This window comes from Xenopus laevis, chromosome 6L (genome assembly GCF_017654675.1).
Source record: "Xenopus laevis strain J_2021 chromosome 6L, Xenopus_laevis_v10.1, whole genome shotgun sequence".
Classification (NCBI taxonomy): domain Eukaryota; kingdom Metazoa; phylum Chordata; class Amphibia; order Anura; family Pipidae; genus Xenopus; species Xenopus laevis.
In genome coordinates, this window is record NC_054381.1 from 149,293,063 (window position 1) to 149,437,241 (window position 144,179).

The 144,179-nt window shown below is 40.0% G+C and overlaps 1 protein-coding gene and 1 pseudogene across 5 annotated transcripts; one reads left to right on the forward strand and one right to left on the reverse strand.

Moving 5' to 3' along the window:
• The first annotated feature begins 7,649 nt into the window (after positions 1 to 7,649).
• On the forward strand, positions 7,650 to 114,489 carry col14a1.L (collagen, type XIV, alpha 1 L homeolog). 5 transcript variants are annotated; one of them, XM_018268234.2, is made up of 48 exons: positions 7,650 to 7,952; positions 15,344 to 15,459; positions 23,290 to 23,406; positions 29,099 to 29,242; positions 31,139 to 31,225; positions 41,421 to 41,576; positions 41,679 to 41,798; positions 42,954 to 43,118; positions 43,408 to 43,569; positions 44,433 to 44,587; positions 46,037 to 46,166; positions 46,328 to 46,473; positions 48,161 to 48,290; positions 50,283 to 50,422; positions 52,791 to 52,917; positions 53,295 to 53,434; positions 53,659 to 53,791; positions 54,336 to 54,383; positions 55,551 to 55,687; positions 57,051 to 57,180; positions 57,900 to 58,022; positions 61,272 to 61,421; positions 62,114 to 62,230; positions 67,782 to 67,928; positions 68,042 to 68,116; positions 68,335 to 68,474; positions 69,510 to 69,633; positions 69,907 to 70,050; positions 72,108 to 72,272; positions 76,560 to 76,598; positions 78,560 to 78,698; positions 81,015 to 81,157; positions 82,208 to 82,317; positions 83,356 to 83,514; positions 86,694 to 86,771; positions 89,781 to 89,867; positions 90,236 to 90,289; positions 94,650 to 94,745; positions 95,652 to 95,705; positions 96,962 to 97,015; positions 99,120 to 99,173; positions 99,395 to 99,466; positions 101,867 to 101,902; positions 103,128 to 103,194; positions 106,282 to 106,470; positions 107,186 to 107,263; positions 108,745 to 108,900; positions 112,140 to 114,489. In XM_018268234.2, the coding sequence occupies exons 2-48, from the start codon at positions 15,372 to 15,374 to the stop codon at positions 112,418 to 112,420; spliced, it is 5,586 nt and encodes a 1,861-aa protein (XP_018123723.1). In that variant the 5' UTR covers positions 7,650 to 7,952; positions 15,344 to 15,371; the 3' UTR covers positions 112,421 to 114,489. The 5 variants fall into 5 exon arrangements, with proteins under 5 accessions (XP_018123723.1, XP_041422556.1, XP_041422558.1 ...); XM_041566622.1 differs by lacking the exon at positions 7,650 to 7,952 and adding an exon at positions 12,698 to 12,822; XM_041566624.1 differs by lacking the exons at positions 7,650 to 7,952; positions 112,140 to 114,489 and adding exons at positions 12,698 to 12,822; positions 110,688 to 112,083.
• Positions 114,490 to 118,599: 4,110 nt separating this feature from the next.
• LOC108718601 lies at positions 118,600 to 138,585 on the reverse strand (annotated as a pseudogene).
• Between the last annotated feature and the right edge of the window lie 5,594 nt (positions 138,586 to 144,179).

The window sequence follows — 144,179 nt, forward strand, 5'->3', positions numbered from 1 at the left end:
CATTCTGGGTAATATTGCTGAAGGGACCAACTTTATTTCCTATAAAATAACAATAAGTACTGGGTCTCATTTATAAACACTGCAAATTTGCATGATCTGGGCAGTAACCCATAGCGACCAATCCATGATTAGATTTTTTTCCAGCCATCTGCACGAGAACAATGAAAGAAAAAAAATCTGATTGGTTACCATGGGTAACTGCCCAGGTACAAATTTGGCCAGTGTTTATAAATGACCCCCTTGTGTATGTGCTTATATAATGACTTTGAAACAACATCGCCACCTGCTGGGCATTTCAGTGGCTCCGCTTTGAGCTGACCAGGGAAACGTCAGATGACTCTTCTCTGCTCATTAACTTAATTTTCTCCAAAAGGCAACATCCCAAGACTTTCCTTTTTTTTCCCCAATACATGTTCTACAGTGTCCAGTCAGCCGAAATGAGGGTTTACATTTCCTTTGAATAGAAAACAGCGACTTTGATCAAGAGCTTTTGGTTCAAAGCAATCTCTTTAGAAGGGAGTAGGTTCACAAACATTGTCATGGGCTAATAATGTATTTTGCTGATCTGTTACAGCGATTAAAGGGAATCTCTACCCAAAAACGTAAAAAAAAATGTCATCACGTCTTTGTTGGTTTTAAAGTTTTTTGTAAACGAATTGCTATTGAAAGTGTCTGCCTGGCTGCCTATATTCTCTGCACTGCTGCTTCTGACTCCTAAAACAGAACAGTAGAATACTTGGAGACTTGGAGTAAAACTGACCCCTGCTATTAAGTTTCAAGAGTCAGAACTAGAGTCAAACAGGTCAAAGGCTTTCAATTTTCCCACAATACAGGGATTATTTATCTCTGTGCTGTAAGTTTAATAAATACTATTTTAAAGGAGAAGTAAAGCATAACAAAGAAGTAGCTAGAAATATTGTACATTATGTTTTGTGCTTCTGTACCAGCCCAAGGCAACCACAGCCCTTTAGCAGTACAGATCTGTGTCTCCAAAGATGCCCCAGTAGCTCCCCATCTTCTTTTCTGCTGATTCACTGCACATGCTCTGTGCTGCTGTCACTTACTGAGCTTAGGGACCCACTCACAATATACAGTACACATAGAATAGAAATGTCACAATATAAGGCTGATTAGTAATTAATACAGATAATTACTACATGGCAGCACAGAAACCAGTGCAATTAGCATCAGAATTTAAAAATCAGCAAACCTGTAGCATCAGCTTATATTACAGACAAACCTAATTTTCTGCTGGATAATTAGTGACGAGCCCTAAGCTTAGCTTCTCAACAGCCAATCAGAGCCCACTGAGCATGTGAGTGTCACAGACACTTTCCAAGATGGTGACCCCCTGTGACAAGTTTGAAGTCCTGGATCATTGCTGCTATTGACAAGCTGAAGCTTTAGGCTGGTGCAATAAGTTCACTATATAAAATATGCCATTTTTAACCATATTAATTTTTAGGCTTTAGTTCTCCTTTAATTCCACCTCTACACATATCCCAGCTGCCTTGTCTGTGTTGGTCAGAAGGCTCAGGGTTGGTCCCTCAGGTGCTTTTCTGACAGTTGAGCAGGTCAGGATGAGGGTACGTCTACCTGGAGGGTCAGTCATGTCTCCATAGGAATGCCATAGCCGAGATTTAGCCCCACCACAAGTCAGAAGTCACTTTATTCCACACAGTTTTATGTTCTGGGCCTAAAGGAATTTTCCACTTTAGATTGACGTACAGAATTGGGTCAGTTTGGGCTGGACTTGCTTAATCTCACTTTAATATCTCTGGCAGCAGGTAATAACCCAGAGATGAGACCCAGCATCCCCTGCTATTAGTTTGATTGATGACAGTTTTTCAGTTCCCTCCTGCATCTTACAATAACATCCCACCCCTATTCTCTGTTCATTCCCATACTGAATTCCTACCATGCCAAAAATATTTACTGCTTCTCTTTTGTAAATGGGTTCTTGGCTCATGTTGCAGTTTCCCTTTTGCCTAATAGTTTGTTATCACTTCCCATAGACCTCCTATTGTGTTATAATAATAATCATCATCATAATAAAGAACAGCAAAAAGGGCACTTGCTTAGGTTTCTACCCCTTGGTACATGCCTACACCATCATTCATATACTGGCGGTGAGGGGGGCATGGGTTAAGCATGATGGGGTCCCACAAATATGTGCTGTAGAGGAGCCTGGAAATATCCAATTAAACTGGACCCATCAAGACTGCACTTTACACTCTGGACTAAAATATTCATGCACATTTCTGGTATCTTGATATATCTGGATATATAAGTCATTTGTTTGCCTAATGAAGGAAAACAATTCTGCTACATTGTTTCAAAAGACAGAACCAGCAGTGCAGGGAGGGACACCTGCTGCTCTCAATAGCAATTGTATTTACAATAAACTTTAATCCACTGAAAAACTTTATAATGAATGCATTTTGGAAAGTTGCTTTGAGTAACATTTTCTTACTAGGCAGCACATTATTTTTGGGTTACATCCCCCTTTAAAGGATAAGTAAACCTTAAAAATAATTGAATGTAAAATTAATGAAAGGGCTATGCACTTTTGTACATTCATTATTTATTTATTTTTAATTCCAAGATATTAAAGGTTACATGTACTGTTAACATCAATGAATTTTGTTACAACAGCGCCACCTGAGAAAGGTTTCTAATGGTTTTCCTAAGCAGAAGAACATCAGAGCAGCCTCTTTCTTTCTCCTGACAACTTCCTTGACTACTTGGTGGTCAGACTGGTCAGAAAATGACCAGCAGGTGATGCTGTTGTAACAAAATTCATTGATTTTAAAGGATATAAAAAAAGAAGTGAATGTAAAATTGATGAGGGTGTATTTCTAAGCACCTTTGCTATGTACATTCATATTTATTTATTTTTAATTCCAAGATATTAAAGGTGACATGTACTGTTAACATCAATCAATTTTGTTACAGCAGCGCCACCTGCTGGTCATTTTCTGACCAGTCTGACCAGCAAATAGTCAAGAAGTTGTCAGGAGAAAGAAAGAGGCTGCTCTGATGTTCTTCTGCTTAGGAAAGATTTGAGAAAGTTTTCTATTTTTTTCCCCGACTGCCCGTATCGGGATTAATAATTGAATCAGCCCAATATCGCCCACCTCAATGTGGGCATATTGGAGAGAGATCCGCTCGTTTGTCACCATCGCCAAACAAGTGGATCTCTACGTCTATGGCCACCTTAACAGATTCCAAGATATTAAAGGAATTAAAAGTAAATAAATAATAATTATTTTTAACTTATTTTTAATGTTTACTTATCCTCTAAAGGGGACGTAACCCAAAAACAATGTGCTGCCTAGAAAAAAAATGTTACTCAAAGGAGAGACTGTCAGTTCATTTTTCAGCTGAGTCCACACGAGGGCAGCATTGTAGTAAAATTCCAAGCTGGGAATAACTTGTCGCTGCTGGAAAGTACCATGTTAATCTGCGTGATTCCCTTTTATACTGTAGGTGAATCAGTTAAGATAAATGGCCATTAGATGTCGCCCTAAACCTACACATTCAAGTAGATGATACAAAACATGTTTAACGGGCATCACAGCTCATTCTTTTCTGAGCTCCCCAAAAATACCTGTACAATTTACATCACATTTGTCCCCTCAATGGATCCTGTGCCGGGGTTGCCACCTCACTTATTGCAAAGTAAATACTGGATCCACATCTTGTACGGCTTATTGCAAATGTCGTGGAGCATGATGCAGACTACAATTATTTTTGTGCAGCGATGCAGATTGCATATGAGTAAACAGCTAATTAGCCATGGACGATGTGTACTATATAATTAATTTTAAACTCTTCAGAGAACACTAATGCCCTGTTGCTGTAAAGAACACAGCGGACACAACTACAGCATGAGGAACATGCATACAACATTGTCATGTATATTGGTCATTTTATTGCCTTTCTAATGCTTCTGGAGAAAGTATTTTGTGCTATCCTGTAAGATAACAGTGAGACTGTACCCCTAGGAAGGGACTGTGACTGTGGGATAGCAGGTATAGTAGGGAGAGATGGTGCCTATAGTAACAGTGGGATAATAGTCTCTGGGAAGGGAGTGTGGCTGTGGGATAGCAGGTATAGTAGGGAGAGAAGGTGTCTATAGTAACAGTGGGATAATAGTCTCTGGGAAGGGAGTGTGACTGTGGGATAGCAGGTATAGTAGGGAGAGATGGTGCCTATAGTAACAATGGATAATAGTCTCTGGGAAGGGAGTGTGACTGTGGGATAGCAGGTATAGTAGGGAGAGATGGTGTCTATAGTAACAGTGGATAATAGTCTCTGGGAAGGGAGTGTGACTGTGGGATAGCAGGTATAGTAGGGAGAGATGGTGTCTATAGTAACAGTGGATAATAGTCTCTGGGAAGGGAGTGTGACTGTGGGATAGCAGGTATAGTAGGGAGAGATGGTGCCTATAGTAACAGTGGATAATAGTCTCTGGGAAGGGAGTGTGACTGTGGGATAGCAGGTATAGTAGGGAGAAATGGTGCCTATAGTAACAGTGGGATAATAGTCTCTGGGAAGGGAGTGTGACTGTGGGATAGCAGGTATAGTAGGGAGAGATGGTGCCTATAGTAACAATGGATAATAGTCTCTGGGAAGGGAGTGTGACTGTGGGATAGCAGGTATAGTAGGGAGAGATGGTGCCTATAGTAACAGTGGATAATAGTCTCTGGGAAGGGAGTGTGACTGTGGGATAGCAGGTATAGTAGGGAGAAATGGTGCCTATAGTAACAGTGGGATAATAGTCTCTGGGAAGGGAGTGTGACTGTGGGATAGCAGGTATAGTAGGGAGAGATGGTGCCTATAGTAACAATGGATAATAGTCTCTGGGAAGGGAGTGTGACTGTGGGATAGCAGGTATAGTAGGGAGAGATGGTGTCTATAGTAACAGTGGATAATAGTCTCTGGGAAGGGAGTGTGACTGTGGGATAGCAGGTATAGTAGGGAGAGATGGTGCCTATAGTAACAGTGGGATAAAGTCCCCCCCCCCCGTACACCACTTTTGTTTTTGTTAAAAGGGTTCCAAACCTGGCCAATGCTAAATGCAGTTAATAATTAGTTTTTATTCATGCTGTGGTTCAAATATCCTGGTTTTCAGAAAGTACCCTATGTTTACAGTATTTATCAACGTTGGGCAATTTTGTCCATGAGCAGTAAAGACCCTGTAGATTTTTCTTTGGTGAACGACGATTTCAGTGCAATCCAACCAATCCATCAAATTATCGTGAGGTTAGTGAGAATCGAACAGTCGTGCTTCTAACGTTTCTTTGTCCGACATCTGTCAGATAATGGATCGGCCGTGTTAAAACATTTTCATTGGTCACAGTGAAATCTGCTCTGGGCCAAGCAGGCAGCTCCCCTCAGTTTTCCTGGCTTCAACTAGACAACATCGCTTGAAATGGTCTTTTTAGTTGATGGACAAACCGAAACATTTAAACGATCGTTTCTAGATAACCTTGGTCTAACGATAATGAAAAGATCTTTTAAAAATCCTAACATCTATGGCCAGCTTGTCCCACAGCAACCAATCAATGATTGTTTTATTCAGCTAGCTGTAAGCAGAAAAAATAATGCATCAATTTGATTGGTTGTTATGGATTACTGACCACAAAAAATAATACTGTATAATACACAAAAGCCATGAATATCCTGTAAATTATATCCGTATAAACGGTGAGTAGTGATGTCATCAGTTATAAACGGTGAGTAGTGATGTCATTTCTGTCACATGACTCACTAAAATTTGTGTATTATAATAAATAAAGTACCCCCAGTTGTAAAATATGAGGATATTAGAAGTTACCTCGGAGTTCCATGACCTGTATAAAAACACTCGGCCTTCGGCCTCGTGTTTTTATATGGTCATGAAACTCCTCGGTAACTAATAATATCCTTATATTTTACAAGAGGGGGTACTTTATTCACTATATTATACCAGTCTGACTGGTACAAACATTGCATGATGCCAGTTTGGCACATAGCTGAATATATATTTATATATATATGAAGAAATTATAACATTTTGGTAATTGGTCAGACCAGCAGGTGTAACAGTCGCAGGTCACCAGTGAAAATGTACAATTTTGCAACATTAATGTTATTTGGGTGTGTAGCTTTGTGTATAAAACCTTTGGACCTTTTGTCATCTGTTTGCTCAACCCCCAGCCTGAGATTCCTATGGGTGACTGATAGTCTGTGGCTTTGTTTTGTGACTCCACTAGCCATCGGTTCCCTGGAATGTGTGGCCTCATGTTCAACTGCAGCTCCCAGGGGATATCCCACTCAATGTATTGATCTGGCTCCTGCATATTACTACCCAAACACCTAATTCCCCAATGATATCAATCACTGGTTGTTGTGGGTTATGGGTTGCCCATAGGGAGGAGTAGTTACACACCCATATACTTTGTCATTATTATTGGAAATGGCCCAAAAGCTTCCAGCTAAGAAATATGGCAGCTCCCACTGATGTAGAAATGTATAAAATGCAGTGGATAGTTCTGTGCCCACAATCTCTCTGAGCAAATGGCAGATCATCACTACTTTTAATATAAATATATGTTACTATTGGCTGACCAATCAATTCAGCCTCCTGATTGGATATCTGCCATCTTGATGTGCTTGGCACTTGCTTCATGACTGCCAGTTTTCTGTCAGTGCTTGTGGAGCAGATATACACTCAACTACATCTGCAGTAAGAACTTCCAGTCGTGGTGTCATGTACCTGCTATGAGGACTGGATGAGCCAAATTTTCTCCCTTCTAATAATGGGAGGCAAAGACAAATGCACTTTTTGCCCTACCCTAAAACCTGTCATGCCCACAATATACTACTTTTCAGAGATATTGTCAAATCTACAGACCTTCAGCTTCTGCCATTCTGAGTCTGGTGACAGTAGTTGAGTGAATAGAAATACACTGGCACTCAAGGCAACTTCAATGCAGGCAGTGGCGTAACTAGATATTACTGGGCCCCACAGCAAATTATTTTTCAGGCCCCCAAAATGTTTAGAGGTTGACTTGTTTCTCTAATATTTATTGAAATTGTATATGAATTAGGGCCTCATGGGGCCCCTATACCTCCTGGGCCCCCCTGCAGCCGCAGGGTCTGCTTCCTCTATAGTTACGCCCCTGAATGCAGGGTTACCCCTTGCTGGTTTATTTGGTGCCATAGATATATTGGAGGATGCCGTACTCATAACACTGTGCACCAGGCGTTCTCACAGCATAAAGTTTCAGGAGTGTGCTCTGCCTCACCTTCCTTCACTTGACTGTAGTTGAGTGTCAGCTGTGGGACAAATGTCCAGATTCACCTGCTTTATGACTTACAGAGATTTGGCACTGAGCTGAGACACTGTCAGAGTACTAAAAGCAGAACTCACTCCCTGGGGAATTTAGAGAATATTGACGTTCAGCCTGTGGGACACTCCTAGATCCCTGTCTCTAACACTGAAATCAAGATTATTATCCCCTAAAGGGTTTCCTGGTGCTGCCCACAGCCCCCAGACCTGCAGCCCCATCACCCACAGTGGAGGAAGGTAATTAGGGAAGGGAGGGGCCTCCAAGGAGGTTTGAATTTCAGTGTTTAACTTGGAGGGGTTTCTTTTCCCTTCTTTATCCACCTTCTTCTCTTTAATTGGCTGCACTTCTGCCCTCTCTTTCTCTTTCCCCTCTTGCTATCAGACCCAGTGCTGGGAGCACGGCAGGGAGTGTGAGAGCTGGGAATACTGGGAGCCCAGTAATGTGCATCTGGCTGCTTCTCATCTAGTCCTTATAGAATCCAGTAATCAGCTCTTGTGTTTCTGGGGCATCTGATCTGCACAGACTATACCCCTGGAGCCCTGGTGCATCTGGTGGCATCTAAACTGTTCTTCTCTAAAACACAGAGGGATTCCCATGCTGATCATCATATAGGTAAGTCTTATGTGTGTTCTTCAGCAGTATCCTCCTCTGTACAATGTCTAGCATCTCACATAGGTACCCACCACTCCCAGCTACTAACTGGCAGCAGATTTGGGGAGTTACCTGCTCTGGTTGTGGAAGGAATATTTTTGCCCATTGTTCTTAATTAATAAGTCAATATCTTGTTTGAGTAAGGCTTCTTTGTGATCAGTATTAAGCTACTAAACTTGGAGCTTTGTGACTTTTTTCTGATACAGATATGGGATCCATTATCCAGAAAGCTCTGAATTACTGAATGGCAGTCTCCCATAGACTCCATTTTTTTGGAAATAATCCAGATTCATCTCTTTAATAATGAAACAGTAGTTTGTACTTGATCCAAACTAAGATAATTGATCTTTATTGGAAGCAAAACCAGCCTATTGGGTTCATTTAATGTTTTAATGATTTTCTAGTAGACTTAAGGTATAAAGATCTAAATTATGGAAAGATCTGTTAACCAGAAAGCCCCAGCATTCTGGATGACAGGTCCTGGACTTGTACTATGTAAGTGTGCCACAGCGGGGGGGTGTGACTTTGCTGTTGGGGTTAAGGGGAGACTGATGTGAATGGAATAAACTGGCAACACTCAGAATTATGGGTTGATTCATACAAAACATATGTGATATGTGTGTGGTGTGTGTTATAGTAACACAGCAGCTTAGAATGAAGAAAGCACTAATTCATCACACTCAACCTTTTTGTTAACTCATATTAGTCCCAAGCTGATCCAGGGGAAAATGGGGAAAAACCTGTTGCAACGAGTCTTTGGTTTTATCTCTGACCCCCACATGGCAAATTGGATCTGGAATGGAAAATATATGATTTGTCACGTCAGGGTCAGTTTTAGGGTAGGGAAGGAGGGCAAATTAAAATCCAAATGATACCCAAAGCACATACTGCATTATTAAAATGTCCAGTTCTAGTTTGACAACAGCTGGGGGGTCACAGGTTGGACACCCCTGACTTATATAACGTTCCCTGTCAGACTGGGATATCCAGCTGTGCTGCAGATGTTATATCAGTGCAACCCCCAGACTCAGACAATCCAGCAACACCTGGAGAGCCACCCATTTGCACCTCTGGCCAAAACTTACATTTTTCCCAGGAATTCCCATTCAGCCAGATTGCTGGGTGTGAGATCTATGTTGTATGTCCACAGCACGGGGGCACCTTTCTATTGCATGTACTGTAGGGCTTATTCACATGCACACACACAATCTATTGAATATGGGCGATGGTTCTAACGTTCTAGCTGCTATGTTGAGTATGAGTACCGTTAATGAGATCCCTGTCTGTGCTGACTTGGGTGGGGTAGTGTCTCTTTTATTTCCCACAGCTGTCAAATGAGAAGCACTACAAAAACCACACTTGATCCAGATTATTTTGCATGAGTTCCTAGTGCTTTTAGCCAAATGTCACTGCCTTCCTCTGGAGCCGCTAGATATTGATGTAGGAATTATTTAGGCATTAGCTGATAAATGTGCCTGTTGTTTTTTCAGTTGCAACTACTATGTAACCAGGTGCCAGAGCAGCCTTTAGGGGGTGTCAAATAGAGCCCATTGATATAAGGAGTGCACATAGTGGGGTCCTGCTGCAGGGCATCTAGAGCAGCGATAGATAGAAAACAGGGTGACAGCAGAGCAAGGTGTTGCCAATAGAACAAGATGACATCAGGGCAAGATAGTGACATCAACACTTGATCTCATAGTGGTATAACCTGCAGCCCTTCTATTGTTGAAGTTCAAGTCCCACACCCACCCTGCCGTATATAATGCTGGTCCTACTGGGCACGGAACAAGGAACCCCCCATTCTGTAGTTACAAATCATAAAGTGCAGCCCAGATGACCCCGAAAAAGAGTTGTTGGGTGTCATTGTGCACAATTATATTTGTATTTATTTCCATATAAATTAGGAGAAAAGCAGTTCAGAACTGCCCAACCCTTTGCTGATCCAGAGGAAGATGGAACGCATGACTCCAGTTTTCTGCCAGATTTCCAAAGGCAAATAAGACCCAGCAATGGAAAATACTGTATATATTGTAGCCGGCCAACTTAGGGTCAGTTTTAGGGTGGGGCAGAGAGGGTATTTGCCTGGTCCTCCCAGAATCACAAGGGTTCCTGGTGTGGGTACTACCCAGAGGATATTATACTATTATATATTATACTATATAGATTGGTGGCCAAACCTCCATTTGTAAAACTGTAACTACCTGCGTCTCACCATGTGCCAAAGTCAGGCTAGATGCCCCAATATTGCATAATTTTCCCCTTACTTTTAGAACATTTCTAAATAGTTACTGAACTACACGTCCCAGCATCTGCTGACAGTTTAGTAGCACCAAGACACCCACCTTCCATTCTCCAAGTATTACAGTGGGTAGATGGTGCAGGGAGTTTTTTCACTGTAAAGGACATAGATTTGAGATATGCAGTCTCTTGCCCTCCAGCTGTGCTGCTACAGATTGCTAGGGAATTGTCTCTCACCACCATTCCTCACAGTTACTCACTTCATTCCTGGGATGCCTTACTATACAAACTACACAACAGTTACACACCTCTCCACTGATACCAGCTCACCTTACTATACACACTATTGCACCGTTATATCTGCACCCCTGACATTATATTCCCTTACCTTACACAACATTCCACAGCTATATCCTGCTCCTCTGATACAGGTAAGGCACTTGTTATCCAGAATGCTCGGAACCTGAGCTTTTCCGGATAATGGCTCTTTCTGTAATTTGGATCTTCATACCATAAGTAAACGTTAAATAAACCCAATAGGCTGGTTTTATTATTAATTATATCTTAGTTGGGATCAAGTACAAGGTACCGTTTCATTATTACAGAGAAAAAGGAAATCATTTTTAAAAATTTGGATTATTTGGATAAAATGGAGTCTTTGGGAGACAGCGTTTCCATAATTCATAGTTTTCTGGATAACGGGTTTCCAGATAAAATATTCCATAACTGTGCTATTATTACTATTACCTTACTATATGCACTATCCCATTGTTACATCTCCTTCCCCAGACAAAATAGTAGAACAGTATTATAAATAGTATCATTACTAATTTTGGGAGGCAATGGGTTTGTCCCATGCAGAAAATGCCCCACCATTGATTGATATTCCTTATATAATATAAATTCTGTGGGTGCTGTGTGGCACACTTGGGGTACACGACTTTCTTCTGTACAATTACCCATGCACAATTGCTCTAGGAAAGAAGAAATGTTTATTTAGGAAATGAGTGTAGGAAATGAATATTGAATCCCATAGAGGTGCCTTATTTAGACGAGGTTTAGCAGAGGTTAACTCAGCTTTTTGCTTAATATAATTGATACATGTTTTCGGAATTTTTTCCTGAAGGTGTTTGTGCCTCAAGCTATTTATTCAGCAGAATTCTGCTCTTGAACACTGACACTAAGTGCCCAACTCATGTTTCTACTGTGGGGGGGCGATTAAGATGTTGGTGTAAGAGATCAGGCGGCCCCCCACTTCCTACCCCATTGTTCTCCTCCACTCAAGTGGACAATGTACAAGTGAGAAGCAGGAGCAACCCCTTGACTTCTGATTGGCTCGTCTCCAGCCGCTGAATTACAGCTCCCTGCGCCGGTGATGGAAAGCCGCTGGGCAGTATTTCAAACGTATGCTCCTTCTGGCAAAGATCTGCAGCTACTTGTCTGACTGTAAAATATTGTGTAAGCTGGAATGCAATCTCAGGGATTTATGTAGGAGTTTGCTGGTACCGGCACATTGCAGCAGTCTGTGGAGACTGAGCTCTAAAAGCAGCTGTTGGGCCAAAGGTTGGACATCCCATATTATTGTAAAATATAAGGATATTATAAGTTACCAATTAGTTTCATGACCATATAAAAACACAAGGCCAAAGGCAAAGTGTTTTTATACAGGTCATGAAACTCCGAGGTAACTTCTAATATCCTCATATTTTGCAACTGGGGGTACTTTATTTATTATAATACACAAGTTTCAGTGAGTCATGTGACAGAAATGACATCAGAACTCACCGTTTATAACTGATGACATCAGAACTCACCGTTTATAGGAATATAATCTACAAGATATTCATGGCTTTTGTGTATTATATATATATATATATATATATATATATATATATATATATATATATATATATATAGTGGATAATGTACCCCCTACTGTAATTTATAAAGATATTATAAGTCACCGAGGAGTTATGTGACCATATAAAAGCACGAGGCCGCAGGCCGAGTGCTTTTATACAGGTCACATAACTCCAAGGTGACTTCTAATATCTTTATAAATTTAAGTTGGGGGTACATTATGCATTATAATCTACAATTTCTGTGTGCAGTGGTTTATTTCCTAAATAGCTGACTTTACTACATATCTAGCTTAACGTTCTATACAGTTGTAAATTTTAGTCTGTAATTGTTCCCTTTGCTGACTTCAGTTTTTGGTTTACCCTGTTTCCCTTATTTAGGACTAAGTACCTGCATCTGTACTCCTTAGTTAGTTCTTTTGATGTGGCCTGCTATGGGTGACGTCATCCGCTGAGGAGAGGGAAAGGAAGAGAGATTGAAACTGGTACCGTATAGTGGAGGGGAGCGACACTGGAGAGGGGCCTTGTGAGGGGAAGCCAGACAGAGCAGACTGTCACTTGACGTCTGCGAAGCAGAGGAACCGAAACTTGAGATGGTGGGTGGGAGGGAGGGGGAGCCAGACTGCAGACGGAGCGTGCGAGGGGAGAGCTGGGAACGTCATCATGTGAGGCACTAGACGGAGCCGACACGGAGGGGCAAGGAGAGAAGAAAGTAAAGACTGGATGACTTGCGAGTATGTTAGCAGGAGCGCGTTAGCTGGTCTAGGAAATTAGACGGAAGGGGGGGCAGAGTGGAGTAACAACTACAGGGAGAGCAGTGGCAAGTGCTCTCTGTTTTATAATCGGCGCGTTCTGACGCAAGAACGCGCCGTTTATAAGGATATAATTTACAGTCTGGTCCCATAGGGAAATGACCAGACTGTAGATTATATATATATAAACAATGAGGAGCACACCCTAAACTTGTTTAGCAACTTGCCTCGGTGCTGGTAAATAAGGTAAATAAAGTAACATAGTACCGCACTCAAACGGAGATTCTTGTGAAAAAAATCTGTTTTTCTGACACCAACTGTGCTCTTTCTTAAGGTTTGTTATCCTTGAGAAAGAGCACAATTGGTGTTTGAGACATCGGAATTTTTTCAATAAATCTTGATTTTTTTCACAGCTATTCCCATTGAGTGCGGTACTATATATATATATATATATATATATATATATATATATTCTCCCAGATGACGGCACTCCAAGGAAAATTCCACTAAGACATCAGTTCAAATCAAAAGCAGGTTTATTTATGGACCAACGTTTCGATTCCTTACTGGAATCTTCGGTCCCTAACTGTTGAGCAGGGAAACAATCATACTTATAAACAGCAGGGGGAGCCCCACCTTGCTTCACAGCCATGCAGAACTCAAGCAGCTTTGTTTATGACGATCCCTAAGCAGCCCAGACCACACTGAGCATGTGCACAGTCTTAGTCTTGCAAAGATGTTTAACAAAGTTACAAGATGGTGACCCCCACATGCCAACTTTGACAGCATAAATTATTTGTTTGATTAGGCTTGTGGTGCAGTAAGTTCATGTTTATATTTAGTATACAAAATACAGCATTTTTAGCCTTATTCTATTTTAGACTTTACATGCCCTTTAACATCAATGAATTTTATAACAGCAGCACCACCTGCTGGACATTTTCTGACCACCAAGTAGTCAAGGAAGTTGTCAGGAGAAAGAAAGAGGCTGCTCTGATGTTTTTCTGGTTAGGAAAGATTTGAGAAAGGTTTCTAATTGTTTTCTTAAGCAGAAGAACATCAGAGCAGCTTCTTACTTTCTCCTGACAACTTCCTTGACTACTTGGTGGTCAGACTGGTCAGAAAATGACCAGCCGGTAACAAAATTCATTGACTTATTAGTGGGGCATATTTTCCTTTTCTGTTGTGTTTTACCTTTAGTATATCTAGTAGAAGTCAATCTAGAACAAGTCCAGTTGCTCTAGATTTACTTCTACTTGATATACCATGACCTGGATGAATGAAAACCTTCATAGACATTTTACCTTCAGTACTTACATTTTATGTGTCCTCAGAGAACTAAAAACAGCATACACCAAACTATGACCCTGATTTTTTTGGGTCAACAACTGCAATCATCACTTAACCAGCCTTTTGTTACTGGGGGTTATACTTCAAAAACTGCTGGAGTAAGACTTTGATTTCAGTAGTTCTTTTATAATGGTCAATGGTCCATATCTTAGGTCTTCTGCCAGTCTGTCCCCTCACCTTGCCAAGGGAAAGAACATAGCAAATGTATTATATATAAAAGATGATGACCATGCAACAATATGCATGTATATTTTTATTTATCACAAATGTATGAATGCAATATATCTGAGAAAATACTTTGGTCATCCTGGTGGCCGTTAAGCCAATTCAAATGATATTTCCTTCCCCTAAGTCAGGAGCTCTCAAACTGTGAGGCTACTCTCCCAGGTTGGCACAGAGCAGAAACTGGATGCGCCCAGCCTAAAGCCCAATTAGGGTGAAATTTGTGGACATTGTCTTCTTAATACACCTGGAATCTGTCCTAAATATTATTGGAACTATTGGCTGAGTATCTGATATATTAGTGTTTTTGTATATCTGTACTTGGTTATAAGGTAAGGGGGTGCTAGATCTAAAAGTGAGGGGGTATAGTTTGAACTAACAAAATCCAAAATCCTCTGCCCTAAACTTTCTGAAGCCTACTGTACTGATCCCATCTGAGCCAAGAATGAACTGTAACACATTGATTGAAGTAAATATCTCCTGCCAACGTCTGGGAGCAGTTGCATTTATATTAGCGAATGTCACACAATGCAATTACAATTTTGGGGAATCTGTATTTTAGATTTAGTGTTTCTTTGAACATGATGGATTTATGTCTGTCTCCAGCATTCTTTTGTATGTGACTATGTAAGTTATGTGATTTGGGTGGGACGAGCGAGAGCACCATTAATGAATGGAATGCACATGGAAAGTGGAGACTGTAATTAGACAGGCAATCCATAACAAATTCATGGCATTGATCTATGGACAGCAGCTGACGGTCAATGCAGGTAACTAACTGGAGAAATTCAAGATGGTCATAGTAAAGACTTCCTATTAAACCAACTCTTCTCTTAAGCAGATTCACTTGACAGTTCTTTGTCTTATAGGAACGAAATCTGCAATTGTGCCTTCATTTCCATGAACTAATAAACGTCTTTAACATTTTCAGACTTGGTAACTGGACTCCATTAAGAACCATGAAGACGGAACGCAACTTGCAGACAATCATCTTGCTGTCATTTTTAGCAGTCACCGTATTTTTCGCCATCCCCGGGCAGAGTCAAGGTAATCATTTAGCACAGCCTCTGGTATATGACCTACAGTATCCGGTGTGCAGATGTGAACTGAGTCACTTCATTTAAAAGTCGTAGTAAATTTGACTCTTGTAGGCAATGAATAACATTGTTTATGTGCATAGACTTAAGTGACTTCTAGTAGGATCAATGTCTGGTAAATCTGGTCAATGTCATTGGGTTCACTGGGGTGTGGAAACCCCAATACCCAGACAGTTAGAGGGGCCCCTGAGTGCCGGGGCCCACCAGCATTCTCCCACTGTCCTGTTGGCCCAGTCCAAACCTACCCTGGCATCTCTTACAGGTTCCATAGTTTTATGGATCTCAAAGCACTTTTAGAATGCTGGCACCATTCTGCAGTGAGATATTTCAGACACCAGGGTTTCCAGATTCCTTATTTTATAGATTTAATTAGAATTGATTTTGCACAAAACGTCTCATTTATAGGATTACACTCTCAAAGGTTTGTCATAATATCTTTAGGGGATATACATTTTATTAGTTCATTGTTGGAGGGGATTTCCACCTCTCTGTAAGAACTGAGAACACAAAAGAGCTTATTCTATTTCAGGTCAATTAGGGTTGGGTTTGTGTATATTCCAAAACACATAAACCTTGGGGTTCTACAGGTTCCCTTAGCTTAGCCCGGATTTTAACACTAATTCTTTAAATAATATCAAAATTTAACAGTTTACTGTTAATGTATATAACATATTTTTGTTATAAAGTCACCGAATTTTGTCCAAGCGCCAGTGAACAAATATAACAGCACAGGCCAACATATTTTATAGTCCAATTAATGAATTGTTGAAGGATTTGGAGAAATCATATTATTCTACATTGCAATCTTAGAGAAAACCAGCCCAAGAATGTATGGGAAAGTCTTTTTTTAGACCAAAGGAGATGCAAACGAACTTAAACGATTGTTTCTCTTGGGCATGGCTTTCATCTAATTAGCCAAAAAATGCAAAACTAAAATGTATATGAGATAGAAAAACCACAGCACTCTGTGGGCTAAAGCAAAGATTTTTAATTTCAACACACAGCCTCGCTGTGTAGGCCTGGATCTTCAAGGTATATAGTCCTGCTATAGTTGCTCAATAGTCTTTAAGTGATAGACAAGAAGGGAAATATGTTAATCTCAAATGGTCTGCTCACACTGTTGCCTGAAGGCAAACATTTTATTTGTGGATAAAATTTTCATTAGTTCTCTTAGATGACATTGGTTATTGTGACAAGGGAAGAGTGTAGGAACTCCAGGGAAATTATTATGTGGAACTATGGAGTTGACAACTAGTAATTTACTGTACAACAAAATATTCTACACCTTATGCTGTATTTTATTGCGTCGATTAACAGCTAGAGTGCAAATAACAGACTTGGGTCCAACAATAGGCAAGGGCAGCTGTAGGTAGGAAGAGAGACAGGGAAAGAAGGTATAGCCGAGCCATGGTAGGCCAAAATGGGCATCTGTTTGCCATATCATTGTTGCTCCAGCTGTTGCTTAACTCTCTAGCACTAACCATCAGCCAAAGATTGTCATGGGGTTCTGAGGGTTGCAGTATACAACAGCTGATGGACCACTGGTAGGATAGACCTACTTTATATAAATGGGCACCACAACCTGTGATTTCTACTAGAGGTCGCAGAGATGTCAGGTAACCCAATGTTACAACACTGATAATGATCCAGTCTTGGAATTTTTAGAACCTCCAGATGTTCCTCTCAATGTTAACAGGAAATATGGTTTAAAAAAAATCCCAGAATGGTTCATATAACAATATTTAGTAAATATTTGGGAGCAAGCCATCTAAGATCTGAGCAAATTAAATGGAAGAATCCCACGTTAGTTGCTTGGTGAGATTTTCAATGTGTGACATGGTTGCAACGTAGAACAAACAAGGGAAAGTTGCACTCACAAATAATTTTTAAACCACTAAGTAGGGGTGCAAAGAGGCTTTGGTCAAAAATTCATATAGACAAATACAAGAGGTCATCTGCACTCAACCCATTATCAATATATTAAGAACTTTGAGATATTTTGCGCCTTAAGCTACTAAAATGCCTTAGCTTTAAGCAAAACAGGGTTCGTTTGTCCATAAATTGCAATATATTTAAGCTGGCCAACTATGTCAAAGTCATCCCATATCTGGCCAGTCCTACACTCAACTTCCATCTGATTCATTAAGAATTCTATTGCTTCATTATATATTTTGCACGGGTACTAATTCTTACCTGTGACTTACTTGCTGCTTTCAAGGTTAAAACTCAACTTGAGTTGGCCAGCTTAATTCCCAGGGTTCATGGGTTCCTGTGATTCATTCTAAATAATTGCCCTTGAGGGTTGATACACCATTCATCACATGGAGCAAAAGTTTCACAAGAATCCAAAATAGGGTACAGAGAAATAGTTGTAGCTTTATGTTCTTTCATCACATGGAATGTGCACCCACTGTATGATCATTGTTTACCGAAACACCATTCTAAGTAAGAGAGTTACCACTGACTATAATGGAAGGCGCAATTGATCTATTGAACAAAGAATCACTTTTTTTTTGTGTAAAGGACTTTACTTGGGCAAATATCATTATTACAATGAGCCATCCAAATGTCTTTTCTTTTTTGTGAGTTTGTTTGATGTTCTGTCATTCAACAGGCAACCGCATTACTGACATGTCAATTTCACGCTCTGTTGCTTTTTACTCCTCGCCAACTCTGTTATTCTTTCTCGTATGTACAGACTGAAATGAACTCGTCGGCTTTTATGAAGGAAATTTGTGTTCTTGGTCTCATTTAGGTCATTGTACAACAAACATTGCATATTTATGGTATTAGTAAGCCTCTGCTCCTTAATTATGTTAATGACAACATATACTAATATCCACATGCCTAGTTAACACCAGGTTCATGGTTTATTGTATTCTTTACAATGCTCTTTTACTAAATACCTCCTAAAAAGATAACAAGAAGACCATCTGGAGATCAAGCCAGGGCATGAGTATAAATGCCTCTCTGCTGACTCGAAAACGAATGAACCAAAAACGGTGGAATACCAAAGGGACCACACTGGGGCATTCTCAGTCCATTTACAAAGACGATTTTAACTTCTTTTCTTGGAAATATATCCAACAACCCCAGGATTCCATGTTGTCTCCACTACCAGGCTCTTGACAATGACTTTCCTTCATCATTTCAATCAACATATTCTTTATGCTTCCTTTATATGTAACTGTGTTTTATTGTTTTATTTTATTTTTTTTTACACAAGAAGTTAGTGTTTACTCAACAGAATATAAGTCCCCACAGACATAAAGATACATTACAGGTTGGTGATCCTCAAAATAATCCGGAATATTATTTTTTTTTTATTCTACTTTATTGGTGTTTTGAACTGGTGTTATTTTAATGTGCCAAGATACCAAATTTTCCATAACTAGTAAATTATAAAAAAAATGTGAATTTCTACCAATTTTAATTTATTACCCATAACATTATTAATTATGAATAACAATATTTCAATAAAATGAAATACAGTATATCCATTAGTCATCATAATAAAAATGAAATAATGAATACAAATAAAATTATAATAAAAAATAAATAAAAATAAATAAGAAATAATAAACCTTTTTTTGCATATAGATAATGAATACTAGTTATGGCAAATGGCTGGCGCATCTTTTTTTGTTTTAAAAAAAATCGTCGTAATGCGTAATGTTCTTTGTTCAAACAGGTGATTGGTTTTATATTTTCAGTGGGTTTTGTGTTGTGTGATGCGGTGACGGTTTTGTATGTTCTATCACGTGTACAATGTTTCTTCTAAGGGGCTGCCTTTCATACATGTTAAAGAAATACAAAATGTCATAACTTTTAATAATATAATTTAATCATATTTAATAATCTTAGAGTTTTTGAAATCTTTGGGCCAGACTCGACTACATAAGAAAAACTAATCTCCTGGTTTATCTCAGGAAAACTCAATAAACGTCTATGGGAAAAATGGAACTGACTTAAGAGTTGAGTTTTTTTCATCGAAAAACATTGTTTGTGTCTATGAATAATTTTCATGAAAATTAGGACTTTGTAGAATATAAACACATGGAGGCCTATTTATCAACAGTCTCATTTTAGTGGTTTTAAAGGTTTTTGAAACCACAACTACACTCATTTAGATTTATGAAAATATCTGTATAAAATGAATACGAATGAGAAATAAAGCAAAATGATCCCCCTCCCCAAAAAATACGAATACCTCTAAAGCCTCTAAAATTCAAGTTTTTTGGTCAATGCATAGGGAGAAAAATCCAAAAAAACTCTAAAAGTCTGAATTGAATTAAAACGATCCAATAAGATCAGAGCAGCTCCCATTGACTTCTATAGGACAACTTTTAGTTTTGTACTAACGTTTTGTATTAGAGGTTTTCAGGGTGTTTACACATTATAAATCTTGAATTTTTAGAGCTTTTTTAAAAAAAAATAGGAAAACCACAAATTTTTAGAGATTCGTGGAGAAAAAAACGAAATTCGGTTGTTAGTTAATAGGCCCCATAGGATATGACCAGTAAAATACTAGTACTTCCAAACATATTTCAGCAGCACTCCGATATAGTGAAAATTCAATGTATTTGTGCAACAGGTGAAGCAACATTTCGGGCTTAACCAGCCCTTTATCAAGCTTGATAAAGGGCTGGTTAAGCCCAAAACGTTGCTTCTGAAACATGTTTGGAAGTATGGATCGGACCTGAGCAGACAGAGTCGCAGTCGGCACCAGAGGGTACAAAAAGTGGTGAGGATTGTGTAGCACTTTGTGTATTTGTGAGTAAAATACTAGTAGGAACTTCTTTAAATCTCTACCAAGACTCCTTTCACACAGGACATTTAGGTTATCAAAATCATGAAAGATTGCAAAACAAATCACATGCAAATAAAATGATCCTACTATTTTAGAAAATTATTATTACAATAAAATTTTTTAATCATCACTGAATCAAATTACTCATGTAAAGCACAATAAATCAGAGCCGGGCCAAGCCGGGCAGGCGCCATAGGCAGCATGCCCGGCTGGATGAGCGCTTCTGCGCATGTGCAAAAATACGCTTCTGCGCATGCGCGAAAAGGCGTTCCTGCGCATGCGAGAAAAAACGCTTCTGCGCATGCGTGGAAACTGCTTCTGCGCATGCGCAAATTGACGCATGCATGACCGGACTAGGGGTAGGAGTAAGTACGTGCCTGGCGCCCCTCCACCTTTGTGCCCTATGCACGTGGCTACTCTGCCTACCCCTAGTTCCGGCCCTGCAATAAATACAAGTATGGGACCGAGCCAGAATGCTCAGGACCTGGGGGTTTCCAGATAATGTATCTTTCTGTAATTTGGATCTTCATACCTTAAGTCTACTAGAAAATAATTTAAACATTAAGGGGCCAATTCATTAACTTTGAGTGAAGGATTCGAAGTAAAAAAACTTAGAATTTCGAAGTGTTTTTTTGGCTACTTCGACCATGGAATGGGCTACTTCGACCTTTGACTACGACATCGACTTCGAATCGAATGATTCGAACTAAAAATCGTCCGACTATTCGACCATTCGATAGTCGAAGTACTGTCTCTTTAAGAAAAAACTTTGACCCCCTAGTTCGCCAACTAAAAGCTACCGAACCCAATGTTAGCCTATGGGGAAGGTCCCCATAGGCTTGGCTACGTTTTTGTGGTCGAAGGATATTCCTTCGATTGTTGGATTGAAATCCTTCGATTCTAAGGATTTAATCGTTCGATCGAACGATTATTCCTTTGATCGTACTATTTGCGAAAAATCCTTCGACTTCGATATTCGAAGTCGAAGGATTTTCATTCCCAGACGAATATCGAGGGTTAATTAACCCTCGATATTCGACCCTTGAAGAATTTGCCCCTAAATAAACCCAATAGGCTGGTTTTGTTTCCACTAAGGATTCATGGTATCTTGTCAAGTACAAGCTACTGTTTTATTATTATAGAGAAAAAGGAAATCATTTTTAAAAAATTGGATTATTTGGATAAAATGGAGTCTGTGGGAGTTGAACTTTCTGGATAACGGATTTCCGGATAACTGGATAATTAATCCCATACCTGTACAACTACGTTCAGTAGCTAATTGAACCATGAACCCATTAGCTGATGCCACTTTTCTTTAAAGCTCATTGATAAAGAGAGAGGACACTTTGCAGGTTTGATAACAAGCAGTAAAAATTCATTGCTAGGGGCTAATTAGCCGATGATTGACGATCTCCTTAGTCACTTTGCATAAACTGAAAGCTCAAACCACACTTACTTTATGAGGCTGGGCAATGCTTTCCTATCAAGGCTGTTGCCAAGATGATTAAATATGTCTCGTTTTTGTTGTAACTTGCCCTAAACTCAGCTTCCTACTTCTACAGAAAAAATGTTTCTTTCTAATGAAAAGTTAATCATTCATTTTACGACCTTATTTATCAAAATCCAAATTCTTCTGATTTTTGAAATTAAAAAAGTCAGAGCAAACCAGAACCCATGATTTGACCTAATTTATTAATAAAAAAATCACAAATCAGTTGAATCGGTGACAAACTTGATCCAACTTGATCCAAATCCAAATTTGGGTTTTTCGGGAAAAGGATTTTTGCCCAAAAAGTCCGAAATAGTCAGGCTAATTTCAGAGCAGACCACAGAAGCTTCCATATACTGTAGGATAGGGACCTCTACCATTGATTTATATACAACCTCGGCAGGTCTGAGACGCCGGATTTTCAGATTAAGACTTTCATCCCCATCCCCATTCTCCATTCTCGGGGTATAAAAATTCGAGGTTTTTTTTCCACTAAAAATCAGATTTTATTGTTTAAAAAACTCAGATTTTTCTAGTTTTTGGCATTCGGAAGTTAATAAAAATAACCCTTATAATGTCTAATAGTAGAGATTATTGAAGAGTTCTCTATACGCAGATTTATCAAGGGTTGAATTTCGATTGTGAAAAACTTTGAAATTTGAATTAAAAAAGACCAACAGAAATTAAATCAAAGGGTTTTTTTTGGCCGAACAGGTCCATTTTCGGTTGAATAGGTCCATTTTCAATCGAATTTGAATCATACAAATCAGAGTAATATCTCGTTCGATCTAATTTGATTCAAAGTTTTTCCAAAATGAAACTTCAATTTTTCAAAGTCCACCAATAAGAACCAAATAGGTCCCCCATAGGCTAAAACAGCAATCCGGCAGGTTTTAGATGGCGAATGGTCAAAGTCAAATTTTTAAAGAGACAGTACATGATAAGTTTTGAAATTTGAATTTTCTAATTTTTTTCCAAATTCAAAACGAATTTGGACTATTCCCTAGTCGAAGTACACAAAAATGAGCTTGAAATTTGAATTTTTTAAATTTGAATTTTTGCTTCGACCTTTGATAAACCTGCCCCTCAATGTTTGGCCCCTTAAAACATTATATTCATTTTGGTTTGTTCTTTTTTTAAACTTATTATTCCACTTTATTATTACTCATAGTTCTGTCAAAACAAAGTCAGGTTGACGTGCTGACAAATCTCATCAGTCTGCGTTATTAATGTTGCTTGCTCTAACTCCTAACATGACTTGTCTTGTCTCCTTGTGAGTGTCTATAAGTGGTATGTCATGCGGGAATTTTTTTTCAATAGAACATTAGGGGTGACATTACAAAAAAAATAAAAAAATAACACATTTATAGTTGTGGGTGTTCAAAATACTGACTCGTTTTCTAACGTTTGTCAAACAGTGTCACACGCATGATCGACTTTGTATTCCACTGTGTGAACTCTTTGTGTTTCTGCCTTTATAGTGACGCCGCCAACAAGGATGAGATACCACGTTGTGTCTCAGGACAGTGTACAGATTTCATGGAAAGCTTCCAAAGATAAACTTAAAGGATATAAACTTCTTATCACACCGAAATCAGGTAACGATGTTCATTTCTCCTTGTTTGATTCGAATTCAAATGCACAAAGATGAGTGGCGTTGGCTCCGCAACAGAAAAATAAAAGACAATTGTAAAACATAAATTGTTCTGATTGTACCTCTTTTTCATTGTTCCCAAACAAGGAGGTCTCTGTTAACCCCCCAATCCAAATGTTTAAGAGGCAGATTTATCAAGGGTTGAATTTCAAAGTAATGGGAGTTTTTTTTTGAACTCCCATAACTTCGAATAAAAAAAGACCAATCGAAATTTATTTAAAAAATGTAAGTTTTTATCATTGAGTGAATAGGCTGTATTCGAATCATTCAAATCCAAGTTTTAGCGCATTCGATCGAATTCGAAACAAAGGATTTGTCCCAAAAAACTTTGATTCACCAAATGATTCCAAATAGGTCCCCATAGGCTAAACCAGCAATTTGGCAGGTTTTAGATGGTGAATGGTCGAAGTCGAAGTTTTAAAGAGACAGTAAATTTCAATTATTCGAATAGTCACATTTTTTTCAAATTCAAATAGAATTTTAGCCTATTCGAAAAATTAAATTCTCCCTGATAAATCTGCCCCTAAAGTGTTAAGAATTATCTGCTGAAATTCAGACTAATTGCCTTTCCAAATACAAATTTCTCAGATATTTTAAGGACCAGTGACATTAAGAAATTTGTTAGTGTAGAACGAAACAAAAACCACAAAGACATATAAAACTTTTAAATCGCTAAGTCTTTATTAAGAAATAACTTACCGAAAACTCTGCTTGCGCTGCTCTTCAGAAAAGGCGATCCGGCGATCCATCGTGCGGCGCTCGATTTCTCCTCCCTGCCTTCCTTATAAGAGATAGCCAGGGAGGAGAAATCGAGCGCTGTACGATGGATCGTCTCTGTGTCGCCTTTTCTGAAGAGGAGCGCAATCGGAGTTTCGGTAAGTTATTTCTTAATCAAGACTTAGCAATTTAAAAGTTTAATATGTCTTTGTGTTTTTTTTGCGTTCTACACTAAAGAATTTTGTAATAAAAAAAATTGATGTTCTTGACTGATCCTTTAAGAATTACCTGACAACTCTGTTCTTTCACACAAGTGCTGAACAAAAAGTTTTCATTGCTAAATCCATTTATTCTTCACTTTACAACCCAGAAGAATCTATTGCATTCCTTTCTTTGGTTCAGTCACTGAAGGGCTGGAAGACTGTGAATCACATACTCTCTGGCCTTCTAGTTAGTGTGACATGACAGTCAGAGATCTAGATCTAGAAGACAGGCTTATGTGTGTAGATAACCTGGAGGCAGGGGGTTGGCCATTTAGATTTTCTTTGCCCTAGAGGGCAGTGTAAAGTGTACAATTGCTAGAGTGCTGAAGCTTCCATTATGCCTCTTATATCTTTGTTAGACTCAATAAACAGTAGCTGACTTTTTGCACCTCACTCATCTTACTGCAGTATGTATTGGAATTGGAATTACTTTAAAGTACTCAAAATATAATGTTCTGTTGTGCTGCGCTTGTAAAACTGGTGTGTTTGCTTCAGAAACACTACCATAGTTTATATAAACAAGCTGCTGTGTAGCCATGGGGGCAGCCATTCAAGCACAGGATACGCAGTAGATAACAGATAAGTACTACTATAGTTTATATAAACAAGCTGCTGTGTAGTCATGGGTGCAGCCATTCAAGCACAGGATACACAGTAGATAACAGATAAGTACTACTATAGTTTATATAAACAAGCTGCTGTGTAGCCATGGGGGCAGCCATTCAAGCACAGGATACGCAGTAGATAACAGATAAGTACTACTACTATAGTTTATATAAATAAGCTGCTGTGTAGCCATGGGGGCAGCCATTCAAGCACAGGATACGCAGTAGATAACAGATAAGTACTACTACTATAGTTTATATAAACAAGCTGCTGTGTAGCCATGGGGGCGGCCATTGAAGCACAGGATACGCAGTAGATAACAGATAAGTACTACTATAGTTTATATAAATAAGCTGCTGTGTAGCCACGGGGGCAGCCATTCAAAGCTGAAAAAGGAGAAAAGGCACAAAATACACAATACATAAAAGGTAAGCTCTGTAGTATACAATGGGATTCTTCAGAATGTATCTGTTATCTACTGTTTCTCCTGTGACTGAATGGCTGCCCCCATGGTTACAGCTTGTTTACATAAACTATTGTAGAGTTTTTTTTTAAGTTTTATCAGTGCAGCACAACAGTACATTATCTTTTCATTATTTTTAAGCACTTTCATTTTTTGGTCTTACTGTTCCTTTAAGATGCTGATGATGCTTATTGCTATGAAATGCCTCTTTGGAATTCAGGGCCTAAAGGGCATATTACTTATGCATGTTTTACAGCAGGGAAATGCCATTCTGCCTGCACGAGCAAGCAACATTAATCATAGGCATTTTCTGTTAGTAATATATGCACACACTCACATATACAAATCTATACAATTGACCTTTTAAGTGTGATGCAGACAGTGGTATTGTAAGACAATTTAAAGTTGACCCTTGGGTTTTTATTCCTTGTTTTTTTAAAGTATCTCACTTATTGGACTGTTTTCGACAACCCCCCAACACCCTGATTCCAACATAGTCCTCACTTTCTGGTCCTGGGGCCCTAGTGACTGTCCAGTTTAGAATTATCTGGTTTTCAGCAATTGGGCAGAGGTATAAAGATGAACACGCCAGGGTCTTAATTGAAAGCTAAGAAATAAAAAATGAATAATAACAATAAAAATGGAGCCTCACATTTATGGTTATCAGGCATTCATTTTAGAGTCTCAGAATATCAGTCTATAGTACATTATACTGAAAATTAATTTCAATATGAGCTTTCTTAAGTATAATAGAACATGGATTGTTTTTGGAATTTTGTTTTGTTTTGTTGGTAACACCACTGTGGGAATCACACTATATCTGGTGCACTAAATATGCACTGTCCCAAGAGCTTATTACCGTACAATCCATCATGTTCAAGTCGGTTGAAGTCATATGAAGCTCTCCTAATGCGGGTATTAATTCCAAGGCTCTCATGTACCCTGTACATTATTCAGAAGAAGGGAAGCAACTCAGGTTTTGGCTTGTCTATAGACACAAGTACCTTTGTGCATGATTATACACTGGACCTTACAATTCTTCACTTGTCATCTCAGTATCTTTACCAAGATAAAATGTCCATTTACCATCAGCCTAAGGGATAAAGGATCTTTATTCTTTGCAGTAGCTATATATGTATCGCATGGTGCCATTTAGTGGTATCTTCAAGATGCTTGCTACTAGTTGGATCTCCTCAGCTTTGGAGAGAGCTTTGTATTTTCTGGTTGGAGCTGCAGATACCATCAGAGTGTTGTCATCAATGTAACAACAGTTACACACTGAGCCTTCAGCATTCACAACAAGAGGGACTTCTCTACTTGCATAGCCAACCTCTGAACACATATACAGGAGTTAGCAAATGGGGTTCTTCTGTAAATGCAACTTGCAAATGTTAACAACAACTGTTTTTCCTGTGTTAAATAAGATTCCACAAGAAACATGTTTTAGAGGAGCACAGTGTAATGCAATTCTGTTTGGAAAATCAGAAATGTAATAGTGTAGAAACAGAGAATGCTTTGAATGGGGGATTATGAATGGAATAAAGAGTATAAGGCAACTATTGACTAATTAGGGGTTTTACGTTGGCGGGGCATGTGGGGGAAGAATGGTCTCATTCAGGGAGTATGAAAACTATGAGATATTAAGAGAAGTGGTGGATTCATACAGTCAATATGGCAAAATAACAATTACAATGAGGTCTGAAAAGCTGATAATTATTTGGGAAGGGAAAAGGGAGACTGAGTAGGATCTAGGAACCTCATATAGAATTTTGATCACTTACTGAATATACAAGAAAATGGATATAGTTTCCATGGCCAGGATATTTAAATCATGAGAAGTTGTTAGAAATTAAAAAATAAATTCTTAACTAGCAAATTTTATAACTGCAGTGACAGGCCCTGGAAACATTGCATTCATCGTATCTAGCTCCAAGCAGACGCCCTACTTAGATTAGAATATTTAAGATTTATGTTACCAGTGACGTGAGGTGAAATAGAAATTGAATTTACTGCCCTAAGGTACAGAATATAAGTGAAAAGGTCAGGTGGAATAGTAGCATGCCAAAACTGTTCCTCAAGAAATTTCCAAAATATAGCAAACACTTTACTTAAAAAAAGTTATTTAAGTAACAGTCTCAAGATATAGTCATCATTATAACTAGATTTATCATATTCATCAACTGGAGCCTCTTCTCTCTTGTCTGTCTCAGATATTCAATACCATAGAAAGTGGACATCATGTATATTTGGCAGTAGTTACAATGACGCAGATGATTAATCTTTCAGACGTTTCATGGGGAACAGAAGGCTGGAATAGAAAAGTAGTTTGGAGTAGTTTTTGGGTTCAAGTCTCCAATTGTGGTCTGATATTGGGTCGCAGTCTCACTCACCTTACAAACATTTATCCTATCACTCATCGTGTTCCAGTTTGAAGAACATCAAGAATAACCAAATGGACCTTTAGTTCTGGCTTCCAGAAGTTCCAGAACAAATATTCATTCACCTCAAATTATCAGGCTTGAATAGAAAAGTAGTTTGGAGTAGTTTTTGGGTTCAAGTCTCCTATTGTGGTCTAATATTGGGTTACAGCCTCCCTTACCTTACAATTAAAATGACAAAAATGGATCACTCACTGTTACAACTTGAAGAACAAATGACACACCATATAAGCATCCATGAAGCCAAAGTGACCTTTGGATCTGGCTTCCAGGAGTTTCTAGGAGAGTAAATATGCTTTCACCCCAAATTATTAGGCTGTAAGAGGAAATTAATTTGAAGTAATTTTTGGGTTCAAGTCCCCTATTGTGGTCTAACACTGGGTCAGAGCCTCCACTTTATAATAAACAAATATATATATATATATACAAATCTATATCCTATTAGTAATCCAAGAGTTTCTAGGAGAGCAAAAATGCATTCACCCAAAATGATCAGCCTAGTTGCCAAATGCAGATGAAAATGCATTGTACAAGCATGGAAGAATGGCTATAATCCCTTCCTTTGCAGAAGCAATGAAAAAAGTGCAATGGAAATGTTTCACTACTATAAAGGCATTTTTGGGGTCTTTTCCCTAAAGATATAAGATAGACCATGATTTACTCACTAAAGTTTGAGGTCATTTTAACCTTATATTTATCAATGCCGATGCATAGCATTATAGCTGTGGTTAAAATATGATATATTTATATCTTAATGCTCCATAGAGTTGGGTGAATGGTCAAGGATGAAAGAACGATAATCGATAACTTTGTATTTTAAATATTTGTTTAAATAAAAGGATTTTGGAGCTGAAAGCATGAAAACCTTTCATAGTCATGTCAAGGAGCAGCATTAAAGTAAATGAAACTCATGATTTCTATTATGATACTATCTTTGTAAATGCAAAATAAAAGTTGATGAAACATACCTGCAAATGAAAGGAAATACTATCTGGAACATGACGCTGTGTGATTTCGATTCTGACCTTGATGTTCACCTTGTGATTCCCTTTAGCGTAGAAAGCAGGGTCTTTATGAATATTCTGTTGATACACTTTAATTATCCTCTAACGATGAGTGATATCCGGCTATGTTTCTTCTTGATTTCAGGTGGGAAAACCAACCAACTGAATCTTCAAAACTCCGCTACCAAAGCCATCATTCAAAGACTTGATCCTGATCGGAGTTATATTGTACAGATCATTGCCTTTAATGAAGACGATGAAAGCACGCCAGTTCAAGGGGAGTTTAGAAGTAGGTAGCTGGGCCCACTTTGTATATGCCTGTGGTGGCAACATTAGGATAGTCTGTTCCAAAAACTTTTACTTTTACAAAAAATCGGTTTAAAACAATTATGTAGAAAAATCCAGATAATTTATACATATATATGGCTATGTTTGTTGTTGACTCATAGTCTTAATGGAAACAAGAGCCAGTCAAGAGCCAGTCCAAGTAGTATTGCCACCCATGGCATTGCTACCTGGTCCGGTGCCACGCCAGCCTGCCCCCTTCACACTGACAACCACTACCCCCATCACCACTAGTCACCCCATGAACTATCATTCACTCCTCCATCCACCAACCCTGGTTTTCATTGCTGCCACTAGTCACTCACTCCCTACTCCTCTGCAGGTCGGTGGTTTGCTGAGAACTGTGTCCCCCATAACTGTGTCCTAGGCAGGTGTCTACCCTTCCTACCCCTAGATCTAGCCCTGTTAATAGCAGAACAAGCTATATCGGTGTATATATATATTTATCTCCAGCAGTGGGAAGTGATCTTCTCTCTGCTGTTCTTTGTGGCTTGTTCTACACAACTGAGCACTTCTTTATAGAAGGTATGTAAACCCAATGTCAAACTAGAGTGGTGATGATAAGTATTCTCCAGGAGACCAAAGAGGTCCATCCAAAAACATATATCTTCTTCTCCCTCCTTTCAACTTACTGTAGTTCATCTGCAGCTTTACCTCTTTGCCTACTTCTCTTTCATCTTTCTTTTCATTCTCCTTTAGAATTGTGTCTGTTTTCTATTCTACATCCCTTCTATGCCTCTCCTTTCCAGTACAGTACAGTTCTTGTGTTTATCTTCAGTACAAGTCATCTACTCCCAGGGATGATCCAAGGTCTAAAGCTGCCTGAAGTAATGCTGCCCCCTCACCCACAACACTTACCTTTATATAACCGGAGGGAGTCCAAGGAGGCTGCATCACTAGTGCTGTCCTCTTTGTGCAAGCAATAAATGGAAATTTGGTTCTTAAAGTTATCAGGAGCAACTTTTTGCTGCCCCTGGTAACTTGTGGGAACTGCAGTCTGAGGAAAGCTTTTCACCTTGCCTCATGGCAGAAAGGCCTGTCTTCTCCTCTTAAGATCATCATCTACTCCCCTCCAGCTCAGTTATTCAATTCCTCTCCCCTTCCTATCTCTTCCCTCCTACCACTATTCTAATGACCTTTTATTTCTTTTTTATCCTCGTTTTTTATGACGTTATTTCTTTCTCTGATCTTGCTCCAGTTTTCTTGTCCTCCTTACTGGTACCTATATATATATATATATATATATATATATATATATATATATATATATATATATATATATATATATATATATATATATATATATATATATATATATATATATATATATTTGCAGTCCTCCCCTTTCACATTTCTTTCCATTTTATTCTCCAGGTTGGCACCAGGCATGTTCTCCTTACTCTATTCTCTTTGCATCAGCTAATTTTAGTTCTACCATCAGATTAAAGCAACAGGCTCAGAAATGATATTCCAACTGATTTCATGGAGGCTGCTCATAGATATATGAACTCTAACACAGTGCAAGCAGTCCCTAACAGCGTGGGCTAAATTGCCCACTAGTGACTCCTCTGTCTGTGACCTATCCTGCCATTTCAGATAACCGCCAAGTCTGTTTCTATAGAAAATGTGTGCCCAACATTTCCGACATCACTAATTCTCTATTAGTAAGAGGTGTAGCTAAGCAACAGACAGGTGTTTGGTTCCTAGAAAAACAGTTTTTCAGGGGAAAAAGATCTTTGCAGAATGAAATGTTCCGTATAGCTTTAGGGCCATTACTAAACTGATATCCTGTAAATGATAACAACAAAAAGACAAAAATAATTTTTTTAAATTTTTCTAGTGAAAGATTTAGAGAAAAAAAGAAAACTTCCCGACCCGAGCAAAACCCATAAGAAGGATAAAACTGGCAGCAATCTTTCTGAAAGAGGTACGGTCTTTTTTAATGCATACTGGACTTTTTCAGCCAATATTACAAGTGATCGATAACCAAGGTAATGTTACCCACCTATTCCCCTAAAATGTGAATTTATTTACAAAGAAAATGTTAAGCGATTGCCCTATTTTAACGGTGTCAGTGTTGTATAACAGATACAGAGGGTCAGTGTAGTGAAGGGGCGAATCTGTGTCGTTTAGCTGAAAAATCGGTGAATTTAACGCAAAATTCGCGAAACTGAGAAAAATCCGCAAAACACATAATACACAATAATACTTTTGATTTGTGTCAATTTTTTACGCGCAACTATTTTGGCCAAATGCATTAAAGTCAATGGGCGTCCAAATAATTTTGTCGTGCGACAATTTTTATGTGGACAATTTTTTTTGACGTGCCGGATTTTTAGCCGGCGAACCGCAGTTTTGGGAATTTATTTGCGGCAAAATGCACAAATTGGCCACAAATTAGTGCCTGTGGAATTTTCACCCATCACTAGATGGGTGTAATAACAAGGGACCTAGCACCCAATAAGGTTTATTGACTTACAATCAGCACCTGGGCAATAACCCATAGCAACTAAGACCTTTTCAGTTAAAGGGAAAATACTTGAAAAATAAATTTCTTCTGTTTCTGTTCCTTTTCATGGTTTGGCAGTTTCCCAGCCCATCCTCAGGGGCCATTCTTATAGTTGGTGTCTTAGTCAATAATACAGAAACATGTTTCTACAGGGGGTTATCTACTTAAGGACTGAGGGATTATGTAAATCTTCATGTGCCGCACACAAAGTGCACAAGGGGGAATCCTAAACTGGCCCCGACTTTTGTCTAGTGAAAAGAAAGTAATTCTAAGCAAAATTTCAATATACAGGTATGGGACCTGTTATCCAGAATGCTTGAGACCTGGGGTTTTCAGGATAACAGATCTTTCTGTAATTTAGATCTTTACAGATTGAGTCTACTAGAAAATCATGTAAACATTAAATAAACCCAATAGGCTGGTTTTGCTTCCAAAAAGGATTAATTATATCTGAGTTGGGATCAAGTACAAGGTACTGTTTTATTATTACAGAAAAAAAATATATTGTTTTTTATAATTTGGATTATTTGGATAAAATGGAGTCTATGGGAGAAGGCCTTTCCATAATTCGGAGCTTTGTAGATAACGGGTTTCCAGATTAATTATCCCATACGTGTACTATTATTATTATTACCTTGCTATATGCATACAATGGAGTCTATGGGAGACGGCCTTTACATAATTCAGAGCTTTTTGGATAACAGATCCCATACCTGCACAAGAATAAAAACACGTAAATGGTTTTATATGCAAATGTTTTCTGCTATTTAAAGTGGTATTTTCTGCACCGCTCGCTCTGACTCTTGAAACAATGTAATAGAAGGAGAACTGACCTGCTACATTTAATTGTTGTGCATTTTAAGCATTTTCAGGTAAGAATTTAAAGGTGATTTCAGGAATTTCAGAATTTTTTAGCAAGTGTTAAAAAGTGTTTTTTAGTGTTAACCCCTGAGGATAACACTAAAAATAGGTTTAGATCATGATAAAATAAAAGTAGAAAAGGAGCCGAGCTGGACATTTAATTTCACGTGTCCTCACCACCTTAAAAACATGCAGCTATTTTTTTTGTAAAAAATGAGGTTTTATTTTCCATTGTAGCCCAATTTGTGACATCAAAGGACTCGTTTCATTCCAGCTCAGCTAGATCCAACTTGAAGTGGTGTTTCATTTTGCTCTGAGCTAGGAAAGGGGCAGGTGATTGTGGGGACGCTCATCGGCTCCAGTGTAGCAGAAATACTTTGATGATATCCCTAAAAGGTGTTTCTTGTATAAAACAAAATTCCAAAACTCAGAAGCCTGTAGGCAAGGAGAGCGAATAGGGAACACGTCAGCACTAGAATATTCTGGGTGAAGCTGCTGAATAATAATTGGGAAGGGGAGGGCTATGCACAAGTGAGGGAATGTATAACTACATCTGATAACCCATGCCCCATATCCAAAAGAGTTTCAGGTACATTCTGTCCAATGATTGGTTGCTAAACCTGGCACAAAGTTGTTATTTTTATTGTATAATTCTTGTTGGCCCCAGAGTTCCCCCCAGCATCACAGGGGCCATTTGAAAGGAGGGGTGAGGAACCAGATAAAGGTAAATGAAATGTATTGTATTGTGTTTAGTATATGCATCAAAGATGTCCTCCTACAGCAGTGGACCTTCAGCGTCATGCTTCTAGATGGAAGGAATTGTAGCTTGTCTACAGAAATAGGACTGTATCTTGCACCCTGACTGGTAATTTCAGCCCCCTCAGAGGGGGCCCCTGCATTACTGTATTGCCAGGAGACATACACTTTACAGTAGTTTCCCATTCCTAGAAAAGCCGTGAGCTTGGCCAGAAATGAGGCTGATCAGAGAATAGATGGCTTTTCAAGCTCTCTGCGGAATGCAGAGCCCAAGCTGTCCACGTTGCACTGAAATGTGTGATTTTTTAAATATGGAAAATGTTGCTGCTGGATAGTGAATCAGACAGCTGGACCAAGTCACTGGCACCGAACAGAGACTTTAGTGCCATGTGGCCCCTACACCTGTCTGTTTCTACTGATGAACGGCACAGCTGTGGTCTGGGTGCAAAGAGCCGGGCAACGGGGATATTGACTGGGAGATCAACCTTTCAACATTATTTATTGGATCTAATATATTTATTCTGTATATATGCCCATCTACCCACTTTATTTATTGTAGCTATCACATCTATTTATTGTATTTATCCATCAAGTCAAAAACATAATGTTGCAGATCCCTGGTAAGACCTCACCTTGATCATGCAGTGCAATTTATATTATAACTTGGGAGGTTATTTAATAAAAGGGGCCTTATAGTAACCTAAAGTAAACAATCAGCAGGTGGCATTTACTGGTCACCTGTTTAAAAACTATGGGTTGATATGGGTTAATGCAACGGGCATTTTTTATACTTTCTTGGAGGTCAGTGGAATTTTTGAGCAGTCTGGTAGGGGGATAATAAAATGATATTTTATTATAGACCTGCTAAGTTCAGGGGTACAGTTTCCTAAACTGTTGGAGTGGCCCTAGTGGGGACCATGTCATTGTATGAGGAATCCTGAGTTGAAAATTAATTAGGGTGAGATTTGGGGTGAACACTTCAAAATCCTAGCTATCCCTGGAAATACTGCTAAATGGATGATACAGCAATATAATAAAATATATTCTAGCTTGATATGAGATAAGAGGTCGTCCTGGTCAAATGTTGGAAATGAAACAAGGGCATTAACCAAAAATTCTGAAAGTCACTGATCCAGTTGGATGTCTGTTGGTCTATCCATATAGATTACTATATATATCCAAACATGGACATACTTAAAGTTCAAAAAGAGGAATGTTGCCTTGGGTCTAAACAGACCTTTTGAAATTCCTTAGCCATGTTCTTCTCCAAGATGCAAAAACTAATCAATAACATATTTTCCATCACTGCTTTGCCCAATGTGCAGACCCGAGGCATATTACGTATTTAGATGAGGTTAAAAAAGGACACGTGTCCATCAAGTTCAACCTTTTCTTCCAAGTAAATCCTACCTAACTTCTAGCTGATCTGGGGGAAGGCAGAAAAAAAAAGTAATCTAAAGCTTGCTACAGAGGGACAAAAACTATTTTTCAAAAACAGCAATTGGACCAGTCCTGGATTAACCAGTCCTGGATTAACCTTATATTTAGAAGGTTGTCCAAGTTCAGAATCATGTAGAGGTTTGGTGGACAGTTCCAGTGGGAGTAGTGTTCACTGGCAAATCTATGTGCTGGTATAGTAAGCTTTACAAATAAATTACAGCAGTTTTAGACTAATTCACTGTTATACTTTAGTGTTTGTAGAGACAGCTTGTCACACAGCATTTCCTAGGGTAATTAGCTGCTCATGTTACTGATGCACTGATAGTAGCCAGGGAGGTTCTGCAGTTCTTTGAGTGACTTTGTAGTTCTGCATGGCTTGTCTATTCAGTATATGCAATATGGTATAAAGCTGATGGACAAAGACTTAAAAACAAGCAATAGTGGGAGAACCTTGTTGTGTTTTATATTCTGCACATAAATGGAAACAGATGGTCCGATAGTTAATTGGTAGTTAATTATCAGGTCTTTGAAGCATCTGCTTTCATCTTTATTACGATACAAGTCAACACATATCCCCTGTTGCTTTAAATGTTCATATCTAAATTACAGTTGGAACTCAAGGTTCTTGACCCAAACATTCCTCAAGGTAACGCCAATCCTTGATAATCATTCATGGTTGTAATGTGCAAAATGACAGTAGAGAAAAACCCAGCTGTATCAGGCTTGGAGAGCTGAGAAATAGCAAAGTGTCATTCTGCTCTCGAAGTGCAAGAACTTGAGTAAGGTCCCAAAAGCTTGATAGGCTAATTATGACACTTGCTCAATAATTAGTTGACAGTTTTATTAAGATACAAACAATTTGGGTCAGTCCAAAACCCTAGGAAGGCATCCAGGTGCAGCGTATGGACAGTTTATATCACTAGTCTGTGATGACTCAACCCTGCAACCTCCATAATGTATGAACCCAATCTACTAGATGTTGGGAAGTCTCACATCTAAAGTCTATGCAGTCATAGGGTAAAAGGATATTTTGTTCACTCAACCAAGACTACATGACAATCATAGCCAAAAAACCCTAAAGCTAAGAAACGTCTATGGAGTTGTGTACTTGTTTAAACAGCTCCTCTCAAAACACAACTGCCTTTGACCCCCAACAATATTGCTTTGGGAGCTGCTTTATTACAATTGAAGGTAAGAAAAAATATTGTTTTTGGATGGATACAAAATTGTCCAGTTCTCTTTAACATTTTGGTTCATCTTGAAGGTTGGCAGTAGAACAGTACTACAGATCCAAATTCCACGAAGCGATAGTTTTTGTCTGTATAAATGTCTCTAGATTATGGGTATGAGATTAAAGATAATTTAGATTTTGATACCAGGGATGCCCTATCTGTGTCTCCCCATCTGCTGGTGACTTGTATTGCCCAGAATTCTTCTATAGTGGTGGGAAAGCAGCAAGTTGGACACCCTGATTTATTCTCCTGTAATAGATCAGGCTCATTGGAATTGTGCAACCACAACAGTTGCAAGTGGGGCAACACTTAGGGGGTTATTTATCAAATTCTGAATATCCGAACCTCGAATAATTCATAGTTTTCAGAGCAAAAAAAAAAAAGCTATGAATTTTTTGAGTTTCATTAAAGTCCGATGGTCTAAAAACTCTGAATCCAAAACCCTGGTACCTTAGAGCTCTTGAGGTCCTGTATAAGTCAATGGGGAAGGTCCCAGTGTCTGCGCTCATGTCCGTACCAATATCTGATGATTTTGGGGGTTTCGTCACAAAAAACTCCTAGTTTTTGCTTAAAACTCCAAACAATTCGGAGTTTTTGGGGAAAGCTCCGAAGTTTTGCCCAACCCTTATTTTTTCTGGCTTTTTTTCATAAATAAGGTCCTTTTGGGAATTCGGAGTTGCTCGAAGTTTGTTATTAGAAATACTGAGATAAATTCGGACCTTGATAAATAACCCCCTTATTGTCACCATCTTGCCCCACTATCTTCATGTTTCTTTTCTTTAGCTGCTATCCCTCTACTCATCCTACTTATCTTACCTACAAGGGTTATCTGCGAGGCCATAGAATTTGAGGACCCCTAGACGGTTGCAGTTAAACTGCTGCATGTGTTATTTGTATTTACCCTTTTTTTTTTTTAGATCTGGCATCTTGTATGTGATTTTATCTTGAGCCTATCATTTGCTTGAAATGGCCACTGGTCTATAGGAAAGTAATTTAGCACAAGGAAATAAAGGAGTAAGCCTGAAGGACCTCTCCCAGCAGCCTGGCGTTTTATTAAATGTCAGCACCTGTGTTTATCCTCCTTCAACCTGCTATTGGCAGAAAGCTAAAGCCAGCCAGAAGCCAGACTACTGCAGAAACAATCAGATCCATTACCAGACAAATCAATTGAATTTCATACATTCCCTGAGCCTGTTTTATAGCATTAGGCCTCTGCTTTTATTAGCTGCCTGTAGAAGTCCCTGGATGGAGCCTTCAGAAAAAGAAGTGACAGTACAGACAGTAAATGAAAATGAGCCTTTTAATAGCTGTACATTTCCAACCCATCACATAATATGCCACATTATGCACATTTTTAATGGGAAACATTTCTTTCTATCTTAATACAGTATGGCTTCTCTTTCGGGATGTGCCAAATCCACTATTTGGGATTCGACTGAATCTTAGAACCCCTCGTGAACGATTCAGCCGAACACCAACGGAATCCGAAAGGAAAAAGTGGAAAACACTTTTACTTCCTTGTTTTTATGACTCATGTGACTTCCCTTCCCATCCCTAATTTACATATGCTAATTAGGATTCAGTTCGACCTGGCACAAGGATTCTGCCGAACCCTAATGTAAAAGGCCGAATCCTGTCCGAATCCCGGACCAAATCCTGGATTTGGTGCATCCTACTTCATTTCCACTGATTTTCCTTAAAGGTTGTGTACAAAAAAGTGCCTTGCAAAGGACAAGGAAAAGTAGACCCTTTAGATACATTTAGAAGGAAAACAGAGAAATGTTCTGATGTTGCTCTGCTCAGGAAAGAGATTAGAATCTTCAGATGCCATTTCCCATCTCCTTCCTGAGCAGAGCAATATCAGAACATTTCTCGGTTTTCCTTCTAAAGGTATATATCGCTTTGACTGCACAGTTACAGGAACTGACCATCAGGTGGCACTGTTGTTACAAAATGTATTAAATTAGCCATTAATAAAAACATAAATAGCTCTGAAACTGAAAGAAAAAATATGTAAATTGCAAACGTGCTTAGAAAAGCACCCTGAGCATTTTTACATTATTTTTGTAAGGTTTACTTATCCTATAAATGCTTTCCCCCCTCATTTAGAGGGGATAAATGAGACAAAATGCCCCAACTTATCTAAATTCATTTATTTAGATATGTGGATATTTCTTTGATAAAACCCACACTTTAGTGTAGCTCAGGGTTGCGCAGACTACAGATATGGGTTCTAGTTTTGGTGAAGTCAACCAGTGAGTTAGCCACAGCAGTTTGAAAACTATTGGTAGGTCATGATATACCTTTTGCCTTTTGGGTGCCACTCAGGTCCGGACTGGCATTCACAATAGGCCCTGTCATTCCAAGTACTCAGAGGCCCAAATAGTCATCCACCAGCCCAATTAATAGTGAGTGTCTATGGCAAATTACAGCAGCCCCTCTGGCATTTGCCAGAACCCACAGATTGCCAGTCCGGGCCTGGTGCCACTGATGTACTTTATGCCAACAATGACATGGACTGTATGAACTCTGTCCAGGTTTTTTTCTTGGCTGTCTCCAACACCATGTATAGATTGTTAGCCTATAAGACAAGGAACTCTTCTCCTAATGTCTATATACTGAACTTATTCTTTGCACATTTCTAAACTGCTTCTAAAGTACCACCTGCACTGTTGGCAGTGTCTAAGTGTGACCAAACATACTCACATACTGAGTTTATTTTTCTTTTAATAATCCCCCAAGCAGCCTAGGTTTGTACAAGGATTTTGGTGTTGTACTTGATACCATGGACACAGCATACTGTTACATGGAATTAATGTCGATTTTTTTTTTAAAGCAGGGAATGTGCTATGCGAACAAATATTTTTTGAAAGCTGGCAAAGAACGTGGATGCTGGCAGCCTATCAAAAGCTGTTAAAACACTATTGCTCTCACTACTTGATTTAAAAAGGCTGGAAAAGTAATTCAGGTTGTTGTTGGGTATGCTTCATAATATGTTTAGCCTTAAGGGTATCTGTGAGCGTGCCATCCATCATTTTTTAAGTTTGATGTAAAATAGTTTATTAATGCCACATAATAATTTTAATACATTCAGCACATAATTGGACTGTACTATAATTTCTTTGGATGCTTAGTTACCGAAAACCTTTCTAGAAGACACATATCTTGAATGCTGGAGATATAAGGAGGAAAGGGTAATTTACAATGAGAATGTTGGAAAGCTTTAAGAATTTGCATCAGGTGTTCTTGTACTGTATGCAATAGACCTCCGTCCGCCTCCATCTTTTGCCTACAGAAATATGACCCTGCAGTTAAAGGGATACTGTCATGGGAAAAAAATTTTTTTCCAAAATGAATCAGTTAATAGTGCTGTTGCAGCAGAATTCTGCACTGAAATCCATTTCTCAAAAAAGCAAACAGATTTTTTTTTATTCAATTTTGAAATCTGACATGGGGCTAGACATATTGTCAATTTCCCGGCTGCCCCAAGTCATGTGACTTGTGCTCTGATAAACTTCAATCACTCTTTACTGCTGTACTGCAAGTTGGAGTGATAGCACCCTCTCCCTTTCCCCCCCCCCCCAGCAGCCAAACAACAGAACAATAGGAAGGTAACCAGATAGCAGCTTCCTAACACAAGATGACACATTCAGTTACATTGAGAAGGAAAAACAGCGGCCTGCCAGAAAGTATTTCTCTCCTAAAGTGCAGGCACAAGTCACATGACCAGGGGCAGCTGGGAAATTGACAATATGTCTAGCCCCATGTCAGATTTCAAAATTGAATATAAAAAAATCTGTTTGCTCTTTTGAGAAATGGATTTCAGTGCAGAATTCTGTTGGAGTAGCACTATTAACTGATGCGTTTTTAAAAAAACATGTTTTTTGATGACAGGATCCCTTTAAGCAGGTGTCATTTATGGGTCAGCTGTAGAAAAACACACTAAGCAAAGGTATTCTAGTGAGGTGTTTATTGCTGGGGTCACCTGCAAGACTACAATAATCAATATCACAAAATAAAGTAGTAGCTGGGCACTCAAGAAAAAACAATACTTTATTAGAATTACAGGTCAAATATGTAGAAAAGCATACATCTAATTATTATGGATCACTAAACCTGGGCAAACTGCTGTTTTCCTTACATTGCCCTTTAAGCATTTTTGGGTTCAGTAAGCGCCAACTTTGCAATTTGGGCCCAATTTCTTCTGGCAGATTTGCCCCAGGTTGTTCAGGTGCATGAGATAATGTTTGCATACCTCAGACACAAACTCTCTCAACTGAATTTATATCATCAGAGCTGGGCCAAAAACTTCTGTCACCCAAGTCAAGCCCCCAATCCTCCCACTTGCACCGTCCCCCAATAATCACCATCTTCTTCATCTGCTCTGACCGGGACCAGAGTTAGAGAAGGCAGCAGAAGTATGTTCCTAGGGTCTTAGTCCCCCCTCCACCATTGTGCTGCTGCCTATCCCTAGTTCAAGCCCTGAAGATCAGGACTTTGTCTGAACCAATGTGGGTCATGCACCTTATTGTTCTTGTGCCAGTCCAATGTTTTAATGGCTTTGTATTTTCCATTATTGTCCTGTTGAAGGATTAGACATTTCTTGGTCAAAATACAGAAGTAAAACATTCCTTGAGGGCACCTGTAAGCGTGCCATCCATAATTTTTGATGTAAAATAGTTTATTAATGCCACATAATAATTTTAATAAATTCAGCATGTAATTCTTGGTCAAAATACCGAACTAAAACGTTCTGTGCTTTGACTCCTAAAAATATATGTACAGTAACAATGCACGACATTTCACTTGGCTTCTTATCTCACTTTGATTTTATTCTATTTCAGGAGAAACTTCTTGTTGTTTGAGTTCAGCTGAGAGAAGCCTCCAAAAGCCAATAACCATCATGCGCCCAATATTTAACTCCCAGAACATTGTCTTTGAATTTTTCTTTTAATGCTTTATATTTGTCTTTTTATTGTCTGTTTCATTGTTGCATCTTGACATTTTCTCTAGGAAATGTACAGGTGATGGGTGTATCGGTAACCTGTTGTAGCACATGCTTTATTCTTATGAATTTGTTCATTCAATGTAACCACTGTAACTTTTAGTCCTTTTCAGTGAATAGTCATAAAGTTTATATAGAATATGTACCTTCTACTCTACTGAAAAATGTGCTTAGAATGGCATCAGGGGTTCCTATACAATTCCATCTGCACACCAGATATCATTTCTGCACTGTATAATTGCAGCCCATTGCTATGTTTTAATTATTCCAAAGAATGTAGAGATTAACATAGCCTTAATGTTTTTCCTTTTTTTTAAAGAAAAGCAGTTTTCATGTAGAACCCCAGCAGTTGCCGACATTGTGATTCTGGTGGATGGATCCTGGAGCATTGGCCGACTAAACTTCAGGCTTGTGCGTCTCTTCTTGGAGAACCTGGTGGCTGCTTTTAACGTTGCTTCGGATAAAACTAGAATAGGTATTATTATATAAATGTAGTTTTGTTTAATTTCATTTAAGTTTGCTGTGTCAATCTGTATGAATGGAAACAAGACATGATTAATTTCTTATCTGATTTCAGGTCTTGCACAGTACAGTGGAGACCCAAGGATAGAATGGCAGTTGAATACTTACTCTACCAAGGATGCAGTTATAGATGCTGTCAGGAACCTTCCGTACAAAGGCGGAAACACATTGACAGGTATTGTTTTTCTATCCTGTCCAGAAAAATACACAAATCATTATATAAAAGGGTGGAACATATTATTTTAGATTTCAGGTTTTTCAGGTCTCATGGCCAATCAATCTACTTGGAGCTCTACTATAATTTTAAAGATACTGTTGCCATACATTCTACTGTTTTTCAAGTTACATCTTCACACAGTCTAATTCTGTCTCCCAGAATCCTCAGCTTAGTTTTCCACAACTAAAATACATGTTTATAACTTTTACCATTCAGGGCTGTCATTTGTAGCCAGGTTCCAGCTCCTGGTGTTCTCTGCTAGTCCCATCCAAACCCATTTTTGAGAAAAGTTTCATTTCAAGAAACTAAGCTTTGGCCATCTTTGGGTGGTAATAGTTCCTGAGGAATGGGATTGGGTTAGTTGAATAATGCTGGTGGCAGGTAATTGTTCTATAAAAGGAGAAGGAAAGGTTAAAACTAAGTAAGCTTTATCAGAAAGGTCTATATAAATACACCAGTAAACCCTCAAAGCAATGCTGCTCTGAGTCACCGCATGTCTTTTCTTCTATTGTGTACACATGGGCTTCTGTATCAGACTTCCTTCTTCCAGTTTAAACCTCCAGGGCATGGGCTTGAGCATGCTCAGTTTGCTCATCTTTCCCTTTCCCCCTCTCTCCTCCCTCCACCCCTCCCTGCTGTAATCTGAGCCCAGAGCTATGAGGGAGCAGGGAGAGAATCAGCCAGGAAGTGATGTCACACCAAGCTAATATGGCAGCTGCTATCCTAAACAAACAGAGAGCTTCTACAGCTATTGACTCGGGTATGGTAAAACATTCTACAGACTAAATATAGCATTCTAGCTTGCACTATTGTGGATAATCTACTGGCAATACACTACCTCGATAGCTTTCCTTCCCCTTTAAGGATTTTTTCCCTTTTCACATTTGGTATAGAGCATTATAGTAGATCTCTGACTCTTAGAATTCTTTCATCAATTTTTTTTGGTTACTACAATACCTTGAATATTGCTGACAATAATTTTAGACAATGCCACTGCCTTGCTACCAGCACAGGTTTTATTGGATGACTGTCGCTGAGCAATTATAATTAAATGGGACTCTAAACTCCTTACCTGTTTCTAGATTTTCTGTTTAACCACACTTTTTTTCGCAGGGCTTGCCTTGACTTACATTCTGGAAAACAGTTTTAAGCCAGAATCAGGAGCAAGGCAGGGGCTTCCAAAAATTGGTATTTTGGTCACTGATGGGAAGTCCCAAGATGATGTTATTCCACCAGCCAAAAGCCTGAAAGATGCTGGAATTGAACTCTTTGCAGTCGGTAAGAGATGATGAATTTTTAACATCTTCCACAACTTTAGTTCTGATTGATATATTCCATTGAATGCACAGGAAGGAAGTGCTTGTATTTACTGAATGGCAAAATAGACTCTCAAAATATAGTATCTTTCCTTAAATATTTAACAAACTGTTGAGTTGAGTGTCAACTTATATATGGCCACTAATACTTGGTAACTCACCCGGCTATTGAAAAGCATAAAACAAATGCGATATCTGCTGTTGCATTTTGCCTACTGTTCCATATTGTTCCTTCTTTGTTGCCGGCTAAGGTGTAAAAAATGCGGACCTGAATGAACTCAAGGAGATCGCCTCGGAACCTGATAGCACTCACGTTTACAATGTTGCTGATTTTAATGTCATGGACACGATTGTGGATGGACTCACAAGGACCGTGTGTCAGAGAGTACAAGAACAAGAAATTGAAATCAGAGGTGAGAAAATCAGAAAGAAAGATGTAAATTATCCACCTGGGGGCAGAATAATGTGGAATACCAGGAATATCATGCAAGTGGAATGGAAGAGATTTATAGTGCTGGGGTTTCATGAGGTTAGAGAGGTGTGTGGGCATGTCAGAGCTCCTCAGGCGCTACTCAATCTAATAACTGTGAATGTGCTGAAATGACATGGAACATGAAAAGGTAGACTTTTTATTAAACATCATTTGCATGATCACCCTCAGTAACTCAACTGGAGAGAATAATTCGACTGTACAGCAGAAGAACATGATAGGGAAGAATATGAATTCATTTTGATGTCTCCCCAGCGACAACCAGAATTCCTGGAGGCTATGTTCTGTACAAAAGGGCATTAGAGATGACTGGTGCTCATCAAACACAATCCATAGTCTATGGACTAGAAAAACAATGCTTTATAAATGTGTTCACAGTCCTGGCGTATTGTATTTACATTAAAATTGTGATCAAGCGTTCATTTTCACTAATGTACCTGGAGTTATACAAAGAGGCACCTCAAGGATTGACATACCCAAAGTCGTTTTTCGCTAATGGCACATGTTGCTGTCCCAAGCTTTTTTTCTATTTAAATGCGGTGTCTATGCATCCAAAAATTCCCCTCCAATTCCCAGGTTTATAGGAATTGCACATGGTCTACATGGTCTACATTCTATTTATAGAATATAAATAGTTGCCCAAATTCCCAACAGACTTAGAATCACATCATTCCACAGACACAGACTTTTCCTTCAGCATTACATAATCTATAAAAGATAAATCTGTAGATATGGAAGAATAATGATGCTTTTAATTGCATTAATATAAGTAGTTATTCCTTCCAGGAACCACAGTTACCTCAGTCACTGGAGCTCCATCAGAACTGGTCACGTCGGAGGTCACAGCCAGAGGATTCCGTATTAGTTGGACTCATGCACCAGGAAAAGTTGAGAAATACAGAGTTGTATATTATCCAAGTAAAGGAGGGCAGCCAGAAGAGGTAATGATACTAGCGGCACACTACTATTGTATCTGCTTTTAAGGACAAGTCCATTTGCATGCTTAGCATTGAACATATATAACAATAATAATGACTAGCAGTCTACATAGACTATGACAAGGATTACACAATGCCTCAGTACAGAAGTCGCATATTATTTTTGGGCTCTTCAGGCTTAAATTAATATTAGACTCTCTAATGGGATAAACTAGAACTCTTGTGTGACATAAGGTTTAATAAACTGCCACCCAACTATTTCCCACAAGTACCACATTTGGAACAATTCCCCAAATAGTTAAATAACTTGACCTATGTTCATGGACCTCCTTACTTATAATGGTCATTAGACAACTTTAATGAGCATTATCTCCTTGAACTGTGGGATAGGGGATCATAATAATCAACCTGCTTTCCATAGGGTTTTGGGTTGTGTAAAGCAGTGGTTGTTGAACTTTTTCAGTTAAGGCTCCCTTGGTCATGGAACCTTTGGCCAGGGCCCACTTATTATAGATATAGAAAAATATTGGTGCATCAGTCATTCAATCATGTTTTAGAGAATATCTAGGACAACAAACAAGTTTTCATCCCAAATCTAACCCTAACATGCAAGCTGGGCTTTTAGGTGTATCTTGGAGAGCAAATAGTCACCCTCCCCAAATCTCACCCTAATAAGCTTTCAACTGAAACCTCCCTTACACTGTTGAAGAACCTTCCCCATTGTTGGGAAGCACTGGTTTGGAGGGTCAGAGTAAGGGTGAAAAGATTTCATGTTCCACCAGCAAAATCAAACCTATATTTTATTTATCAGAGGTACTTGCACCCTAGACAAGAATACTTGGCCCCTCTCCTTCCCTCCACCCCGACTTTCCCTTCCCAAAACACTCACTTCATCTACTTCATGTTGCATACCTGGCATTTAGAGAAGGCAGCTAGATAGATTTATCTTTGGAGAAGTCCAAAGGTATCCTTTAACCTGCTCTCTGTTCCCAGTAAACATGCTTGTGGTTCTACAGCAGTGGTTCCCAAACAGGACCACCCATTAGTGGGACCAAGAGCAATGGCTGGGGAAGTCCAGCCTCAAGACAAGTTAGGGTGAGATTTGGAGAGATTGGCTACTTGCCACAGCTCTTTGCTGCTCCTGGGCAACCACCTTGGGGGACAGGTAGGGTAAAATATGGGGTGACACTTATTTGTTGGTCTACTCTAGATAATCATGAAAAAACAGCTTAACTGCCGATACAGCTGTTTTTTTTATATCTATATCCTTGTTATGAGCTCATGGTGGCCCTAACTCAAAATGGCACCTTATAAGGGGACTTGAACTAAAAAAGCCTCAATACAAATGTGTTCTGTAAGGCCAACCATCTTTTTTCATCAGGGCTGGAGACGCAGTATGTAGTAGAATCGCCGTATGCAATCTCTCTGTCCTATACACTCTTTTTTATTTAGGTTGTAGTTGATGGCAGTGTCTCTACCACTGTGCTGAAGAACTTGATGTCCCTAACAGAATACCAGATAGCCGTGTTTGCTGTTTATATTAACAGCGCAAGTGAAGGCCTTCGGGGCTCTGAAACCACATGTAAGTAAATGATTTAAACCTGTCTGTGATGTCATGACTGATAAATGATGCTTAATGATATCATTTGTATCCCATGACTTAATTAAACACACCACATCCCAGCATCCTACTGACATCTGAAGGCTAACTTGTTTTTTTCTATTGCCTTGGTTTTATTTCAGTGGCTCTGCCCATGGCATCGGATCTGCAGTTATACGATGTCACCCACAGAAGTATGAGAGCTAAATGGGTCGGAGTCGCTGGTGCTACTGGTTACATGATCTTATACGCTCCTCTTACTGAAGGGCTAGCAGCAGATGAGAAAGAGGTCATTTCTTTATCCATTAAAAATAAATATCCTTTTTTATCATTATAAGTTGCTTTTCCTCAAATACTCAGGTAGTATAAAATGTATATATTTATTAAATGGCACATACGCTGTTGAGCCCTCTCTGAAGGACAATTTGTGTTCCTGACCCTTCATTTGCCTTTTGGCTTGAGGGGGATGGAAAAAGGGACCCCCAAACAGTCTTGCAGCAAAGGGGTCTGAAGACCCTTGCCTCCTCCAGGCCTATTGACCAGGGAAGTTGGAGACAAAGGGGTCTGGCGTAGTCCTTGGACAAAGACAGGTCAAAAGATTTCGTACTACTTTGGGCCTTTTGGCCGAGTGACCCTGAAGTTAGCATTTTTTAAGGCTAAATCATTGCACCCGTGTAACACTTTCTTACACTTCGGTGAGAAGAGCTTATTGGGCTACAAAAAAGAGTGTAATGTGTAATAGCCTGGTAGTTATTTTGTAATGATGTCAATTTTGCCCCAGTCCATTGAAACCAATCAGATGCGTGTTTAACAACATTCAATAGCACCCCCCCCCCCCCCAGGGACCTTTAACTGGTCTATGCCCTAGGACAGGGGTCCCATTTTCCTATATTGTAACATAAAACTGAGCTGCGGTTTCTCTTTCTGTTGTCTTACATAACGAGTGCAAAAGCCAAGTGCTGGCAAACTCCCTGACCCAAGAGCAGACTGATAATCCATCCCTCAGGCACTGAGCTCTATTGGATCCTTAGCATAATTGCTGACTACACTTGCTTGTTCTTGTTGCTGTTACTGGTGTTCCCAGCCAATCCTCTCAATAGCTGTAAGCTATGACATTTGAAATGAAATACAGTAAAGCAGAATTTTTGTTGGCATTCCAACTATTTCTACAATGAATTTAAAAGTATTCATGTATAGTTCAGTACAGGCCCATGTAGCATCGTAACCACGAACGAACCGGACATTAATACCCCTCTCCCTTTGCATATTTGTACCTGCGTTATCTTTTTGCATCCACATAATTGTGCACAATTGAAGGGAGTTGAATGCCCTTTCCCCACCCACATGAAACCCATAATGATGTAGGTTTTCACCCCATTTCAAATCTGCACTAGTTTTGTTCCAACATGGATTTCACCCAGTCAGTATTTGGCTAAGTTTTTAGAAGTCAAATTTTTTTTTTTGAAAATCATTCGAACAATTTCTACGATCGATTGAATGATTTGAATTCGATAGAAAACAGCTAAATTCACTCAAAAATTTACCACTTCGAAATTCGACCCTTAGTAAATGTGCTTGTGCACAAATACGAAACGCGCAAGGCGGAGGACACAATAAATCTTTTCACTTTGTTTCAACTATTTGATGGAAGATTTGCCTTCATTTGAGTGCCTGCTCCATATTTATTTATGGATTTCACCTAGTGGCACACCCAAAGTTTTCAAGGCAAAGAATTACACTGCAAAATGGGGGCTATATTATTGGACAAATATGGCACTAAATTAAAGGGTCATATTTGTTAGCCAGATTGGTCTAGGTTGGTGCATGCAACTAGTATGGTTCCATTAGACAAATACTTAACATAGGGCAAAGTGACCCTAGAGGATGCTTTAAGTTACTTGGTAAAGTCTCATAAATACTTCACTACGTGTTCAAGGGGCAGCAAGGTGGGTGCTAATATGTGTCTTATATTACAGATGAAAGTCGAGGGGTCACTCACAGATGTTGAGTTGGATGGCCTGACTGCTAACACAGAATACACAGTGACAGTCTATGCCATGTTCGGAGAAGAAGCCAGTGACCCACTCACTGCGCAGGAGACAACGTGTAAGTGATACACAATTGCATATACAGAAGCTGCAGGATAGTAGTCAGCCAAAATAGGACCTCATGCTCAGAGTAACAAGCAGAGTAAATAAAGGTTATGGGTTCACAATGATTTGTGTGCATTTATGGCAAACATAAAGGTGGCCATACACGGGCAGATTAAAGCTGCTGATATTGGTCCTTTAGACAGATTCGGCAGCTTATCTGCCCATGTGTGGGCATATCTGACGGGTCTCCCCAATCGATACCTGACCAAGAATCAGCCTGATATCAATCGGGCAGGTTTGATTTTTCCTGCATCGAGGACCACATCGAGGACCGATTTCGAAAAAAGAAAGGCTATCCGAGTGGCACACTGCCATCGATATAGATTCTAGCCGGCAGGGAGGCAGTTTGGGGAGATTAGTCGTCTAAGGAAGAATCGATTTGTTGATGGGCGACTGATCTCCTCCAGTAGCTTTGTGTGCCCCTGCCCTTAAGGTCAAGACCAATAGATAGTGTTTAATACTGACTTGTTGTATTCTCACCCTGTTTGACGTAAATAGGATTAGAGCATCCTAATTGAAGGTTATTAGTTGAAAGGGGTTTAGGGTAAGGACACACGAGGAGATTCAGGGAGATTTATCAGGGAGATCAGCGTTTTTCCCCATAGGCTACAATGAAAAGTCGCCTGCGCTAATGCACACGCAGCGATGCGTTTTCAATAGTTGCCCAAAGTTGCCTCAGTGAGGCAATTTCAGGCAACTATTGAAAACGCATCGCCGTGTGTGCATTAACGCAGGCGACTTTTCATTGTGGCCTATGGGGAAAAACGCTGAGGCAGTTCAGGGAGATAGTTGCTCAAAAAACGAGACGATTAGTAGCCAGGCGACAAAATCTCCCTGAATCTCCTCGTGTGTCCTTACCCTTAGGGAAATCTGCATAGGTTAAATGCATCTAAATCTGACTTTTGTTGGCCAGCCATAGCTAATTCCTTCCTTGTCAACAAGGTTCTTGAGCCATGTCAATCTGACATTGGGTCATGTTTTGAAGTGAGACAGAGTCAAGGATTGTTTTACTTTGAGATGAATGTAATGTAGCATTAAAGGACTAATTCACAATGACCTTTTTTAATGGAAAATGTCGTTTTACCTGCTTCCAGGACTTGTCCTATTTCAAAGCTTTCTCTCTAGAATAGAGCCTTGTCCATAGAAGCAGAGAAGTTACATTTTATGTTGATTTACTGTTGGTGTTGAAGAACAATAGCACACGGACATCTTAGATTGCTGCCGTACTCACTGCCGGAGTCACAATGATCAAATGGCCTTTCCATTCTGCTCCATGCATTTCCATTAATTACCACCGGGAAACAGTGTCAGCAAAGTGCCCATATAAAATATACCTTTCTAGCTATATTGTGTTATAGGTTTTAGTTCTCCTTTAACGGAAATACAGGGCAGGGTTTCCTGAGTAACTGCTTACTGGAGATAGAATGTACCCCAGTGCACCCATTTCTCACTAAACGCTATATCTTTAATGTCTGGTGGTTCCCTAATTTAGGGGGTATCACCCAAGTAGCTCAGGGCTATGACAGCTTGATGGGCTGTTAGAGATTTGGGTTGAACATTTATTTGTTGTACTTTTTCTTTACACTCCATTCACATCAATATTCTAATGGATGAGTAAAAGCTAACTGTTGATTGGTTGTTATGTTGCGTGACAGGGGCATACTTTGTTGTTATTATTATTATAGGTCTGATCACAAAGATCTTGGGTCATACCCTGGATGCAACTGGGTGGGGTTTATATGAATCTGGGTGTGTCCTACATTTTTACTTGCCAGTAATGGCAGCTATACTTGTGAGTTTTATTCCAGCTGAAATAAGGCAATTTCGATTTTTTAAAAATTGTATTTCATTCCATTCTGAAGAAATAGGCACCCATCAAGTAGATATTGTTTGTTTGACAGTTTACGCAATCCCTTTAATGTGTCTTCATTGTATGCCCATGCAGTACCTTTAAGCCCACCCCGGAACATTCGATTTTCATCCATTGGGCACAGCACCGCCACAGTATCTTGGGATCACTCAAACAAGAGAGTCAATGGCTACCGGATTATGTACGTTAAAACCGGAGGGGCAGAAACCAACGATGTGAGTTACTTGCGTTCTACACCCACTTATATGTTTCTCATGATCAGGAACATCGTCATGATTTTTGCTCACCCGCTAAAAAAAATTTTGCCAGTTGTGAAATAATGAAATAATGAAAATCAGGCCAAAATCAGGTAATTTGATGCTTTATAAATACATGCATGCAATCTATTGTTTGGAAACCTGTTATCCAGAAAGATTTGAAATACCGGAATGCCTTTTCCTTTTTAAAGAAAATCTTGGTTTTGATTGATTTGCTCTGTAATAATAAGACAGAAGGGGAAATTGACAAATGCAAGTGCCATGTGCAAAGTGCAATTTCAGACCCAAAGTGCCCCGTTTATTTGCTCCTGAGCACAACAAGTGGAAGTACAAGGAACAGCTTTGGACAAAACACTGGGCACACGTCTGGGCATTTGGCACAAGTTTACCTACTGTAGCAACCTGCTGTGGGAACCGTGGAGCAACTGCCACATCCAAGGTGGCAATAGCTCCCACAGTGGGTTGCTGAAATGGAGCAACATTCATCAGGATGGACCGGCACCATGTGAATGTGCAGGATCATGTTTGGGCGCAAGCACCCTAATGAATGGCATCACTATGCACTCTTCATGTTAGAGCACCTGCACATGTATTTGTAATTAAGCCTGTACTTGATGGTAAAATATATACTATTGGATAAATCCATGCTGATAGAACAACAATTCTATTAGGTTAATTAAACTTTTATATAACTTTTAAAAAGTTAGCCATAAAGCATGATGATCCACATTAAGGAAACATGACTTAAAGGAGAAATAAAACCTAACTAAAGAAGTAGCTAGAAATGTTATTTATTATATTATGGGTTTCTGTACCAGCCCAAGGCAACCACAGCCCTTTAGCAGTAAAGATCTGTGTCTCCAAAGATGCCCCAGTAGCTCCCCATCTTTTTTTCTGCTGATTCACTGCACATGCTCTGTGCTGCTGTCACTTACTGAGCTTAGGGACCCACTCACAATATACAGTACACATAGAATAGAAATGTCACAATATAAGGCTGATTAGTAATTTATACAGATAATTTATACAGATAATTACTACATGGCAGCACAGAAACCAGTGCAATTAGCATCAGAATTTAATAATCAGCAAACCTGTAGCATCAGCTTATATTACAGGGGAAGCTCATTTTCTGCTGGATAATTAGTGACGAGCCCTAAGCTTAGCTTCTCAACAGCCAATCAGAGCCCACTGAGCATGTGAGTGTCACAGACACTTTCCAAGATGGTGACCCCCTGTGACAAGTTTGAAGTCCTGGATCATTGCTGCCATTGACAAGCTGAAACTTTAGCCTCGTGCAATAAGTTACGTTTATAAAATATGGCATTTTTAGCCCTATTCATTTTTAGGGTTTAGTTCTCCTTTAAGGCATGGTACAAAGTGTTCCATACAATACCCCCAAATCTGTAATGTCTATATTTTTATTTAATATATATTTATTTACTATTTAAAGATATTAGATTTAGAGCACCAAAATGCCAGAACCACCCAGGCATTTTGGGGCTCTACAACAAATATTTTTCATTATGTCCCCTTTAAACGGAACCCGTTACCCAAATCCTATTTTATTAAGTTAGTCAAGGAAAATAAACTTTAATTACACTATATAAATTATTTGAATCTTGTTGCCTTCAGTCTGGGAATTCATAATTATAACAAGCAGACAGAAGCCATTTTGTGGACACTGTTATTAAGACAAGCCTTGTATCATCTCAGAATCTTGTTTGTGCACCAGAATGGGGGACCTGATGTCCATCCCCATGCCCTGGCTACACAATTAAATGGTGAAGAGAACTGGGGGAATGTGGGGAGAGCAGTGACATCTAGGAAGTGCTGAATGGAAAGTGAAAGTAATTGTCTGCTCCGCAAGGAGGGGCAGCAAATATTTGATTGACAGCTGAGCTTTTTAAATAAGTTTACAACAGCTATGAATGCTTTAATAAAAAAAATAATTTGGATTTCATGTTTAATTTGAAAAGGACTTTTATTATACAGCTTTTTATGTCTGGATGACAGGTCCACTTTAACGCTTAAAGACTACAGACTTCTTGCATTGTCCATGGCTTCTTCTACTTCTTCTTGTCCTGGCTGATTTATATTGTACCGTATGCATGTAATAGAGTCACATTTTTGTCGTTCTGTTTTTGCCATTCAACTAGTGAAGATCCAAGCTACCATAGCAGCTCATTTCTACCAGATTATTTTGGAATTCCATTTGTGGCTACTTAAGGGCAGCAAAATGGGCCAGTAGCCTGGGAACCTGCTGAGATCCTGTCAATCTCTTCCCATTGCGAGTTCTGACATCTGCAATTCCTTTGCTTGGCAGGTGGTAGTTGATCGAGTGTCCACCTACAATCTGAAGCAGCTGTCGTCCCTCACTGAGTACACCGTCGCCATCTTCTCCATTTTTGATGAAGGAGAATCGGAGCCGTTAACCGGCACTTTCACAACATGTAAGTGACACCATAAGAATGTTTTTTTATTTCTTGTTCTTTCCTAAAATCAATAAACATGACTGGGCAGCCTCAAGGCTCTGGTGTTCCCTAACCATGAAAACAGACTATGACTACCCCAGACCTGTACCCTTTAAAAACCATAAAACCGGCGTGTGAATGGCCACAACTTCATTAACGCAATGGGTAAAGTAAATTGAAAAATAGTGTAAAGCATAACATGCTTCCTTTCTTCTTCCATTGCAAATAAGTTCAGATTCACATAAAATGATGAAGTGCTGAGAAATCCCTTCTCTCCTATCACAACTCTGCATTCATTTACCATTTATATGGCACCATTTGGTAAAAGACAACTAATTTATCCAATGAATTTTCAGTAAAGGTACCGAATCCCCAGAGCCTGGAAGTCCGTGAGATAACCACACACAGTTTCAGAGCGTACTGGAGACAATTTGCTTCAGATATCGTGATGTACAGACTGGTATGGACGCCGCTGAGTGGTGGGGAATCTCAAGAGGTAAATTTGTTCATTAGGTCTCCATTAATATTGGCTTAGATCCATTTATTTTAGTATGGCCTATTGTGGGTAGCAGTTAATCACATGACTGATCTCGTCTCTAAAACTGCACCCAACAACAGCCGAAGTCAGTGGGTGTTTTCTTTACTAGTCTTACTGACAGTACCAACAGCTACAGACTATTTGGTTCTTGTGTAAAGTTTGCCTGTTCTTCCTTCCTATAGATTGTGCTGAATGGCGATATCACCTCTCATCTCATTGATGGATTAACGCACAGCACGGAGTACGAGGTCTCATTAACTGCCATATTCGGCGATGAGACGGAGAGTGACGCCTTAGCTGCCATGGCCACCACATGTAAGGACTACTTTGTCTCCTTCCATTCCAACTATCCAGCCTGTAGCCCTTCATTTGTTGAATGTCAAGTCCCAGTTGTAGGATCTGTAGCCTGAAGGGCCTTGGATAAGACAAACTTCAAATACTTGGGGTAATGTAATCAATAGGGCAATTCTGGACCAGGTCTAGTAACCCGTAGCAACTAACAGTTGACTATAAAATAGTACCCACTGATTGGTTGTCATGGTTTATATGCAGCACCCTTTTAATACATTACCCTTAAAATATTACTGTCACCCTTCCCTTCTGTGTCTCCATGTGATCCTACTATACCTGCACTCTAACTCTTCCTTCCTAAATTTGTTAATCTGCGGGGCCCCACTATGTGCAGGGCCAGGGACTGCTTGGACACCTCTGCCTGGAAACTATGGAAATGGCTGGTTAATGGTACTGGTACTGTAGATAATTTGGCATTTATTTTGGGAAAAATGTTTTTGTTGCTAGTTATAATGGAAACTTCTATCAAAGCAGAAATGTATTTTATAATACAACATTTTTGTTACAGTGACAAGGACCACGACTGCGGCTACTACTGCAAGAGTCACCACCGCAGGTAACTGCCCCCCAAGTGTTGCATGAATAAACTGCTACTAACCATCATAGTGTTAGGGTTCCTCTGCCTTGATTCCGACCATAGACTGAGAGATTAGTAACAGCAAGAGGTAGGTTCCCTTATGTAATGAAAGGTACATGCGTACAAACACGCTCCATATAGTTGCACCAAGCACTGGAGATACCAATGCCTTGAACATGCCATAACCCCAGGGTTCCTACAGTTGCAGCAAAAGGTGCAGCAGACTTGCAGCAAAAGAAACACACAATAAAATCAGTTCAACACCGTGTGCCTGTCCAGACACGAAAGCAATGTGACTGCCAAGTGCAGCTCAGCAAGTCCGGTTGCCAACAGATGCTGCTGGCATTTCAGCCCCTCTTGTTACTAACTGACCCATACGTTGCTGGTATTTCTCAGCATCAGCTTTAGCCTCTCTAGTACTCTCTGACCCATACGTTGCTGGTATTTCTCGGCATCAGCTTCAGACCCTCTTGTTACTAACTGACCCATTAGTTGCTGGTATTTCTCAGATGGTGCATGGTGAGACATGCCAGCAAATAAGGTATCACAACAGCTTAAACAGTTGAAGACAAAGCAGAGCTGCTGCTGGGAAGTACAAGGGGATTAAAGCAAATTCATTTCTTAAACCAACATTTTAGGAAAACAATAAAAAATAGAAAGAATTTAATAATCAGCCCTGAAGCATCAGCTTATATTACAGACAAACCTCATTTTCTGCTGGATAATTAGTGACGAGCCCTAAGCTTAGCTTCTCAACAGCCAATCAGAGCCCACTGAGCATGTGAGTGTCACAGACACTTTCCAAGATGGTGACCCCCTGTGACAAGTTTGAAGTCCTGGATCATTGCTGCTATTGACAAGCTCAAACTTTAGGCTGGTGCAATAAGTTCAGTATATAAAACATGGCATTTTTAGCCATTCATTTTTAGTGTTCAGTTCTCCTTTAAGTGCACTGCTCTTTTCGCCTTCCACCCGATTCCCCTGAGCAGGTGCAGCCAGAAATGTTGGCACAGATAAGTGAACAAAACAGATATAGATTAGTCCCGGCAGACATAGGTTTTTTTATGAATTGTGCTTGCCAATAGAAACAATCCCTTTATTATCAATAATGACATTTTAACAATCATAAATGTATTTCTCTTTCAGTTGTCCGATTAGGGATAAGAAACCTGTTGATCGATGATGAAACCACGTCCAGCCTGCATGTATCATGGCAAATGGCCGACGGAAACATCCGCCACTATATAGTCACTTACATTAACCCTTCTGGTGCCCAAGAAGAGGTACGTTTTCAACCCTCATGGTTTTTGGCTAATAGTAACACATTCATGGCTGCACAAGGACGACCAAGCTAGAGAAGCTGGGGGAGTGCTAGATTCCCGCAGAATTCCCATTTTTTCCAACACTATCACAGTGCAACTTGAACATTACGGAGGTTATTTACTAAAATCCGAATTTATCTCATTTTTTTATTAAACAAAGCTCGACCATCTACAATTTTGCCTTATTTATCATTAAAATATCTTGAATAAATCTGATCAGAAAAAACCCCGATTCGTACGTTTTTTTCCCAAATTGCTAGATTTTTTTCAGGTTATTGCCCAAAAAACCCAAATTTTTCCTATTATCCGGCTAAACCCAGCGCAAACCACAATACTGTGTCTTCAAATTGGGATAGGGACATCTGACACTCAAGAGGATGGATTTTAGGATTTGGGCTTTTTGCAGCATCAGGGTATAATAAATCGCGAAGAAAATTCACGTTTTTTTTGCCCCAAAAATCCAGACCAGAAAAATCAAGTTTTAGTAAATAACCCCCTATGTGTGCAAAAGTTTATAATAATAATGGTAAGTACATGCTATTTCTGCTAAATAATACAGGTATGGGAGCCGTTATCCGGAAACCCATTATCCAGAAAGCTCTAAATTACAGACACGGCCATCTCCCATAGACTACACTTTATCCAAATAATCAAAATGTTTAAAAATTATTTCCTTTTTTCTCTTTAGTAATAATAAAACAGTATCTTGTACTTGATCTCAACTAAAATATAATTAATCCTTATTGGAGACAAAACCAGCCTATTGGGTTTATTTAATGTTTATATGATTTTCTTGTAGACTTAAGGGATGAAGATCCAAATTACGTAAAAATCCGTTATCCAGAATACCCCAGGTCCTGAGCATTCTGGATAACAGGTCTCATACCTGTACATAAAAAGCATTTGTATCAACATACATATTTGCTATAGACACAACAGGTTCCAACAAACTGGTATGTTGAGTCAAGCAAATGGAACAGATACAGCTCCATCTGGTGGTTGAGAAGGGTATAGCAGCAAATGTGCAAGTTTTCCTGTTATTTTCTCTGGGGCTGACACAGTGCACCTTTACTAACAACAAGCAAATGTTACCCATGGCAACTGATTAATTTCCTAATTTAATTGTAAAAATATGGAAATAAAAAGGAAAACAAAACTGAACAAATACATTAGATACATTTAATTGTTTAAGGGGCTGTGGATGACAGAATCACTACAAAAAAGGAAAGGAGAAATAACAATTCTACACAATAATCTAAAAATAAGTAAAGCTTTCAGGATGGATGTTTGTACTTTTCATTTCATTTCATTGTTCCTTCCTTAGAAAATTGTGCCCGGGAGGCTGAATGAGGTTGTGCTGCAGCCTCTGCTCTCAGATACTGAGTATAAAGTCACCGTCACACCCGTGTATTTCAATGGAGAGGGAAACAGTGTGTCGGCATCTGGAAGAACATGTAAGTTTGGGCTGGAACTCTATAGATACAGATTATTAAATGGGTTGTTCACCATTGAATTAACTTTTAGTATGATATAGGCAGCGATATTCTGAGACAATTTCACATTTTATTATTTGTGCTTTTTGAGTTATTTAGCTTTTTATTCAGCAGCTCTCCAGTTTGCAGCTTCAGCCATCTGGTTGCTAGGGTCCAAATGACCGTAGCAATCATGCATTGATTCGAATAAGAGACTGGAATATGAATAGGAGAGGCCTGAATAGAAAGATGAGTTTTAAAAAGTGGTAATAACAATACATTTGTAGTCTTACAGAAAATTTCGTTTTTTTAGATGGGGGTCAGTGACCCCCATTTGAAAGCTGGAAAGAGTTAGAAGAAGGTGGCAAATAATCCCAACACTATACAAAAAAAAAAGAAAAAAATTGACAATTGAAAAGTTGCTTACAATTGCCCAGTCTAGAACATACTAAAAATGAAGTTGAACCGCTCCTTTAAGCCCCAAGCACTGGGCTGTAGGGCTATTTCTAATTCCCATAGGAACATGGAGCCAATAGCTGCACATACTGACACTATACTATCTTATTTCAGGGGTTTTTTAAACATTTTTCTCAACTTGTGACCCAAAAGAGTTGTTTCAGAATGAATTATGCACCTGGTATAATAATTGGCTATTGTAGCAGAATAAATTCCCTCTCTACTATTCTTCTTATTCCCTGCAGTGCCTTTACTGGCCCCGAGGAACTTGCGTGTCTCCGATGAATGGTACAACAGGCTGAGGATTACGTGGGACGCTCCTCCTTCCCCCACCATGGGCTACAGAATCGTCTATAAACCTGTGAATGGTAATTGCCTTTCCGTTTCTTCTCCTGAATATATATATATATATATATATATATATATATATCAGTCATATGGAGATTTCACATTGTATCAAAGGATAAGGCGAGGAATAAAGGAAAGAAAAATGTTTTAGCCGGCTGTAATGTTGAAAAATAAATGACTATAAAGAACTGTGCAGGTCTGGACTGGGATTCAAAATAGGCTCTGGCATTTCAGATACTCAAAAGCCCAAACAGCCCCCCACCAGCCCACCAGCCCAAATAATAATGACTGTCTATGGCATCTTACAGCAGCCCCTCTGGCTTTGGCCAGAACCCACAAATTGCCAGTGCGGGTCTGGAACTATATATATATATATATATATATATATATATATATATACACACTGTATATGATCAGGGTGTCATTACAGGTCATTATCAGGGATGTTTTATAGTGGAATAATTGTAGTTAGAGTATAAGTGTATCAGTGCTGTGTGATCTGCTTCCATGCTGTTGGCCAATAATTCATTATCCTCTATAGGTGCCCCAAACTATAATAATATAATAAAAATCTCTTGCAGTGTCACATCCAGCCTGGACAGTCCTCGTCTAGTTAAAAAAGTTGAAAACTGTGTTTCCTTATCTTTTTGGTGCCCAAAGGTTGTTTGGGACAAAATCCCCCTCTTTCCTTTGGGGATGGGGTTTGGCAAGATGCTGACAAAAGCAGCTGTGATATCTACATGGGACACAGAAGGGTGCGACTTGGGTGACCAGCAGGGCAAATGCATCCCAAGAACCTGCACCCGACCCTAACCCGCTGTGTGCTCCTATTTATATACCAACGCCCGCTCTGCTGTGACATCCCAGAAGTGGGCAGGGCATGCCGGTGCACGAGTATATAAAAAGGAACATGCCAGAGAAAGTTGGGCACTAGGACGTCGCAGGCTAAAGTTCAGCCCATGGCCCACAAACTTTGTGGGTTAGTCAACTTCAACCTGCCCGACCCACGGGTAATCTGTAATCTGTGGGGTGACTTTTGGCACTCCAGCTCTTATGGAAGTTCAATTCCCAGATGAATTAGTAAAGACACACTGAGACTTGTAGGGTGGCACATCAGCTGTAGTGCTCAACGTTTCCATTCCTTGGGCGTACTGCACCAAGTTACCATTAAAGGGGACCCGTCGCCCGAAAAAATTATTCCAAATCCTATTTTATCGCATTAGTCAAGCAAAATTAACTTTAATTACACTATATAAATGATTTGAATCTTGTTTCCTCCAGTCTGGGAATTCATAATTATAGCAAGCAGGCAGGAGCCATTTTGTGGACACTGTTATTAAGAAAAGTTTTGCATCATCTCAGAATCTTGTTTGTGCACCAGAATGGGGGACCTGATGTCCATCCCCATGTACTCGCTACACAATTAAATGGTGAAGAGAACTGGGGGAATGTGGGGAGAGCAGTGACATCTACTAAGTGCTGAATGTAGTTGCCTAAGGCATAGAGGAGGGGCAGGCAATATTTGATTGACAGCTGAGATTTTTAATTGCTTTTACAACAGCTATGAATGCTTTAATAAAAAAAAGAATTTGGATTTCATGTTTAAAAAGTTGAAAAGGACTTTTATTATACAGATTTTTATGTCTGGGTGACAGGTCCACTTTAATACATTCCCATTAATCCCTGAGTTAGCCCGCCCCATGGAATGTTTCCTAGACGGCACTGGAAATTCCCAAAACACCTTACTATGGGATTAAATGGCACCCCAGTGCATTGAATATTCTGGATAGTGATATCACAAACAGCTAGTCTACGGTACTCACCAGTTTAGGTACTGGAGACAGGGATTACCAACATCCAGTGGAGGAATAATGAAATGTGGGGCCCCTAGGCTACATCCACACAGGCCCCCCTTCTAGGTTACTGCTGGGTCTGGATGTGTGCAGATACAGGGACACGTACCCCCAAGCTCTCTACCTCGGGGCGGGTTTGGGGCACGCCAGTGACATCACTGGATACACATGTGACCAGCAGTGCAAACTAAAATAAATACAATAGAATTAATCATTGAAAAAAAAAGAGGCACAGGTCACAACACTGGGGGCAGCTGGGAAACTGGCAATATGTCTAGCCCCATGTCAGATTTCAAAATTGAATATAAAAAAATCTGTTTGCTCTTCTGAGAATTGGATTTCAGAGCAAAATTCTGCTGGAGCAGCTCTATTAACTGATGCGTTTTGAAAAAAACATGTTTTCCCATGACAGTATCCCTTTAAAGTTGAAGTAACTGGGTTTATAGCAGGGCTCTGGCAGGCACACAGGAGGGACAAGCTGTATTTCAGCCAATTTATGGGAGAACCGTGTGTTTGTATCAGGATGTCCCTAATCCAGTCCCTGTTTGCCGAGATTAGAGGAGAGTCTTTGCCTTTTTCAGTGCTGCCGGGAACCTTCTCCCTGTATAAACAATGGCACTCGATCACTTCATAAAAACTAAGCTGGCGCCGCTTTCTACCTAAACTCATGGGGATGTATCTTTTGTTTATATTCCTGTGTTTCCTGTATCGTTATATTTGTTTAAATCAGTAACGTGTGATATTTGGAAATCATCAAGTAATGAAAGTTTAAGTGCCAGTATATACAGTGCAACAATTACTATACACTAAACACCACAGCCCCTAGAAGGAGTACAATGTGTATAGTAAGGTGAGATGTCAGGAGAAGGGGCTGTCATTTGGGAAGGTTTGTATAGTAAGGCAGGATGGTATCAATACAACACCCAGCAGGTGATTTATATAGGATGTAGTACAGGTATGGGATCCGTAATCCAGAAACCCGTTATCCAGAAAGCTCCAAATTACGTAATGGCCATCTCACTTGACTCCATTTTTTCCAAATTTTTTTCTCTGTAATAATAAAACAGTAGCTTGTACTTTATCCCATCTAAGATATAATTAATCCTTATTGGATGCAAAACCGTGATGTTTACATGACTTCTAGTTAGGGATGCACCCAATCTATTCGGCCGAATCCCCCAACTCCTTCGCAAAAGATTCGGCCGAATACTGAACCGAATCTAAATCATAGCTATTAGATTTTTATATATTATGCCCCCCATTGTGTTTTTTGCCTTATCCTTGTTGCCATTAAGTGCAGCTGTGAATCAGGAATATGCACTGAATATATATATATATATATATATATATATATATATATATATATATATATATATATAATTTCTGATGGGATTCATGTTGTCTCTTTTTTCCCAGTGCCAGGACCAGCTTTGGAGACATTTGTTGGGGACGATGTTAACACCATACTCATCCTAAATCTTCTCAGTGGGACGGAATACAGCCTGAAAGTACTTGCCTCGTACTCCACTGGTTTCAGCGATGCCTTAACTGGACTAGGAAAGACATGTAAGAAGATCTTCAGTGCTTAAAGGAACAGTAAAATAAAAAAAATGTAAGTGTTTTAAAGTAATAAAAATATAATCAGTGTTGCCCTGCACTGGTAAAACTGATGTGTTTGCTTCAGTAACACTACTATAGTTTATACAAATAAGCTGCTGTGTAGCAATGGGGGCAGCCATTCAATGGAGAAAAGGCTCCGGGTTCAAACAGCAGAAATACTCTGTAGAACATAATGGTGTTATCTGTTATCCACTATTTAACCTGTGCATATAGTCTTTTTTCAATTTATGCCATTGCTACACAGCAGCTTGTTTATATAAACTAAAGTAGTGTTTCTGAAGCAAACACACCAGTTTTACCAGTGCGGGGCAACTGTACATGATATATTCATTACTTTAAAACACTTTTTTTTTTCATTTTTTGAAAATACTGTTCCTTTAATGACCAATCTTAAATATCATGCATACATCTTAAACAGGCCTTAGTATCAACAAGTTCTCAAGTTCCATCACTGCTATCCAGAGCATCTCATTCCCACACTAAACTATCTTTTCCCAATGCATTCCACATTGCTGTTCATTGTAACTTTCTGTACATTGAGGTCTCAGCACATAGACACTGCATTGAGGAGAACAAATGAATATTCTCACTAAAGACTGAAATGATCATGTGCTCAATATTCTGTTCCTAACTGACAGTGTACTTGGGAGTGAAGGACCTGAACGCGTATCAGATAAGAATGACAAGCCTATGTGCCCAATGGCAGCTGCACAGTCATGCTACGGCCTATAGAGTCATCCTAGAGTCGCTCATGGGTAAGCCTATAACTCTTCTTTGTCTTTGGCACAAAAGACCATTTGTCTATAAATCCATTACATGTATGTGATTCATTATCCGCAAAACCGTTATCCAGAAAACTCCAAATTACAGAAAGACCGTCTACCATAGACTCCATTTTATCCAAATAATCCACATTTTTAAAAATGATTTCTATTTTCTCTGTAATAATAAAACAGTAGCTTGTACTTGATCCCAACTAAGATATAATTAATCCTTATTGGAAGCAAAACCAGCCTATTGTTTTTTTTAATGTTTATATGATTTTCTAGTAGACTTAAAGTATGAAGATCCAAATTACAGAAAGATTCCAGGACCCAAGCATTTTGGATAACAGTATTTATAAAGCAAAGATGTCAACAATATACAAACTGAGTGATGGTGCTTAAATTTTACTTCCAATATTTCCATGAATATTGGTCTTGGTAATATCTGCAAGGGGAATTGTGGCGCCCAAGTCCTCTTCTGGGTTGGATGAGAGGCCCTCTCATTCCTGAAGGGAGAACATTGCACCTTCCACTTATTATAACAGACATATTTCTTTAAAACATAAAGATCTGCTCTTAAAGCAACATGTCCGTAGCAACAGGTATTCAGGGCCGGACCAAGCTCCACCCCTGTCCCCCTGTGTGAGAATGCACGTGAAAACTCATTATGATGGTATGGTTGGGGGCAGAGGGATTTGAGAGTCAGGAGAGCGGTTAGGACCGGGGGAATCGAGGGCCCGGACTAGGGGTATGCAGGCAAGAGGTACGTGCCCAGTGCCCCCTCCAGCGTTGTGCCCTAGGCACGTGCCTCTTCTGCCTACCCCTAGATCTGGCCCTGCATTTACTATTGTGAGCAGATGGAACTCCAGCTGTTAAAGGCGTGTTTCACCTTTAAGTTAACTTTAGGTAATATATATATTACAGGATTTGAGTGCCATCATCTCCTACCTGCTATGTACATTATTTGCATGAGCACCCAGGTATTTTCTCAGATCAGGGTGTGCGGCCCATATTTATATATATACAAACAAGGGAAAGTTGTGCTCACCACTATTTTTTAAAACCATTAGGCGGGGGTGCAATGAGGGTGTGACCACAAAATACATATAGTCAACTACAAGAGTCCTCTGCACTCAACCCATTATCAGTATATTTAAGACAGCGACATTTTGTGCATACTGCTACTAAAAAATGCCTTACCCTTTAAACAAAACAGGGATTGTTTGTCCATATATTGCAATATAACAAACAATCCCTGTTTTGTTTAAAGGGTAAGGCATTTTTCAATTAGTCTTCATTAACTATTTTTTTAAATAGTTTTTGAATTATTAAAAGATGAAGACTAATTGCAAATTGTCTCATAATATACATGCTCTAGTCTACATCATACCTGGGAGCACATTTACTTAGCTTGAGTGAAGGAATAGAAGAAAAAACACTTCGAATTTCGAATGTTTTTTTTGGCTACTTCAACCATCGAATTGGCTACTTCGACCTTCGACTACGACTTTGAATCGAACAATTCGAACTAAAAATTGTTCGACTATTCGACCATTCGATAGTCGAAATACTGTCTCTTTAAAAAAAACTTCAACCCTCTATTTCGCCAACTAAAACCTACTGAGGTACAATGTTAGCCTACGGGGAAGGTCCCCATAGGCTTTCCAGCAAATTTCTGAACGAAGTAATTTTGTTCGATCGATGGATTAAAATCCTTCGAATTGTTCGATTCCAAGGATTTAATCGATTATTCCTTCGATCGTTCGATCGAATGAATATCGCTAAATCCTTAGACTTCGATATTCGAAGTTGAAGGATTAAACTTCGATAGTCGAATATCGAGGGTTAATTAACCCTCGATATCTGACCATTAGTAAATGTGCCCCTAAAAGTTAACCCAAGGGTGAACAATGCATCTAATTATCTGCAAAATACTGAGAGTGATTTGGGGCACTAGCCTTGGTCCTGTTTTCTACCTCTCGTATAATGTGTAAATTCCCTCATCCCCTACAGTTGGTGGTAGTTTAGAAATGAGTTACATGCCAAAAACCCTTCTCTCATTCTCCCCTCCTAACCTTATCCAATAAAAGGAACCATCTGTGTGTTGTCCTGTCTCATCCAAAATAAATTCCTTTGCCTATTTGGTTTTACAGGGCTCCCACGTCTTTCTCCTTAAAGAAATAATCTAACTCTCTACTAAAACATGTGGCTTTTAATAGTCCTCATTGTAATGTGTTGCCTGGATATTGCTGAGTTGGGTTTGGCCAATGCAAAGATTAAATGGAAATGTTTCCATGTAAAACAAGTCAGCGGCCCATGATAATATATCAGACTGGCAGAAAAAGAAGGAGTAAATCAAGAATAACATTGTCGGTACCCAGCTGGGCTGTGTTACTCTGAATGTGAGGAAAACCCTAAATCTGTAGTCTCAAGCACAAAGTAATCCAAATAATATCACATGCTCTGTATCATCTGTGGTTTGGTACAAAATCAGTATTTTCTAGCTATATCTTTGGGAGTCAAAGTCTGAGAAACACTAGTACCAGTTTGATGAATCCCTCCTCAATGTATTGATGAATTACAACCTCTTATAAGTTACATAGTTAAATTGGGTTGAAAAAAGACAAAGTCCATCAAGTTCAACCCCTCCAAATGAAAACCCAGCATCCATACACACACCCCTCCCTACTTTTAATTAAAATTCTATATACCCATACCTATACTAACTATAGAGTTTAGTATCACAATAGCCTTTGATATTATGTCTGTCCAAAAAATCATCCAAGTCCCTCTTATAGTCATTAACTGAATCAGCCATCACAACATCACCCGGCAGTGCATTCCACAACCTCACTGTCCTGACTGTGAAGATCCCCCTACGTTGCTTCAAATGAAAGTTCTTTTCTTCTAGTCTAAACGGGAGGCCTCTGGTACGGTGATCCACTTTATGGGTAAAAAGGTCCCCTGCTATTTGTCTATAATGTCCTCTAATGTACTTGTAAAGTCTAATCATGTCCCCTCACAAGCGCCTTTTTTCCAGAGAAAACAACCCCAACCTTGACAGTCTACCCTCATAATTTAACTCTTCCCTCCCTCTAACCAGTTTAGTTGCACTTAGTCTCTGCACTCTCTCCAGCTCATTTATATCCCTCTTAAGGACTGGAGTCCAAAACTGCACTGCATACTCCAGATGAGGCCTCACCAGGGACCTATAAAGAGGCATAATTATGTTTTCATCCCTTGAGTTAATGCCCTTTTTTATGCAAGACAGAACTTTATTTGCTTTAGTAGCCACAGAATGACACTGCCCAGAATTAGACAACTTGTTATCTACAAAGACCCCTAGATCCTTCTCATTTAAGGAAACTCCCAACACATTTAGTGTATAACTTGCATTTATATTATTTTTGCCAAAGTGCATAACCTGCATTTATCAACATTGAACCTCATTTTCCAGTTTGCTGCCCAGTTTCCCAACTTAGACAAATCACTTTGCAAAGTGGCAGCATCCTGCATGGAACCTATAGTTCTGCACAATTTAGTATCATCTGCAAAAATAGAAACAGTACTTTCAATGCCCACCTCCAGGTCATTAATAAACAAGTTGAAAAGCAAGGGACCTAGTACAGAGCCCTGTGGTACTCCACTAACACTGGTCCAATTAGAAAATGTTCCAAAAGAATATTTTCCTATGATAGTGTTGTAGTTTATTTGACACAAGCTCCGTGCATTCTGAACTCACAAGAATCTGAACCCCTGAACAAAGTGATCACAGGGCTTTATAAACTTAAAATAAACTTTAAAATGGATTTACCGATGGGAGAGCAAAGAGATATCGCTCCACAGCACAGAAAGACTAAGAACTGCTCTTATAGCCAAGCAGGTGGCTCTGCCTCAAGACCAGGGTACTAGTGACCAAGGTTAGCTTGAGAACAGAATCCATCCAAGTCAAAGGGGCTCCTGGGGGAATCTGCATACACAGAATTGTATTCTCTTTCAATAGTAAACTGTATAAAATGGCCATGGAAGGAGCCTATAGCAAGATCAGGTGTTCATGTGCCCTTAGGCAAATGGTAGATATCGGGCTGATATTTATACTGGAAGTACATGAGACCTCTCCTGCATTGGGCTGCAGACTCACCAAAAGAGATGGTACAATTCCTGCTCTTACCTGCCACAAACCAATAGTAATCAAGCAGTTACAGCAGCGTTGAATACAGCAAGAGTTATACAGGGAACTCTAAGTATCACTCATGTATTATAAGGGATAATGCACCCCCTACTGTAAATGATAAGGATATTAGAAGTAACTGAGCGGTTCTGTGGCAATATAACGACACAAGGCTGCAGGTTGAGTTATACAGGGAACTCTGAGTATGTCATGTATTATAAGGGATAATGCACCCCCTACTGTAAATGATAAGGATATTAGAAGTCACTGAGGGGTTCTGTGACTACTGTATATAAAGGCACAAGGCTGCAGGCTGAGTTATACAGGAAACTCTGTGTATCACTCATGTATTATAAGGGATAATGTACCCCCTACTGTAAATGATAAGGATAGTAGAAGTCACTGAGGGGTTATGTGACCATATAAAGGCACAAGGCTGAAGGTTGAGTTATACAGGGAACTCTGAGTATGTCATGTATTATAAGGGATAATGCACCCCCTACTGTAAATGATAAGGATATTAGAAGTCACTGAGGGGTTCTGTGACTACTGTATATAAAGGCACAAGGCTGCAGGCTGAGTTATACAGGAAACTCTGTGTATCACTCATGTATTATAAGGGATAATGTACCCCCTACTGTAAATGATAAGGATATTAGAAGTCACTGAGGGGTTATGTGACCATATAAAGACACAAGGCTGAAGGTTGAGTTATACAGGGAACTCTGAGTATCACTCATGTATTATAAGGGATAATGTACCCCCTACTGTAAATGATAAGGATATTAGAAGTCATTGAGGGGTTCTATGACCATATAAAGGCACAAGGCTGAAGGTTGAGTTATACAGGGAACTCTGAGTATCACTCATGTATTATAAGGGATAATGTACCCCCTACTGTAAATGATAGGGATATTAGAAGTCACTGAGGGGTTATGTGACCATATAAAGGCACAAGGCTGAAGGTTGAGTTATACAGGGAACTCTGAGTATCACTCATGTATTATAAGGGATAATGTACCCCCTACTGTAAATGATAGGGATATTAGAAGTCACTGAGGGGTTGTTCTGTGACCATATAAAGGCACAAGGCTGAAGGCTGAGTTATACAGGGAACTCTGAGTATCACTCGTGTATTATAGGAATAATGTACACCCTATTGTAAATTTTAGAAGGCCTTGTGCTTTTATACAGGTCATGGAACGCCAAGGTGATTTCTATTATTCTAATATTCTACAACAGGGTGTAGATTATTTATTATAATACACAAGTTCACTGATGCCATCACTAATCACTGTTTATAAGAATATAATTTACAGGTTATAGATTGCTCTCGTGTATTACATGTTTATAATAGCCTTTTTGTTGCAGATGGGTCAAAGCAAGAGGATTTGCTTGGTGGAGGAACTTCCAGGCACTGCTTTTATCAGCTTTCCCCCAACACCAGGTATAGAATAACTGTATACGCACAGCTCCAGGAGGCTGAAGGACCGGGTGTGAGCATTGTGGAGACCACATGTAAGTAGGTTTAGTGTATTCCATTGAACTTTTGTTTGTAAAATATATCTGAACAAAATATATCTGAAAGAGAACGGTTTTACAATCCTTTATTTCTCTCTTTTTCTCTTTAGTACCAGTACCAACCGCAGCACCTACACTTCCACCAACTACTCCACCACCACCAACAATTCCTGTGGCCAGAGAAGGTACAGTATGGTGTCGGGAAACCCAAATAGGGAATATGCAAATAAACTAAAACACACCAAAGCGGTGATTTTGTATAGCTATGTTCTTCTCAGCCCACTTTAGTGCATACGATAGTTATAAATCAGAATATTTGCAATGTTACGTCTACAGCAGTAGAACAAGTTATTGTCAATTATGGATCTGAAATGTTCTTTTTTAACAATTTATGTTGTACCAGTGTGCAAGGCTGCCAAGGCTGATCTGGTTTTCCTGGTGGACGGGTCTTGGAGTATCGGAGATGACAACTTCAACAAAGTCATTAAATTCTTGTACAGCACTACTGGAGCCCTGGATGAGATTGGGCCTGAAGGAACCCAGGTAAGAACATTCTGCCAAAGTAACTTCTCTACTGCTTCCTATTTAGGTTTCCTTCATTTATCAAGCAAATTATCCTGCAGCCAGATTTGACTTACCAGTTATTCTTGAATTATAAAAGCTGCTGCTTAATAATAAATCCAACCAATAGCCATACAATGACGCATGGGGACGCTAGACCGTAAATTAAATTATATAGATCTTGTGGCACAAGATTTTGGTCCTGGTAGGATTGTTCACCTTTGAGTTAACTTTTAGTATGATGTAAAGAGTGATATTCTGAGACAATTTGCAATTGGTCTTCATTTTTTATTATTTGTAGGTTTTTCTTTAGTTATATGGGTTTTTATTCAGCAGTTTGCAGTTTCAGCAGTCTGGTTGTAGGGTCCATTGATTTGAATAACAGACTAACAATACATTTGTAGCCTTACAGAGCATTTGATCTTTAGACTGGGTCAGTGACCCTCCATTTGAAATCTGTAAAGTATCAGAAGAAGAAGGCAAATAATTCAAAAACTATAAAAAATAATAAAAAAAATAAAGGTCAATTGAAAAGTTGCTTAGAATTGGCCATTCTATAAAATAGTGAAAGGTTAAAAAGTTAAATGTGAACTACCCCTTTAAGTAACTGTGCAAGCTCAAGCCCTTCTTCTCCTCCTTGATCAAGATGCCTACACTCCATACAGATAGGGTAATAGCTCACAGGCTTTTACTGTGAAGGCTCCCCTTGAAGTCCCCCACCTAAATACAGCAAATCTTACAGATATATACATGCTGTACACCCCACTTGTCTTAAAGGATATATTGAGAGGAAATGGGTCTTTTCCTTCTGCTGGCCTAGAACATTGAGGTCTAATAAGGAAGAGTCCATCAATATTACATACTGCACCAGAACACAAAGGTCATGGGGGTGAAGGGGCTGCAGGGAAAAGCTGACCTAGATAAGGGCGCACCATGCAATTATTGATTATCAACAAATTCCCATGCATGAATTAGATCATGTATCTAGGTTTTACTGAAGAAACTTTCCTTCTGTAGGTTGGAATAGCCCAGTTCAGCGATGATGCAAGGACAGAATTTAAACTGAATTCCTATAAAAACAAAGAGACCCTGCTGGATGCCATTCAGCGCATATCCTATAAAGGGGGAAACACCAAAACAGGTATAATATCATATTATCATCATCACATCTTATCTGCTGTTTTCCAATGTTTCTGCGTGGAAAAGATATGATCTTCCCTGTCTGATAAGTCAATGGGCACAATTATTTTCACGTGGGTCTGGGCAAGTACTGTGTGAATTGCAAGTGTTGGGCACAGCTTAAAGGGAATATTGATGCAAGTGTTTTGGTGGCCTCTAGCCCTCGGTGGGTCAGTGCACTCACTTTCATGTTGTAATGTTGTTAATGTAATAGTAACTCAGTCTCTCACAACAGGCAGGGCCATAAAGCACGTTCGAGATGACCTGTTCACTTCTAATTCTGGAATGAGAAAAGGAGTCCCCAAAGTGCTAGTGGTGATAACAGATGGGCGATCCCAAGATGATGTCAATGGCATTGCCAAAGAAATGCAACTGGAAGGTAAGAAGAGGGTTTCCAGGATTTTGGTAGAGGCAAATGGCCAAATGGCTCCTACAAAAGAGTTAAAGGGCCACTATACAACACTGTAAAGATTTCCTATAAAAATTATACCTATGAGAAGGAAATCCCAGTCCTGCATAGCTTTATAGTATCTCTATGTACAGACCGTGAGAATGTAAATGTCTGTATGTAGCTTTGCCTATAAAATGTGGGTTACAGGGAAGGTTAGGGTCACAATACTGAGCTATGTTAATCCGTATAGTTGCCTAGATACCACTTTCTTTGCATGTATTTTGGTTTCAAATGTGAAACACAGTTCTACAGTATGAGGAAGGACATCAGATTTATGAAGGATATCTATTTCCTCTATTCTTATCTTTTTGGTATTGAGCCACATTCATGAAAAAGTTCCTGGGGTGCCATATAAGGGCTGTGATTGGCTATTTAGTAGCCCCTATGTGGACTGGCAGCCTACAGGAGACTCTGTTTGGCAGTACAACTGTTTTTTTATGCAACTAAAACTTACTTCCAAGCCTGGAATTCAAAAATAAGCACCTGCTTTGAGGCCATTGGGAGCAACATCCAAGAGTTTGGGGAGCAACATGTTGATCTCAAGCTACTGGTTGGAGATCACTGTGTTAGGGAAACAAACAAACAAATATAAAAGTAGAAACCTAGAAAACATCATCAGCATAATAAATAGGCTTTCTGGTTGGCAGGATCACTGACACAATCAACGTCTGTTCTTAAAGGGATGCCAAAGTTTGAAGTCAGAGCCTTGTTTCATTATGGGTAGAACTGGGGGGAGGGATGTGCCCTTCTTTTCCACAATTGGTGCATGTCAAGTGCAGGTGTAATACTGTAATTTTTTGGGGTGCAGTATATAATGAGCACTTGTATCTGGCAGGAGGTACAGAACTACTGGGCTCTGCGATCTAGTGCTCCCTGATTCTCAAGTTAGGGGGTGGGATAGGGGATGCTGATATCCCACTTACCACCTGCCCAGTTATATACTGTATATATATATATATATATATATATATATATATATATATATATATATATACTGTATATATATATATATATATATATATATATATATATATATATATAAATAATACCCAGTGATGCCGGCACTTTCGAAAAAATAGTTCATGTGCCTGGGTTCAGAATCCACAAATTCATCCATTCCAATTCCAAAGAGATTCGCACTCACATGTCTTCTTAGGTTTAAAACATGTTTTTATTGTAAAGCTACAGGCTAACATTTCGGCCTTCTGGTAGGACGAAACGTCAGCCTGTAGCTTCGTAATGAAAACGTTTTAAACCTAAAAAGCCCTGTGAGTGCGGATCACTTTGGAATTGGAATATATATATATATATACATACAGTGCTGGCAAATAATATAAAGAAGGCTTGCACCATTGTGAGTACAAAGAGCTATGGTTAAGTTAGGGGCAAGGTTAAAAGTGCAAAATACCTTTATGCTCATTGTTTGCCTTGCCTGTTTGACCATAAATGCTAAATGAGGCCCCCATTCTTTAAATCATAGATGTAAAAACTGACATGTTTAGTAGCCTACCACCCAGCTCCAATTAGAAGTGTACAGGGGCGGATTTACAGTGGGCGCCCCTAGGCTCAATACCGTTCGTCTTCCCTGTCCCCTCAAAGGGGACAGGAGCAATGGGAATCGGCACACAGGGAAAAAATGATTGTATCTCCAGCACATCCCCAGTGTTTCTGAACCAATGTGGGTGTGGTTGAGCAGCATGCCGCCCCCCTAAAATCCTGCCACCCTAGGCCCGGGCTTAGGTGGCCTTTCCACAAATCCGGGCCTGGAAGTGTACAAGAATTTCTCCAAAGCTCCAGTATTCAAGTACAGCTGTATCCTTGGTTAAACAGGCTGTTGCTCCTGTGTCCCTGTTGTAGCACTATATATATGAAGACCGAGGACACTTGACACTGCAGATCTTTGCTGCAATTGGGGTCCAGAAATGCCTCTAATAAAAACAGTAACAATGACCTTTAAAGGGATCTTTATGGTTCATTTATCACAGGTTTCAGTATTTTTGCCATCGGCGTGGCGGACGCAGACTACGCAGAGCTGGTTAACATAGGCAGCAAGCCCAGCGAGAGGCACGTGTTCTTTGTGGACGACTTTGACGCTTTCAAGAAGATCGAAGACGAACTGATCACCTTCGTGTGTGAAACAGCGACTGCCAGTGAGTGCGACTCCCCTTTCCCGTTCCTCTCGCAGGGATTATAGTGGGATTGGAACACAGACGGGTCCCCTGGATTCCCGCCCAAAATATTTCATATTTGTGTGTCTGCTGCCCTAGCATATGCCCAGAGCATTCCGTGTGCCAGCTGTCCAACTGCCGTAACATTCAGCAGATGGTTCCCATTAAAAAGACATAATTCTGTGTTTATAGCAGGATTTACATAGGATTTATCTTCCATTTATTTTTTATTCAACAGTGGAATGATGAAAGAGAAATGACTGTACATATAGAATGCTGCTTCTCTGCATATTTGCATTTGTGTGTATAAGTACAGGTATGGGATCTGTTATCCAGAATACTGGGGACCTGTTGTTTTGTGGAGAGATATTTCCGTAATTTGGATCTTGATACCTTAAGTTTACTAAAAATCACTGAAACGTTAAATAAACCCAATCGGATTGTTTTGCCACCAATATGTATTCATGCCGCTCAGTTACCAACATGTACAAGGTACTGCTTTGTTATTACAGAGTAAAAGGAAAGGAAACATTTTTAAAAATTAGAATTGTTTGCTGAAACATGGTCTTCCCATATTTCAGAGCTTTCTGGATAAGGGATTCCATACCTGTATAAACTGCCATATTGATTGCCTTGGCTGAACTACAGCTACAAATATAGCCCTTTTTAAAGGGTTTGGTCACCTTTAAATTAACTTTTAGTATGATGTAGAGAGGGATATTCTGAAACAATTTGCAATTGGTTTTCCTTTTTTATTATTTGTGGTTTTTCGAGTTGTTCAGCTTTTTATTCAGCAGCTCTCCAGTTTGCAATTTCAGCAGTCTGGTTGCTAGGGTCCAAACTATCATAGCAACCATGCATTGATACAAATAAGAGATTGGAATATGCATAGGAGAGGGCCTGAATAGAAAGATGAGTAATAAAAAGTAGCAATATTAATATATTAGTAGCCTTACAGAGCATTTGTTTTTAGATGGAGTCAGTGACCCCCATTTGAAAGCTAAAGAAGAAGGCAAATAATTTAAAAACTATAAAAAATGAGAAATGCATCCAAACATTCCTCTCTGCAGCTAGTGCAAATGTACCCACCAAATCTTCTCTGATGATCCATGTGCAAAAACTCAAGGGATCAGGAGGTTGCAGAATGCGAGTATGAAAGCCGTTCTGGCTGCCGATTGGGGGAGAGGGTCTGGGCCAACAAGGGGCCACGAGGACTGGGGCCCACTGGGTTTTTTCCCTGTGTTTCGCCGGCCCAGTCCGACCCTGTTTGAAAATCAGAAAGAGGGACAAAAACTTCTGTCGCGAATAATCTTTTTGACCATGCCCATTTTGTGGCCACACCCACTAAATACCATGTCCATTTTACATCATTTGGCAGGTTATGGAAAGTTTCAACACATTTATGGATGGTTTGGGGTTATGTTTTATTACAGTTTTGTTAATGAAGGAGAATTGCCCTTTAAGCTGCAAGTCTCATTTTTCCCAAGAGACCTGCTTATCTTAAATAGTAACAATTGTTTCTTTGCTTATCTTAAATTGTTACAATTGTATCTAAGTGCAGGCACTGAGTATTCCAGGCTCTCTGACAAAAAAAAGCCTTTTATTTAATTAAGTTTTAGAAACTTTGTATCTTTTTCTGGCATCAGTGCAGGAGATCAAAGAGAAACTCATTTCAGTAACAAGCCAGAACTGGGGTCTCAAAATTGGGACTGTCCCACAAAATTGGCAGGTACGCAAGGTATGGGATCCGTTATCTGGAAACCTGTTATCCAGATAGCTCTGAATTATGGGAATTATTTGTTTTTTCTCTGTAATAATAGAACAGTACCTTGTACTTGATCCAAAATCAGCCTATTGGGTTTATTTAATATTTAAATGATTTTCTAGTAGGTATGAAGATCCAAATCTTGTAACTATCCATTACCTGGAAAACCCCAGGTCCCGAGCATTCTGGATAACAGGTCCCATACTTGTAGAATAATCATGCACATCCCTGTATAAAGGCAAATAGACTTTGTTCATAGAGTCGTAGCTGTGTATCAGGAGCCAGGCCCATGCTTGTAGGAACTTGCTGTATTAAATCAATCTGTTGCCTCGGGGGAACCAGTGTGTGTGTTTATATTCCGTTTCCCCGATGGAGAGATGAGAAAGCAGCATCTGAGATCATGATGTGTGGTACCGAATGGATAAGCGTTGGGGATATTTGAGTGACAGACAAGAATCGAAAATCGGTTTCTTCATTCATTGGTCTCTGCTTTTCACATACCCATGCGCCTATGAGTAAGGACGCAAAAATCCACTATTTGGGATTCGGCCAAATCCCTGAATCCTTTATAAAAGATTCGGCCAAATACCGAACCGAACCTGAATCCTAATTTACATATGCAAATTAGGGACTGGAAGGGAAAAAGTGCAAAAAACATTTTTTACTTCTTTGTTTGGAGACAAAAAGTTGTGTGATTTCCCTTATCGACCGTATTTTGCACATGCAAATTCGGATTCAGTTTAGTCATGCACGAGGATTCAGCTGAATCTGAATCCTGCTGGAAAAGGCTGAATCCTGGCCGAATCCCAAACCGAATCCTGCATTTGGTGCATCCCTACCTATGAGCTTTCAGCAGTTCAGGTTGGAATTCATGATCTGTAGGAATTAAAAGAAGTCCTGCAAATATAAACTCAATAGAGTGAGGACGTCAAAGCTAGCCGATCCATTGCAATAGAACTGTTAATAGATGAGTAAACCTTAAAAATAAGTGAATGCAAAACTGATGAGGGGCTATTCTAAGAGCTTTTGCAATGTACATTCATTATTTATTTATTTTTAATTCCAAGATATTAAAGGATTCATGTACTGTTAACATCAATGAATTTTGTTACCTGCTGGTCATTTTCTGACCAGTCTGACCACCAAGTAGTCAAGGAAGTTGTCAGGAGAAAGAAAGAGGCTGCTCTGATGTTCTTCTGCTTAGGAAAGATTTGAGAAAGGTTTCTAATTGTTTTTCTAAGCAGAACATCGGAACAGCCTCTTTCTTTCTCCTGACAACTTCCTTGACTACTTGGTGGTCAGACTGGTCAGAAAATGACCAGCAGGTGGCGGTGCTGTAACAAAATTCATTGATGTTAACAGTACATATATCCTTTAATACCTTGTAATTAAAAAAATAAATAATGAATGTACATTGGAAAATCATAAATTTAACATTCATTTATTTTTAAGGTTTACTTATCCTTTAAGACGCCCCAACTGATTACAACAGGGCTGCCAAGGAAAACTATATCCCCTATACAAATATATATTGCATAAAACAGCTCAAACTACTTCATCTAAATAAACCATTTTCATAAAAAATATACTTTTCTAGTAGTAAAGGTATAGGATCTGCTATCCAGAATGCTTGGGACCTGGGGTTTTCCTGGGGTCTTTCCGTAATTTGGATCTCCATACCTATATGGGGGAATGTAAAAAAAGTAGCAAAGAGCAAAACAATTAGCACAAATCAGAAAAAAAAAGTCTAATTTCGCAATGTAATTCTCTTCCTTAAACTGTTATTACATTGGAAATTTTAATTGGGCATTGCCCACTTTTAAGAAGTGCTTGAAGGTGTCGTAATCTTTTGGAGCAAACGCAACAACTTTTTCAGTAAGAAGTTTTATGACATTTACTGCGCACTGGCGCAAACTATAAAATTCGCAAACGGTCTTCCACTGTTGGAAGTGGTCGCTAAACAGTTTACGGGTTCGCAAAAGCTATATTAAATTTGTGCATAGGAAAATTTGTTCGCACACAGGCATAATTTTTCGCGTTGCGAATATTTTTTCTGTTACCGACTTTTATTACATTCCCCCATAAGTCTACTAAAAATCATTTAAACATGAAATAAACCCAATAGGCTTCCAATAAGGATTAATTATATCTTAGTTGGGATCAAGTACAAGTTACTGTTTTATTATTGCAGAGAAAAAAGACATTTCTATGAGAGATGGCCATCCCGTAATTCTGAGCATTCTGGATAACAGGTTTCTAGAAAATTGATTCTATATCTGTATGTGCCATTGGATAATCCTAAGTAGAAAATTGCCATTCTAAGTACCTCGGTGTTTCGTTTTTCTTTAACATCTCTGCCATATTATGGGAATTGCACGAACATAAAACTATTGGAATTGGGCAGATTTATAAAGAAAAACAGAAGAAGGGACTGGGTGAAATATGAGTGAGTAATTGTATTTAACTCTACAGTATCATCAACCCATGTTGTTATTTCTCCGCAGCTTGCCCGTGGATTTTCATCCAAGGAAACAGCGTATCAGGTAACACCATATTGTTTCCATAGCTAAGCGCTCTCGAAAAGGGCTTGATTTTTTTCGGGTTATTGCCTGAAAACCCCGAATTTTTCAGATTATCATGGTTACAACAAGCCCAGACCACAATATCTTCAAATTGGGATAGGGACATCTGCCACTGACTTATACATGACCTCACCAGGTTTTTGGATTCAGGCTTTTTGCAGCATCGGGATATAATAAATCTCGAAAATGACTTTTTGCCCCAAAAAGCCCAAACAGAAAAAAATTGAGTCTTAGTAAGAAAAAAAAACCTAATTCTTTCTCAGTGTTAACAGCCCTTTTTTTTTTGCTTTATTCATTGTTGTAGTAAGTGTGTATTTATGGCATGAATGGACTAACTCAACTTGGTTAATTAACACAGACAACACATTATCAGCAGAAGGTTTTGCAATGGAATATTCCAGGTAGACAGATTCACAGCCCAGTTTCATATTCCAAATCGTTGCTTGGCCTCATGGTTCTGCAGCAGTAGCACATTTACCACAGTATACCTGTGTTTGGGCATAACCCATGTGTGTGTGTTTGGGCATAACCCATGTGTGTGTGTTTGGGCATAACCCATGTGTGTGTCTGGGCATAACCCATGTGTGTGTTTGGGCATAACCCATGTGTGTGTCTGGGCATAACCCATGTGTGTGTGTTTGGGCATAACCCATGTGTGTGTTTGGGCATAACCCATGTGTGTGTTTGGGCATAACCCATGTGTGTGTGTTTGGGCATAACCCATGTGTGTGTCTGGGCATAACCCATGTGTGTGTGTTTGGGCATAACCCATGTGTGTGTCTGGGCATAACCCATGTGTGTGTGTTTGGGCATAACCCATGTGTGTGTGTTTGGGCATAACCCATGTGTGTGTTTGGGCATAACCCATGTGTGTGTCTGGGCATAACCCATGTGTGTGTTTGGGCATAACCCATGTGTGTGTCTGGGCATAACCCATGTGTGTGTGTTTGGGCATAACCCATGTGTGTGTCTGGGCATAACCCATGTGTGTGTGTTTGGGCATAACCCATGTGTGTGTGTTTGGGCATAACCCATGTGTGTGTTTGGGCATAACCCATGTGTGTGTCTGGGCATAACCCATGTGTGTGTGTTTGGGCATAACCCATGTGTGTGTCTGGGCATAACCCATGTGTGTGTGTTTGGGCATAACCCATGTGTGTGTTTGGGCATAACCCATGTGTGTGTTTGGGCATAACCCTTGTGTGTGTTTGGGCATAACCCATGTGTGTGTTTGGGCATAACCCATGTGTGTGTTTGGGCATAACCCATGTGTGTGTTTGGGCATAACCCTTGTGTGTGTTTGGGCATAACCCATGTGTGTGTTTGGGCATAACCCTTGTGTGTGTTTGGGCATAACCCATGTGTGTGTTTGGGCATAACCCTTGTGTGTGTTTGGGCATAACCCATGTGTGTTTTGGGCATAACCCATGTGTGTGTGTCTGGGCATAACCCTTGTGTGTGTCTGGGCATAACCCATGTGTATGTGTGTCTGGGCATAACCCATGTGTGTGTCTGGGCATAACCCATGTGTGTGTGTTTGGGCATAACCCATGTGTGTGTCTGGGCATAACCCATGTGTGTGTGTTTGGGCATAACCCATGTGTGTGTTTGGGCATAACCCATGTGTGTGTTTGGGCATAACCCTTGTGTGTGTTTGGGCATAACCCATGTGTGTGTTTGGGCATAACCCATGTGTGTGTTTGGGCATAACCCATGTGTGTGTTTGGGCATAACCCATGTGTGTTTTGGGCATAACCCATGTGTGTGTGTCTGGGCATAACCCATGTGTGTTTTGGGCATAACTCATGTGTGTGTGTCTGGGCATAACCCATGTGTGTGTTTGGGCATAACCCATGTGTGTGTGTGTCTGGGCATAACTCAGTAAATACGTTTAACATGTGGCTGAAATGTAATCTCTACAGGCTTTAAAATGATGGAGATGTTTGGCCTGGTGCAGAAGGAATATTCGGATATGGAAGGCGTCTCAATGGAACCGGGGACCTTCAATAACTTCCCGTGTTACAGACTGCACAAGGATGCCTTGTTGTCTCAGCCGACTAAGTAGGTGCATCATGTGCCGTTGGCTTGAGCCTTCAGCCCTGTCCAGAGACTGTTTCAGGATAGAGACTCCATTTAGACAATTGGCATTACATAATAACAACAGGGTAATAACAGGGTTATTTATCAAAGGTCCATTTTAGGAGGTTTGTGAGGTTTTTATCCCTCAAATGAAGTCAAGTGTCTAATTCAAAAAACAAAATTATATTGTGAAAACACAACTCGATCTTTGATAAATAACCCCCTAGGTGTCTCTCATTTTCCTGTTTTGAGGACAAACTTATACCTTAAAAGGCCGATGGAGGCAAACTGCTTCAGTTCAATATGGAATCTTGTTCCTGTAAGCATTACCTAACTTAGGGTTGGTTGACCTTTAATTTAACTGTTAGTTTGTTACAGAATAGCTAATTCTAAGCAACTTTTCAATTGGTTTTCATTTTTCTTTTTTAAAGTTTTTCAATTATTTGCCTTCTTCTTCTGACTCTTTCCAGCTTTCAAAGGGGGGGGGGGGTCACTGACCCCATCTAAAAAAACAAATGCTCTTTAAGGCTACAAATGTATTGTTATTGTTAGTTTTTATTACTCATCTTTCTATTCAGGCCTCTCCTATTCATTTTCCAGTCTCTTATTCAGATCAATGCATGGTTGCTAGGGGAATTTGGACCCTAGCAACCACATGGCTGAAATTGCAAATTGAAGAACTGCTGAATAAAAAGCTAAATAACTCAAAAGCCACAAATAATAAAAAATGAAAATCAATTGCAAATTGTCTCAGAAAATGATTCTCTGTATTATATTAAAAGTTTGTTTAAAAGTAAACAACCCCTTTAACTGACATAGCAGGCAGCCATGTGTGGCCCCTAAGCACTCCTCATGAATACAGTGCTGCTGAATAAATGGGGGAAATATAGGTTTATTTTTTGGAGCTCCCTGCAGAGCAAAGTGCAAAAAACTGGGTGGTTTGTGCCATATTTTGCACCGTGCCCTGCACATAATAAATGAGCCCTGGTATGAGTTATAGGAGTGATATGGTGATGCTTGTAATTCAGCCTTGCTTCACACTAAGGACGGCCAAGGGATTTACCTGCAGATAGATTAGCAGATTTAAAGTTGGCAAAAATTGACAAAACAATGGTGGTGGTGGCAGTTGGAGATGCCAGTTAGTAATGCATGGCGTGGTCCTCAGCTGTGGAACCAGCAGCAGTTCTATAAGTATCACAGATGGCAGTTTCGCGTGCAAGCTCATACAGTCAATACAATAGGAAATGTGTAGCAATTCATGATAATAACAGTTTGTGCCTGTAAATGATGGTTTAGTCTATAGAGCAGTATATCTGTATAAATATATATATATAAATATGGCTGGAAGGCAGATGTATGCGGATGTGGTTTAGACTGGTGGGGCCTCGGGTCTTTAGTCATGGAATTAAAACTGAGCCAGAAGGTGCCTCTATCATTATTACAGTAAATAGAGGAACATATTCTGCTTCTGGGAACACGTGTATCTCTCATAGGGGCAAATTCACTAACCTCCAAAAATTCGCCAGCGAAGCTTTCGCTCACATCTCAACACTTCACCAGGCGTAGATTTGCCAGGACAACACTAATTCACTAAAATCCGAAGTTGTGTCCAGGGCACCGAACGCTGGTGAAGTTGCGCTAGTATTACTGCGCCAAGCGAAGTTGCGCTAATTTGCATACGGCGGGAAGTTACCGTTGAATGGACGTATATGCTGCAGCTAATACATTGCACTACACAAGGCTGGGAAACCTTAATAAAATAAAATAAAGTTGTTATATTGCCCTACACATGAGCCCAGTGTATAGTTTATGTGCCATATGTTAGGAAATGTAGGGGGGAAGCCGGGTACCCCAGAAAAAATGTACACTCTTTTGCAGCCTATCACCATATAAAATGAAAAGTCTCCAGTGTTTTTTGGGACTTAGAAAAATGTTCAACTATTTTTTGAGGAACTCTATTGCACTTTGCCTGGTCTGAGGTGGTGATGGCAAGTCTGGCGCAAGAGGAAACGTTCAGTAAAATCCGCATCTTAGTGAATTCGCACAGTTACGTCCATTCACCAGAGCACAACTTCACCAGGCATAAGGGAGAGAAGTATTGCTAGAGTCTATCTCCTTCACTAGCGAAGTTACGCGAGTAACTGTTAGTAAATCGGCGAAGTAACGAAATATTTTCGCTAGCCTTAATCACTTCGCACTTTAGTAAATTTGCCCCATAGAATCAACCCTTTGTGTCAATCTGCCTCTCCTGTTACTTTATATACATCAGAATGTTACAATTTCCTTTATTTTATTCAGATTTATCCACCCGGAAGGTCTCCCCTCTGACTACACCGTGTCCTTCCTCTTCCGCATCCTTCCCGACACCCCCAAAGAACCATTCGCTTTGTGGGAGATCCTGAACAAAGAATACGAGCCCCTAGTGGGTGTTATAGTGGACAGTAGGTTCTGCATTCTAATTATTCTTTATATTAGAAAAATCCATCATTTCTTATATTTTTCATCTATAAATCACCGACATATAATGGTTTTGCTTTTACAATCTCCCCCTACCTCTCCCTTTAATCAGCTGAATTTATTTAAAGGAACAGTAACACAAAAAAATGTAATTATTTTAAAGTAATACAAATATATTGCAGTGTTGCCCTGCACTGGTAAAACTGGTGTGTTTGCTTCAGAAACACGAATATAGTTATATAAAAAAGCTGCAGTGTAGCCATGGGGGCAGCCATTCAAGCACAGGATACACAGCAGATAACAGATAAGTACTACTATAGTTATATAAACAAGCTGCTGTGTAGCAATGGGGGCAGCCATTCAAAGGAGAAAAGGCTCAGGTTACACAGCAGAAATACTCTGTAGAACATAATGGTGTTATCTGTTATCCACTATTTAACCTGTGCCATATAGCCTTTTTTCAATTTCCGACATTGCTACACAGCAGCTTGTTTATATAAACTAGAATAGTGTTTCTGAAGAAAATAGTTTTACCAGTGCAGGGCAACACTACATGATATTTTCATTACGTTAAAACACTTTCATTTTTTGGTGTTACTGTTTCTTTAAATAGAGATAATGATCTCTGTATGAACAACCCCCACCCCTTTGTTGTGCTTGACGAATAAATTGAAGCCCATTATATGTGACGTGCATGTGTGCATTCAACCACTGCTTTTGACTCTAACACTTCCAGAAAAATAATTCATATATTTGGTGGCTGAATGACACAGGTGCAGAGTAGATGAGGTTGAAAAAAAGACACGTCTTCATTAATTTCAACCTTTGGTTTAAATGGATCCCTGCAATATGGTCAGTATTTCATCAGCCTGACGGGTATTAAAATGACATTGTGGTTGCAGTATATGAGTAACAGTAACTTTATTAGACATAGGAAGGCTGTGCTGAGGATTCTGGGAGTTGTAGTTCGACACATAGTGGAAGTTGACAGACAGAGAGAGTGTCAGTATTCACGTGGAGCTTTGTTCCTACAGACGGTGGCAAAACCCTGACGTACTTTAACTACGATTACAAGGGGCAGTTCCAAACCATCACGTTCGAGGGTCCCGAAGTCAGGAAAATATTCCACGGCAGTTTCCACAAGGTCAGTTCCCCCCGGAATGATCTCAGTGACTCTTATTTGCTGCAAGCAACTCACTTTGGTCTTTAATAGATTAACCCCTTCCCTTTTTTGCAGCAGGAAATGTCATGTTTTAAAGGGCAACTACAACTGTGACGTTTGTTAAGTTCACCTTTGTATATGTCTGATGGAGTTAAATGTAGTTAAATGTACAATTCTTTTCTCTTTACCCCTTGCTTCTTTGTGGCTTTTACTGACCAGTCTCTTAGGTCTTTCCAAGAGATACCCTGGTTTACTAGTCTGACCCAGCCATACACTCAGGGGCATATTTATCAAGGGTCGAATTTTGCATTGAAAAAAAATGTCGAAATCCGAATTCTAAAAGACCAACCGAAATTAAGTCGAAGGTTTTTGACTTTGACTTTGATTTTTCAAAGTCCACCGATTGACTCCAAATAGGTTAAAACGGCATTCGAATTTGAATTTTTAAAGAGACAGTATATGATAAATTTTGATATTCAAATTTTTAAATTTTTTTTCAAATTCAAAAGGAATTTGGACTATTCCCTAGTCGAAGTACACAAAAAATAGCTCAAAATTAAAATATAAAAATAAATAAATCTGCCCCTCATTGTCGGACTGGCCCATCCGGTTACCAGGAAAAGTCCCGGGGGGCACAGGTGTCAGTGGTCCCTCATGCTGCTAAACATTTGGCCTATTTCATGGTCATTCCCTATTTCTATGAGAACAAAGTGGCTAAATAGGTGGAATAACAGATCATAGTATGTAAAGAGACTAGGGGAATAGGAAAGGAAGAATAATAGTACTAAGAGTGGGCCCGTTGTCTAAGATTAGTTGGTGGGCCCCTGGTCAAAGGTTCTGAGGAAGTCCCCTGGTGTCCCAGTCCGACACTACATATACTGCCCAATAGGCTGCCAACAAATCAGCAACCAGTATCTTTTGAGGACCTTGAGTAACAAATCCTTCCTTTCCCAAGACATGTTCTATTTGCAAGAAAAGAATCTCAATATAACCTGAAATGATCAATGTTCCGACATGCAGGTGCACATTGTCATCACCAAAACCACTTCCCGGCTGATTATTGACTGCAAGCAAGTGGGCGAGAAGCCAATAAACGCAGCGGGAAACATCACCACCGACGGGCTGGAAGTCCTGGGAAGAATGGTGAGGTCAAGGGGACCAAAGGACAACTCAGCCCCAGTAAGTCCATTTTATTTTCTCAAGCTCCCAAGATGCCAGAGCAACGGGCGCACAAAGATGCTATGGTGCCAGCAGCACAATTTGCCTTTCATTCCGAAGCCCACTCAGAAAATTCTTATGAGCCCAAGTCATTCTCTGTCAGAGAGAAAACAAATGGCATTTTCTCATTTTGTATTTAAGTCCTGTTATATAAATTCATCATGGGGACTTATAGGGATTCATAAAAGAAAGGGGGCCCCAAAACTACAGGTCAGTCACCCCTGGCTTGAATACTAAGAGGGGATCATTTATATATGTAAATGAAAGGTGCTAGTATGGAGACTATTCGCAAAAAATACTTGCACCCATACATGCGTATTGCAGCTACTTGCAGGGAGAGTGTGTGGACACTAGTGAACCCTGGAATCAGGGGCAATTCTAGGCATTATGCCGCCTGAGGCTGCCTTCTTTTTCCGCCCCTCCCCACGGCACTCATCTTTAGAGCGCCAGAGAGGGAAGGGGTGGTCCATGTCGCTTAATGCAGAGAGCACAATTGAGCTCTCTGCATTAGAAGTGCCGAAATTTCCGGGTTGAAAACCAGAAATTCGGCTCTTAGTTACCAAGAGCGTGGCAACCAGGGGGGGCACTGCCGCCTGAGGCGAGTAGCTCAATTCGCCTCATTGGTGGAGAGCCCCTGCCTGGAATCACCAACACCCTAGACACATGAAGCTCAGTCCATTACAAGGTTTATGGAGGTCGAGCACACAGTAAGGGGGTTATTTATCAAGCTCTGAATATCCGAACCTTGAATAATTCATAGTTTTTAGTGCCAGGCCCAGATTTAGGGAGAGGTCCCCTAGGGCCGGGCCTAGGGCGGCAAGATGCTTAGGGGCAGCAAGCAGGCACCCCTAACATCTATATGCCAAAGTACTTTCCTCACCATGATCGCCATCGACCCCCGAGAGCCGAGAAGAGTGACAACAAGAGAGAGAAGAGGGAACCGCCGGGCCAGTACTTATATCTTCCTCCTGGTTGTGCGCATGGACGTCATCACATGCCTTGCCTGCACAAAGTCGTGACGTCACTCTGCGCGCAGCCGCGATGTTGTTCACGTCACAACATCAATAATAATATGAGCCAATTCAAACAGGCTTCAGCAAATGTGCCTGCAGCTTGCAGAGGTTTTTTAAAAAGGGTTTTTTATTTTATAATTAGCTGCCTGCCATATACACAATTATTTCCAGTTTATTGTGTTTTTATTTGGGTTAAGATTCCCTTCTGGGGGGGAGGCAGCACAGCAGCTGGTAAATCCGGCCCTGTTCGGATGTCCGTACCAATATCAGATGATTTCAGGGATTCGGAGCAAAAAACACTGAAAACTCTGAAAAAATTCTAGTTTTTGCGGAAAACAACTTTCGGGGGGAAAGCTCAGAAGTTTTCTGCATTTTGCCCAACCCTATTTTTTCTGGCTTTTTTTCTTCATAAATAAGGTCCATTCGGGAATTCACTCGGAGTTGGATATTATAAATACTGAGATAAATTCGGACCTTGATAAATAACCCCCTACATGTAGTAAAAATAACCTCCTGCTCCTAATTCGGATATTGCCCAAAATGTGTCAGTCCCGTGTGCAGTTACTACTTCTTCCCCGTGTAAAGAATAGGTCTCCATGTTAAAGCCCAGGGTGGGTGCACCTAATGCTGCATCATTTCATGAAGTGATCCCAGTAAAGATTTCATGTTAACACAAAAGTCAAGCCGTACTGTTTTTTTTAATTGTGAAACCCCCCCTCCCGAGGTTAATGAGTGGTTCCATTCCAGCAGCCGGCAGCAAGTGCAAGTGTCATTAAAGGCTTCATTGTGTGGGGCGAATGCTTTGTGTGCCCCTTGCTGAGCTCCTCAGAATTATTGGGCCACTAAACCACCCACTTCCCAAAAAATGTTGCTTTTTTTAAAAAACTTTTGTTTTGCACAAAGCTAAGAAAATGAATCAAGTCTGTAATTAGCACTAGGGCTCCGATGTATATTTGTATATTTCTATTTGTGTAGCGCTGCTTGAGGGCAAAGCACTGTACAGCAAAATAATAAATTAGTGGTAACAAACAAGGGGTTTGATTGTTAGATTATTTCAGGTCAAACAATCCCCTTGCAATTCTGGGCTCCTCTCAGCTCATAACAAGGTCACACATAGAGGGTAACATTGGTGTATCTGCCACAGAACCTGTAGGGGAGAAGATAAGGGTAAAATTTTTGCCACAATTTGAATTTTTTGGCACAATTTCGAGTTATATTTTCATAAACGCAAATGTTTGGTATTAAGCACAAAAAACTTGAATGTAAAACATCGGCATATAAAAGCTGGCGAGTTCATGTTGATGTCAGTGGGAGTTGTCCAAAAAGCTAAATTCAAGCCGTTTTTCAAGTTTATTTCGAGCTTGTAAACTCACAAGTTGGAGATTCTTTAAAGGAGAACTAAACCCTAAAAATGAATAGGGCTAAAAATGCCATGTTTTATATACTGAACTTATTGCACCAGCCTAAAGTTTCAGCTTGTCAATAGCAGCAATGATCCAGGACTTCAAACTTGTCACAGGGGGTCACCATCTTGGAAAGTGTCTGTGACACTCACATGCTCAGTGGGCTCTGAGCAGCTGTTGAGAAGCTAAGCTTAGGGCTCGTCACTAATTATCCAGCAGAAAAGGAGGTTGGTCTGTAATATAAGCTGATGCTACAGGTCTGATTATTAAATCCTGATGCTAATTGCACTGGTTTCTGAGCTGCCATGTAGTAATTATCTGTATTAATTACTAATCAGCCTTATATTGTGACATTTCTATTCTATGTGTACTGTATATTGTGAGTGGGTCCCTAAGCTCATTAAGTGACAGCAGCACAGAGCATGTGCAGTGAATCAACAGAAAAGAAGATGGGGAGCTACTGGGGCATCTTTGGAGACCCAGATCTTTACTGCTAAAGGGCTGTGGTTGCCTTGGGCTGGTGCAGAAGCACAACACATCATGTACAACATTTCGAGCCTAATTCTTTAGTTTAACGTTCCTTGTCCTTTAAGCCTATAAACTCGACAATTCAAGGTTTTCCACGATTGTATCCAGCTGGGTTTTTCTAGTTTTTTTTAAACTATTTATTCTAACTACTTTTACTATTACTTACTCACTGCTACTTTTTTTTCTCTCCTTTCAGTTCCAATTACAAATGTTTGATATCGTTTGTACAACATCGTGGGCCGCCCGCGACAAATGCTGTGAACTGCCGGCAATGGTAGGGATTGTGTGTTGTGTATTTCTGTCCCTTTAAATACGATACAAGTGCTCAGAGCAGATACTATTTGAATACTGGGGATACACTACTATGTGATGATACTAACACAAAAGTCATACTGCTCCACTACTACTACTCTCACTTTTAAGTTAACTTTTACTATGTTACAGAATGGCTAATTCTAAGCAACTTTTCAATTGGTCTTCATTAATTCTTTTTTATCATTTTTTTAATTATTTGTCTTCTTTTTCTGACTCTTTTCAAGTTTGAAATGGGGGTCACTGACCACTATCTAAAAAAACAAATGCTCTGTAAGTCTACAAATTTATTGATATTTTGCGACTTTTAGGGATGGGCGAATTTGACCCGTTTAGTTTTGCCCAAAATTAGCCACTGGCGAAATGTCGTCAACGCCTATTAAAGTCTATAAGCATCAAAATAATGTTGACGCGCTGCAAAATTTTGTTTTGTTTTTTTTACGCACAACGCCATACAAGTCTATGGGACCCTAGAAACCAGCTCTTGTGGTTTTTGAGTTATTTAGCTTTTAATTCAGCAGTTCTCCAGTTTGCAGTTTCAGCTGGTTGCTATGGTCCAAATTACCCTAGCAACCATGCATTGCTTTGAATAAGAGACTGGATATAGGAGAGGCCTGGATAGAAAGATGTAATAAAAAGAAGCAATAACTATAAATGTGTAGCATTACAGAACATTTGTTTTTAGATGGGTCAGTGACCCCCATTTGAAAGCTGGAAAGAGTCAGAAGAAAAAAGAAAATAATTCACAAACTATAAAAAAGAAAAAATGAAGGCCATTGGAAACGTAGCTTAGAATTAGCCATTCTATAACATACTAAAACCATACCTTTAACTAGGATGTGTTTTCCACAACCAAACCTTTTGATTGCAAGCTCTGTGGAGCAGGGGCGTATTCTGCCTTATGTAATCTCCATACAGAGCTATAAAAAAATGAAAACGTACTATAGGAACAAAGCTAAAATGACAAATATTTAATGTGTTACCTTTATATGCAGAACTATAAAGAGGAGAATGAGCTCCTGTCCTGTGGAGCTTGCAATCTAATTCGGATGCAGGGAACCCCATATAAAATCCAGTGTGTGTTTTACATTCATGTTCACGTTTGCTGTAGCTCAGAAGCGGCTTCTTTCGGTCAGTTAGATATTTGCTCCCTTTTTCATGGATTGTAACTAAGGACATTTAGACTAAGTGAAAAGGGCATTTGGGTGCCTGTAAAAACCTTGCAGTAAAACCAAATAAAAAGCCACAAAGGGTTTATTCCGTAAGGGCACTGACCCATGAATGTGCATTGGGAACAACGTCATTTACTACTTTCCCCTCTACGTTTCTTTGTATGAAGAGCCACCCTGCTGTTGATATTTCCCAGTCCCAATATACACAGGGGCCCAGCTGCATTTACTTTCCTTCCATTCCACTTCTGGTTCATGTCAGTGAGCAATGAGCAAGAGAAATGTTGTGATAACTAAATGCAAGTAATAGAGTTTAAAGAAAATGCCTTCTCCTTACCAATAAAGACTAAATTTGTGCTATTGTACATTTCATGCTTTATCCACAGACACATATCAATAAACATTCCAGCAATGTATACTACTATTTTATAAAATTGCATAGTCTCATATTATAAATATGATAGATTTACAGTTGGGGGTACATTATCCCTTATAATACAGGAGTGATACTCAGAGTTCCCTGTATAACTCAGCCTGCAGCCTTGTGCCTTTATATGGTCACAGAACAACCCCTCAGTGACTTCTAATATCCTTATCATTTACAGTAGGGGGTACATTATCCCTTATAATACATTAGTGATACTCAGAGTTCCCTGTATAACTCAGCCTGCAGCCTTGTGCCTTTATATGGTCACAGAACAACCCCTCAGTGACTTCTAATATCCTTATCATTTACAGTAGGGGGTACATTTTCCCTTATAATACATGAGTGATGCTCAGAGTTCCTTGTATAACTCAGCCTGCAGCCTTGAGCCTTTATATGGTCACAGAACAACCCCTCAGTGATTTCTAATATCCTTATCATTTACAGTTGGGGATACATTATCCCTTATAATACACAAGTGATACTCAGAGTTCCCTGTATAACTCAGCCTGCAGCCTTGTGCCTTTATATGGTCACAGAACAACCCCTCAGTGATTTCTAATATCCTTATCATTTACAGTTGGGGATATATTATCCCTTATAATACACAAGTGATACTCAGAGTTCCCTGTATAACTCAGCCTGCAGCCTTGTGCCTTTATATGGTCACAGAACAACCCCTCAGTGATTTCTAATATCCTTATCATTTACAGTTGGGGATACATTATCCCTTATAATACATGAGTGATACTCAGAGTTCCCTGTATAACTCAGCCTGCAGCCTTGTGCCTTTATATGGTCACAGAACCCCTCAGTGACTTCTAATATCCTTATCATTTACAGTAGGGGGTACATTATCCCTTATAATACACGAGTGATACTCAGAGTTCCCTGTATAATTCAGCCTGCAGCCTTGTGCCCTTATATGGATACAGAAGTCCTCAATGAATCCTAATATCCTTATCATTTACAGTAGGGGGTACAATATCCCTTATAATACATGAGTGATACGCTAGCCCTTGCATTCTTTATAGTTTCGCCAGTTTATCTACAAATATCATGGTATAAAGATCATTAGAGCTCATGCAGAACTGGTTCTTCCACGTTGGGTCAAATTAACACCAGTTTGCTGCATGAATACATCTCAATGGTCCTAATTTAGACTCGCCAATTGTAAAATGTCTTTCTGTGGGTGATATCGGGGCACAGCACTGGGCATGTCAGCTCATGGCTGGGTGTGAAGGTTGTGGCCTCAATTGTCTGATTTTAAATACTGAAATGGTGGGCCATGTGATTGGGGAAGTCAGTGTTGAGCCTTAACATTCCCTTTAAAAAATATATATTCAAGGTATTTATTAACTGTGTTCTTTTTTTTCAGAGAGATGAAGCAACGTGCCCACCCCTTCCAAACACTTGCTCTTGCGCACAAGATAGCAAAGGGGTCTCAGGGCCACCAGGACCACCGGTAAGCAAATCCCATCATACCTTCTGCCATGGATTAACTGTATAACTTCCTAAAGGAACTTGGCTTTGTGATTGACTCGAATCTTATAAATAGGTAAAAATATGAATTCACTCGAAGGTGTGGTTCTTGCATGTAGAATTAGTGAGGTCACATGGATGAAGTGGAATCCTGACAGTTGGCTTTTGTCTGTCAGTTATGGTTGCATTAAGGCTCAATCTCTTCCCATGTAATAAACCAGTTTCCCCAACAATTTCTCCTCTTTTGTTGCTGAAAATCCATGGCAAATACCCTCTCCTCCCTCCATCCTTTCACCTTACTAAGACTGAGTTTTATCAAGTGTAAATATCTCCTTTATTTCTCTCTTAAAGGGCGGTTCTGGCATGAGAGGTCCAAAAGGAGCGCAGGGGGATCCTGGACCAGCCGTAAGTCTGCTATGAAGTTCCATTTCTTATTGTGATTGATGTTGTCCTCTGCTCATGCACTAAATCGTTTTAGTCATTGTGCCCAATGTCTAATCTCCAATCAACTCAGTATTTTTGGCCGTTGCTGTTTGTGAATTAAAGTGAACATATCCAGAGTTACTGTAAATGTGATTGACCAGTGCAGTAAAACTCCAGAACTGTTTATTAAACTTCCAGCGGTCAGTTTTACATGAAAGTTCTGTGGCTGCACTGCTGTCTAGGAAATGCTATAAGGAACACATAGTGACTTTAGAAACAATTGCGTGGGTAGGTAGTGGAATGTAACAAAGAAGGAATAGAGTAGGTAAAACAGCTCCAGCTTGAACATACAGAACAACTCAAGGTCATCTTTTTTCTCATCCTCTCTGTTTCTTTTGTTATATTGTTCTTTTTTTCTCTATGGTTTAATGCTACAGGCAAACTTGTATTTTTCTCTCCTTCTATTCCTTCTTTCTTTGTCTTTGCTTCATTTCTGTTTTACAAAATGAGAAATAAAAAGTCCCATTCATAGGGCCCAATTTACACCAAAACAAATTATCTGTTTGCCTGCTGAGCAGAATCCCTGAGTTCCATTAAAGGCAGTGTTAAGGTGGCCATTCACAATAAGATCCGCTAGTTTGGTGAGGTCGCCACATGAGCGGATCTGTCCCCCATATGCCCACTAACGGCAGGGTGGTATCAGGTTAATCCGAACGTTCGGCCATAGGGCCAAACAATCGGATAATATGAAATAAATGGGCACCGACAGGTCGTAGGACAGCATCAACTAGCAGATGTGATCCTTGAATACGGGAAAATCAAACCTGCCCGATCGATATCTGGATGATTTTTGACTTGATATTGTTTGGGGAGACCTGTTGGAAGCCACCACACATGGGGAGCTTCCAACAGGTCAGTCTAAAGGGCTTAATATAATTGATACAATAGTTGCTAATATTCCACAGATGCTGCTGGAAAATGTATCAACTAATGGAGAAAATTGTAACAGTTCAGAATCTGCCGCTGGTAGTTATGTGCAAGCCAGCTTGATACGGGTTGGGTGGGTTTGGGCCGACCTTGCTGCTCCTCTTGCAGGTTGTGGGCAGGTTGAGCTCTTCCGCCTGTTCTCCCGGCCTGCGACCTTAGACTGCCGGCTTCTGACTTCTTGTTTTATAGGCTTGTGCCTGCCCCCCATTTTTTTATGTCATTGGCGGGGCAGGTTGGAGCAGGTCTATTAATGGAGGGGGAAACCTGGGTGCGGGCAGATGCAGGTCCGGGTCAAGTTTTTCTTGACCTGCACATCACTAGATGTTTGCTATGCTGCCCTGCTGTATGTGAATAAAGGCTTTTTTATCCTATCCTGGAGTGCTGCCCATCTCTTCTCTGGCTGCACATCACTAGAACCTGGATCAGACTAAAACACAAGAAGCAAGAACTAGTGATGTGCGGGTCAAGAAATACTCGACCCGGACCAGACCCGAACCTGCACCTGTCCAACCTCACCTCTACCTGACCCATCCCTTTTCATTGGTGGGCCACAGCAGGTTTATAAATGGAGGGGGGACACCAGCTGCAAATTGGACAGGTGTGGGTTCAGGTCGTCAGAACCTGGCAGTCTAAGGTCGCGAGCGGGCAGAGCAGGTAGAAAAGCTCAACCCAAAATCACCCGCGGCCCACAAATGGTGCAGCGAGGTCAGCCCGAACCTGCCAGACCCACTGGACCCGTGGGTATTGGGCCCAGCCTGCACATCACTAGCAGGAACATTAAACTTCAGGATTGGAAAAAAAAGGTAAAAAATAGAAGATGCAGTCATTGAAAAAAGTCTGAAAACTGAAATTTTTTAGAAGGTAAACAATACATTAACCCATAAGAAGCTTATTTCAGTAGAACTGAGAGGTGAAATAAAGAGTTGCCTGTTTATTTTAAAGCCATATATCGCTGAGCACAAACACAAATACACGTAAAACACATGTACAGAAAGAACAATAAATAAATAAATAAATTTAAAAAAAATATATATATATATGTATAAAACTGATTTTCAGTAGACAGCTGAGACCGTGCCTGGAACAATCCTACCATAAAACCCAATAATTACACCACTCTCCAAATATCTCAGCCTGGCCTGACCTTTCAGTGATCTGTTATATAATACATTTTAGTTTATGGGAATCAAATTTAATTCATAGAATCGAAAAATGCCTGCAATGATCACACACATCTGGCAGCCCCCTAATGACTGTGGAAACCCTATATTATGGGAATTTGGTAGATAATGGCTTCTGGATGTGCACAATAAAGCCTTATTTCTTTCTGTGGTGTGAAAGAGAGTGTTATATGTTATCTCAGCTGAATAACAATGAAGAAACAAGAAATTCACATGTGCTGTTAAATGCAAGCCTTTTATTATGTCTGTTCTATGCATGTTTTAGGCAATCAATTTGAGCAGATGGTAGCCAATGTGGGATAGGAGAACCCCCTTAAATGGAGATCAGTGAATGCAGTGAACATTGGGGTTAGCAGGGTAAAGCAGTTCAAGGGGCGCAGAGGTGAAACTGCAATGTTATTCTGATAAGCAGTGCAAAGATGAAGATACACTATACTTTCAGAAAAACAGGGCATAGCTCAAGGAGGACAAGATACTCTATGCAATTAGTAGTACAGGGCAATACAGTTCAATGGGAGCAAACATGATGCAGGCGCATTATACATTCAGCAAGGCAAAGCAGGGAAGCAAGCATGCAGGTGCACTATCCATTCACATGAGAAAAGCAGTTCATGGGGAGCAAGCATGCAGGTGCACTATACATTCATATCAGTAAGGCAAAGCAGTTCAGGGGGAGCAAGCATGCAGGTGCACTATACATTCAGATAAGAAAGGCAAAGCAGTTCATGGGGAGCAAGCATGCAGGTGCACTATACATTCACATCAGTAAGGCAAAGCAGTTCAGGGGAGGCAAGCGTTCAGGGGAGGCAAGCATGCAGGTGCACTATACATTTTCATCAGTAAGGCAAAGCAGTTCATGGGAAGCAAGCATGAAGGTGCACTATACATTCACATCAGCAAGGCAAAGCTGTTTTATTTATGATATATTTTTATATGATTGTGGGTTAATTTAGTCCTCTGATAGGTTGTCATAGTCAGGGCAGTTAAACCTCCTGTAACAAGTGTCAGTGTTCAGTAAAGTCTTGGAATATGGCTATTCTAATATATGCATTCTGTATTCCAAACAGCAGAAATTGAGAAATTCCTTCCTCTGGCATTCCTTAATACTTAGCAAGCAATGTTGAATGTAACTGTATGTATTGTGTAAATGTATTTCACTGGTTACACTGGATTTCTCCCTGTAGGTTGTTTGAATGAATTGTTTGTAGCAACATATAAATAAACATACACAAACATACCTACATACTCCCTCTCTTAAATATAATTGTGTAATTGTGTGTCTTTTAATGTAAATGTTTCGGCTTATTTCCTGGTAAATCATGTAGTATAAACCTATATATTCTAGAGATTTACATAACCCATCTCTAACTCTATATTGTAAATGAAATGTTTGCTTCTGATATGCCTGTAATTTACATTAGGGGGTACATTATCCCTTATAATACATGAGTGATATTCAGATTTCCCTGCATAACTCAGCCTGCAGCCTTGTGTCTTTATATGGTCACAGAACAACCCCTCAGTGACTTCTACTATCCTTATCGTTTACAGTAGGGGGTACATTATCCCTTATAATACATGAGTGATACTCAGAGTTCCCTGTATAACTCAGCCTGCAGCCTTGTGCCCTTATATGGTCACAGAACAACCCCTCAGTGACTTCTAATATCCTTATCATTTACAGTAGGGGGTACATTATCCCTTATAATACATGAGTGATACTCAGAGTTCCCTGTATAACTCAGCCTGCAGCCTTGTGTCTTTATATGGTCACAGAACAACCCCTCAGTGACTTCTAATATCCTTATCATTTACAGTAGGGGGTACATTATCCCTTATAATACATGAGTGATACTCAGAGTTCCCTGTATAACTCAGCCTGCAACCATGTGCCTTTATATGGTCACAGAACCCCCTTGGTGACTTCTACTATCCTTATCATTTACAGTAGGGGGTACATTGTCCCTTATAATACATGAGTGATACTTAGAGTTCCCTTAGGATTCCCTGATCTGGCCTGAACTGCATAATTGCTACAAAGGGAAACCAAAAAATACAGTGAAATATGTGAAATGCCCATTACACGCTAAAGCCTAGTTACTAGTCCTTAGAGCTTCATTAAACCCAGTCTCAGAGATCCCTAACTCAATGAACTCTAATATTTTCTTATACAGGGATCTGAGGGGCCACGAGGTCAAACTGGAACGCCAGGTCCACAGGGTCCTCCCGGACCACAAGGGCCAAGTGGACTTTCAATTCAAGGACCGCCTGTAAGTTTTATGTAATTCTTATTTCGATAACAATATAAAGTAAGGTGACTGCTGCCTTGCCCCTATACCAACCACCTGAGAGAGAGAGAGAGAGAGAGAGAGAGAGAGAGAGAGAGAGAGAGAGAGAGAGAGAGAGAAAGAAAAATTGTGGTGTATGGGTATTGTAACAGGAGCAACGGCTGAGCCAAGGTCTTATATCCTACACCAACCAATCACCAGTTGACTTTTACTGGTCTAATGAAAGCAAAATTCTGATTGGTTGCTGCAGGCTTCTGATGTAATTAGACTAATGCAACTTACTAGATCCCCAACCAGTGGCTCGCGAGCAACATGTTACTCACCAACCCCTTGGATGATGTTTCCAGTGGCCTCAAAGCAGGTGTTTATTTTTGAATTCCAGCAGAAGAGAAAAACTGCAGCACCTCTTGTTTGCAAATTGTGAAAATATTATTACAATTGGTCAGTAACAGCCTGTTACCAATTGTAATAAAATTTTCACAATTTGCAAACAAGAGGTGCTGCAGTTTTTCTCTTCTGCTGTATATTTGGCCCACGGCAAGGGCCTGTACGCTGCTTTGCACTCTGACCAAAAGGAACTTATATGAGGTGGTTGAAGCACACACATCTGTATACTTGGATATTTTTGAATTCCAGGCTAATGTATTGCCAAACAGAGTTTCCTGTAGGCTGCAAGTCCACATAGGGTCTATCAAATAGCCAATCAAAGCCCTTATTTTGCACTGCCATGGACTTTTTTCATGCTTGTGTTGCTCCCCAACTCTTTTTGAATGTGGCTCATGGGTAAAAAAAAAGGTTCTTATATCCCCAATAGACTAATTAGGCATACCTACCAAAGGCAGTAATGGAGATCTATGTAAATTGATATCTTTCATATTTTTTTTGTAGGGTCAACAGGGTGCAAAAGGAGATAAAGGAGATGTCGGTTTTCACGGACAGCAGGTACTTTTTTTCTTCACTTGCGGCAGAGAAATAAACAATAACAACACAAACGTATTACTATTCTGAAAGGATTATTGAGCTGCTGTATGGAGCACAAAAATGAATCACTAATTCGACTGATATCATTACCAGCATTGTAAGGTAGCACAGGTCAATTATTTGTAGTTGTTCTAACAGAAAGTCACTCAGCAGCTCTTGTCCACCATTCCTGTTGTTGGTTGAGAGTAGTGTTGAACTAGAGTGTCTGAGGCCTACCGGGGCTTCCACCACAGGGGTTTCCACTTCCCCCAGGCCTCCTGCCCCAGCTGCAACCTCCTTCCAGGCCCCAAGGTCACACCCAGCCTCCGACAACCCCCCACATACCTGAACTCTTGTTGCGTCCCAGATCTGGGCCAGGGGGTAGGTCAGGGGGCAGTGCTGGGTCTCAGGTGGAAGCAGATCTGGGTCGGCAGGGCACATGAGGGCAAGAGCCCACTAGATTTTTTTCCCAGTGTCCCACCAGCCCAGTCCAACCCTGTTTGAGAGTGGCTGAAAGTAGCCCAATGACTGTGTGTCTAGCCCAAATTTTCTCTATGTCATTACCTTCCTCTCAAGATCATGGTCACGAGCTAATAGGAATAGCCATGATATCAATCAACAACACTGGTGTGACAACAATCATTTTGAAAATGACATTGCTGCAAAGACTCCAGACAATAATGAAGCCAACCCTATTAGCATTCTTCCCAATTCCCAAGAGATTTCCTTCATAGACCCGTTGGGTCTGATTCAGTTCAGAATCAGACCCAAAGGAGTCTATGGTAGAAGATGCAAATCAATGATACAACAAACATGGGATATTAGCGGGGCACAAAGACAAGTTTGGGGCTTATAAATACAGGAGGATATTTCTTTGAGAGATGATCAAGAGCAGGAGAAGAATGAATCACCCCCTCCCTCTTATACTTTGGCTTCCTCAAGCTTGTTGTGTTATATAACTGAAACCTTGTGTGTGTAATGGGATTTAACAGATGTGTTATTTTGATGATTGTGCAAGAGTGTGTGCTCATTTTACTCATCCAATAAGAAGAATTTTGAAGTTTATGATATCTTTATTGCTCAAGGGTGGGAATAGAAGTCATGAGCCGCCAGCATGGAGAACCTGTCAAGACTTGTGTTTCAGGCATCTCTTAGCAAAGTCAGTTGACTGCTGAGTGCACAGACATGGATTGCAACATAAAAACCCAACGGTTCACTTCTGTGTTCTATCTTTGTAGGGTATCCCAGGAGCCTCAGGTTCCCCCGGGCGTGACGGAGCAACAGGTCCACGGGTAAGATGCCCTGTCTCATGAAAGCTGAAAGTGGCCATGTGACCTTGCTGTTCTCTAACCTGTGGTTAGAAATGTAGATTTTGAAATATGCAAATAATAATTACATGCTGAGATATGCATACTGATGGATGTAACCAACAGTAACCTAGTCAATAAGGTTTAAAAACCACAGATACATGTAGAACACTAATTATCCTTGAGCCAAGAAGCCCCCTTTCATGTTGGTTTAATATCTCAGACTCAATTTGACTAAGACCCCCCCCCTTACCCAACAAGGTTAATTTATTGAATGAATATATTGATATCATTAGTTATCAAGCTATAATTTCAGTGGTATGTAGCAAATGTGTTGGGCCTTAGTTACACCCAAATTGGCCTTAAGGCTGAAAGGCTAATGATACCTAGCAGAGCAAATAAGCAAATATCAACTTAATTGACCATCCGGTTAGGCTTACTTTTTACTTTTCTAGGGGGACAACTGCACTGCTTAGGAACCTATAGTTTAGGGCAGTGGTTTCCAAATTGTGGAGCTGGGGAGACTGAAGCAGTGACATGAACGGCTCAGCTTGAAGTCCATTGTATGTGAGCTTTCAAGATAATCTACATACCCTTGACAGCTCACCTAGAAAAGTAAATTAGGATGAGATCTGGTCCCCCCATACTGTAGATATTTTTGGAACTACTACTGAATGACTGATACAACAATGTTTTCATTCATCTGTAAATTTGCTATAAGCTAAGTGGGACCTAGAAGATAATATGGAAGGTTGAAAAAGGTCCCAAAATAAATTCATATAACACACCAAATACTGATAGAGGCCCAGGTGCACCACTCTGAGCCTTCAGCTGGTGGAGCAGATCAAACCGAATCAAAGAGCAGTCTTCCAAACAGACGTGTAAAATTCAAAAAGTTTACTGTGGTACACATGGAGGTAGCCTTGGAGGCTACCTCCATGTGTACAGTATAACAATAAATGTTTCCAATGTTTTCCAAACATCTGTTTGCTCTACACTAATACGATTTGGACGTAGAAGATATATTGGTCTTTTAAGGGATCAACTTAAACAAAAAATAAATCCCAAAAACCCAGAGTCCCAGACAAGACAAAAACAAATAAATGACTGTAATATCTACTAATCTTCAGCAAGCAAACGATGCTTAGTAGTGCTGTAAGCTGTTATACTGAAGGGTATAATAGAGTATTTATAAAGCAGGGATATGGAATTCCCCCTTAGAGGTTCTCCTTAATTCTTTAATCTTCCACTACTGTACAAATGATGTTTAGTACTGGCTGCCAACCTCAGTACATAATACAATATTTTTTATTATTATTTAGTACAGGTATGGGATCCGTTATCTGGAAATCTGTTATCCAGAAAGTCCTGAATTATGGGAAGGCCATCTCCCATAGACGCCATTTTAATCAAATAATTTGTATTTTTTTTTTAAATGATTTCCTTTTTCTCTGTAATAAAAAACCAGTAGCTTTTACTTGATCCCAACTAAGATATAATTACTCGTTATTGGTGGCGAAACAATCCTATTGAGTTTAATTCACTTTTAAAGATTTTTTTTTTGGTAGATTTAAGGTATGGAGATTTAAATTACGTAAAGATCCCACTTCAGGTCCCAGAACATTCTGCATCACAAGAGGCCCCTCTCATACTGATGGGCAAATGCCCTGGCACCCAATGTTGGAGCAGAATTAAGACTTGACCAAAAAATATGTTGAAATCACCACCCTAAAGAATATTACAAAATTTCTAGTGATAATTTCCACCAACACAAGGTTCTTTTCACCCCACACACAAGGATTTAACCATAATGGTACAGGCTGCGCTCTGTTTAAGGAGTATTTAAACATTGTTACATTAGTGGCGCTCATAACTGCAAGACTCTGAGCCAAGGATCGTAATTGGGGGGATTGTAGCTATAAATGAATGCACAAATTAGATAAGATTTCTCTGCTTATTTACATTAATATGATAACCCATGACTAAAAGCAGTTTATGGAGTTAGAGTACATCCACCTGCAGTCACTGTGAGTTCATTCTCTAGTTATGCTTCACTTTATTTTATTGAAGTCTCCCCTTTTTTATATAGGGATTGCCAGGAAAGGATGGATCAAATGGACCCTCAGGACCACCTGGGCAAATGGTAAATATGTACAGTATATCTATGTTTTTCCTAATCCATCATCCCCACTATTTAACAATCATAGCGATAGTTGTTGAAATCCTAAAATATGTTTGTAGGACTGTGCATTTGGATTTAACTAGAGCTCACTTTCTATTGTATGCACTAATGGATGGTGATTTTCCCACCCTGAGATATTAACTAAAGGGCATCTTATCTACTCACATTCTCTACTCCTGTAGGGATCTCCAGGTAATCCAGGCTCTCCAGGTGTCCCAGGAAGCACGGGATCCCAGGGTGAAAATGGTCCCCCGGTAAGAAAACTCTTTGATATAAGATAAAGTGATACCCCATGTGTATCTGTCTGTAATAAAGTTAAATGCCAGAGTGTGACCTTTGTAGGGTATCTGTACCAGGTATCAAAACATATATGTGTCTCTTAAACAAGACAAGCATGTGATCATAATTATAATTATAATGCATTTGTTTGTTACCTGACACCCGTGAAATTGGGATCAACTGTCACGGGCCCCACACATGGTGATAGCTCTGTGGAACAGCAGTTGCAAGTAGGAAGAGTGAAGAACTGTAGGTATAGTAAGATAAAATTATGACAGTACGACAAGATGGTGACAGTAGGACAACATGGTGACTATAGGAAAATGATAATAGGGCATGACATGATAGTAGGGCAAGATGTTTACTTGACAAGAGTACAAGATGGTAACTGTCGGGAAAGATGGTGACAGTAGGCCAAGATGGCAACAGTAGACCAAGATAGTTAATGTAGGGAAAGATGGTAACAGTGGGGCAAGATGGAGACAGTAGACCAAGATAGTTAATGTAGGGAAAGATGGTAACAGTACAGCAAGACGGTGACAGTAGACCAAGGTAGTGACTGTAGGGAATTATGGTGACAGTAGGTCAAGATTGTGACAGTAGGCCATGATGGCGACAGTAGACCAAGATAGTTAATTTAGGAAAAGATGGTAACAGTAGGGCAAGATGGTGACAGTAGGGCAAGATGGTGACAGTAGACCAAGGTATTGACTGTAGGGGAAGATGGTTTGACAGGGCAAGATGGTGACAGTAGGGCAAGATTGTGACAGTAGGCCAAGATGGCGACAGTAGACCAAGATAGTTAATGTAGGGAAAGATGGTAACAGCAGGGCAAGATGGTGACAGTAGACCAAGGTATTGACTGTAAGGGAAGATGGTTTGACAGAAGTCCAAGACAGCAATAGTAGACCAAGATAGTGATTGTAGGGAAAGATGGTAACAGTAGGGCAAGATGATGGCTAGGGTGGCTCTTAGGGACCTTAGATTGTAAGCTCTAGTGGGGCAGGGAGTTACATAAATGATGAACAACTAAGCAGGCATTCCCAAAAAGATGAAAATGTTTGCCTCATCATCTGCTTTTCTGCTCCTGGAATTGGCAAATCTATAACTGTATGGCTATGTATGACTGATCATTTTCATGACTTGTGAAGACCTTTAGCAGTGAAAACATAGATTTCCAAATTATAGGGCTGGCATTTCAGCTCCACAAGCAGTGGTTGGGAATTCCAAAACTTGAGAAAAGTTTAGGGTAAGACTTGATACTACTGCTGATTTTCTTTAGTAGACCTAAATAGAAGCTCATCCTAAAGACCGATTAGGGTGATATTTAGGGTAAACTATAACCTTTTGTTTTATATTATTTTAGACTGTAAGTTCTAATGAGCAGGACCCACTTTACCTTTTGTATTAACCAGTATTTGTATGTTATTTGTATGTTTGCTGTATACACAACACTTTATAAATACATAGATTAGGAAAATAATGAAATCTCAAGGACAAACTAAAAATGATCACAGACATAAATGTCAACAATCTGGAGCTTATTACCAGTAGGTTTTTGACCATGCTGCTTCATCTGATTTATTCCTGGCCATGACCCAACCAAGTTCTGTCCACACTCCAAGTAATGCCTGAAGCCAACAAGTAAATCTAGATGTCTAGCGCAAAATCTAGGAGGCTTTTCAGCATTATCAGTGTTAGGGGAAGGTAAGAAATTTGGGAGACCTGGATGCTACTAACTGGGGGCCAAAACCATGAGACTCCTGAAGAGTTTGGAAGAGTTGACTTGACGTAAGGCTGCTTCATATGTTTACATAACAGTCCTTTAATTGTGTTGTTAACCTTTCTATGGTAGCCTCCTGAGTAGGCAAACTGGATATGTACCTCGGCTATAATTTATTAGGAATTAGCCTACTGGGTAGATGTGGAGACCTATTTATTGAAGGTTAAATTTTAGTGGTTTTAGAGGTTTTTGAAACCACAATAAAACTCTCTAAAACCACGAATGCCATGAAAGTTATTAAAAGATCCGAATATAAAAAGTACAAACGGAAAAAAGTGCCGAACAATCCAAAGAAAAATTTGAATTTCTCTAAAATCTCTAAAAATCTTAGGAAGCAATTGGAAGCAAAAAATAATCCAAAAACCTCAAAAAGTCTGAATGACTAAAAAAAAAAGCTCCAATAGGATTAGCGCAGCGTAGAAATAAAAAAAATCCTGTGTGGTACAAAGATGTTCGAGCGAGGGCACCTACAAACACATATAGATATAAGATTAGCTTTGCTTATTTTTAATTGTTGAAACTGTGATAGTGAATGTAACTTGTTGACATGCAATTATTGTGCCAGTTTATCTCTATTGTTTGTTCTTTTTAGGGGCCTCCTGGTGTTAAGGGGGAAAGAGGTGAAAGGGTGAGTATGTTGCCAATATAAATATAGTTCACAAGTGCAGGAAAAACTTTAGTTCCCTTGAAAAATGTGTATTTTTAAAAAATGACATAATCCCTACTATGACATCATAGAATAACAGAAGGCAGTTACAGGTTACAGTCTTAATACTATGGGGATAATGTGCCCCTGTGGCTTTGTACATACGTATAAAGGCTTAAAGGAGAAGGAAAGGTTAAAACTAAGTAAGCCTTATCAAAAAGGTCTATATAAATATACCAGTAAACCCTCAGAGTAATGTTGAGTTCCCTGTCAAAATAAAAAACTGCATTTCTTTCCTTCTATTGTGTACTCATGGGCTTCTGTATCAGATTTCCTGCCTTCAGGTTAAACCTCCTTGCCCCAGGCGTGAGCATGCTCAGTTTGCTCCTCTTCCCCCCTCCCTTCTCTGCTGTAATTGAGCCCAGAGCTATGAGCAAGCAGGGAAAGACTTGGGCAGGAAGTGATGTCACATCAAGCTAATATGGCAGCTGCTATCCTAAACAAACAGAGAGAGCTTCTAGAGCTGTTAATTCAGGTATGGTAAAACATTCTACAGAATAAGTATAGCATTCTAGCTTGCACTATTGAAGCTAATCTATTGGCAATAAAATGCCTCCGTTGCTTTCCTTCTCCTTTAAAGGATAACTAAACCCCACTTTAGGCAAAAGTCCCCACTGGCACCCCTCCCTGCCTCCCCCCTGCACAGTGCTACAGCAGATTATGTGTCCCCCTCTAGGAATACTAACCTGCAGTGATGGGCGAATTTATTCGCCCTGGTGCGAATTTGCGAGAATCTCCACGATTCGCTGCCAGCAAATAAATTCGCAAAATTGCCATGACAATTCCGAAATTGTAGCCGGTGAGCAGTAAATTGTCAATGGGCGTGCAGTAAATTGTCGCCGGCGTCGGAATTGTCACTGGTGACAATTTCCAATACCAACGACAATTCCGAGGCCAGCGTCAAATTACCGCACACCCATTGACTTTAATGCAATTGGATTAAATAGGCGTGCATCAAATTGTCGCTGTCAAAACTCGTGTTTCGCAAATTTTTCACCTAATTTTTCGTCTAAGCGGGACAAATTCGTCCATCACTACTGAGCTGCACCTGCAGAAGAGCACAGCAGTGCTCACAAATTAGAATGCAATACGCACAAAAAAAAAATTATATCAGAATTTAATCTTGTTTTCCATCTTCTTGCTGCAGGGGGATACGCAAGCCCACAGCGTGGTTCGCTCCATTGCTCGTCAAGTCTGTGAACAGATCATTCAGAGTAAGAATCGTGCCTGTTATATGAATGGGTGTTCGTTTTCATGCTTAGCCTGCTCAGAGTTCTCTGCAAATTGACATCCCAAAAAAGGCTTGAGTTTCTGATTTCAAAGGAAAAAAAATGTCTTGGGTTACAACTGATGGAATGTTTGTAATTTAAATATGCCAGGGGGTTGTAACATGGAGGTTTGTTGATGAAACTTTAATGGCCACTGGCTACTCTTCTGCCCTGTGACAAAAATATACCAATTTCATTTTCTGTTGTTCTCTGTGGGATCCGCAGTTTCTCTGCAGTCATTTCTTATTTCTCATTTCATACTTGGAATGAGTCAACATGAAACTACAGGCAGCGGAAATAAGGGATGCACCGACTCCATCATTTTTGGATTTGAATAAATACCAAACCTAGTACTTAGATTGTGAGTTCCGTTCACTGATGTGGATGATGAACGGTCTGTGCAAAGAGTGGCGGAAATGTGTCAATATAAATAAAGGATAATTATGATAATTATACAAAGCCAAAGTTGTCGAAAGCAGATTTGACTTGGTTCAGCAGAACATCGGTGTGTGCATAAATGTGACATCTTCAGTTGTCCTGCATAAGATATCGAGGGTCGGGTTTGGCTCAAGGATTCAGATGAAACACACTCACAGGAAGTAGAATTCGGATATGTTCCCAAACTGATACAAAGAGGTTTATGTAAACTCAGAGATCAGAACGGGCATGGGATGCATTATCAGGAAACCCTGTTATCCAGAAAGCTCCAAATGATGGGAAAGTCTTCTCCCATAGACCCTATTTGAACCAAATAATTCAAATTCTTAAAAATGATTTCCTTTTTCCCTGTAATAATAAAGCAGTATCTTGTACTTGATCTATAAGTAATTCTTGTTGGAAGCAAAACCAGCCCATTTGGTTTATTTAATATTTAAAATATTTTCTACTAGACTTAAAGGAGAACTAAACCCCCAATAAGAAAAGCCCCCACCTACTTCCCTATATAGTCCCCCTCCCTGCTTCCCCCCACATAGTCAATTACCCCTGAAAGTGCCCCTAACACAGTCCTTACGTATTGGTGCAGAGTAAGAGCAGCGGAGCTCATGGGCGTCATCTTCCGGCTCATTGGTCTTCTTCCCTAAGAGAACGCCGAATTGCGAAAAAGTGCTGGAAATTGCCGAAGGGAAGGATGATGAAGAAGATGAAGATCTGGAAGATGACGCCGATGAGCTCCGCTGCTCTTACTCTGCACCAATATGTAAAGACTGTGTTAGGGGCACTTTCAGGGGTAATTGACTATGTTGGGGGAAGCAGGGAGGGGGACTATCTAGGGAAGTAGGTAGGGGCTTTTCTTATTGAGGGGTTGAGTTCTTCTTTAAGTCTAGTAAAAAATAATTTAAATATTAAATAAACCAAATGGGCTGGTTTTCTCCTTTAAGGTATGAAGACCCAAATTACAGAAAGATCCCTTATCCGGAAAGCCCTAGGTACTAAGCATTCTGGATAACAGGTCCCATACCTGTATATAGAACAGTTTTCTTGCTTAGTTTGCTCAGTGCAGAGGAATGTTTAGGTTGGTATAGATTTCTGTTACACTATATGGCTGAAAGTTATGTGGACACCTTCCTTTCCAACAGCTCAATCTAAACCAAGGGGATTAATATGAATTTGCTGCTAAAACAACCTTTACCCTCTACTCTTCTGCAAAGGTTTCCACTAAATGTTGCAACATTGCTGATGTGGTTTGATTCCATTCATACGCTGGCTGGGCACTGATGTTGGGGATCACGCTTGGCTCACAGTCGGATTCATCCCAAAGGGGTTCAGTTGAGTTAAGGTCAGGGCTCTGTGCAGGCCAGTCACAATCTTCTTGACTAATTACAAGGAAACCAACCAAATTAATTTATCCAAAGTAGAATGAAAAGTGGAAAGTCAAAGTAGCCCCATCCAAAAACGCTATTAGGATAAATGGAGAGCACATGATGGTAGATGTTTAAAAACGCTAGAATCATAATACAGGTATGGGATGTGTTATCTGGAAACTAGTTATCCAGAAAAGCTCTGAATTACGGAAAAGTCATCTCCTATAGATTTAAAATATTTAAAAAGTATAAAATATTTCTCTGTAATAATAAAACAGTAGCTTGTACTTGATCCCAACTAAGATATAATTAATCCTTATTGGAAGCAAAACACTCCTATTGGGTTTAATTAATGTCTAAATTATTTATGTAGACTTAGGGTATGGAGATCCAAATTACGGAAAGATCTCTTATTTGGAAAGCTCTAGGTCCCGAGCATTCTATATAACAGGTCCCATATCTGTGCAAGCAATCCTTATAGACATTATATATTTTTAGAAGCAGCAGCAGCTAAAAAGATTTCAATAGCAGTTGGATGTTGCCCTTATCCAGATGGGCTGATATCCAAAGAGACTTAGAGAGCTACAGCCAGTGCCAGACACTTAGAATTTTAATTTTCAGAACTATCGCCTTTTGGCACAGTGAGGTGGGATTGGCAGGAAACATGTGGGCTTTTCCTTTTAAGAAGGCAATGAAATCTGAACCGGGAAATAACATTCCTTTGAGTTTCATTTCAGTAGCACAGAAAATTCTTGAAGCAATTCAGTGGGGTAGAAATACATTTTTATTCATCAGATCCGAAGTCAAAGGCACCAGGGAAATAACGTTTCTGAGAAATATGGATTTCACTGCCCGAGGACACGGAGATGTGTGATACTGTTGTGTCTTTAAAAAGGGGGGAGGTGGGTGTCTTTTTGAACAAAGGGGAGTTATAGAATATGAAATAAAATATACTTAGAGACACCGACCCAAGTAATGTTACCATATAGGAGGACAGAAGGCACGACTGAGGATTTTTAAGATATTTATTTTACATAAGGATGAGAATGAAGCTTTAAATTATATCTACAGATGGAGCATTATGGCTCATTCAGCATCTATTTGAATGGATACTCTACAATACTATATGTCTGATATACAAGAAATAGCAAATAATGACAGATGGATTTATTAATATTGCAACCTATGTACATTTGAAAGTTAAATACATATAACTTTGTTTTGCTTTCAGATCATATGTCCAGGTTCAATTCTCTCCTAAATCAGATACCCAGTCAATCTGTATCAGTCAGGGCTGTACAAGGGCCACCAGGAGAACCTGGAAGGACAGGGCCAACAGGTCCTCCAGGAGAACAGGGATCTCCAGGAAGAGCGGGATTCCCAGGAAATCCAGGACAGCCAGGAACCCCTGGAGAAAGAGGTGAATGTTAGAGAAATTAGGGTCCCGGTGCCAAAATAGAGAGGGGAATATAAAGCCTCCCCTGAGCTAAAAAAAAAGTGCGATTGGATGGTAGAGGTTAAAGATGGACTAGACTTGGTTAATTCTGAGGTTATAGGGATTTAACTTACATATTTTGGTGCTTTTTTGCAATTTTTTCCATCGATTTGTAAATAACAAATACATCTATCAATCCATCAAGTAAAAAAAGAAAAAAGAAATAGAAGATAGCAGTGACGTGCTATTTAGGCAATGCTGAGAGGACACAGTCCAACTTTCACAGCCCAAACCCTTGTACCGACTATGTTTTTTTATTTCTCAGACTTGTTTTGGGGATTCCTATAACCTTCTACCACTGCTTGTAGGATTGGGCCGTGGCATCTTAGATCTGCATAATTGCGTCTTGATTCAATTGACCCTAGTTTGTGAGTTTTAGGGAATTAGATTGTCAGCTTCACTTGGACAGGGAATGATGCTCGCAACTGAAAATACCCAGTAAAGTTCTGTGTTCAAATTAGCAAAGGGTGGAGCCTGAAGCGTTGAGTCTAAAAAAGAGTCTATTTACTATTTACTAGGGGGACAACTGGAAATCAAATATATAAACTGAAGAAAAAACTATATTGAGACCAAAACTTTTAATATTCTACAATGTCAATATAAGGAACAGTCAACATTATCTATTACATTATTATTACAGGTTTATCAGGTGAAAAAGGAGAAAGAGGCAATCCCGGTGTGGGAACACAAGGGCCAAGGGGTCCTCAAGGACCTGCAGGTAAAGATCTATGCTTAAAAACATCTCCTTATACTTTGCCACTTACCTTTCTTCATTTTGTAGAAGCTGATGCCAAAACGTCTGGTAGCCAAGGGGAGAATACAAACAATGCACAAGAGAGTGGGAGAATGTTGGGTTTGTTTTTCACTCATATCCCAGATCTAACTTTGAATGAGCAGGAAAGGAAAAATATATATAATATATATATGCACAAATACACGTATTGTTAGGTTTTGGCAGCCATCTCTCAGTGGGCAGTACTATAACTCGCTTGTGGCTTGTTGCCATGAGAATAAGTGCAATACTAAAGGGGCAATAATGTTTGATTAAAAGCTACTCCCTTACATAACTTCAATGGGTAATAACTGAGACAAGGTAAATGCTGTGAAGATGAGCAGAGGACAGTCAACAAGTGGCTAAGCTGTACAGGGAATACTGGTATAGAACAGTGATCCCCAACCATTGGCTCGAAAGCAACATGTTGGTTATTGGGGTCCAATATCCAATTGGACCCCTTGGATATTGCTTCCAGTGGCCTCAAAGCAGGTGCTTATTTTTGAATTTCTGGCAGGAAGGCAAGTTTTAGTTGCATAAAAAACAGTTGTACTGTTGAACAGAGCCTCCTGTAGGCTGCCAGTCTTCATAGGGGCTTCCAATAGCCAATCACAGCCCATATTTGGGACCTCCAGGAACTTCTTGCATGTGTACAGTATGTGACTCTCCAGAATTTTTTTTCCTTCTGAAAGTGGCTCATGGGTGAAATAGGTTGGGAACACCTGGCATAGAGGTTAGCTGAGATGGATTTTGCACTGGTAGCCACCTCTACTGGGGGAAAACAACAGCCTTCCTATCTGTCATTTTTGTCCCATATAATAATATTGACATTGAGGCTGGTAGAATTATGGTCAGATGGCAATTCTATACAGTATCTCAAGAGGGACACCCTGGTACGTATCACTGTAGCAACTCCTTCTAAACTGGGAAATCTCATTGGGTGGTTGAAAGTACTTTAAAGTAGTTTGAGGGAGGAATACACAAAAGCCATGATTCTATGCACCTGCATAACAGCTCTGCCTGGCAACTTGAGTGGAATATAGATGTGTGTTTCTATAATTGTTTTGCTTGGGCAGAATGGATTTACATCTGACTTGCTCAGTTAACCAGAAGCTGTGATGTGGCTGCAGATTTGGGCCTATATCACTGTTTTCCCAGCCAATCACAATGTACATGGAGTTGTATTGCTATAAATATATATGTGTATATATACAGTATATATATAATGAGAGAACCTTGGTGGAACATGGACCTTGGGTGACCATTGCGGATAAAAGTAATAAGTATTACGGCCACTTTCTTATATAGAAAGAGGAAAAGATGGACAAATGTATCAACTGTACTGTACATATTCTCATCACTTGACACGGAAACATTGCTGCTCCATAAGAAAATAGAGGTCATTAAATATATATTTTATTATGCAGGATCACCAGGTGAGGGTAGAACCGGGAGCCAAGGCCCAACTGGACAACCAGGACAACGAGGACTGCCTGGTCCACAGGGAATTCCTGGTTCCACGGGTCCTTCTGGCCAGCCTGGTTACTGTGACCCTGCTTCATGTGCTGGATATGGGGTTGGAGGTGAGTTTTGAAATGCAGATGCTACATAAAATGCCAAAGGTTTTCGTTGTGTATCCTACCTGCACTCATTATACAGAACCATAGCGCTGCCCCAGTGTTCTGTATACAGATATGGGGAATTGTAGAAAGTGGCAAACACTTTGTTGCATTCAATGCTTTAATCAAAGGGCCATTAACTACATTTTCCCTGCAGCTGATATAAAGATGTTGAGTGTAGCTTACAGTAGGTCACTTGTTCAAACATAGTTGGAATTTATTTATTTATCTGTTGGAATTTCCAAATGGAAAGAAGATAGAATCTTTTGTGTTGTATCCTTGTCTTTAGGTCTTTGTGGGTCTTTGTCTGCTGCGCAATACTTGTCTTGCTTCAACGCAATTGGCATTGTTTGTCATTATGTCTACTTTAACCCAAACCCTTACCAGTGCCAGCAACGTAGCCTTTTATTTACTGCTTCTCTTTATGTGGATAAAGGAGAAGGAAAGGTCTTTTTACTTGGGGGTGCCAAAAGTTAGGCACCCCCAAGAGATTGCATGTACTTACCTGAAACCCTGGGTCAGTGCACCTATTAGGAGAATACTCCGGCCCGGGATTCTTCCAGCAAGCACCACGGAGCGTTCAAATTAGTTTTTTTGCTCTACTGCGCATGCGCAGCCACAAGAAAAAATAAGAAGCCAGAAGACGATTGCTCCGTGGTGCTCACTGGAAAAATCCCGGGCCAATGCACTTTTCTGCTGATAGGAGCACCTAACAGTTGCCAAAGCAGAGCAAACGACCCCACTGCTCTTTTAAAAAGTCTATAAAGTATGAAAATGTCATCTCTTCAAAATCAAATATTTACAATGCGTTATAAATGACCACAGATTAGGGGGTCTGTAATTAACACTCCCAGCTGTGCTTGCATCCAAGTAAACCTATTGCTTGGGCAGTGGTGGTGGTATTACTGCACCAACAGAGAACAGCAGATTAAAGTTCAACCTAGCAGAGCCCTACTGTGCCGGACATTCTTGCAAAGAGTTTTCTTTAAATAGATTCAGCCACCAGGCCCTGAACATGCTATAATCCCCTTGGAGATGCAGATATATCTAGAAAATGTGAGGCATAATATTTATAGTAGAGCCAGATGCTGATAGGAATAAGATGGCAGTAGAGCAAGAGGAACATCTAGTACTTTGCAACGGGAGGAGAAAAAGGACCCTACGTCTTACCCTTGGCTGCAGGTTTCAGTTTATGATCCCTCCAAAAATAATCATAATCATGCTTCCAGAAACCAGCCTACAGATTGTTACTAGGGATGCACAGAATTCAGGTTTCGGTTCCGGATTCGGCACTTTTCAGCAGGATTGGGCTGAATCTTTGTGCCTGGCTGAACTGAATCAGAATCCTAATTTGTATATGTAAATTTGGGGCAGGAAGGGAAATCACATGAGTTTTCGTCACAAAACAAGGAAGTATAATAATTTAAATATAAATAATTTCTCCACGTTTTCCTTTCCTGCATATGCAAATTAGGATTCGGATTTGGTTTGGTATTTGGCCGAATCTTTTACGCAGGATTCGGGCATTCGGACGAATCCCAAATAGTGTATTTGGTGCATCCCTAGTTGTTACATTATATATATTTAACAGATGTAGAATACAGCAGGCATCTAGCAGGGATTATTTTGTTATGTGCGTCTGTCGTTAGTGTATTGATGTTCATGTACTGATATCTGTGTTTTTCTCTTTGCCCATGTCTCTTTCGGCTCTCCTCGTCTCTCTCCACTCTTTGCCCATTTCCAATGAGAAGGCTTAATCCCTTACAATGACTACCAGCCCTGAGGAACAAGCCTGTGACTCCGGTACCGCTCTTGGCTAGATATCCCACATATCGGAACTAGTCAGAGACACCACCAATACCATTAATAGACTTCAAAGAGTTGAACTCACAGTAACTGAGCTCCTTCTAGAACCGCCATGCCGCAAGATGTTCCTTTAAAGAATATTGGAGGGTGTTTTACTCATAGTTCTGGTTGAACCCCCTCCCTGTCTAGGCATTAATACAATGTTTTAGTATTATTTCTATTGGTCTGCATTTTTATTATTGGCCCATTTGCAATGCCAATACCTGTATACGAATATGTGGAAACGTAAAACTATCTACACTTGGCAGGAAGGGGTAAAGAAGAGGTTTGTTTAGGAACTCTAATATTGTTAGAGAAAAGGGGAAATATTTCCATTTAAATGTTCAGTAATATATAGGTGGAGCATTTAGCTTTATCTGTGGCCTGAACTTTACTTCTCTACATGTGAGTGAGGTATAGTTGGTTTATCAAAATAGGTGCTCAATAGTGTTTGTCCATAGGTTTGCTTCTGGACCTACTGCCACTTGATTGAGCAAAGCCGATGTTACCCAATCGGGCATTCCTCCTGCTCTCTAGTGTAGTCCAGTTGCACCTCTGCACAAAACCAGTTGCACCCCTAGGGATCAGAGGAAGCAACTACAGGGGAGGGGCAGGAGGTATAGGGGGCCCCATGAGGGCCAAATAAAGAGCAACATATATTGCTAAACAGGTACAACCTCTGGATATGTTGGGGACCCTAAAATGAATTTGCCGTGAGACCCAGTAAAATCTAGTTATGCCACGGCTAGTGATCATGTATATCCTGATGGTGGCAAATGCCATATGGCTTAGCTCAAGGCAAATAACCGCCCCATAGTCATGTCTGCAAGTCAAAATGCAGAGAGGGAATCTCAGCACACTATTAGCTTTCCCCTCCCATCATCCCATGTTAGTTTTTCTTAGGGATGGCGGGAGCTTCAGGCTGCTTCCCTATAGAGCCCAGACAATCATTGAAATGTTGCCTTTGTATAGATTGGCACCTATTTTAGAAGTCTGTCCTGCCCGTAGTTAAAGGCATACCTCTTTCCTTAATTATTGCCCAGATAGAGCCAAGTGAATAAGCTAAGAATGCAGGCCAGCCCAGCAAGACAATAACCACTCATATGTGTGACCCAGTGAGCCAGCACATCAATGTAAAAGTCTATTTTTGTATTCTGCACTCCTGGTGACGGTTTGCCATTTTTATATTTTTCCCCACTTTTTTTATTAACGTCAATATGTGTTAAGTGTATTCAGTGTTGTAAATACAGTATTTAAACCTATGTATATGCCATGTAGCCTAATTACAATCAGATCTCTGCCCGATCCTTTCCTTGTGCACTAATAATGTGGCTGTTTCTGGTGGTGGCGGTTTAAAGGTGGATATGGTGATCCCACGGATCATGATCAAGACATTCCCGTGGTCCAGTTGCCACATAACACTTATCAAATCTATGACCCGGAGGACGTTTATGAAGTGGAGCGAGACCCCTATGGCTCTTACCCGGTGCCATACCCACAGACTTACTCTAATCCTGGTATGGCTGAGCAAGCTGTGGAGGCAGAGGAGTCCGAAGTGAGGTCACCAGACATGAGCCGATTTGCCAGGAGTATAGTCCAAAGACAAGCCAAGCCTGTGAATGATGTTCAAGAGGGTTAAATGAACTACGTGCTCCAAGTCTTGTCCAACAAGGCAACGGCCATTTGTCCGCATTGTACAGAAATATTCCTTACACCTTGTTAACTGTCCGGAAATTGTTTACATAAATTAGGCGGTCATCAGAATTATCCTCCAGGTCACATAATAATGTACTGTAATACGAGGAATATGCACTGATGTTTGCATCCGCATACACCCTCAGAAGATGTTAATGGATTCACTCAGTGGTGTCCTGGTGATAGCAACCTGCTTTCCTGCATTTAGTTCAGATGTTCTTACAGGGACAGGCAACTCCATTGCCCAAGAGCCACACTGTAGGGACTGTACAGGTGCTGTATAAATATAAATATAGCTAGAACAGGGGCATAGCATAAGGGAAATAACATCACTGATCCCTTATAAATCCCATAGCAAATCCATGTTAATTCAGCCTGCCTGGCATAAGGTATATCATACCTGGGTATGCATCTACATTAACTCATCATGGCACAGACCCACTTTTGAGGGTCAGGAAAAACTCAACCTGCACCCGACCCTCAGGGCTGATTTCTGTGAATGGCGCCCCTGAAACTTTGCTGCCCTAGGCCCAGGCCTATGTGGTCTCGTCACAAATCTGGGCCTGCCGACTCTAACCAGTAAAACTATAACCTGCAAAATGTTGCCATTGTAGAACTCTCAGCTAACCTGTACTGGCGTTATATTGTTCTGTATGCTAACTCTGTGAGTACCTCTAGTTCCAAAACATGGAATCTTTGGGAGCAATGGAGGAGTGTACGTCCCCAGTCTGATCCATAGCTGATCCATACCCAACCCTAACCCCCAATGGTTGCCCAAATTTCAAACTAAACTCCCTCAACCTGCAGGTCACTCTCATATAACAGTAGTGATGGGTGAATTTGTCCCGTTTCGCCGATAAACGGTGGAAAAATTTGCGAATTTTGACGCTGCGTCAATTTTGACGCCCGCATCATTTCTGACACTTGCGTCAATTTTGACGGCGGCGTTAAAGTCAATGGGCGTCCAAATAATGTTGACGCGCAATGGTTTTGTCGCAAGTGACTTTTCCAACGTGTGTCCCAAATTTTTCGCACCATTTTCGCAAATTTATTCACCGGTGGCTAAACGTTGAAATTCACCACAAATAATATGATCCCAGCTTCTTGTCTGGAACAAGACCCAGATCAAGACCCAGATCTCAAGGCCTTTTTCTTAACAAGGAGGAGCTTGTGTTGTATCTTGCCCATTGCTTACTTGCTCCCACCAGGCCCATATGACAGTTTGAGGACCCCAGTTAATACATACTGTACATGGACTAATATGCATGGGCTGAATGAGTAGATTGCAGGAATAACTCTAGATTAAGCCTGTTAGCATCACTAGCCCTGGAGTTGCCAACCTCTAATTTCTATGATATAAAGCGAAATAACCCAAATAATGTTTTTTGGTGCTAAACAAGTGTGTAAACTGTTGACGGTGCTGTTGTACTGCTGACTTTCTTTCATGCAGAATTGACCTTGAAATTCCAGGAATTCTCACAGTTGGATAGTGGATTATTGGTTTATATTCATGTTCAGTTATAAATGAAAGCCATATAATGATAGAATAATGCAACCAATCATAATGAGGTGTAGACTTGCCCCCCAGCAGGATTGTCTTTTGTAGTGACAGGTGTCCAACACTTGGATAAAGGACCAGGCCCAACATATGGCTGCTAGGACTTGTAGTTTAACTCTCATATAATGTTACTGTTGTCCTTCTATGCCTACAATGGCTTCCTCTTTGTACTCACAACTGCCACTTTGTAGTACCCCCGCTAAGTGCCGGGCCAGAGGAAAAAAAAGAAGTCTCTTTGTACTTTTGGTTCTCCCAGTATGTTACACCCAGAATGCAGTCCGTGCTACAGTGTGCGCTCAAGGGCCCCTCCACCAGCCTCTCATTTACACCACAAACTTCCATTCCTTGATCCCTAACCAATGTGGTGCTGATTATAAAGAGTAACATGCGGGTAATTTATTGTAAACAGATTTCCATTGTTTTGTATAAACAAATAAAGGCTGTTCTATGCTCTAGATGGTGTTTGTTTTTGAGTTCTGTTCCTGCTTGAAATGCTGCCTACACAGCGGAGGATTGTGGGTAACTATTAGCAACGGGCCTGACATTTGCTTATGTATGAGCAGTGGTCAATGATTGGTCCTGGTTAGGAGTGTTAACGGACAGCTAATCAGCCAATGGGAATTATAGATCAGCTAAAGACCCAAGCATTTAAAGCCCCCAAAGCAGGGCACAAGAATGTCTTTAGGTGTTGTTCAACATTGAGTTAACTTTTAGTATGATGTAGAGAGTGAGACATTCTAAGACAGTTTTTGGTTTTCATTATTTGTGGTTTTTGAGTTATTTAGCTTTTTATTCAGCAGCTCTCCAGTTTGTAATTTCAGTAATCTGGTTGCTAGGGTCCAAATTACCCTAGCAACCATGCATTTTTTAGTAAAAGACTGGAATATGAATAGGAGAGGCCTGAATAGAAAGATGAGGAATAAAAAGGAGCAATAACAATACATTTGTAGCCTTTTAAGGTGGCCACAGACACACAGATCTGATCGTACGAATCGAGGATTCGTACGGTTTTCGGATCGTGTGTGGCGTGTTCCGACATCTTTCGCCCGGCGGAGATCGGTCGTTTGGTCCATCGGTCAGGTTTGATTTTGACCCGACCGATCCCGCCAGAGCTCATGGCACATTGTAATCTGATCGTTCGGCCATACGGCCGAACCATCAGATTACCCCCGATATATACATGCCTGTTAATGGCATATCGGGGAAAGATCCGCTCGTTTGGCAACATCGCCAAACGAGCGGATCTTTGCATCTATGGCCACCTTAACAGAGCAGTTGTTTTTTTAGAAGGGGTCAGTGACTCCCATTTGGAAGCTGGAAAAAAATCAGAAGGCAGCAAATTAATTAATTAAAAAATGAAGGCCAACTGAAAAGTTGCCTAGAATTGGTCATTCTGTAACATACGTAAAGTTAACTAATAGGTGAACCACCCCTTTAACTAATTTACAAGGGAGTGATGAATATGGGTAAACAGAGGGCATGGGATAAAGATTTTTGTGTTATTATAGGGGTATGCCAAGGTACACGGGGTAATTTATCAACACTTGGCAAATTTGCACCTGACCAGTAACCAGTCCATGATTTGCATATAATCAATGATTATTATTCATAGGCATCTAGTTTTGGTATTGACCAGAAGCCCCTTTTTAAAGGAAATGTGTTAAAGGGGTGGTTCAACTCTAAGCAAGCTTTAAGTATGTTATAGAATGGCTAATTCTAATTATTTCAATTCATCTTCATTATTAATCTTTTATACTTTTTGAATGCTTGCCTTCTTCTTCTGATTCTTTCCAGCCTTCACATGGGGGGTCACTGACCCCATCTTAAAAACAAATGCTCTGTAAGGCTACAAATGTATTGTTATTGTTACTTTTTATTACTCATCTTTCTATTCAGGCCTCTCCTATTCATTTTCCAGTCTCTTATTCAAATCAGTGTGTGGTTGCTAGGGGAGTTTGGACCCTAGTAGTGATGGGCGAACAAATTCGCCTGGCGCAAATTTGCGGTGAATTTCCACGTTTGCCGCAGGTGAATAGATTCGCAAATCTCTGGCAAAAACTCGCCAGCGTCCATTCACTTCAACGCCAGTGTCAGAATTGACGTGAGCGACGCCAATTTTCACTATTTCTCGTTTTGCGAATTTTGGCAAAGCAAAACGGGAGAAATTCACCCATCACTAGACCTTAGCAACCAGACTGCTGTAACTGCAAACTGCAGAGCTGCTGAATAACTCAAAACCCAGAAATAATAAAAAATGAGAACCAATTGCAAAGTGTCCCAGGTCAACCTCTAGACATTAGGGGGCCTGAAAAATAATTTGCTGTGGGGCCCAGTTATAACTAGTTACACCATAGAGAACAAAGTTCCATTGAGATACAGGTCCAGGATGATTCCCATGTGAATAGCTGAGGCTCATAGAGACTAATCAGCTGCACAGTTAGGAGTTGGGTGCATTTCCCATTACATTTCCCATTACACACAAGCATTGTTCACCAGAAATACATGAAATGGGACCAGAGAACGTGTTATAAAAAAAGAGCGGTTGGGAAAGTTCAGTATTTCTCTTCCAGGTATTCTTTAAATTAAACAATTAATAAATAATGAACAGGATTTAATCCTTTCCGTCACGTTGGTATTTACGCACCAGAAACAGACTGGGATGACAGATATGAACCTGTTGGCTTAAACCCATAAAAAAACACAAATCAGCATTGCCCTTACTGTATATACTGCCTTGTTTCAACTACAGGTATGGGATCCGTTATCCGGAAACCCATTATCTAGAAAGATCCGAATTATGGAAAGGCCGTCTCCCATAGACTCCATTTTATCCAAATTTTTAAAACTGATTCCCTTTTTCTCTGTAATAATAAAACAGTAGCTTGTACTTGATCCCAACTAAGATATAATTAATCCTTATTGGAAGCAAAACCAGCCTATTGGGTTTATTTAAAGGGGTGGTTCACCTTTAGGATAACTTTTAGTATGTTATAGAATGGCCAGTTCTAAGCAACATTTCTGATCTTCATTGTTTATTTTTTTTTTTATGTTAACTCAAAGGTGAACAACCCCTTTAATGTTTACATGATTTTCTAGTAGACTTTAAGATATGATGATCAAATTATGTAAAGATCTGGTACCCGGAAAACCCCAGATCCCAAGAATTATGGATTACAGGTCCCATACCTGTACGAGAATGTCCAAAATGAAACCCACCAGCAGAAATGTTTATTTTCTCAAAGCCTGTAGCTGTCTACCCATACGAACATATTCCTATTTTTACAATAAAATACCTTCAGATTGTTAGCAGCATTGCAGTAAATAGAACTCCATGGTGTCCTCTCATCTGCAGCCATATTGACCACTACTGATTTGGTATGGCAGCAAGTCTTCAAGTTGAGTTAGTCTGAGAGAAAACTAGGGCTTATTATTATTATTGGTGGCCAAAGGACTGATGATCACTACAACTGGCTGCCACTGACTGCAACATGATGTCCCTTGCAACACGGAAGGCAAAGTGCAAAATACTAAAATAAAGGGGGGACCAATTCAACATGTTTTTACATGTATCTCCCCGTATTCCACACCAGATTTAATTTAACCAGGTCGGACCATGAATACAGTTCTGCCCACAGGCCACAAGGGGACTTGTACTTACCACCTGCCCTATCCCAGGACTGGCCTGTGCCCATTGATTATTTATCTAGCGGGAGGTTCACGGCACAGCCAGACGCCAGACAGAATACCCATTAAAGGGGTTGCTCACCTTTGAGGTAATGTTTAATATGATGTAGAGGGTGATATTCTGAAACAATTTGCAATTGGTTTTCATTTTTTATTATTTTACGTTTTATGAAATTCACTTTTTATTCAGCAGCTCTTCAATTTGCATTTTAAGCAATCTGGTAGCTAGGGCCTGAAATTCCCCTAGCAACCATGCATTTTTGAATAAGAGACTGGAATATTAATAGGAGAGGCCTGAATAGAAAGATGAACAATAACAATACATCTGTAGACTTATAGAGCATTTGCTTTGTAAAAGGGGTCAACGACACCCTTTTGAAAGCTGGAAGAAAGAGTCAGAAGAAGAAGACAGAAAAACTAGAAAAAGTAATTAATGACAACCATGGTAAGACTGGGCCGGAGGGACACCGGGAAAAAAACAGAGGGGCCTCGACTCCTGGCCCTACAAAAAAAAAACAATTAGCGGTGCCGGCGCGTTTCATGTATAGCACGGCTCCGTTTGCACTTGCGAGGTATCACAGTAGGGGGTCCAGAGGGGGACCCTGGACAGGAGTCCCAGTGGGCCCGGGCCCCCCAGTGCGACCCTGATGACAAACAATTGAACAGTTGTTTAGAATTGGCCATTCTATAACATACTAAAAGTTAACTCAAAGGTGAACCACCCCCTTTACTCCCCTTACTCCTCTTTCACTATCGGTCATTTACACTTTGATTTCCCCTTCACTCTCCAAATAATGTTACAGGCGTCTAAATCATGGTTTGAAACCTCATTCAGGGACAATTCTAGAGACAAAAAAATGCACTGACCCCACACTCACTCCTCCACTCCCCACTCCCAGCAAATATGCAATTGGGCAACGATTAGAATTGCAAGCCCAGACTTACTGGTTCCCATTGGAGTCAATGTGCAAAATAATTCAGATAAACAGTTTATTTTAATTCAATGTTGATATCAGTAAACATTACCTTTATTTACTTTACTGTGTAAAAAAAACAAACAAAAAAACAAAGTAACTAGAACGTCACAAAATCATCCCGATCATTTCCTGATGAAGTCTGGGGACCTGCAATAACAGGAAAGATGAAAACGTTAGTAAGCTGCACGGTATATACAACCCAGATTTAAAGTAGGCAGAAAAGGAATTTGCTGTGGGACCCCTTCACCCCTTTCACAGGTCCTTACAAGTAGCCCAGGCAGAATACCATACAAGGGGTCCTAGACTGGGGGCCCCTTTGCTTATCTGCTGATTAACATTGCACCCGCATATTTGGAACATTGGCAAATAAGATTTTAGATTCAAGAACTGAACAGTATCCAGAGTACAACGGCATTGGTTGGGATCATGAGCCTGGAATACACATACTGAAAAAAAGTGTGAATCTTTATTTCATACAATATAAAACACATGTGTATAGGCAGCTTAAAGGACAAGTAAACCTTGAAAATAAGTGAATGTAAAATGGATGAGGGGGCTATTCTAAGCACTTTTGCAATATACATTCATTATTTATTTTTAATTCCAAGATATTAAAGGTTACATGTACTGTTAACATCAATGAATTTAGTTACAACAGCGACACCTGCTGGTCATTTTCTGACTAGTCTGAAAACAATTAGAATCAGCCTCTTTCTTTCTCCTGACAACTTCCTTGACTACTTGGTGGTCAGACTGGTCAGAAACTGCTGTAACAAAATTCATTGACTTATTAGTGGGGCATATTTTCCTTTTTTGTTGTGTTTTACCTTTAGTATATCTAGTAGAAGTCAATCTAGAGCAAGTCCAGTTGCTCTAGATTTACTTTTACTTGATATCCCATGACCTGGATGAATTAAAACCTTCATAGACATTTTACCTATAGTACTTACATTTTATGTGTCCTCAGAGAACTAAAAACAGTATACACCAAACTATGTCCCTGATTTTTTTTTTTGGTCAACAACTGCCATCATAACTTAACCAGAGCAACCTCTTGTAAGAAAATTCATTCATGATAACAGTACATGAATTCCTTAAGATCTTAGAATAAAATAAATAATGAATGTACATTGCAAAAGTGCTTAGAATAGCCCCCTCATCAATTTTACATTCACTTATTTTCAACGTTTACTTATCCTTTTCATATGTAACCTTCATGGGCCAAAGGGATTTCTTAAGTCAGGCAGAATCTACTCAATCCTTGCGGCATTTCCGAGCTCCATTTTAAGGCAAAACAAGGAGGTATCAGGGTTTGGCTGAAAGTTCATGGAACTGGCCCAGGTATATTTTTGTGTGTAGCCGGATTTTTACTCTGCTGGGAGATGAACCCATGAGTCAGAGAGAAAGTATTTTAGCCCTGACAGACACTTGTTGGTGAAAATCACGGTCAGTCAATTTCTACAAAACAAACACAATCAAAGGAAGATCCCCGAGGCCCAGGTATCAGGTTCCCTGGCCTGTAAGTGAGTGTAAGTGCAAACAGAGGCCATACTTGTTGCACCCCTGGGGCAATGATGAGACTGCCGCTATCCTTCCACTGAATTGTTAAATACAGTGGAAGAGGGTCACGGAGATGACATGGCTGGTTATGGCGCAGCAATAATCCTATATACGTCATTTATAGATCCATTTACTCACTCCTGCTAAGCCCCCGTCAATAGTTAGGGCAGGCTCTACAAGATATGCAATTTAAGATTAATTAAACAAGTCACTAACATATCTTCTCTGTAAACACACGTTTTATTTTGGGGTAATCATCATCAGTCATAAACGAAGAATGGCAAATATCCAGATGTAATAATCGGCACATCTGTCTATGGCTCAGATGCTTAAGGCCCCCCATACACGGAACGGGTTTTCCTGATCGATATCTCGCCGAAAGTCGGGCAGATGGGGATCGGCAGGTTAAAAAATCCCGTCGTATCGAAGCTGCATCTTTTCGTTGATGCGGTCCAGCAATCCGACCGCCCGTTTGGCCTCCAATCTAATCCGATTGTTGGGCCCCACGATCGGATCAGCCCGATATCGGGGAGAGATCCACTCGTTTGGCGACATCGACAAACAAGCGGATCTCTACGTCTATGGCCACCTTTAGTGTCAGAAATATATGGGCCTATGTTAAGGTTATCTGACCCATTGGTCTCTATTTTCCAGCCCTTGTATGATAAAAAAGGCTAAAAGACTAAGTAAACGTACACTCCACACTCACCCAAAATGACCTTTATATTGGGCTTCCAGGAATATCTAGGACTAGGGTTGCCACCCGTCTTGTTTTGACCCAGACAGCCTGGTTTCAGAAGGGCTGCCGGGAGAAAACTGCCTGCCCGGTTTTCCAAATGCCCCTAGACTGAAGTGGCAATTGGTGAATTGCTACATCATCACCCCACCCCTTTCCGTAGGGGGGGGGCGGGAGCTGACATCACAGGGGGAGTTACCGGGACATTGTGGGGTGGGGTGATGACATCACAGGGTAGGGTGGAGTGACATCACGAGGCGAGCAATCAGCTATTAGCCAATTGTGGTGGTAATCTTATCTAGGACAACAAAGGCATTTGCATTTCTCACCCTAACTTGCATAGAGGCCCACTGATCTCGACCGCCACATGATGAAGACTATGGGGCAGATTTACTAAAGGGAGAGGTGTCCAACTCTGGCAACAATTCGCCAATGTTACCGCCCACAGGGACTTTGCTGATTTACTAATGGGTGTAGGCATCACTTCGCTAACGAAAGAGATAGAAGCTAGCGGTGATTCGCACTGTATCGACAGGCGACTTTTTATCTCTGGCAAGTGGACGTTACTCCGCAAATTCACTAAAATGCAGATTTTACCTCTTTCGCCAGACTTGCCTTCGCCAGCTCAGACCAAGCAAAGTGCAATGGAATGCATAGATCTTTGACAATATGGCCTGTTTGTACACACTGACCTTCGAAAATAGAAGCCTGGAGCTCGGTGTTGGAGGGATCGGCACCTTCCCCAAGAGTCAATTGTACAAATACACTGACACTCACGGCAAGTTCAAGCAGGGAGGTCCCTTGCGTCTTTATTTAAAGAAAAGCAACGTTTTGGGGCCATACCCCTTTGTCAAGCAAAAGGGCTATAGACCAGAAATGTTGATTTTCTGCAAATAAAGACGCAAGGGACCTCCCTGCTTGAACTTGCCGTGAGTGTCAGTGTTTTTGTACAATTGATGCATAGATCTTCCTCAACAATGGAAAAAAACAAGTTCAAAAAACGCTGGCGTCTTTTCCTTTTTTCAGGGTGAAAAAAGTCCTAAAAAAATATTTTCTTGAAGCTAGCGCATCTTCGCTTTGATTTGCTCGCATTGACAAAGTAACGATAGCGAAAATTCACCAGCGTCCGTCGGCCAGAACAAAACTTTGCGTTTTAGTAAATTAGCGTTGTACCAGTATATTTTTGCCTGGCGAAGTGTTGCGATGGGTGCAAAGTCGTCGCTGGTGAATTTTCACTGATTAGTAAATTTACCCCTATCTGTTGAGATGAATCTGCACGTCTCCCCCTATAATTCCTTACGCAAGGGTTAAAGCCTCTCATTTATTGGTTTAAGGCATTTCTATGTGTGTAGGGTGAAGCTTGTGAATATATGTTCTGTTTTTTACGAAGACATCGCATGTCTATTCTACAGGGTAGAGTCACTAAGAATGGAAAATAACAAAATAGAAAACCAAAATAACAAGAGGCAGGGCTGAGGGAGCTTGTCACTATAAGAGTGGAAGGATATCCTAAACTAATGGAATCATTTTTACTGGTACTAAATGAGAAGCTATTTGATTCCAATGAAAACCTAGTAATTGCTATCAGTATTCTACTAATATGCCATAGAAAATATATATATATATATATTCTACTTCTACTGTAACTTCCCCTGTAGGTACCGTCCTGGACAGGACAGACCCAGGGTTAGAGGAGGTGTTAAACAGTAAGCCCTGCTTATATTAGGTGGGGCAAATCTGTGACCCACCACCTATTTGTGAGAGTACCTGGGAGGTGGTGGGGACACCCGCCTCCTTCTACATAGTCGCCACATGCAGTTTTTCCACATGCGCGGCCATTTCGAGTCTTTTCTTTTCCGCGTGCGCATACAGTCATCAAGCTTGGCGCCAAATTCAAATATTTAAAAGGCACCATGTCCTACTTCCCATCGCACCAACGTAGATCCATTGTACATAGTTCTTGGGTGCGCGTCTAGTCTGGTTTCTCTGTTCCTTGACCCTTGCCTGTCCTTGACCACCTCTGTATCGCTGCCTGAACCAACCTTTGCCTGTTACTGACTATTCTTATGGATCCTGACTCTGAACTGCACCGAATCATTGGTTTTCACCCCGGCCTCTTCGACTATACTTAGCTTTAACCCTGTTTCTCCTGTCACGTTACAGTTCTCTAACCTTGTCTGACCAGAACTCTTGCCTTGGTTCTCTCACTTTAAAACCTGGTGGCATCCAAGAAGCAGAGGGCTCCCCTAGAAACGAAAGGTGGTTGTGTACATGACCAGAATCTTGGCGTCTGTTCTGAGTTTTGGGAAACCATACGTGACACCCTTAAGCTAAAGATCCCTGTTAGGAGGTTGCAAACTCAACTAGAGCTTGAGGGAAAGAAGTTCATCCTTGATATCAATGGATTGAATATATATGTATTGCTGGGGTCAAAGAGCCCCTGGAGGATGAGGAAATGCCTTTTCTGTCTACAGCCAAAAACCAAGAGGCATTGTAGCTGTTTCACCAAGAGATGGTGGGAAACCGTGTGTGAGCCATTTGACAAGCGTCAGTGGTCACAGGAATCCTGACCTTACATCTTGTGTTAGGGCTTGTAAAGCAAAACCAGCTGGAACAGAACGCCCTGTAATTTGCAGCAATAAAACGCTTTAGATAGACATCTGAGCTTGAATGAATGTCTCTTGGGAATGTTGTGCAAATGACAGCAGGCGCTGATACCTGCAAAAGTCTCTCCTCCATTAACCAAGTCTTATTGGTAAGCGGGTAAAGGGGCAGATGTTCTATTTTACTGCAAGCTCAATAGCCAATTAAATGGATCTATAAAAACAGGGCTGATAACAGACACAGTATTTTGTACAATTGGCATTTTGAAAGCTTTAGAAGAACTTAAAAACATTGCCCAGGAATGTATAATGTATTCTCAGATTGTTTCGTTGGATCGTGAACATATTCCTATGGCTGGTGCGGCCTTTAATTAGGCGCTGCTTAATAATAGCATGATGGGTCCCATGAAGTTTTAAACTTCAACCTTCTAATTGACCAACATGTTATTTAGGGAGGGAAGAGATATTTTAACATCTTCTGCAAAATAAACCTCTTTTAAGCCACATGAGTTGGGCTGGGAAATGTTCTGCGCAAGAGTTGCAGTTTGAAGAAATGGGACAAGGTGTTGGGCTCTCAGGGCTGGAATTGGGGTTATTTTGTATTATATCCTGCAATATTGTATTAGAAGCAATTAGCAAGGAGACAGAGAAGGCATACACAGCTGCGAAAAAAGGGGAAAAGGCAAAAACTGAGACAGAATTACTGGGGTGCAGGACAGAGACAGACAAGGGTACCAGGAAAATCCCCAGTGAGCCAGGGTGTTGGTTGACCCTCCTTCTGATCCCACTATTTGGCAATGTATGCCTTTCCCATAGCCATTTCCTAAAGAGGATACAAGGAGGGAAGGATAGATGATAGTAGGGGAATAAAGTAAATAACTGATGAGAGGAGGAATTATAGTCTGGAGAACTGGTTGTTGGTCTGAGGATTCCATGAGGGTCCAGAAGGACCAGATTCCATTAGAGTATATTGTATATGGAAGATAAGTACTGGAAGAATCATAGTTTTGCACTGTGAATTAAGAAAATGTTGTTGTATCCGGAAAGCTGTTAACCAGAAAGCTAATTATGGAAAGACCATCTACCACAGACTCCCTTTTAATCAAATCAAATTTTTAAAAAATGGTTTCTTTTTCTCTGTAATAATAAAACAGTACAGGTATGGGATCCGTTATCCAGAAAGCTTCCTATTATGGGAAGGCCACCAACCACGGACTACCTTTTAATCAAATCAAATTTTTAAAAAATAGTTTATTTTTCTCTGTAAATAATAAAAAAGTACAGATATGGGAACTGTTATTTATAAAGCTCCTAATTATGGGAAGGCATTGTACTTGTACTTGATCCCAGATATAATTAGTCTAATAAATGGTGTAAAACAAACAAACAATCCAATTGGGTTTATTTAATGTTTAAAATAATTTTTCTTAGTAGACTCAAGGTATGGAGATCCAAATAAAACCTCTAATTCGGAAAACCCCAGATAAACATTTACTTAGGCTGATGCTTAGATGGTTGGTACTGTATGTTATAATAAATATTATCAGTACAGGTATGGGACCTGTTATCCAGAATGCTTGGGACCTGGGGTTTCCCGGATTGGGGATCTTTCTGTAATATAGAATCTCCATGCCTTAAGTCTACTAGAAAATCATGTAAACGTTAAATAAACCCAATAGGCTGGGCCTCCAATAAGGATTTATTATATCTTAGTTGGGATCAAGTACAAGCTACTGTTTTATTAATATTAATTCTTAAAATTCTTAAAATTTTAAATTATATGATTAAAATGGAGTCTATGGGTGCTGGCCTTCCTGTAATTCTGAGCTTTCTGGATAACGGATCCCATACTTGTACTGATGATATTTATTATAACATACAGTACCGACCATCTTAGCATCAAAGTAAATGTTAATCTGGAATAACGAGGACAATGTCATACTTGGTTGTCCCCAAGGGCTACATAATTGTTCTCTTTTGGCAAAGCAGTGCCCCGTGTTCTTATTTATTTCACAGGGGGCAGTAACCACTGTGGGCGTAGAAGGGTCCCCTATTAAATTAAACTAGTTCCAGTCACTTCAAAGCATTCTTTTATCGTTAGTTAAGACTCCTAAACAAAATGAGAGTTTTTTTTTAAAATGAAGGGGTTGATTTCTATTGATGTCATTAAAAGGAGGCATTAAGGGCAACACATTTAGACGTGAACTCTAGCGTAGGGCCCTAAAGTAGCAGGATAAATGGCGATTGTGGGGAAACACAGAGGGAACAATATAAGGAGCCCTTGACTTGAAGGAGACCGGAAAGCTTTGGCGAGAGAGAGCACAAAGGCTGTGAGTAAGAAACAGGGGAAATAAAACGTACAGGCAACATTTATTGCACTGGATTAAGTGCACAATGTGATTCTGCTCGCACTGGGCTTGAGCTTCCCATGTTGGAAACCTTTCACATGTGGGCTTTGAGGATTGACTTGAGGCAAGTTTAAAACCTCTGAGATGATTAGTTCTAAGCCGGCACATAACACATCAGGCAGACATGAAAGCCATGGGCTTAACCCAGACACACACACAGGAGCAGATTTATTATCCACATCCCAGTACTCTGCAAAGTCTGCATTGCTTTCCCCCCCGCCACCTACATTGCCATTCACAGGATTCTTCCTGGGGTGAATGAAAATAGTCCACTTCTCCCCATTATCGATATTGAACCTACTGGATTCTATGTGCAATTTGTACACCATTTCTCAAATGTACCTTGTGCCATGGCAGAATAATACTACAAGAAACAGTCTCTATTTTCAAATAATTAGGGCTGCACGGAATCCAAGGATTCAGTTCGGGATTTTGACTTTTTCAGCAGGATTCGGATTCGACCAAATCCGTCTGCCCAGCCGACCCGAATTTGCATATGCAAATATGGGGCTGGGAGGGAAACCGTGTGACATTTTGTCACAAAACAAGGAAGTACATTTTTTCCCCTTCCCATTCCTAATTTGCATATGCAAATTAGGATTCAGTTCTGTATATGGCCAAAACTTTCGCGAAGGATTCGGCCGAATCCAAAATAGTGGATTCGGTGCATCCCTGAAAATAATACAATAATAATTTTGAATGGAGAAAAAAACGGGTTTAGTTTGTATGTATATAGCAATGTACTTATGCTCTGACTTCCTATTGGTTCTGTCGATAGGGCTTCCAAATTGCATAGAAATTACAGTAACAAAAGTGATGCCCCTTCTAATCTCTGCTGCTTATTTTCAGGGAGCCACTTGTCTGGCCGGCCTTTTCTCTTCTTCCAGGGCCAGCTGACAGTTCCGTGAGGTTTATCAACCCTGGGCAAATTTGCACATGGGCAGTAACCCATAGCAACCAAGCTGGGATTAGCTTTTTTTCACAAGCTGCAGGTAGAACAATGAATGCAGCAATTTGATTGGTTGCCCCCTGCTCCTGCTTACCTGTCCGGGGGAGGCAGCAACACTAACGTGGAGAGCGCAATTGTGCTTTCTTGCACTAGCAAAGCCGAGATTCCGTTTTTTTTTGGCTCTAAAAGGTACCAGGAGCGGCTTTTTTCAACTCGCCTCATTGGCAGAGCACCTCTGATGATAATGTTTCATTAGAAGAGAAAAATAAATGCTTACGGAATCCAGAGCATTGGGAAAGCCTCTGTTTCTTCCGGTGAATATTCATCCAGCCTCTTGGGCACCTTCCTTGGTTGCAAAAATGTTCTTCATCATTTCTTCTGGAATGTCCTGACAAAAAAAGTAAAATGTAATGTTATTGCTACTTTTTCTTACTCATCTTTCTATTCAGGCCTCTCCTATTCATATTCCAGTCTCTTATTCAAATCACTGCATAGTTGCTAGGGTAATTTGGACCCTAGCAACCAAATTGCTGAAATTGCAAACTGGAGAGCTGCTGAATAAAAAGCGAAATAACTCAAAAACCACAAATAATAAAAAATGAAAACCAGTTGCAAATAATATAGGAATATCACTCTCTACATCATACTAACAGTTAACTGAAAGGTGAACAACCGCGTTAAGCAGTAATATTAAACACTCCACTGAAAACATTTTTATGGTCTGAGCTGCAGCACAAGAATTCTTGTTTCATGGTTTCTAAGCAAGCTTGGTGCTACTGCCAGTTAATAACGAGAGAATCGTTTCTTTAGGAAAGCTTCCTCCCCGTTAGGGCAGAGACAAACGTGGAGATTTTGTCGCCCGGCAAGAAATTGCCTCTTCTTCGGACGACTAATCTCCCGAACTGCCTTCCCGCCGGCAACTTCGGGCGACTTCGGAAAACAAAGCGATTCGAGTGCCATGCCGCCGGAGATTAACGTTCTAGCCAGCGGGAAGGAAGTTCGGGGAGATTAGTCGCCCCGAAAAAGAAGCGATTTGTTCGAGTTTTTTCTTAAATAAGATACTATTAGAGTTTCAGGGTCATTTGAGTTCATTCGAGATAATAAAAAAAACTCTCTCGACCTTTGATAAATATGAAGTGTATACATCTATATAAATCCATTTTTCCCTCCACAATATTTTATGGCCCTCACCCTGCCAAGGGCTCCACGGATTTCTATGAATGATATCCTGTTATTACAAACTGGCCCCCAAACATGTAGTGAAGCAGGGTAATGGGCTTGCTGCATGGTAACAGTTGCACAGCACTAGTATAACTCATATAGATGGTGGGAATGGTTTGCCTGCAGCACAATTTAATTCTTTGACTCACCATTTCAAGGGGTGGTTCACCTTTAAGATAACTTTTAGTACGTTATAGAATGGCTTATAGTCTAAGCAACCTTTCAATTGGCCTTCATTTCTTCTTTTTTATAGTTTTTCAGTTATTTGCCTTTTTCTGACTCGTTCCAGCTTATAGGGTAGGGACCCTGAAATTTGGGTACATTTTATTCAGTTGGTAAATTGGACACCTAAGGGTCCTTTACTAAACTCAGACAGCTATGTCCCTTTTCCTGGGTCCATTGTAAAAGTATAAAGGGGTATAGACCCATGTGTTCAAGGTCTTTCCTGGGACCCAGAGTTGGCGGGTTTCCAGCCAAATTGGGCTACTAATTTAAATCCCAGGCAGTACTTTGGAAACCAGCCAAAGTTTTTTCTTGCCCTAATGTGCCAAGCCTGCATCTCCCGATGCATGTTGGGTAATGTAGTTTGTGTTCAACAATTTGCCAACTGGCAAGTTAAATGTAAGACTACAATACCCAGCATGCAATGGGACTGACTTGTGTAGAAGTCGGGAGTTACCAGATTTTGGGCTCTGTACCCCAGTCTCCCATCACTCTTAAAGGGAATGTAAAGGCAAAAAAATAAAATCCCATTTTTACTTTCTTTAATGAAAAAGAAAACTATCTCCAATATACTTTAATTAAAAAATGTGTACCGTTTTTATAAGAAACCTGACTGTATGCAGTGAAATTGTCCCTTCATTTACTGCTGTGGATAGGAATTGTCAGACGGTCCCTAACTGCTGAGCAGGGAAACAATCATACTTATGAACAGCAGGGGGAGCCCCCGCCTTACTTCCCAGCCATGCAGAACTCAAGCAGCTTTGTTTATGACGATCCCTAAGCAGCCCAGACCACACTGAGCATGTGCACAGTCTTAGTCTTGCAAAGATGTATAACAAAGTTACAAGATGGTGACCCCCTGTAGCCAACTTTGAAAGCATAAATCATTTGTTTGATTAGGCTTGTGGTGCAGTAAGTTAATGTTTATATTTAGTATACAAAATACATTTTTATCCTTATTCTATTTTAGACTTTACATGCCCTTTAAGCATTCTCACATTTCTGGTGACTTTCCTCAATTTCAGGCAATTTTGGGAGGAAAATCTGATGGCCACCAAAATGTCTAGAGGTTGACCAGTTTTACCAATATTTATTGAAATTGTATATGTATTTGGGCCTTATGTGGCCCTTATACCTCCTGGGCCCCCCACTGTAGTTACTCCCCTGGTGACGGCCAAATCCGTCCCATTTTGCTTCATGGAAAAATATGCAAAACAGTAAAAATTTGAAAAAGGCGTATTTTCACATATATTAATTTATTTTTTAGAATTTTTTTCACTGCACATATTGTGCTAATTTTGGGCTACTTTGGAAGTGTATCTTGGCAAGTTTTGGGCTGGTTTTGTAGCCGACTTTGGCTGGTTTTGAAAATTAGACTTGGCAACCCTGCTGGGACCTTACCTCACTGTAAGGTATTACAGGTACAAGTTAGAAAGAGTTATCTAGGATTAGTAAATTTCTGTCATAGTTGCTCTAGGAGTAAAAGAGAGGCTCAGGGTATGTAGTGAGCAGTTTCCGCTCCAACGAAGAGAAGCAGTGGGGTTTGGACCCCGTGGTGAGTCCAACCCTAGCAGAGGGAATCAGTGGGTGAGGTGAAGACCAGTGAAGGGAGGTGAAGACCAGGAGTTGCAGGGAGTTGCACAGGTACATGTGGGTCATTGGCACAGTACAAGCAGCAGTAGTCCAGTTCATACACTACAATACTGAAAGTGCACTCATGGGTGTGCTACATAGGGGTCATTGACCCCATCTAAAATCAAATGATCTCTAAGGCTATATATTGGTTATTGCTACTTTTTATTACTCTCCTTTCTATTCAAGACATCTTCATATTCCAGCCTCTTATTCAATGCAATTCAATGCAAACCGGAGAGCTGTTGAATAAAAAGCTAAATAACTAAAAAACAAAAAACACACACACACAGATAATAAATAAATTAAAACCAATTGCTAACTGCCTCAGAATATCATTCTCTACATCACGCTTAAAGGTAATTTAATGAGGAACTATCGCGAAAATGAACATTTAACATAATCTTCATCATTCTATACAATATATTGGATCTAACTGTCAATAAATATCTGACACCCAACTGCTGCTTGAAGACAGAATGAAGAGAAACAGATGCTGAGAGAGGAATAGTGAAGATAAACTTGATTATTTCAGAAACTGTACAGAATTTTTAATTGATTGTATTTAGAAAACGTCTTATTTTAGTATGATGAAGCCAATATAAAAATTTCATTTTCGTGATAGTTCCCTTTAAAGGTGAAAAACCCCTTTAAGGAATGTTCTAACTAGGGATGCACTGAATCCACAATTTTGGATTCGGTCAGACCCCCGAAACTGAATACCAAACCGAATCCTCATTTGCACATGCAAATTGGGGTGGGAAGGGGAAAATATTTGTTACGCCCTTATTTTGTGACAAAAAGTCATGTGATTTACATCCCGCCCCTAATTTGCATATGCAAATGAGGATTTGGTTCGGCCAGGCAGAAGGATTCGGTCGCATCCGGATCGTGCTGAAAGAGGCAGAATCCTGGCCGAATCCCAATCGCCGTTGTAATTCAGGAGGTTTCTATACTTGCAGCTCAGTGTGTCATGAGCAGAATAAGGAAACTTACATCTTCCGGGAAGAGGTGCAATCTCTGCATCATTGTCCTTCTGTGAAGATTTTTGGGTAACATTCCATAAATAGCAAGTTTCATAACCTACAAAGCACAAAAGGTCAATCAAAATCCAAGAAATGGATGAGAATGGACAAGAAGTGGAACGGATTTTTGGTTGCTGCAGTAAAAGTCTGGATTTAAAGCACACACACGTTTTACAGAATGCTCAGGACTTGGGGCTTTCTGGATAAGGGATCTTTCCATAAACATTTAAACATTAAGGGGCAGATTTATCAAAGGTCGAGGTGAATTGACAAATGAAAAAAAATTTAATTTCGAGCTATTTTTTGTGTACTTCGACTAGGGAATAGTCCAAATTCAATTTGAATTTGAAAAAAAATCGAAAATCTAAAATTTATCATGTGACTTTGAACATTCGCCATCTAAACCTGCCGAATTGCTGTTTTAGCCTATGGGGGACCTCCTAGAACCTATTTGGAGTCAATTGGTTGGACTTTGAAAAATGAAAGTTTTTTTTGGGAAAAAATTCAAATCGAATTAGATCGAATGAGCTATTCCTTCAATTCATATGATTCAAATTCGGGCAAATACGGACCTATTCGATCGAAAATGGACCTATTCCACAAAAAAAAAACAAAAGAAAAAAAAACTTTGACTTAATTTCGGTTGGTGTTTTTAATTCGAATTTCAAAGTTTTTTCAATAAACCCAATAGGCTTTGCTTTCAATAAGGATTAATTATATTATAGTTGGGATCAAGTACAAGCTACTGTTTTATTATTACAGAGAGAAAGGAAATCATTTTTAAAAATATTGATTTTTTTGGATAAAATGAGTCGGCCTTCCTATAATTCGGAGCTCCAAGACATTAATGTTAAACTTAATATAAATATGATAATGAAGACATATACAGAGGAATTGCTGGCTTTCTCCAAGAAATGATGAAGGCAAGTATGAAAATTTTTCCACTAGCCCCCAAGGGCAGGTTTTAATGAAGAATTGGCCAGGAAGAAGGAAGTTGGCACTACACCTACCCTTCCGTGTCTTTTAGTACTTACAGATAATTTGTGTCACATGACTCTGAAACATATAGACAATAAAAACAGAGCCTTGGGCTTTTATATGGAATGTGAATTCCTAGGTGACTTGTAATATTTTACAATGAGGAAGGGGGTATATTATTTCCCTATAGAAAGAGAATAATAATTTATTGGATCTACAGGTATGGCACCTGTTATGTAGAATGCTCGGGACCTGAGATCTTTATACCTTAAATCTACTAGAAAATCATGTAAACATTAAATAAACCCAATAGGCTGGTTTTGCTTCCAATACGGATTAATTATATCTTAGTTGGGATCAAGTACAATGTACTGTTTTATTATTACAGAGAAAAAGGAAATCATTTTTAAAAATCTGGATTATTTGGATAAAATGGAGTCCGTGGCAGACGACCTTTCCGAAATTCGGAGCTTTCTGGATAATGGGTTTCCGGATAACAGATATTTGCAAGGAAGTAATTCTTGTGGTTTTAAAAATTTGTTAATAGCTGAATACACTTTCTATTTTCTGCAACACAAAGAAAAATACAGTACTGGCTTACAAAGATAAAATTACAAAATCTAGATGTTGTGTTCTACTGCCATCTAGTGTTCTTTGGGAAGTCATCTACTGTATGTGTTCTTTCTGTGCTGCTAATTCTGCAATACTCTCTGTTAAAGGGAAACTCTGCCCACTAACACTACTGGTCTTAAAAAAAATAGATAGTGAATAAAGTAGGAGGAGTTCCATGACCATATGCTTTTATACAGGTCATGGAACTTCGAGGTGACTTCTAATATCCTCATATCCTTTATTTATTATAATACACAAGTTTAATTGAGTCATGTGACAAAAATGACATCACTACTCACCGTTTATAACTGATGACAATAGTACTCACCGTTTATAAGGATATAATTTACAAGATATTCATGGCGTTTGCATATTATCTATATATATATATATATATATATAAAGAGCAAAAAAAGCCAGCACAGCTCGTTTAAAAAGTCTTGTTGCCTGGGTGCTAACAGCAAAATAGTAATGTATATCTGGAAACAGGCGAGCACACACAGGTCTTAATTGCAAAACAAAAGGTGTTTATTAAACAAAAAACTGACGTTTCGGCTAGCACTCTAGCCTTTCTCAAAGTACAAATGCACACTAAAAACCAACCTTTTAAACCCCCAGTGGCGGGAAGGGAGGGAAAGTGATGTCATAGGTCAGGAATGTTAAGTGGATAAACAGTATGCAACAAAAGGGGCGTGGGAGTAAAGTGAAGTGAAACCATCAAAGAAAAAAGGGGAGGTTAATAATATATACATATCAAGGCAAGCAGTAATTGCAGAAAAAGTACATGTTAACATTAATATATACAGAGATTAATAAAAGCACCAACGCTGACTTGACACAAATAGTGAAATTTAGACAATATCGGTAGTTCGTTACTCAAAGTCAATGCAACATAAAAATATATGAGTTCATAATAGAGATACAAGTCCCTTGACAAAGTAGATGTATAAAGCGATACAAAGTTGTATCTACGCTTGAGGGAAAGAAACATTGTGTGATGTCTGTTAGTTAACGCATTGATCGCCAGGTGGGTCATCATGGAGGGAAATGTCAAGTAGTGACAGATGTAATGGCGGTTCCACAGCGGTTACCTGTATTTGTCGACTGGTCCGGCCGTAAAAGTGCTGGAACGTGGTGTACCTTGTTGTGGGGCCGTGAGATCCATCAGATCAGAGGCAGGAGATCGGTAGCGTGATGCGCCTTAGAGTGCGCAGCGGTGTGGAGCATCCAGTGGTGCTGCGGCTGTTTGAGAGCTACCGTGGATATCAGTCGGGGAAACAGCAGAGAGGTTTCGCTTGTATTCAAGGCGTGGAGTCCGCGGGAATGGTCATTATGGAGATGAAGTAAGGGGTGTGGTATCAGCAATAGATCTGGTGTAGTTCAGGTCTAGCCAAATTTAGGTTGAGCCATCTACTTTAACAGCATCACTTGGCATTACCGTTGGCTTGCTTTCTAGCCACTCGGATAGAGACTCCGCCTCAGCTCAGGAGCACGTATCATCAGCTCATGAGCACGTACCATCGCCTCGCCACTTTCTGCCACTGCCGATACGTACCCATACCCACCCTTCCTTATGTTCCTTCCTTATGTGTACCTCCCCTCGCAATTATCATGAGCCTGCAGCACGATACACATTCATCTCCCTTTTATTCACAGCAGACTATTCCCCATTCAGTTCCGTACCTAATACCTGTAGATCGCTAGTTGTGATCCTGTTATCTATTACTTTGTGATTATTTTCCTCCTGTTAGAAATAAGTGAACTTTGAACTTTGATCCTTGAACTTGATCTCGTTGCTATCCTTCCAGGCCCTAGCGACGCTCACCTTCACATTGAGTTTACAGCCAGCCTGAACTACACCAGATCTATTGCTGATACCACACCCCTTACTTCATCTCCATAATGACCATTCCCGCGGACTCCACGCCTTGAATACAAGCGAAACCTCTCTGCTGTTTCCCCGACTGATATCCACGGTAGCTCTCAAACAGCCGCAGCACCACTGGATGCTCCACACCGCTGCGCACTCTAAGGCGCATCACGCTACCGATCTCCTGCCTCTGATCTGATGGATCTCACGGCCCACAACAAGGTACACCACGTTCCAGCACTTTTACGGCCGGACCAGTCGACAAATACAGGTAACCGCTGTGGAACCGCCATTACATCTGTCACTACTTGACATTTCCCTCCATGATGACCCACCTGGCGATCAATGCGTTAACTAACAGACATCACACAATGTTTCTTTCCCTCAAGCGTAGATACAACTTTGTATCGCTTTATACATCTACTTTGTCAAGGGACTTGTATCTCTATTATGAACTCATATATTTTTATGTTGCATTGACTTTGAGTAACGAACTACCGATATTGTCTAAATTTCACTATTTGTGTCAAGTCAGCGTTGGTGCTTTTATTAATCTCTGTATATATTAATGTTAACATGTACTTTTTCTGCAATTACTGCTTGCCTTGATATGTATATATTATTAACCTCCCCTTTTTTCTTTGATGGTTTCACTTCACTTTACTCCCACGCCCCTTTTGTTGCATACTGTTTATCCACTTAACATTCCTGACCTATGACATCACTTTCCCTCCCTTCCCGCCACTGGGGGTTTAAAAGGTTGGTTTTTAGTGTGCATTTGTACTTTGAGAAAGGCTAGAGTGCTAGCCGAAACGTCAGTTTTTTGTTTAATAAACACCTTTTGTTTTGCAATTAAGACCTGTGTGTGCTCGCCTGTTTCCAGATATATATATATATATATATATATATATATATATATATATATATATATAATATATATATATATATATATAGATATATAATATAGATATAGATATAGATAAATATATATATTATACACAAAAGCCATGAATCTTGTAAATTATATCCTTATAAACGGTGAGTTCTGATGTCATCAGTTATAAACGGTGAGTTCTGATGTCATTTCTGTCACATGACTCACTGAAACTTGTGTATTATAATAAATAAAGTACCCTCAGTTGTAAAATATGAGGATATTAGAAGTTACCTCAGAGTTCCCTGACCTGTATGGTCATGAAACTCCTCGGTAACTTATAATATCCTTATATTTTAGAAGAGGGGGTACTTTATTCACTATATATAGGTACAACAGAAATAAATGAGAACTTTTACATGGGAGTGCCGGTCTTCTTGAATACAATGTTATATATACTCTAACCGTGCACCCCGGCTATACAGGCCGCAACAGTGGTTGCCTTGGACTGTGGATACTCACTGGACTCAGACTTAAAAGGTTGAACTACAAGGACGTGTGTCTTTTTTAACCTAATTTACTAAACTACTATGTTGTAATCTCAAGGCATGTCCTGTGTCCATAGATTATTCACTAGTGATTTCCCATGACAGCAAGCACACCATAAGCAGATAGGCACCAGAGCTACACTAGGAGCGATCAGTAACCACCTACAAAGATGTTTGGCCCTTTTTCCAGTGGGTCCAACCCGATGACTGGATGACTGGACTGCCCATTCATTTCAATGGGGTGAGCTGCGTTTCCTTTGCACGTGAAGGATTGTGTGCACCGTGCATGTCATTATATAGAGGAGCGGCAGGTGGAATCTTAACTGTCAGGATCTGAACAAGTATTTTCCCCTTGGGGTTTAAAAAATGATTAACGTTACAAGGTGATTTATGGAAGTAGTGAATGATGCCCTCGGGGAGGGTTGCTTTTCATTAGAACATTCTTAAATGAAGTGTGTAAGTCAGTTAGCAGTGGGACAGTGAGGCTTTGGATCAGGCCGATTTCATTTAACATCCAGTCTTTATCTGAAAGGGACAATCAGCCATGTTATTATTATGAATGGCAGGCAGAAATTCCATAGATGTCAAGTTCTATAGAACGCAGTTAATATGCACATGAAGAAACGTGCAAGTATTAAATTCAGGTGTAAAGCTCTCTATCCCACTGCCCTTTCTCTAAGCACTATTCAGAGGAAAATGCAACTGTTGGGAAGGCCCCATGAGGCCCAAAGTAATGGCTGGGGGGGGGGGCAGCCTGAAGGCCAGTCAGGGTTAATGTTGGGGTGAATGCTTATTTACTGTCCTGGAACCATTATAGGGTAACCATTACAACTGTGCTTCTGTTTACTTAATGCCTTTCCACTATAAAGAACTGCTGAAGGTCTCTGCACTCCATTTTGCAGCATCTATATAACCTATTACATTATATATTTGGGCTTTTGAAGCAAACACACAGTTTGTACCTGTGAAGGGTAACAGTACATTCCACACAGTAGTACTCACGGCTGTTGGGTCCCTCTGGTGGAGCTGAGCTGCGGTCACTTGCCAAAATCCTCCTGCGTAACTGCAAAACAAACCCGATGCCTGTAAGTGGAAAGGTGGACAGAAATCAACAGTAACAAACTTACATATCAAACTAAATTTTAGGTTTTGCTGATTAATAGTGAAAAAAATCGAACTGTAAATATATGGTCAAAAGGATACAGACAGCCCTTCTTATTAGTGGAATTAGCTATTTAAAGGAGAACTAAAGCTTAACTAAAGAAGTAGCTATAAATGTTGCACATTATGTATTGGGCTTCTGTACCAGCCCAAGGCAACCACAGCCCTTTAGCAGTAAAGATCTGTGTCTCCAAAGATGCCCCAGTAGCTCCCCATCTTCTTTTCTGCTGATTCACTGCACATGCTCTGTGCTGCTGTCACTTACTGAGCTTAGGGAGCCACTCACAATATACAGTACACATAGAATAGAAATGTCACAATATAAGGCTGATTAGTAATTAATACAGATAATTACTACATGGCAGCACAGAAACCAGTGCAATTAGCATCAGAATTTAATAATCAGCAAACCTGTAGCATCAGCTTATATTACAGGGGAAGCTCATTTTCTGCTGGATAATTAGTGACGAGCCCTAAGCTTAGCTTCTCAACAGCCAATCAGAGCCCACTGAGCATGTGAGTGTCACAGACACTTTCCAAGATGGTGACCCCCTGTGACAAGTTTGAAGTCCTGGTTCATTGCTGCTATTGACAAGCTGAAACTTTAGGCTGGTGCAATAAATACAGATATAAAATATGGCTTTTTTGGCCATATTCATTTTTAGGGTTTATTTCTCCTTTAACAGGCTGGTTATGCGAGAAGCTGCCGGTGTTTACAATACACTTACCCTGTGTGAGACGAGTAAACTTTCTCTTCCCATTTATTCCCGGAGAAAGCAATATGCCTGGTATTCACCACCACAACATGGTCTCCACAGTCACCTGCACAACAAGTGTTTTAAAGGAAAAAAATCGTAAGTATGTGGATGATGCATCAGATGCACCCGAGCATAAAGGAAAGACGCATAAAGGAAAGATGTGTCCTGCCCTGTACTTAGGCCAATTATCCTGTAATTGTTATAATTTTTAGGAAAGAAGTCACCCATCCCAATGGCCCTGCTAGCAGGAGACTCGTAAGAACAATATACAGATATGGGACCTGCTATCCAGAATGCTCGGGACCTGGCGTTTTCTGAATAATGGATCTTTCTGTAATTTGGATCTTCATACCTTAAAGGAGAAGAAAAGCTACCGAGGCAGTTTATTGTCAATAGATTAGCCACAATAGTGCAAGCTAAAATTCTATATTTATTCTGTAGAATGCTTTACCATACCTGAGTAAACAGCTCTAGAAGCTCTCTGTTTGTTTAGGATAGCAACTGCAATATTAGCTTGATGTGACATCACTTCCTGCAATATGAAAAATCAAACGTTTCGGGACCACATGTCCATTCCTCAGTGATCAGGGTCCCGAAACGTTTGATCGTGGTTGCAGTGTCTGATAGCACTCTGGAATAAATTTGGGATACACCCCCGTTGCAGCATTCAAAGGTATTGGTGTCTTTTTCATATTGCATTAATATTACTGGCGTGTGGCTTTGCCAGTGCCATTATCTTATACCCCCATATATACAGAACTCTTCCTGCTCACTCATAGCTCTGGGCTCAGATTACTGTTGTGAGGGGAAGAGGTAGGGGGGAAAGGGAGAGAGGAGTAAACTGAGCATGCTCAAGCCCAAGCCCTGGAGGTTTTTTGCTGAAAACAGGAAGTCTGATACAGAAGCCCATGAGTACACAACAGAAAGACAGAAATGCTGTTTCTTTTCTAATTGTCAAACCAAAGGAGTAATATACTTAATTGAATGCGAATGTCCCATAAGATACGTTGGGAAAACCAAGAGGACATTAGGAACAAGGATATTGGAGCATGTGGGCGACATAAGAAGGAAATCAATAAAAAGCACAGTCGCCCGCCACTTCAATTCTGTACATAGTGGTAATGTAAAAAATCTAAAAGTAGTGGGCCTTGAGCAGGTCACACTGGGCATTCGTGGTGGTGATATAGACAAAATTTTGCTCAGAAAAGAGTTACAATGGATTTATGAGCTTAATACAAAATGGCCTAATGGCCTAAATGAAGACATTAAATTTGGAGTATTCTTGTGAAAAAGTTTATGTATTACCATTTGATTGTTAATGATTCGTTTTTTGTCCTGTTTTCGTTTTTCTTATAGCCTATGCAAGCAAAGTTGCTCTGTTCCCATAACATGCCATAATTAAATATGGTGATGAACATAAACTAAAAATTTAAGTTATAATTGATTAATTCAAATGTGGAGATGACCTATGACACTTCATAACATAATTAATGGGTTATATTAAATAATTAATCTGTGTGTAAAAAGACGTTAAAAAAGTTGTATGTACAAATAGCAAGTTCATTGGCTTAATATTCTGACGTATTTCACTCTCAGGCATTTAAATAAGTTGCCAGGTAATGACATCATTACGCCCTGACGAAGCCTGTTTGGTGAAACGCGCGTTGGCGTGTCATGATGGAGGAATCACCCGCTCTTAACTGCTCTTAAGCAAAGGTTGCGATAAGTCTGGATGTTACTTGAACAAGCCGTAAAAAATCCGGAGACACACGTGCATTCCCTCGTCTGAGATATCCGAGTTTGGACAAAAAGACAGTAATGCAGACCTTGAACTGAGGGTAATGTATACTTGGGGCGGCTTACTTGCAGGCATTCATATTGCAGCCGGCGCACAGTGAGTCAATCAGCCATCGATTTACTGCTTCACAAGCTGTTGGTAAACCGACACGGCTGCAGAAGAAGTGAAGGCGGCTTACATTGTTACATACTTTCAGCATTCTTTTCTACACAGGATACTGTGTTTTCTAAAAGTAACAAATGACTCTAATCATTTCCAGCACCCGGAATTCTTTCAGAGACTTTTTTCAAACAATTTAGAGCGGGTGCCTTCAGTGATTTATTCCTCCGACATTTCTTTCCCACATCAATCTCTTTTTCCTTAAATAGGAATCCATGGACTGTCCAATGCAAGCTTGAAGCACTAACTCTTTCTCATTAATTAATATACCAATTTATACGTAATTGTTTCATGAACTGTAATATTCTATATATTGTATTTTTAAAAAAAGGTTAAATGAATTAACATCAACTTTGTACACATGATCTGAAAAAATTTTTAAAAATTTTTTTTTTTTAATAGTGATGAATTAAAATTTATACTTTTTAAACAACTATATGGAGTCATAGGTATTTTAAATGGATGGCTAAAAGTACTGGAGTTCCTCATAATGACCATATGTTAGTATAAGTCACCGTGTGCAAAATGGAGACACTGTCTATATCTTCTTAATTATATATTTTTTTTTGCCTCCTGCACCGCCAAAAATTGTTGGTTGAGTGAGACTAAATTATAATATTGGGTGAGTGCTATGCCATTCTTTATATTTAATAGTCTGATACAGAAGCCCATGAGTACACAACAGAAAGACAGAAATGCTGTTTCTTTTGACAGAGGACTCAGAGCAGCATTACTTTGAGGGTTTACTGGTGTATTTATATAGACCTTTCTGATAAAGCTTACTTAGTTTTAGCTTTTCCTTCTCTTTTAAGTCTACTAAAAAAATCATATAAGCATTAAATAAACCCAATAGGCAGGTTTTGCCTCCAATGAGGATTAATTATATCTTAGTTGGGATCAAGTACAAGCTACTGTTTTATTATTACAGAGAAAAAGGAAATCATTTTTATAAATGTGGAATTTTTGGATAAAATGGGAGTCCATGGGAGACGGCCTTTCTATAATTTCAGAACTTGCTGGATAACGGGTTTCCGGATAACGGATCCCATACCTGTACAAGATTTTGTAACCATTAACGTATTTTTAATGAAATGTTCCAAGCAGCTGCCACTCAAATATTTTGAGAAGAAATGCACCAGAGGTCACTGTTATGAGTAGACACAAGCCCAAACTGCTTTTTTTACTGAACCCTCAAGCTCCCAGACAAAAAAAAAAAAATTAAAATGCCGAGTGTCAAGACGGCGCTAAACGGCAATAAATTTATTTCTGACTGTCCTCGTGGCGTCATTAATCTCTCCTTAACATAAAGTGGAAACTTCAGCTCCAGAGAGAGGTGGCCCAAGCCCATCAGTGCAATGCTCAATGGAGCCATTAAATCACACGCAGATTACACAAAACCACATCCGAACATCAGCTTCTGCGCCTCTCGCATTACAGTGATTTACATGAGCTAAAGCACTCACCTCCTGACAGCCTTACACAACTATATTTTACATTTGTCTTGTAATTTGAAAGTAAGGTGGCTGATTTATATTTATAAATAGCTGCTGCTTTAGGCCTGGGAAAACGGGTAAAAAAGGTGTTGTGTGTATCTACCCCTATCAGATAATGAAACCAAGGCCTTGCCCTGCGGCATATACCAAAGGTGCACACTTAAAGGGGGTGTTCATGTTACATTAACTTTTAGAGGCAAATTTATTAAGGGTCGAATGGAAAATTCTGAATAAATAAAATCAAAATTTTGAGATATTTTTGTGTAGTTCGACTAGGGAATAGTCCAAATTTGAATATCGAAATTTATCATGTACTGTCTCTTTAAAACTTTGATTTAGACGATTCGGAAAATCTGATGAATTGCTGTTTTAGCCTATGGGGACCTCCTAGAACCTATTTGGAGTCAATTGGTGGACTTTTGGGAAAAACTTCGAATCGAATTCGATCGAATGAGCCTTCCTTCGATTTGAATTCAGCCGAATACGGACCTATTCAATTTAAAACTGACCTATTTGACCAATAAAATACTTCTAATCGAATTTGATCGAATACCATCTTACTTCGATTCAACCATTTGAATACAGCCTATTCACTGGCAGAAAAAAACAACTTATTTTTTAATAAATAAAAACTCCTATTACTTCGAAATTTTTACCCTTGATAAATCTGCCCCTTAGTATAATGTAGAGCGTGATTTTCTGAGACAATTTGTAATTGGTTTTTTTATATTTGTGGTTTTGAGTTAGTTTTTTTATTCAGCAAATCTCCAGTTTGCAAATTCAGCAATTTGGTTCAAATTACCCTAGCAACCATGCACTGATTTGAATAAGAGACTGGAATATGAATAGGAGAGGCCTGAATAGAAAGATGAGTAATAAAAAGTAGCAATATCAATACATTTGTAGCCTTACAGAGCATTCGTTTTTTAGATAGGGTCAGTGACCCTCAATTGCAAGCTGGAGTCAGAATAAAAAGCCAAATAATAAAAAAAAAAGAAATAAATGAAGGACAATTGAAAAGTTGCTTAGAATTAGCCAATTCTAGAACATGTTAACATAAAGGTGAACCAGCCCTTTAAGACCCTGGTTCGGAGACAGAAAGAGGCTGCTCTGATGTTTTTCTGCTTAGGAAAGATTTGAGAAAGGTTTCTAATTTTTTTCCTAAGTAGAAGAACATCAGAGCAGCCTCTTTCTTTCTCCTGACAACTTCCTTGACTACTTGGTGGTCAGACTGGTCAGAAAATGACCAGCAGGTGGCGCTGTTGTATACATCGCAACAAATTTGCCAGATTGTGTGAAGATGATGGGAGTATGAACTCTGGATTGGCAATTCTAGATGGGGCTGATCTCTCTAACAGCCGGGAGACCAGTTTCTCTAGTAGTGGTGGGGGGGAGAGTAGAGTCAGGCCTAAGCAGATTGTGGTTGTAGGGGACTCAATTATTAGGAAAGTGGATAGGGTAATTTGTCGTCCGGATCGCTACAACCGAACAGTTTGCTGTCTACCTGGTGCCAGGGTTCGGCATGTGGTTGATCGGATAGACAAATTATTGGGTGGGGCTGGGCACAACCCAGCTGTCTTAGTGCATATCGGTACTAATGACAAAATAAATGGTAGATGGAAGACCTTAAAGAATGATTTCAGGGATCTAGGCTCTAAGATCAAGGAAAGGTCTTCCAATGTAATCTTTTCTGAAATTTTGCCTGTGCCACGTGCAAGTTTAGGAAAACAGCGGGAGTTTAGGGAGCTTAATGCGTGGCTCAAGTCTTGGTGCAGGAAGGAAGGGTTTGGGTTCCTAGAGCACTGGGCTGACTTTTCGTTGGGGTACAACCTATACAGCCGTGACGGTTTGCACCTCAATGGAAGGGGGTCCGCGGTGCTAGGGGAAAGAATGGCTAAGAGGTTGGAGGAGTGTTTAAACTAGGCAAGAGGGGGGCGGGTGAGATAAAGGATTATGGGGAAGCTAGTGTAGACGGGGCAGTGGGGTTAGTAAGGGGTCATGGGGGAGGAGTGAGGGGGGCATCCAGTTTACCAGCTAAGGAGGTCCCTCTGTTACAAGGAAAACAGAATAATACTAACTTCACGTATAATTCTTCACTAAGTAATACACATTTCAAAAGTAAAAGTAGTAACCTCCGCTGTATGCTGGCAAATGCACGGAGTTTGTCAGGTAAAATGGGAGACCTAGAATTAATTGCATGCTCTAAAAATTATGATATAATTGGTATCACTGAGACCTGGTGGGATGAAACATGTGACTGGATTGTGAATTTAAATGGTTACACCCTTTTTAGGAGGGACAGAGGGATTAAAAAGGGTGGAGGAGTGTGTTTGTATGTAAAGCCTGAATTAAAGCCATGCGCTAAAGAAATAACAATAGCTGGCACTGGTGAGGGTGTAGAATCCCTCTGGGTAGAGATTTTGACTGAGCAAAAGGTAACAAAAAGAATTATCATTGGTGTATGTTATAAACCACCTCGTATAAGTGTCGAGTATGAAGCCCAGCTACTCTTGCAGATACAAGCGGCTTCACAGCTGGGTCAAGTTGTTGCTATGGGTGACTTCAATTATCCAGACATTGACTGGGGTAATGGGGTTGCTAAGACAGAAAAAGCTAGTAGGTTTGTAAATATGCTGAATGACAACTTTTTATTCCAGCTCGTTCAAGTAACTAAAACACTAAATTTCAGACGTGCAAACTTTGACAGTATAAGGGCATCTCTGCAACATATTAAGTGGGAAATGCTTTTCACAGGGTTAAACACAGAACAAAAATGGGAAGTCTTTAAAATGCTGCTTAATAAATATACTTCACTTGTAAGCAAGGAACGTCGTTGCAAAGCAAAACCTTTTTGGTTCAATAGAAGCGTTGGTGTTG

Bases quoted from the DNA above. Each gene is read 5' to 3' on its own strand.
- col14a1.L (XM_041566622.1), top strand. The intron at 50,423-52,790 runs GTGAGTTACTTG...TTTGCTTGGCAG, and splicing joins GAGGGGCAGAAACCAACGAT to GTGGTAGTTGATCGAGTGTC. The intron at 81,158-82,207 runs GTAGGTTCTGCA...TTGTTCCTACAG, and splicing joins AGTGGGTGTTATAGTGGACA to ACGGTGGCAAAACCCTGACG.